This window comes from Chanos chanos, chromosome 3, assembly GCF_902362185.1.
Source record: "Chanos chanos chromosome 3, fChaCha1.1, whole genome shotgun sequence".
Classification (NCBI taxonomy): Eukaryota; Metazoa; Chordata; class Actinopteri; order Gonorynchiformes; family Chanidae; genus Chanos; species Chanos chanos.
Genome location: NC_044497.1, coordinates 38,580,551 through 38,702,446, shown reverse-complemented (window position 1 = coordinate 38,702,446; position 121,896 = coordinate 38,580,551). Strand labels below are relative to the sequence as shown.

General features: G+C 39.8%; 9 protein-coding genes across 17 annotated transcripts; 5 read left to right on the top strand and 4 right to left on the bottom strand.

Annotated features, from left to right (window-relative positions):
• Positions 1–1,374: 1,374 nt before the first annotated feature.
• tmem232 (transmembrane protein 232) lies at positions 1,375–11,181 on the top strand. Its single transcript, XM_030767837.1, has 14 exons — positions 1,375–1,511; positions 3,517–3,526; positions 3,969–4,074; positions 4,225–4,379; positions 4,541–4,619; positions 4,904–5,025; positions 5,511–5,659; positions 6,305–6,428; positions 6,966–7,143; positions 7,251–7,450; positions 10,184–10,226; positions 10,335–10,494; positions 10,633–10,711; positions 10,984–11,181. Exons 1-14 carry the CDS (start codon positions 1,375–1,377, stop codon positions 11,179–11,181), a joined length of 1,740 nt encoding a protein of 579 aa, XP_030623697.1.
• Positions 11,182–11,442: 261 nt separating this feature from the next.
• Positions 11,443–46,345, bottom strand: man2a1 (mannosidase, alpha, class 2A, member 1). 2 transcript variants are annotated; one of them, XM_030769050.1, is made up of 22 exons: positions 45,918–46,345; positions 43,077–43,337; positions 39,792–39,936; positions 36,510–36,681; positions 34,040–34,167; positions 33,443–33,616; positions 30,991–31,177; positions 30,248–30,425; positions 29,495–29,706; positions 26,166–26,354; positions 25,882–25,996; positions 25,598–25,665; positions 25,043–25,208; positions 24,455–24,685; positions 23,901–24,023; positions 23,199–23,313; positions 22,175–22,308; positions 20,511–20,652; positions 17,064–17,197; positions 16,464–16,655; positions 14,367–14,490; positions 11,443–13,592 (listed from the first exon to the last, which is right to left on the bottom strand). In XM_030769050.1, the coding sequence occupies exons 1-22, from the start codon at positions 46,050–46,052 to the stop codon at positions 13,450–13,452; spliced, it is 3,468 nt and encodes a 1,155-aa protein (XP_030624910.1). In that variant the 5' UTR covers positions 46,053–46,345; the 3' UTR covers positions 11,443–13,449. The 2 variants fall into 2 exon arrangements, with proteins under 2 accessions (XP_030624910.1, XP_030624909.1); XM_030769049.1 differs by having other exon boundaries at positions 11,443–13,602; positions 14,377–14,490.
• A 1,154-nt stretch (positions 46,346–47,499) lies between these two features.
• pja2 (praja ring finger ubiquitin ligase 2) lies at positions 47,500–56,287 on the top strand. 4 transcript variants are annotated; one of them, XM_030769046.1, is made up of 9 exons: positions 47,500–47,539; positions 48,780–48,971; positions 49,586–50,603; positions 51,074–51,244; positions 51,474–51,659; positions 51,932–52,016; positions 53,933–54,047; positions 54,891–55,006; positions 55,793–56,287. In XM_030769046.1, exons 2-9 carry the CDS (start codon positions 48,782–48,784, stop codon positions 55,907–55,909), a joined length of 1,998 nt encoding a protein of 665 aa, XP_030624906.1. In that variant the 5' UTR covers positions 47,500–47,539; positions 48,780–48,781; the 3' UTR covers positions 55,910–56,287. The 4 variants fall into 4 exon arrangements, with proteins under 4 accessions (XP_030624906.1, XP_030624907.1, XP_030624905.1 ...); XM_030769047.1 differs by having other exon boundaries at positions 47,534–48,376; positions 51,077–51,244; XM_030769045.1 differs by having other exon boundaries at positions 47,534–48,376.
• Positions 56,288–61,489: 5,202 nt separating this feature from the next.
• On the bottom strand, positions 61,490–76,250 carry fer (fer (fps/fes related) tyrosine kinase). Of its 2 annotated transcripts, none has more exons than XM_030769044.1 (18): positions 76,008–76,250; positions 75,368–75,541; positions 75,018–75,117; positions 74,287–74,470; positions 73,463–73,600; positions 73,256–73,375; positions 72,766–72,888; positions 71,734–71,923; positions 69,827–69,928; positions 69,263–69,466; positions 68,711–68,833; positions 65,788–65,844; positions 65,487–65,602; positions 65,184–65,278; positions 64,830–64,953; positions 62,960–63,114; positions 62,548–62,670; positions 61,490–61,848 (listed from the first exon to the last, which is right to left on the bottom strand). In XM_030769044.1, exons 1-18 carry the CDS (start codon positions 76,215–76,217, stop codon positions 61,712–61,714), a joined length of 2,475 nt encoding a protein of 824 aa, XP_030624904.1. In that variant the 5' UTR covers positions 76,218–76,250; the 3' UTR covers positions 61,490–61,711. The 2 variants fall into 2 exon arrangements, with proteins under 2 accessions (XP_030624904.1, XP_030624903.1); XM_030769043.1 differs by having other exon boundaries at positions 69,833–69,928.
• A 6,983-nt stretch (positions 76,251–83,233) lies between these two features.
• atp6v1g1 (ATPase H+ transporting V1 subunit G1) lies at positions 83,234–86,047 on the top strand. 2 transcript variants are annotated; one of them, XM_030768701.1, is made up of 3 exons: positions 83,234–83,410; positions 84,473–84,495; positions 85,099–86,047. In XM_030768701.1, exons 1-3 carry the CDS (start codon positions 83,329–83,331, stop codon positions 85,228–85,230), a joined length of 237 nt encoding a protein of 78 aa, XP_030624561.1. In that variant the 5' UTR covers positions 83,234–83,328; the 3' UTR covers positions 85,231–86,047. The 2 variants fall into 2 exon arrangements, with proteins under 2 accessions (XP_030624561.1, XP_030624560.1); XM_030768700.1 differs by having other exon boundaries at positions 84,473–84,573; positions 85,057–86,047.
• A 754-nt stretch (positions 86,048–86,801) lies between these two features.
• Positions 86,802–98,383, top strand: slc31a1 (solute carrier family 31 member 1). Of its 2 annotated transcripts, none has more exons than XM_030768483.1 (5): positions 86,802–86,908; positions 94,531–94,657; positions 94,949–95,021; positions 95,848–96,016; positions 96,381–98,383. In XM_030768483.1, exons 2-5 carry the CDS (start codon positions 94,544–94,546, stop codon positions 96,580–96,582), a joined length of 558 nt encoding a protein of 185 aa, XP_030624343.1. In that variant the 5' UTR covers positions 86,802–86,908; positions 94,531–94,543; the 3' UTR covers positions 96,583–98,383. The 2 variants fall into 2 exon arrangements, with proteins under 2 accessions (XP_030624343.1, XP_030624344.1); XM_030768484.1 differs by lacking the exon at positions 86,802–86,908 and adding an exon at positions 92,238–92,426.
• Positions 98,384–98,542: 159 nt separating this feature from the next.
• On the bottom strand, positions 98,543–100,150 carry cdc26 (cell division cycle 26 homolog). Its single transcript, XM_030768482.1, has 3 exons — positions 99,956–100,150; positions 99,244–99,364; positions 98,543–99,023 (listed from the first exon to the last, which is right to left on the bottom strand). Exons 2-3 carry the CDS (start codon positions 99,322–99,324, stop codon positions 98,838–98,840), a joined length of 267 nt encoding a protein of 88 aa, XP_030624342.1. The 5' UTR covers positions 99,325–99,364; positions 99,956–100,150; the 3' UTR covers positions 98,543–98,837.
• A 141-nt stretch (positions 100,151–100,291) lies between these two features.
• Positions 100,292–108,380, top strand: prpf4 (pre-mRNA splicing tri-snRNP complex factor PRPF4). The gene is made up of 14 exons (XM_030768481.1): positions 100,292–100,367; positions 101,197–101,418; positions 101,728–101,914; positions 102,176–102,263; positions 103,279–103,358; positions 103,655–103,748; positions 103,871–103,965; positions 104,090–104,148; positions 104,300–104,423; positions 104,557–104,646; positions 104,772–104,894; positions 107,001–107,108; positions 107,212–107,330; positions 107,567–108,380. Exons 2-14 carry the CDS (start codon positions 101,259–101,261, stop codon positions 107,758–107,760), a joined length of 1,521 nt encoding a protein of 506 aa, XP_030624341.1. The 5' UTR covers positions 100,292–100,367; positions 101,197–101,258; the 3' UTR covers positions 107,761–108,380.
• A 237-nt stretch (positions 108,381–108,617) lies between these two features.
• On the bottom strand, positions 108,618–112,023 carry rnf224 (ring finger protein 224). 2 transcript variants are annotated; one of them, XM_030768479.1, is made up of 3 exons: positions 111,569–112,023; positions 110,270–110,492; positions 108,618–109,441 (listed from the first exon to the last, which is right to left on the bottom strand). In XM_030768479.1, exons 2-3 carry the CDS (start codon positions 110,486–110,488, stop codon positions 109,148–109,150), a joined length of 513 nt encoding a protein of 170 aa, XP_030624339.1. In that variant the 5' UTR covers positions 110,489–110,492; positions 111,569–112,023; the 3' UTR covers positions 108,618–109,147. The 2 variants fall into 2 exon arrangements, with proteins under 2 accessions (XP_030624339.1, XP_030624340.1); XM_030768480.1 differs by having other exon boundaries at positions 110,270–110,489.
• Between the last annotated feature and the right edge of the window lie 9,873 nt (positions 112,024–121,896).

The window sequence follows — 121,896 nt, the reverse complement described above, 5'->3', positions numbered from 1 at the left end:
TTATTATCTGTAATAGTAATTTTTGTCTTTTTTGACAAAACCTGAACCCTTTTGTATTTTTCATTTAAGTCCATCCATTCATCCGTTCATTTAGTCATTTACAGTGTTGGGGTAGTTAATCAAAAAAAGTAATTAGTTACAAGTTACCAATTAAATTGTAAGGGTATTACTTTACTCGTTACTCCTTTTAAAAAGTAATTACACTACTCATTACTTTATTTTTGAATTACTCTCTAGAGCTACAAATTCTACCAAGAACACCCGTTATCTGTTCTAAAATAACCGTAAAGCGCGGCCTCATTCATGCGTTCACATTTTTGACCAGTGATAAAAAATAGAAACACACGACCGTAGCTATCTAACGATAACCAACGTTGCATTGCTAGCTACATTAATCACGATGTTGTCATTCAGATTGAATGGTTAACCACCATTTTCTGAGGTAGCTAGAAATACGTTTTGGTATCATCAGCCGACAGCTGCGTTATCCGTATTTTGTGATTAAAAGTAACATTAAACCTCTCGATATTATTGTCCTGGTTGGCTACACCGTATTTTCGGGTTTTCTCGAATGTAGCAGATCTTGCTAGCTAGCTAACAAACCTCAGTCTTGTCCCATTTACCCATTTAATGGGGGCTACTGTCAAGGACCCAATCTCTCCTTAGTGGCAGTGGTTACTGTATTATAGATGCACAATTATGGGGCACAGGTGCGTGTCGCGTCATAGCTGCTTCTACAATCATGTATTTTAACATCGCTTTAACATTGTATTGACCAATTAGCAAACAGGACCGGAATTATCCGTTTTGGACGTTAAATTTAAATATTCAGCACGAAGAACATTCTTTTGAAAAAGCGTGTAGCACAGGACAGGACATTTTAATAATCCAGTAACTGTGATGTGACTACTGAAATGTGAACTGTAACTTTCACAGTAACTAACTGGAACTTCGTAACGGAGGAAAGTAATATAATTACAGTAACACGTTACTTTGTAACTCGTTATCCCCCAACACCGGTCACTTAATACATAGTCGCCTAATAGCAATTGTAGCTGGCAGATGTTTATGCATCTTTGTGGGCTGTTTGATTAGAGTAGACGCTTAAAAACTGAAAACTGGCTGCCTTTTTAATATGTAGTTCTATTTTTTTAAACTGTAATGAAAACTTTTCCCGTCTCAGTGAATTTTTGTCATGGCTGGCATCTCTTAGGAGGCTCAAATAAGTTCGGGTTTTGGAGTATCTATATATCGGCTCAAGCTTCGTCTCAGTACTTTGAAGTGTGCTATTATGATTGTTGCCACTTCTGTATCCATAGCAACACCTTACACTACGCTGGTGTATGGGTGGCTACTAATAGCTTTAAAATAAAAATGCCTATATTTAACGTTCCAGTTACCCACTGCCTGGGAATAATTTCTCAAACATGCCAGAGAGATCTACAAAAAAGACTCTTTGAGAGAAAGGAAGGCCGAAATGAAATGGCTCAAAAGAAAACTGTTATCGCAAGGTAGGCTAAGGAAATACACATATTACAGGAAATACGATTTGCTATCGTGCTTCTTTGGAGATGGCATGGAACGATGCGAGAAACAATTCCATCTTTAGCGGATTGTAAAGGTTTAGATTAGAATGTAGTCAGCGTCGTCCTTTGGTGCACTGGTAGCCGTTTCTGAGTCCAAAACATGGTTATTTCATCTTGTATTTCCTCAAGAGGGGAACTGATAATCTTATTAATACTTAGCCAATCCAAAGGGATAATTGATAGACAGTATGATGCACAGTAGTAAGACACTGATAAGGGACCAGTGCACCAAAAAAATGATATAGCAAAAATACTTATGGATCTTTACGGAAATAATTTGATGCTAGATTAATTTAAACTCAACAAATCCCTTTTAAGTGAAGCACATTGCAGGTACTTTCTTTGCTGTCTCTGATTTTATAAGCTTACTAGTCAGGCATGAACAGAGAAGAAGTTTTATATTTTTGAATATTAACAAGGGTGGGCAGAAAGTGCTTAGTCATCAAATAGAAGTACTGGCCAGAGTCCTTCCCAAAATTTAATTCATAGTTGGATATACTGAAATAAATAGATTTTGTCTCCATACATCTCTCAGTGCAAAATGCTACATTTTTCATCAGACAAGTTTTTTCACCTCTCCTTATAAGACAACTTTTGAAGGTTTTAAAGGTAGCCGCCAGATTACTCACAAATGTACCCAATCAGGATCTTTCACGTGATCAAACAGGCACCATTTTCAGCATTCTACAAGTCTACAATGAACAACAGCTGCTTAAGCAAAACTCATATAAACAGATTTTGATTTTATTGGTTCAGAACCCCCAAATAATAATTTGAACGAATGAAATTAACATTTGATAGTGTACCCATACACGTCGCACATTAAAATGATAACAGATGAAAGCTACTACATCACTGACATCATTTGAGAATGCTGTAAAGTTGCATTCTCAAGCATGTGTAACTGTTTACATGATCACCTTGATTATCATGTGAACTTTTATAATGTCATATGCAGTTATATTGCATATCCCAAGTTACAGGGGACTGGGAGATCTGTAAAAATTCCAAAAAATGTTAAAACGCAGAAATCACTCAGCAAAAATACAGTATGAAAAACAGACACTATAAACTGAAACATTTGAACAGAATGCTTTAGTTCTTTAATGAACTCAAAAACTAAAGAACTAGTATATGAATCTGGCATCAGAAGCCAATTTCCTGGATAATCTATACATCTTCAGTATGTCCTCTCTTTTCTCATTAGCTCTTTTCACTCAGTGAACAAGATTTAGAATGCCACTAGGTCGATGAGCAATACCTTATTGGGACTGGCAGCTGCAACACTGGTTTCTATGGCATGGGTCCAGCTAGTTTAGATGGACGCAGCTTTGGTTAATGGTGCAGTTGGAAAGGGTCATACTTATGCCGGGATCAGACTACACAATATTTTTGTCTTTCACAATGGTCACCATGTCAAATCAGGCAATCATATTGCCATAAACTATTGCCGCGTCTTGGCCTGGACACTGGCAACACTACAAGTACGCCCCCGACCAATCATCGTATTCTGCCTCTCACAACCTTGCGCAAGTTCATAGATCGTCAGGCTAGGATGACTGTGGTTCATCCTCTTGGTCAACGTCAAGGAGCATGTCGTAGGAGATGTCAGACTCTTCTTAGATTAGCCTGTGTCACACTACAGGGGGTAAAGACAACCGTTCGTCGTTCCAGACGTTCATATTCGGGCCCGACGCTGGAAGTTTGTATACAACGACAAAATCGTGTCAAAATCGGGCTGAAATTGTGTAGTCTGAACCTGGCATTATTCGGCTACAACAAAATACCCTGATCATTTGTAGTTCCTGGAATTGCGTGTGCCTGAGGGGATCATTACAAAGCAACATTTTCTCTGTAAGCTAAATAGCATTAAGCCAAATTCAAGACTGCCCAGACCACAGAGAAACCATATTTTGTATTTTACCCTCAGGTGCCAGGAAGTATGTGACAAAAAACAGGGTTTTTTTTGTGTTGCAGAAACCCTTTTGAAACAACAGAGCAGTATCTTTGGGAGTTATATCATGCACAAGGCTCTGGAGAACAAAAGCACTATATCAGTCTGGCAAAGCAGCTTGTTAGTCAAAGCAAGGTAGTAAATTCTGTTTTGCTCTATTTTCTCTTACTTATTTTGGTCTGTTTTGTGGGTAATTATGTTCATATAACCCAGTGGGTCAAGACCTCTTCAGACAAATGACTTGGTTTAGATATTTGTAGATGTAAATGTTTGGCACTGTCTGCGTTAACTTAAACTAATTTGAGCACTTGACTAACAGTGAAGTGAAGAATGTGAAGAGTACTGCTTGCTGCCCATATCAACCACTAGGTGGAGACAGATATCAGTTCAGTGTGTCACATAACTTTTTTAACCATTTGAAACAACAGCGCCGAGCTGGACTTCGGTCTATGGGTGTGGGCCCCAACGTTGAGCTTCCTCGTGCCTGGATAGATCTTCTTTCGCTGGGCTTGTCTTGTGATAAAATTCAAAATGGTGGGTCAATTAAAGGCACAGCATAGGTGACTCTTCCCCGTAGCAAAATGAAGCATCAGTTGATATTTTTACCATATTATACCATGCTTTTAGTTACTGCTGTAATGTAAATGAATTGAGTCCCATTACAATGAACATGGCTGTGTCTAGAATCCTTGGATGCGCTGCTGATGTCGCTGGACCAGGCTCCAGTACTTGAGGATCAGATTCCAGCGTTATTCTTTTTGGCAGAGTCGGTCCTCCTGCAGATGTGCAATGACACCTCGCGAAAGTCCAGGCTGTACCATGACATTAAAATACTGAAGGTACAGTGCATGTGGGTTTCTACTCTGAGTTACTGTGAAAAATGTTTAAAGTAAAGAAACAATGTTAGGTCTGCATTTCATTTTGCCCCAGTGATACATTTGACTGCACTAAGGAATAATGTTTTTGTTTTTTTAACCTCTCCCCTTTTGTTCTTTTATAGATTGGCTACATGGTCTTTTTGAGACTGTTTCTCTTTCACATGTTGGGAAACCTGAAGGGCTTGCTGCAGAGCAGCAGATGTTTTATTTGTAACCTCCTAAAAGGTTTTTTTTTTAAACTCTCATAGACCTTATGATATAGATCCTCAGATTGTATTGGATATTATGTAACATAACTGCATAAAGTCGATTGTAAAGTCAGATTAAATGTTGGAATTGCAAAAAAAGAAGGGTGGAGTTTGTAACAACTTTCTGTGCTGCAAACAATGCAAAACTGGTCAGAGGAAAAAAATAGAACATAAGTCCAGTGCACCTTAAGTTACCAGTGTAACTCTAACAGATGTAAAACTTTCCCTGCCTTTTAGTGCTTTCAGAGTGTGAGGCATGCTATCAGCCTTTTCCCGACTTGTCGTTTGCTGTTCACTTCATGCTACAAGTAGGAGAAATAGTGTTTGGTCTCAAAACTAGTAACGAGGGTTCTTTTGAGGTAAGTGTTTCATCACTTAGGATCAATTCACACACACACACACACTCATACACACAGAGAGAGAGAGAGAGAGAGAGAGAGAGAGACAAACAAAAACCTGGAGAAAACCCAATAGTTGCAAAAATGGAAGAATGAAGAAGGTACATAGCTGTATTGCTGAAAATATAAAAGATTATATCTTATGTAATCCTAATGTTTATTGGCAATACGGTGGAAATGAGGGTTGCATGATGTGATTGTGTTTTAGATTTCCACATACAGCCAGTGCCACTGTTGTATAATGTTGAAACAAACATGCTGAAATCTTTTGTAAGAAATCATGACTGATATTTATTTCTCAGGCTATTATGAAAATGATTAAAAAGAATAAGTCAGAATCTTCATGTTGTAAAAGATGCAAAATCATCTAGGCATCGCTTGAGTTTGGGCTGTTCCATGTGCAGACAAGCTTGTGAGTTGTTTCATTGACTGTCGGGGATTGACAGATTCAGATGGATGTCCAGGGGTATGAAGTGAGCCCGTTGCTTTGGCACTGTCTCCTGAGCTGGTATTGTGTGGACAACAGCATTAGTCAGCCCTCGCAGGTGGTAAATCATCTCATCTCTCTGAAAGATTCACTCCAGCAGGACAACTGGTGTGTTCATCCCCCTGGGATCTCCTCTTAAGATTTTTCACTACACTAGTGTTTCCACACACATTCCCCCTCCGAGCCTTTAATAATGGCTTTCACAGGCTAAGATTCAAACGACACATGGGCTGAATGGCTTTTTAAATGAAGAATTTCAGTTTGGAATGTTGTTCAGGACTGGACCTAGCCTTTGTCTAAGAAAACTAACCATAACAGTTTTAGACCAGCACAAATACAGCTGATTCAACTCATCAAGGGCTTGTGGATCATCTGATAAGTGAAATTAAGTCAAATTAGGTGTGTCACTGTTTGGTTCTGTTACTGCAGAAATGTTTAGTGCATAGTGAACATATTGATGGCCTTCCTGCTAAACATACATGAAATCAAATATGAATTACTTTTCCAGTGTGCAAATTTCACACAAAGGTTTTCATAACAATGTTAATTTGGAAACTTCACATAAAGGTTTTCAGATCAAGTTGACATGGATGTATACCAAGTTATATGTACCATTGTATACCAGGTTCACCTCTGTTCTCACCTTTTAAAACATGGAAGTAATTTGCATATTGATTACACTGGCTGAAGAAATCATTTACAGTGCCGGGTTTGTTCAAAATTTCCAAAGCTTTTCCACACTTATGTTTCCAGGGTTGAGACTGGACTGGGCCTCATGATTCTTGGTGAGGCTGCAAAATCAAGCATGGTGTGCCTTGACATTTTAATGAACTTTCACATGGCCCAGGGACAGGAGACTGAGGGACTGGATGAAAAGGTGGAGAAACCCTCCTTCCGGCCATTTAAATGTACCTACGTTCATTTTGAACAGGGTCCACAAGTTAAGTTGGTGCAACATTTCTTAGCTCAAAACAAAGAGCACAACAATTTGCTCATTTTTTTACTTTGTTTCACATTTCATCTATGTTGTGAGGGTGCTTTTATGCAACTTGTTTTTTTAATATGTGTAATGCGGTCCTCCAACACTAAGAGGTCGCAACAGCTTTCTTCAAATGACATATTGTACAACTGTTCAATTGCACCTCTCCAGTCATTCTTGTTGAGTATATGACTTCCACTAATTATGTATAAATTTTACTGCGTTGGAAATTGCTTCAAGAGTGCATTTGTTTTTGTGATGTTGTGGTTCTATTTATTTCAAACTTGTAAAAAATACATTTAATATGCATGTGAGCATAGTGCCCAATCTTTTGGGGAAGTTAAGAAGATTCTAAAATTCTCAGCCTGACTATATAGTTTAGTGATCTGTACTTGTTATGTGATGGTTAAAAACTGTATGCCTGTTGTTTTTTAGAGATTGGTATCACATGGGACCTCCTGGCCTTGGCAGTTAGAACACTTATACTGTATGGTGTTAGCCAACATCTGCCAGAGTAGCAGCAATGCTGAAATAAAGAAAAAAGCCCTGGTGGGGAAACCAAACTCCAGTGGGCTAGGTTCCTCTGGTGGTCTACTGTCTGTACTGAGGCAAAGTGAGTGTTTGAAGAGCATTTCAGTGAATGCATTTGAAGTCTACTCAGTCAGTCATTTTAACTGAGAGTATTAAGAGTCTTTTCTTTACCGGACTTTATTTGTGCAGCTCCACCGGGATCTAACGGAACTCGTCTCATGCTCGCGGCGCTTAAGGGCAGAGGGGACTGGCGGGTGCGGTGCAGTGCGATGCAGGCCCTTGTGCATGTCTGTCGTGGTCCCATCCATCAGGACGGCCTGAGGAACGCAGCCTGGTTGGCCCTGCAGGACAGTCTTCACCAAGAGACCGACCGGCGTGTGGTAGACGCGGTGAGACTCACTGAGGTACTGGAGCACTTTTAAGTTTTTCTCCGTATCCACTATGAGGTTACTGGTTGCTAGTCAGGTTACTGGTTGCTAGAGACTCTACCCTATTCTACTCTGTTTTTCTTAAACTCAGAAATGTGTATATTAATATTGCTTAAAGGTCATGAACATCAAGTAGCTACAGTATTGGCTTGAGTGATCATCCTGCGAATGGCTGTACATTGCAGATCAAGTGCTTGCATGGGAAGACACAAGGGAATATACACTCATTAAAGCCATCTCTCCTGAGGGTTAGTCTTAATGTTTTACTGTCAACAGTCAAGATAAAAGTGAAAGGAATGACTAAGTGAATGAAGATAAGCTGCTCAGGTTCACTAAGAGAATGTGAGTTGTGATGCTATAAAATGTCAAATATTACTGTGTACATCCTGCACATTCAAGACTCAAGCCCGGCCCTGGTTCTCTGAGGAAGCTTCATCTCTTTGCCTCATTAATTCATTTACATTAAACTGTACTCTGGGTGGGTGATTATGAATCTACAGCGTGGCTGACTCTATCCTATGCGTATATTGAAAGTGTTTTGAAGTTTTTATATTAGTGTGTTTGTATTCAACAGTTGTTGAGGATGATGACACTGAATTTATTGTAGATCTATATGAGTGGAGCAAAATGTCTAACGTAATAAACAAAACAATCCTAAAAAGGGAAAAATTGAACTAAATGCCCTGAAATTAATCCCAAACAAAAACACAAAACTGAAAATCTCTCTGCTCTATCAGAAAAAGATGGGGGGAAAAGGCATGGTGGTTTTCTTCTATGGCAAGATCCACTCTTAGGTCAAACACGGACACTGAGCTAATAGGGAACAGATGTATCTTTTGCTCTGGAAATCCAAACCTTGAATCCAACAAGAGAGAGAGACAGGAAGGGAGAGAATGCAGATGTTCAAAAGCACATACACGTTCTCCCAAATTACAGCTTTGTGTGAGTTTGTAACAGAATTTTGTTCATTGATTTTTCTATGGGCCATAATGTATTGTTAAAAGACTCGCTCATATTACGTGACTGAGAGTTTATGTAACTTACAGATCCCACTGATTGATGGCTTTTACTCAGATAAGCTTGTTGTAATGCTGGGGTGCCACTAGGATCAATTCTTTTCCATTGCTCTTCACTGACTAAAGTCCACAGACTGTGATCATGTTATTACTGCAACTCAGAATCAAGCTCATTAAAATATAAAGGGCTTTAAAATTGTAGTGAAACAGGGTCTTATTTAGCTGAAACTGATCTTCAATGCACTGAAAAGTAAAGAGGTGTTGGCGTCCTACAAATACGTGCATTTTTTTTTCCCCCTGATGAAAGACTTTGAACAGATTATCAGACAACTGTAACTCAGATTTTGTTTTAGAACCAGGTGTTTCATATCAAGCAAGAAAAGGACAGGTTATGCATATGTGTGCCCTAGGTCTTAACATCTCAGATCACACTCCATATCTCATGTGACTCCAATATATGCCACCAGTACAGTGTTAACAGCCCATCACTGTACACTGAATCAGATGCCTGTGTAGTACTCTCTTTACATTTAAAAGACAGTAACACTAGTATACTTCTGTGATATTGCTGAACCTTGTAATTGTTTCTCTTCTCCCTGACTGGTAATAGGGGATTCAATCTGATTATGGAATGATCAGATTTTATTCAATGGACCTTCATTTTCAGCTGGAGTAAGGCTACTTTTTTAATCACGATGTTACATTAATGTGGAATATTTTAAAATAACTTGTAAATATGGGACAATTCAATAAAATCAGGCCACTGAGCTCTTAGATAATCAATGCATGTGCTGTAAATGGCTGTTAGAATTATAGGGATGTGTATGGACTGCTTAATTATTTACAACTTTATTTGCATATGGTCTTCAGTGTGTTTTGTTGTATGCCACTGGCTTCTTTGTCTGTTTGAAGTTACCTTCTCAGTTGGACTTTGCTGCTGCTTTATTGGTCAGGGCTCACTTGAAGAGAATATTGAAATCCCAGTGTGTCTACCCTAGTAAAGAAAATAAATAAATAAATACACCGCAGTAGGTAACAGGCATCACAGACCAATCACTTACCATGTATAAAATATGTGTGGTTTTCAGTGCACTGAACACATATCCTCATTAGTCTCAAGGCATTTGACATGCCAATAACTCTTCATAAAGCTCACTTTCAACAGAATGTACTTTATCTTATGAAAGACTACATTTATTGCTGATTGCAGTTTTCTTAGCTAATAGGGTTTTTTTTCCGTCAAAAACAAAAAACAACAACAACAACAACAAAAAACAATAGCAGTTAAAAAAGTATAAATGGTCTAGTGAGAAATTAAAATTTTCAGCATATCCCTCTGATGTGAATCCATGTGAACCATCTTTAGTGAGTCACAATGATTTTTTATCCTTTCATTTTAGTTTAACTAAAGCAAAGAGGACAAAAAGAGAATATGTAATTATAAATGGTTTGTGTGATAGACTAATACAATGTTTCAGAGAAATATGCCCTCACTTAAGATATACATGTAACCTTTAAATACCAGTACAGATCTATTTTGTTCATTTTGCCATTACATTACTCTTTCAAGATGGACTTGTTGACTTAAATTCAGGTAATTTCTTAAAACGATCTCAATGAAAAATCTCTGACATGCACTTAAGGCGTGATCACTTATGTTGTGTATTTTGTATTCCAGATTGAATTCAGCGTTCCAGGAGGAATGGTCCATGATGAGGGGCGTAATGATTCACACAGACAAACTGTGTGTGTGTCCAACCACTCCATCACACGACATCTTGCTCATGCACTCTCTCAGCTCTATCTGAGATCTGTCAGCTCTCTTACAGTGTCATGCCCCTGGTCCAGAGGGAAGGCTGCAGGTCAAACCAAACCAAGCCAGCAGGTCCCCTCCCCTGTGAAGCTAAAGAGTAAGAGCCCTTTAAGCACCTTTAGGGCACAAACCTCCACAGGAGTCAACGGGCACTGCAGATTTGTCACCACACAAAGGTTAATTACTTTCCCTCTCTCTGAATTTGGCAGTACAGAGACAAAAACATTATTACATTTATTTGAATAAAAATGTAATTTTGGGGGGTATATCCATAACATGTTTCTCATTTTTCTGTTACTATGACTGTCTTACAGTGAGGCTACAAAACAGAATGCTTACACTGACTTTAAGACCCGAGCAGACACTGAGCTGATGAAAATTGTGCAGGACCAGGTGAGAGATATTCAAACAGTTGGCTCACTGAGGGTTTCAATGAGAGGCACTGTGAAGCAGACAGAAAACAGAACACCACTCCATACTTAAATTCATAGACCTTGAGCAGCTACAGGCTAAGCAGACACTCAGGTATAAGGCTAATTTGGTTAGAATTAGACTACAGCACACGTAAAAGGTAAGCCTGCTCTTTTCCAAATATTTACTGTTATGGATTTTGTATGATCTTAAGGGAGAAAAAGGCACTGAACCATTTTAATTCTTTGTTTTAGTGGCAAAAAGAATTACAAATAAAAATGGCTGAAGAAGAAGCAATTGAAAAAGAGGAATTGGCAAAAGCAATGAAAGAAGAAGAAGACAAATTTCAGGAGATCATGAGAAAACGAATGGAGAAGCTCAAAAAGGACACCAAACCTTATGAGTTGTCCAGATATGAAAAACCAGCTCTAAATTACAAAACTAGTGTGTGACATTTTAGTTTAATACTGAGAGCAATAATACAAGATCAGGCAACCAAAAATGAAATATTGTCACCTGAAAATCTTTAAATATAGATGCATGAAGAACTATTGGATCTTTGTGAATTTTTTCTTTTTTCAATCAAAGAAGTCAACTCATAATTGTACCGAGGTTTCGGAGAAACAGTATGCAGTTCTTGAAAAAAGAGGTATTTTTGCTCTTTTAAATTTCATAACACTGTTCAAATTAAACCCACAGACAAGAGCTGTATGAACTCATTTTTCTTTATTCTTGCATTATATTACATTTAAGGAAAAACAGATTTTTTTGACAGAACTGAAATCAGCAACCTGGTAAAAAGACTAACAAATCAGCATTTCCACCTTTTGCCAGCTTTCCAAACAGTACAAAGGGCCGGAGTTCACATAAGCATAAAAAAGTGAGAGAAACTGATAATCACTGATACAGACCATCCTCTGATTGAACTGAAAAAAGCATGAATTCAACAATTATCAAAAGATAACAAAAGACAGTAGAGTTTTGCATGTGCAGGTAGTAAACCATTTTTGACACTCCCATTTACATTCTAGAAGACCACACAGCATGAAAACAAAAACAGTTCTCGAATCACAATTACCACATTCTAACAAGTCACTGCCAGAATAACCTAGACAACCTTCATTTTCCTCAAGGCAAATGTGGTTAGTATACTCCCTACCTTGACAACTACTTCTAAAAAAGACAACAAATGATTACAGTATATTTCCACAATTGATCATGTTTGGGTGATGCTAGGAAGGACTAGCTGACTATTACATTGAAATCATGATAAGGAAATTAGCTAATACAGTTCAGTGATGCTGCTTGATCCATTTCAGCTTATGTATATCATAGGTATAAGTAAGACTAGATACAACACTGCCACAGGTGTTGCATAGTTGGATTGCCAGTGCATCTACAAATGCATCATGAACATCATGCACTGATGTTTACAGAACTATTGACTCTTGGCACATTGCTTTCATATTGTGTTGGAAGGTAACAGTAAACCGAGATGATCTATTGTTTTGTTTTTGTTTTGTTTTTTAAACTCAAAACCTCTGGAAAAAATCTAACTTGTGAATTAGCACCTGAAGAGTTTTGTTTCATTACTGTTTGTATTGTATGGCTGGTTTACTCTGCTATCTTTATCATATTATTACAACAAATGACAAGGCAATTATTGTTTTCAGTTAAATAATATTTTTCCTGTAACTTGACATTTGATGTGATGGTGAATTTCTTACATGCGCCATGTCATTCTCAAAATTAAAAGAGATTAGGACAAGGGCCTTATGTCATGACTAAGCAAACAAAAACATGTCACCGGCTGTGTAAAGCTAAAACCACTCTGATACATAAGGTCACAATAATAGACCCATATCAAGTCATGTGATTATCACATCTGCTGCAGTCATTTGCATCAAATTCTGCAAGACATTTAAATTAAACAACCAACAGGACAAAAAAAAATAACTTCTAATTATCATCTACATTTAATGTGCCCAGCTCTTTGAAGCCTTGTTAAAATTTATAACAAGACAAATGTGGTAAAACGTATGAAGGCGTGACAGATCAGTTTTGTTCCAAATCTACATGGTATTTTGTAGAGAGCTTTAAAAATGAATGTAACATCTTTAGCAAATGCTGTTATACTGGCTGTCAGTTAACTGACATCATACGTTTCTGCTGCTGAACTCAAAACAAAGACATGATGAACTTCTTATGATGCTGAAAAATAAGGCACATTTTCACAAAATCACTTTGGATTAGAATAAAAAAATCTCTTTAAATCAAATGGGTTTCACAATAATTAATTTAAAAAAAAAAATCCCTGTCCAAGTACCACCAAGTTTCAGTCATATGGTGTATCTACCTTACAATGAAACTCGGTCTTAATTTGTTCCTCAAATAGGGAGAGACTTAGAAGTATCCACTTGAGCTCCAGCTATTTCTGAATCTAACACAACAGAAAAATTATATTACGAGAAGAGCATCACCCCTCATCACAGTGAATATACAACATTGTTTTCCAAATAAGAAAGAAGACAGAACCTGAGTGGGCTGGATAGGGACTCTTTATCAATTTCATATTGCACTTTCCTATTAGGCTTAAGAGTTCAGTTTTAGCAGTTCACCCTGCAATTCCTTAACTGAAGGCGACAGGGGGGTGGTCTTTGATTTGCTCCAGACTGGAGTCAAGACTCTGGTTTGTCAAATGGCTCAGGCATTGGCTTGGCTCAGCTTAGCTGTAGACGATATGTACTAATTTCCATTGGTTTAAGACTGATCTCCTGTTGAATTTGTCCACTCTGAGGTGTATGCATCAAAGTCAGGGACACAGGTGTCATCCCCCGAACTGTTAGTTCAGCAAACAGCTTTCCTAAATGGATCTGTGAGACAAAAATAAAGCACATGTCAAATGTTAGCTTAGCTTATTCAAAGCAAAAAGACCAGTTCTCAGACTATTGCAGAAATGTCCTTCATAAGACTTAGGTTAATACATTCTCGTTGCCTAATGTTTACACACGGGTATAGTTCTCTACCAAGTTTTATTACTCTACCAAAGTATCTCTCACGCTATGGCTGTGCACTGTTTGGACATTTTTTAGTGCTCTTGTACTTCAGAATCATCAACGCTGCTCAGGCTATACTAAATGAATGTATCTGAGCATTCCAGTCAATATTGACCAACCTTACTCCAAATTAAACAATATGCAGAAATAGATTTAGTGGAAATTAAATTCAGATGGCATCCGAGACAGCTTTGATTTTCGTATCAATATCACATTATTTTTCAATGAATCTTTCAAGCACAGAAAACCCTACAGATTTCTTTAGCTCCTTCACCAAAAGCAAAGTACGGAACACTAAAACATTTAGTGTAGATATTATTGCACTATTATATCGCATTTTTATAAGTATTGTACACCTTAGACAGTTTTTTAAAAATACATGCCTTACATGTATTTCAAAGAAGATTTTTTTCTGCAGCAGTCTTAAAAATTTAATTTTATTCACATTCGTGCTCTTATTGCTCTGCCATAAAGTCGGCAGTGGTATTTTTTAGTATTCAACTGTGGTGTAACTGTTATTTTTTCTATACGAAACTGGAGCTCCTTAAGACCTTTGAGGGTGTGGATATGTGCGTGAGCACTGAGGTTCACCTTGCCACGTGTGGTGGTACATAGAAGGCCAGTGTTCATATTGGAGAAGCCACAGTCAAAGCCTTTTCTGTGTAGAATCAAAGCAGCTTGGTCCGACGGTCCTCCCCCTTCCTCCTGTGAAAGCAGTGAGACACAGTTTCAGGGTCCTATAAACACACCACTGTTCCTAACCCAGCAACACCACAACACTGGGCCAATTATGGACCACCTCCCTATCTCACTCATCAGCTGCTGATCCTTTCCTTATCCAGATCTTAGGGGTTATTGCAGTTCAAACAAGTTGATGAGAAACATGCATGCAAAAATGGCAACATTCTGACCTTCAACAGACCAAAAATACAAAGACCAAAAAGATACTAGGAAAAAAAAAGAAGAACTCTATGATTCTGTTAACAGTGTTACCCAGTACGTTTGCAGTAACGGACACAGAATTTGGACTGTTCTATCAGCATGCCCCTTCATTAGTCATTATTAATGCCTAATATATATGGATCGTGCTAGTTTGCTGACCTGATGATTTCTGATGAGTTTCAAAATGGATTTTCTAGGCCATCCGTCTCAATGAGTGAGTGAGAATAAATTGAGAATGGAAGAAAAGTGAGTTTGACTTAACATTTTACAAATGAATTATGGAATTTTGGAAGGAGTTTCACAGATGCTGAAACATCATATGATGAAAGTCCAAACGTTCTTTTGTAATATTTAATTACCCAGCACTGACTGGTTCCCTGACAATGTCCCATATTCAAAAGTCTGAGGAAATCAGATCACTCACTTCTCTTCGGTTTATTTACCCTGTGGTAGGTACACAAAAGAAGGTAATGCCTACATCCATGAAAAGATTAAAAGATCTTTATAGCAACTCTTGTAATTACTACAAGTTTGTAATACTCTCATATATCATCACAGAGGAAGGCACAAATTGGGGAAATCAAATGCAAAGTGACTATATTTGTTCTTGGGAGGAAAATATAAAGCATAGCAGGATTTTGTAAAAACTTTTATTTCACACATAGACTGAGTATCCTTTCCTATATATACCAGAAAAGAATAAAATGAATCTTCTAGCTGTTGTTTCATGACTTTATTCATTTCATTCTCTGCCTGCATTGCCAACTTCTCTGCAGTCAAACTGAATGTCCTGGCAGATCTTTTCAATTAATAATTGCACAAATTGGTGTGCAGAGTCCCTTTCCCCTTGGAGCAATTAGAGGGTTTTCTGGAAAGCTTCAGTGGTACATCTATCGCAGTTAATGAGCCAAGTGACATTGTTACATATGATGTCATCATTTAGGGCAAAGACAACCCGAGGCATCTAAGCAATGCCTTTTTTGCCTTAAAAGCAAAGAAAAACTCTAAGTTCAAATGGTTGCGTGTCGGTTGATCAATTCAATCCAATCAAAGAATCCTGGACAGATCCGAAGGTTGCAAAAGAGACTACGTACACCGTATTTATTACTGCACTATCTCCCCACCACCTGAACATGGTTTTCAAGTCGTCTGTTAATTCACTGATAAGTCATTGCTATATCTTCCATTTTAAGTGTGAGGTGCATCCAACTTCAACATGTGAACTTCTTTAATTAAATTCAAAAGATTTGTGCATAAATATTATGCAGTATAAAATGTGCATCCAGCAAATGGTCATCTATAATTTACAGGTAGGTGCAAAATATGCCTCTTGGAAGATCAAGGGTGGCTTCCAGTTTACTCCCCCTACCACACACGTGAGCACTTTAGTAGACTTCATGCATTATCCTAAAAGTTTGATAGCTGTCTTCAACAAGAAAGGTCTGTATGTCAACCTCAGATCTTCTAAAGGCATATTGTGTTACTTAAGATTTATTTGTATGAAATGTTTTCAAAATGACTTGAAGTATCAATATATATCTGAATTATTAAGAACATTTACTTGCACACATGTACACAGTTTTATCAAAAGGAGGACAAGACAGTGATACAAAGTGTCACAAGGTCTCATTAGGGAATTTGAGAAGTTTGAGAAGAATTTGAGAATCATCAAAACATGTTCCAGTTATTAAAAAACAGTCTCTTATGAGAGCCTCTGTAAGAACTCTGGGACCTACCTTGGACTGGATGGTGCGCAGGTTAACTATATGAATGTCACAGGGTACCGAGGATGTCAGTGGACTGAAAGGGACCAGGGGCATAGTTGCTGAGCCCAAACTCATCGCCATAGGGATGAGGGGGTGGTTCAGGTACATTTCAGAAGTATGACTCAGCAGTGATGGGTAGCTGACAGGAGAAATCTTCTCATTCTGAATTTGGAAAACATTACAGTTAGCAGGGAACTAAAAGCTAGGGTCCTTCAAAAGTGAGGTTAGATATAACAACAGTTATGAAGCATTTTCATTAACATGAATATACTACCTAAAGGCAGTATTCACTTTAACACACAACATCATCATAACTCGGCAACACATAAAATCAAATTTCACACAGACTCACCCACACAGAGTTCTAGAGCAAAGGTTTTGTAAGGAGACATTCAATTGTAAGGAGACCTCTGACACCAGTGCCATTTAGCACTGCAATCCTAATGGTTTTTTGATTGCTCATACTGGAGGAATTACTGTTATCGCAGGATGTGCTCCTTAGAGGTGTCCATTTGATTTTATAAATAAATATAACTCTCATTAAAATACTTCAAATAACATAGTGCACACCTCCACAGCTGGCAGCCTCTTCTCCAGGAGAAGACGGAAAGAGTTAGCGGTGAGCTTGTTGTCCAGGACTCCTTGGCCCAGCCCACGGTTATCATCCTGGTTGAGTCGTCGATCCAAAATAACCTCCATCTGACCTGTGGAGAAAATCACAGGTAGCTGCATCATTCATCTCAAAAAAGATTTTGTGACACTCTAACAAGTTGATCTGATCATTGTAGTAAACTATAATGTTAAAAACTAAATTGTAGTGAGAGATCAGCCCACACAATACACAACTTCACCTAACAAGTAAACTGCACCAAATATCTTTTTTAATCTAAAGTCAAACATACACCTCTAAGGACCATTTACTGTACTAACGATAATGGCTTTAAATTAGCTACCATTAAGACATAAATAAATTCCCTCTATCTGAACAGTCCAAACAAGCCTTTGTCTTCTCCTTCTTTGCTAAATAAAGTATCTATTAGGACTGTAAGGATAAATGTCACCGGCTGTCAGATGTCTCTTTAGAATTGTAAATATGTGCTTTGCTGGGCCAATTTTCCATTGCATGAAACAAGAAATTGAGCTTGTGGAATATGAAGTCCTTTTTTAACCAGAGACATTTTTCAAATAACACACTAATTGTTTCCTGAAGATGTGTTGGTGTAAACAGTCAGGGAGTAAATCTCCCTGTCAATTATACTGTTTCACTATTTGTCTCAGCTAGAGGATTGTTAGGGGCAAAATGGGTTCCTCCAAGGCATATTCTCAAGTCTCAAAAGATTGTGCAAAAATACTGGGTTTGTCACATCATCTTTTTATTTCACAATCATGAAAAGGGCAACATGCACCTGTTTATAAGGTTCAGACACAAATAATAAACCTTTTCTGTACAGATAGAAAAAAATGTTGCTTGAGGATACGAAGATAAAACTTGTCCTGAATTATAATTACGGAGACAATTCAAGTTGCCTATGGTTACTTTCTTCTCTCACTCCTTCACTCAGAACAAACAACACAGCTTTGCTGATTTCATGTGATCTCCTCAAGAGGCTCAGATTTTTTTTTTTTTACATTGTGCTCCAGCATTTAATTCGCTTCCTGTTTTAGAGGAACCGTAAAAATGGCATTGGTTTGCTACATTTCAGGTTGTTGATAACATCAAGTTACTTTTGCTGAAATTGGGTTTGATTCCTACCAGTTTGATAAAGTAATAAATAGAGTTTTTTGTGCTTTTGTTACTCAGGACTTGCAGCTAATGTCTCTGCAAACCAGTTTCAAGGTCACTGGTGTAAACACTGGTTTAAAGCCAAGCTACATGACATGAAGTGTATGACCTTCCAAAGCCCTTGCATTCCTCAGAGCAATCCAGATATACAGATGGTCCTCAACTTGCGATGATTCAACTTACAATTTTTCAACTTTACGGTGATGCGAAAGTGATGCTCTTTCAGTAGAAACCATACTTTGTATTTTGATCTTTTCCTGGGCAAGTAAAATGCAGTACGATACTCTCTTGTTATGCTGGGCAGCGGCAGCGAGCCGCAGCTCCCAATCAGCTACACGATCATGGGGGTAAACAACTGACACTCTACAGTGTACTGTGTTGCCAGTGTTTTTTAGGGCTCAAGCACCGGAGGTGCTACGCCTCCAGTGTCCACTGGAGGGCAAGGTTCTGTTGTTTCCATAAGGATTCTTCATTCTTTTTCTTCAAGACTTGGCCATTTTTGAGGTGGTTCCCATGGACGAAAACTCATGAAATTTGGTACATACAATTAAGTGCACAAGTGCTTGTGACAGTTAATAAGGGACAGAGGCTTGGCCCCAGGTGTGGTCTGGGGACTCCATAGCGCCCCCATATGACATTGAGTCCTGTGCCTGGCATGTAGTTTCACCTACACGCACCAGATTTGGTAGGCATGTGGATCTCCCCCGTGATCCATATTAGGATTAGTGGCTTGAAAATGAATGAATGAATGTTGGTCTCCCCAAGATGAACAAATTTGCAGTACATTGTATTAGCCATTCCCAACATGAAGTGGGTTATTTTGGATTTTGTGCATTTTGACATGTGTTACATTTTGAAATACTCCTCATAGATGGTTCATTGGATTTATGTCATGCTATATATGACGTCAAGATGTTGCTGATTTTAAACTGCGAAGGGATTTTTGATATCTTGCAAGGTGTTGAAATGGCGAAATGATGAATTTATATGTCTCACCACGCAAACAGGAATGTGTCATAAATTCACCATGCATTGCCTGATATGGCCCCCAAATTCACAGCTTATGCAACTTCACATTAACACATCTATACAAATTTCACCTGCTTGATGTAAGCACAATCCAGAATCTAAACTTTCCAGATGTGCACTGGTGTAATTAATTTGTGTGCTGCAGCACACAAGATAGGTGTGGTAGTTATGCTGCTGCTGCATCAAATGATGACATTCAACCTTCAAAGGATTATTTCTGCATTGAGCATAATACCATCTGCATGTTAAAAGTGTGCCTATGTTACAACGCCACCATCTGGAAACAGGCAGATAGTGCTTCCAATGTCTAAACACTCATGAAATTTGGCACATCAGATGTGAGTGCACTGTTTGATGACGAAATGTCACGGGTCACGATTTACCGGAGGGGCGAGGGCCCGCCATCGCTGGTTGTGGCTTTAATTGCATATTATGTTTTGTGTTTTCGCATCCCATCATGTCTACAAAACAGCTGTTTGTTTACATTAATGGTGAGTACCTTTACAACCGTTTTTCACATTCAGCACATTATTCACTGAATTACATGAGATATTCAACGCTTTATTATAAAATTGGCTTTGTATTAGATGATTTTGCACGAATGTAGGCTAATGTAAGTGTTCTGAGCATGTTTATGGTAGGCTATGCTAAGCTATGACGTTCGGTAGGTTAGATGTAAATGCATTTTCGACTTACGGTATTTTCAACTTATGACGGGTTTATCAAGACGTAACCCCATTATAAGTCAAGGAGCATCTGTATATGTATGTGATTTGTCACATGAATAGTTCCAACCTGTGTTGTTATACAAAAAAAAACTGGTCAGGAACCACGTTCTTTGCAGATCCTGTAAGGATCCCTGAAGATTTAGATTTTCAATACTGAGATTGTAACATGGCCTATTAAGGTTGTGCACACTCTCTTTAGTATCTTTTGAGACCCTTAGAAAGACCCATAAAAAGCTTAGGCGAGAAGTTGACAGGTCATAATTCAGATTTGTTACTGTCCTAACCAAGATCTGTAAGAATCTAAAGAATGACACATTCAGCACAAGAATTCACACCACAGTGCATGAATTCACAGCAATCAAATATGATGTGGTTGAGTCAAGTCTGACAAAGGACTCCAGATGTTTCCATACCAAGTCACTGTGGTAAGTAAGTCAAATAAATAACAGATTGTGCATATCAAGGTTAACTACTCACCACTCTTAAGGCTGGCAGCACCCAGAGACTGGGCAGTAAGCAGGGTCAGTCTTCTGCTGGAGTCCTGCAGGTACATCATTGTGCTTATGGGGTAGAAGTTGGCCTGTAAGGGAAGTCTGGCCAGAGTTCTCCTGGGCTGCACCTGTAACAACATTCACACCCAAGGTACAATAAAAGCCGTTGGAAACGAAGTTCCAAAAGTTTGGCAAGACAACACAGAAGAAGATTTCTTACTTCAAGGCAAAAGGTCAGTGAGACAGTTGAGATATGTATATGAGTATGACTGTGTCCAAATGAAGTGTTTCTTCAGTCCGATTTCCAAATGTTCCTCAACTAGTAAACACTCAGTGAACTGACTCACTGTAAATACAAACCAAGGTCTTCAGAAGTATGAATTTGTCTAATTTGAAATGTGATTCACCTATCCACCAAGAACAGTTCCCCAAAAGAAATACAGGAATCACTGTTTTGTTGTTAATTTTAAAAAAATCAAATCAATAGATCAATTTAAGCGTAGTCCTAAATTGCTTCTTCATATAAAAAAAAACTGAATTGCTGGATCTGCTGTGCCATGCTTCGCGATTCTCATTAGTTTGCGTGACGCCATCGTCTACTGGCTGCAAAAAGGAATAAATTGAACCGCAGCAAGATCGTGTTTCAGAGGAATCAGTACAATAAAATAAGCTGACAATTGCAATCCAGTATTAGACCTGTTAAAAGACTTAGACTGGACAGTTCACACACCACTGGCAAAACAGGGCTAAACACTGTGAATTGTCTCCACTGCATGAATTGTGCCTATTCTGCTAGGTGTGATGGACAATATGCCTGACCAATGAGATACTTAGTACACAAGACCAGTAGTGATATGGTCCGTTAGACTGCATTAAGGCACTAGGCAAGAGCAAGAGGTAAACTGTAGTTAGTATTTATCTGTTGAGACCTTGGTTACTGTGTTGGGCTTATGTAGGCAAGTGTTTGAGTTGTTGGTATGGCGTGGTAAGTTAAATAGAGTTGAGATTTAGATATTTAACTGTTGTGGTGACTGTGGTCGTGTTCTGGCAGAGTAAATTGCGTAAATACATTTTGTAAATAATTATTGATTTTTTTTTTAATCCTAACGCCCCATGTTCCTCAGTGAGTGATGTAATGAGGAGTATAATTCAGGCAGTTTGTCAAAGAGCCAGACATGTATGAATTAACCTGGCAATTAAGTTTTTCAAATATCCCTGCCATATCCATAACACAAGTCTTGTGATGTGAGAGATGAACGTTTACTGCTTAAATGTCGCTTATAACATGGTGTTACCTCTGACAAAACTATATCCACATCAAAAACAGTGCTGTGCTGTTGCTTGGTAACCACACGCCCCCCCCCCCCCGCCCCCAGAATGTTAGAATACAAAATCCTTGAAAAAATTCTTTAAATATTTTTTTTTTTTAACTGTTTTGAAGGATGCCTTCATATCTTTGATTGTATTTCTCTCAAATTCCCATGTCTTGGTAACACTATAAATAGACTCAAAAAATGGTTCAAATCATGCACTGTCATTAAAAAAAAACATGCCATTAATTCCATGAAAAAATGTAAAATAAAAGTTCAAGGGGTGAGAGTGTGTGTGTGTGTGTATGTGTGTGATGGAGACAGATTTACTGAAGGCTACCTGGAAACCATTTAGGTCGGTAAAGAATCGATCCTGGCTGTTCAGATCTGATGTTATCCTCATAGCAATTTCATGGTTGATCTCCCCTCTTATATCTACAGTGTTAAAGATCTCAACAGCCTGGCCATCTGTGCCTGAGAGAGAGAGGGAGAGAGAGAGAGAGAGAGAGAGGAGAGAGAGGGAGAGAGGGGGGGGGGGGTTGCAATAAACTCTTGAACTAATGTGACACTAAGAAAGATCATGGTTTATTAATAGGTTTAAGCATCACACATAAATGCTGTGTTTTTACTGGATGGCAAAACGTGAGAGCATTACTGCTGGGCACCCAGGAAAACAATTTGCATTCAAACTTATTAAAAGAGGTGACTCCACCCTGAAGGTATATAACAGTACCCAAGTATTTCTCCAACTGTGGAATATTTTAATATTAAATGCACAACTGCTGTAAACAAAAAGAAATGCAGCAGTATCAGCGGACAGACGTATTGAGCCATTTTATTAGTCCCCACAGAACTCATCTTGTTTTGAGGGGTGTTGTCAGATGCTCTGTTCCTGCCAGAATTCAATATTAGGCTGAAGCAATTAGCTGTAGTATTGTGGGGATAGAAAATAAACTCAAGATAGTTCTGAAATCCGGATATCTCACTTTGTCTGACACACATTCCTGACTATCTTAATTAATGCTATGGGAATAAATCAGATTGAGGACAAATATGCCCTACTTCTTTTCAAATTAGAAAAACACCCCGTAGGATTAAACAGTACATCTTTAGAGCCACGCATCCTCTCGTGCCAACTTAAAAACAATCTACATGACGTGTTTGCACTCATGTGTTTAAAAAAAAAAAAAAAAAAGGCCTGCTACATTTCGGTCGGTGAGGCTTTTCACTTACTCGGTTACTTAGATGACGCACTGATAACTGCTTCATTTTGGATTTATTTTCTTTAAAAGTTTTTAATATGGATGAATGTGGATTGATGGAAATACTTTCAAAAACTATTAGAGAGAAGCACTGCTTTTTACCCTTTATATTGTAGAGCCGCACAGTGTGTGTGACGTGTGTGAAGGTGGTGGTGACTTCAGAGTACACTGGTCCCTTGGTTACACGAATCACAGGAGGCTGAGAGGAAGAATACCTCTGGGAAAGGCGAAAAGAAAATCACATGAAATCAAAACATACTTTTAAAATGACCTTAGAGTCTATGCTTTCAATGACAAGGAATGCACAGGCTGCTTCACACTGCGTTAAAAAAACACACCGCTATCAGACTGACCGACAGACCTACTTCATTTATACAGCATAACTTGAGAACAAGGAAAAAAACAGTATTTATGTTGGCTATAACCAGGCCATTGCTGTCTAATAGCCCTTATTTGGTGGTTTATTTACAACCAGTTACTGACAGAATTCGATCTTATTTACTGTCTGTAGGTTGCCAGGAGGCACATACTACAACAGCACTCTAAAATTACAATTCACTAAATTTATATAATTTTCAGTGTTCAGACATCCCAACATTTAGTCCAACTCTTTGCATCAATGCCCTTCAGTTAAGGTCATTTCCTACATCAAGACTACCATTACCTTGGGCTTTGACTAAGCACTTTCACTGTGACTACATGAAGAAGTGTGTTGGACTCAAGTTCTAGTGCACTTCTCACAGTGAGGGGGTCATCAGTGTAGCTTTGTTACTTAGGTGTGTTAAATAAATGAAGTCAAATTACTGTAGCTTCTCCATCGGGAAGGAACAAATAGGCTCCGCTCTTGTCTTTGCTGCTGGTGGTGCCGTACCACATAAACTCCACTTTCACCTGGTGTTCAGAGCCATCCTCCTTTAGTTTCAGTCTCTGCAAATGTGAAATATGCAAACATAAACTTCACTTCATCACAGCACAGTTTGACCCCACTCATCACAAAAGGCCATTAGATCAGGAATAGTGATTTTGAGGTTCAAGTAGAGAGAAAAAATGCATGACTGGAAAAATGTCTGCGCTCATATGAGTGACTCAGAACAAAGAGAGTAGAGGAGAGAGAGAGACCTGAAGAAACAGTGGCATAGCACTAGATGGATTCAGGATGATATATTCTTTTCATTTTTTCCCCCTATGTTTTTATATCAGCCCCTAGTACAAATAACCAGGGTTGAGGAATTAAATCACCTCTTCCTTTCACATTCCAGGGCTTCAAGGTGGGTTTCCATGTTTGGAGTATTTGAAGTATCTGTGCAATCTAATGTGTGTGTAAGTGACTTGATTGGAGACAGAGAGTGATATCTGACCTCCAATAGACCTGTGGAGGGGGAGATCCACAGCTGCAGATGAGGGTTTTCAATGGAAACAGACACTGGCTCCTGTGGGATGGACACACTAAAATGCTCCGCCCCGCTGACAGACAAGCCGCCACCTTGCTTTAAAAAGACGTACTTTGCTTCGGATGTCCTCAGCTCCGCCCCCTCAACAAGCTGGTACACAGCGAGACCAAGAGAGGGCACTTGGGCGAAGAACGTAAGCTGTAAACACACACAAAGCACATATGTGGTCAAATAATGGGCAGGGCAACAATTCAGGAAAGACAGGCCAAACAAGATACTATATCACTGAATTCAAATTTGATTCTAGTTCTAAATCTAAAATGCAGACAGTCATTGTGGCTCAACACCCCATTCAGTAACAGTAGTCGATATCAAACAGATCTAGGCAACAGATCAGAGTGCCTTAACGCTCTTTATTACATTGATTAAACATACAAGTGATCTTTCACAGGTGATCAAAAAGAGCTAAAACAGACAAAGGCTCATCCATTTGAGAAGACTGATGAACCTTTAACGTCTTCATCCTCGTAACACAACTGAAACTGGACTCCTTACCTGATAGGCCTCAGTGGAAGCCTGAGTCGTGCCTTCCCACACAGCGCTGATCTGAGCACTCACTGATTGCCCCTGAGCTGTGAGAACGCGCACACGAGGGGTGTTCACGTACACCGTTACTGCCGATACCCTGATCTGATCAGTGGGGTTGTGTACGACGACAGGCCTGAAGCAGACAGCAGGCGAAATTCATTCAGTCAAAGCCATTCTGGAGAGGTGCCAAAACGGCTGGCTGTCATACAAGTGCCATCTGGTTGAGTGTATAGCTATGTGTGTCTTTTTAAGCAATGTGGGAAAAAATATTTATATAGTCAAATATGGGTCCATTAAAATGGAAAGATGGGAATTCCCAACCTTAACCAATCAAATGGAGTTACCTTGTGAACATTACCAAACACAAACTCTAAGTGCACTGTAAATTGTATAGAAAGAATGTAGTTGCACTGATCTGTCTGAGCAAAAATGGAATAGACTTTCCTGGGCAAAAATGCAGTAGCTATAAGGCTGGAACAGTAAAAAAATAAGAAAAAAAAAAGAAAAACTTGTTTTATTTACCTGGGCTGTGCACCAACTTTCAGAACAGTCTTGCGGGGCAGGGAATCTTGTGCAGGTTGGACATCATCCTACAAATTATAATTTAATTTATAATTTAATTTCATAAAATGTTTGTGCTAAACTGAAAGATCCCTACTTCACTGCTACACGTGTATAATATCAGTATTGCTTTGACATATCGATTAAAGAACAGTACATATTTTCCACATGTTATGTACTAGCATGTATGTTGCATTTGTAATGGTACCCATGAAGTATATAAGCAATGAACGAGAAGCACTCACCATCTGAAGGAAAGGGTTTGAAGGATCATGGTTATATGCTTTTTTGTTGCCGAGCACCAACCAATGGGCCGAATCCACAATCACTCTCTTCACATTCAGAATGGAGTGGAACAACCTTCAAAGCACAGTATTATGTCATTGACATCTGCTCCAGCAATGTATGTTCCAGCATTAACCTACTCTGTGTTATGTGTAAAACACAGCACACTGTTTTAACAGGATAAATCGAATAAAGAGCAGCAGCATTGGAGACTTTGGGTCAGTATGAGTTGGGTATGCCTTACCTGGTCCCATAGTCGACCACCACCCAGTCTTTGCCAGTGCCAGTAATGGCATCGTGGTGTTGGAAGAGGCCCAGGTTGCGCCTGGCTGCTGTCAGTAACTTATAATTCTCCACAGCAGGAAAATCGCTCGGTTTATCGCCAGCCTTCTGGATGTGAGCCAAGGCAAGAGAGTAAAGGATCTCAGCGGCCCTAGAGAAAGAGAGTAAAGGAGAGAAAGAGAGAGAGATCAATAATTTTCATGTTGTTCTCATTCCAGGAAGAGAGAAGTTATGCCTCTTAACCTTAAGGATTTACTGGAACTCAGGATTCAATGTCTGAAAGCCACATTTTATGGAGAAAAAAACCCCAATGCTCATCAGCTAACAATGCTTAATCATACACTAACGGCAGAAAGACGGCTTCAGAATTCATTCAAGTACAGCAATTTTTCACACAACCACAGTACATGCAAGCTCTTAGCTTTACGGCCACACTACCGCATCTGCTTCAGCTGCAAGCTCAAGAGGTCTCTGAAGAACACTATCAGTTGTGTTAGATTAGAACTGAAGCTGTTCTTGGACTGGAGATGGAGCTTTTTTTCAACTCACTTCAATTCGAACAGGGAAAACTCCCAAACCAAACCATACCAAAAAAAAAAAGAAACTCAAAGGAGCTGTATGAGAATGAGGAGTGAAGATTATTTTTAATGATAACTGATGAGTGCACTGTACTGAACCGCAGGCGCACGGAACCCATCTAGTTTATTATGCGCAGCTGTTCAAAACACAAGAAACTTTGTAGGACTCAAGGTCGCAGTCTATTCTTCATACTGTGTCTAGTAAAAGAGTGTCTGTCTTTCATATTTTACTGTAAACAGGCAAATGAAAGATGATAATATGCTGGCTAGCTGAGGAATCGATTGGGTAAACACGAGGGCTAGATACTACCCACATGACGAGCCATAAGAATTGTTGTGGAAATTGTATTTTACTTTTTAACTCCTTCAAATCCACTCAACATTGCTCAAAAGTTCAAGACAATCTCTCTCTTTCATGATCTCATCACTTCAGTTTGGCCTCAGAAATCCCTTAAAGCACAAAATACACAAAAACACAAGTAACTGCACAAAAGCAAATATCACATATGTATGTCATATCCATTGGAACAAAAAAATGCTGTTGTTCAACCCCATGACAGGAGGAAACAAACAAAGTGAGAACAGATCAGATACTGACTTCAAACAAAATGAACTGACCCTGTAGATAGTGCCTTAGCGACTCTGATTAGTCCTGAAAGCAGTAAATCATAGTGTGTGAGCTTGGGTATCCTTTGATGGCTGCATGCGGGTGTAGCCGTCCTTTCATATGTGTAATCAGGTATGGGTATGAGGACAAAAAGGGAGGGCAGTTATACAATGCAACTTTAAAATGAGGGCGATTCAGATCAATATCATATTTCCATATTGAACAATGGTGTACGTGAATCCGTCTTGTGTATCAGTGACACTCGTGCAAGAGATAAAGAAAGAGAGAGGGTGTATGAGTGAGCATGAACTGAGAAAGACGTGTGTTTGTCACGTATATGTGTGTGTGTGTGTGTGTGTGTGTGTGTGTGAGAGAGAGAGAGAGAGAGAGAGAGAGAGAGAGAAATAAAGAAAGAAAGAAAGAAAAAGGGCAAATGGAGAAACAAGAGCAATGTGTGTGCTCCTTAGAGAGACACGATGAGAGAGTCTCAGCTGCCATTGGGAGAAAGGTAAAAAAAAAAGAAAAGAGAGAGGGTGTGTGAGTGAGCGTGAGCTGAGAAATACATGTGATGTGTGTGTGTCATGTATATGTGTATGAGAGAGAGAGAAAGAAAGAAGGAAAGAGGGAGGAAGGAGAAGCAAGAGCAATGTGTGTGCTCCTTAGAGAGACGTGAGGAGAGATTCTCAGCTGCCATAGAGAGAAAAGGTTGGGGTGGGGGGTAGTGAGAGATTCATTATTTTTATGCTGTTCTGTTCTGTTCATTCATCCTCCCTCACACAGAGACACAATGAGGTGCTGGTCTTACAAATATGAGTGTGAAATACCAGGGGGTTCTGTGTGACTGGAGAACCACTTCAAAGAATACAGCATAGAAAATCAACACAGTCCAAAAAAGACTCATTATCTGGCACAAGGCTACTGCAGTGGAGTTGTCTCTTCCCTTCAGTTATGGACAAATGAAATGGTCACAATTTCATACCAGCTCCAAAAACTAAATAAATTGCTTTTCAGAAATATGGACTCAGAATTGGTATTTTGTGAAATAACATCTGATTTCTCATCAAACATCTAGTTTTTTATTTTAATCACAAATGGCTTAAATTATTCCATACATAAAAGGATTCCTTGCATGAACAGTGACTAATTGAAACAAAAACACTGTGGGCGAAAACAGATCCAGTGCATCTCTTCCCAAAGACCTCTCATTAGGCCAACGGACAGAGTGCATGTACAGCAATTAGACATCAGCGAGTCAACAAACAGGAATTCAAACCAACAGGTTCCAGTGTAGGAGTGGGGCTTTATGCCCGCTGGACAGACTCATCCAATACCTTTGATTTGGCTCAGCCCCAGATACATGGCCTCAATCTGACAAAGGCAACAACAATGAGCCCCCTCACCCCTCAGGCCGAGAGGAGAGGGAAGGAGAGACTCTGATGACAGTAATTACACCCTCCATTTCTCTTACTGACTTTCTAAAAACAGAGAGATGAGAGAGAGACAGAAAGAGAGAGGAGGAGAGAATGAGAGAAAGCGAGAGAGAGAGAGAGAGAGAGAGAGAAAGAAAGAGAGAACGAGTGACAGAGAGAGCGAGAGAGAGAGAGAAAGAGAGTTGGACAGAGAGAGCAAGCAGCTGGGGAGGGCAGCAGGAATTAGTTGGCCCTCTGCCACAGAGAGCTCAAAACAGAGACTCGGTCTATTCAGCTCTGAAACCAGATAAATGTTTCAGAGGCTGTCCCTTCTGGAGCTCTGAGAGAAGCTTGTTGAGAGAAGAGTATCTGCTCGAATGATTCTACTTCTTAATTAAAGCTGAAGAGTTAGAGGATGCTGGATGTCTAATGCAGGAGTTCTACGAAAAACAGCTCTAAATTCAATTCAGATTACCATTTTCAGCCTAAGTTCCTCTATATTTAACACCACCGGATTCTGATGGGCCATTAACTTCAGTTGTTTCACTTCCACGTTCCATACTGACCCATGAATACGCACAGAAATGGCTTGTTTAAGTGCTTTCCCGCCAAACAGGCCTTAATGCAGACTCATCAGTGCAGCACATATACGTCTATCCATTCATCCATCCATCCATCCATCCACTTATTCCTGTACCTGAGATAAGACTCTAACATTCTGTCCAGTCGTTTGTAGAAGGGCCGGGAGGTGAAGAAGCCACTCCAGTAGTGGTCATCTCTGTCTGCATAAGTGAAAAAGTCTCCACTCAGAATGGGCAGAGAGGGTGCTACAGCGCTGGCGCCACTGGGGTCAACGCCTGCCGCTTTACGCATTGCTTCAAAATAGTCTGAGATGGTGCCAAACTGGGCCTGGAATCAAGAAAGATGAGAGCTTGGATGCCTGAGACTGCATGCAAATTGTTAGTCTAATGTCATGATACTTTATAATTATGTGTTAAGCTTCCACACTTACAAATAAACTGCCTTCAAAAGAAAGCATTTTAAAATGCTCGCAGCTTTAAATCATTGTCGGGAGATGGAAAACATGTCTTTATTCAATATATTTAAATATTGTGCATAGTACTAGGCTGTAAAATGATACATGTACTTGTAGCACTACAGATGTTCCGTCGGTCTGTGCTGCTAAAGTATTCAGCTTCAAAATTTTTCAGCTGATGTCTAAGTATCTCAAGCCCCAACATGAACATATACTGAAAAGAAAGCTATCCAGCTCTCAACTGTGGCAACATTTCTCTAAGGAACTTCAGTTGTGGACAATTTTGCTCTCAAAGTTCAGACTTCCTCTTAAATTCAAGAGCTGACAAAAGTGGTCTGACTCCTAAGTTCATGGCCTCATGCCCTTGAGCCCCAAAATCAAACAAGTTAAGATGGAAGAGAGAGTGTCACAGACCTTGACATGTAGCTCTGGATGAGAGTTCATGTAGTCAAAGAGTCTTTGGTAGTTATGAAACTGCTGGTCCCACTCCAAAGCCTCTGTATAGCGGAAATCATCCCCCAATGGGGCCAGCACCACTTTGGTCCTAAAGAGCTTGGATTTCTTCCGGTACTGGTCCAGCAGCATCACAGCTCTGTGCAAGGACACATCCATTTAAACCACAATGAATCACTTCCTTATGTCTCTGTCGATAAAACCAATGATCTATGGCTAGGGAGGTGAAATCACATGTGCGAAATCGCATATGCATTATTAAAGCATTACCCAGATTTGCTGTGACCCAGCCAGACCCACCCAGAACATGGTGCTGTGTTACATACACTTGTAGATCAGTTCTATTGATAGTAAAACTGAGCATTTAACACTCAGCTCAAGGCAATGAAAGTAAGGCTTATCAACATGCTGCATAATGGCCGTCCTTATATGGTTCACATGTACTCCCTCCAGACATCCCCTCACACCAGTGTAGTTCCTAAGGAGCTTGGAGACAAATCTCTTTAACAGCAATGTGCCCCCTCTGAGAAATATACAGATGTACCTCTGAAAGCACTAGCAGCAAATGAAAGATATGGAGCATTCAAAAGCAAAATTCAAAAAGTGTGTGTGTGTGTGTGTGTGTGTGTGTGTGTGTGTGTGTGTGTGGTGTGTGTGTGTGCGTGTGTGTGTGCGTGTGCGTGTGTGCGCGTGCGTAAATATACCTCTGCTGTATGTTGCTGTCAGTGATTGGTTGAGGGGGGACTCTCCATGGGCAGCTGATGCGGCCCCCTGGGAGTCTCTTGAAGTCAAACTGGCAGCAGATCTTTGGGTCTGGACCACAGGTGTGAGGCACATCATAACTGTAGAAGGGCATCATATGACATAAGATGTCTGTGCTCTGGTCCTGATCTGGAGGCAGAAGATGGGAAGGAAAATGTGAAAAGCACATGATTGATTGACTGTATGTGTGTCTATACAGTTGTCACACACTCAGTTCCAGGGAATCCTGTTGCATTTAAAAAGAGAGTCCGACTCATGTTACTATTCCGAGGAAGCATGCAGGAACCGTACCAAGAGCAGGAAATTTCTGCCTGAGTGATTTAGATCAACAAACAGGAAAGCCCACAGGCCAAACAGCTCTAATGTGGTGGCAGAAATGGTGTGCTTGCTGTTTTCAGTTTTTAAAAAAAACCAAACACCACTCCAGGACAACAGAGGCTATTGTCCTGGACAAGACAAATATTAGCTCACATGCCGACTGTCATGCCCAGTCCTTCTCAGCATTACCTGAGTGAGACTGCACAATAACAGAGACAAACACAATGTAACCTAAACTAATTATCTTGTGCAAGACAAAGGTACGTTTACCCTTCACTGCACTTTACCACACTACAACAACTACACCACACTGTAGTGACTTTCAGAAAAACCATGGGAAGGTGGATGAGATTATGAGAAAATAATTGAACTACACTGTAAAACAGGAGGCCAGATGTGAGAACCAGTGCAGCCTGGCTGCCTGTTTGGTGGCGATATATACAGGTTTATATGGAGCGGGGGCCTAATTTTGGTCTGACTCTGGCTGTACTCCAGAGCAGCTGAATGAACCATAATTACATTTATCAGGCAATGAGAGACGGTCAGAAAGCCGTGTTAAAGTCCATTTTATCCAGTCATTTCAGCATTAAGGCAGCGTGACACTGTGCATTGTGAGCAGATGTCCTCCGTTAGAGAATAGAGAGCCGTAAGACAAAAGCTGGGATATATATTGACATTTCACTCTGCCTTGCCTGTCTTAGATAAGCTGGCATTATTACAGTTGTTTGCTTCCACAGGCATTTACTTAAGTCTCGGCTTCATATTGAGCCACCCGCACAAAGAAACGCGAGTGAATAACACAGTATTTCAAAGAACACGTGTGCTGTATTCTGTTTTTTTTTTTTTTGGTTTGTTAGTGGTCATTGGATGTTTTCTAGCTGTCTTTGGATAACCTTCAAAATGCCATGTGTGTCATGATCAAACTTGGCCAATGTTCTTGCCCACACAAAGACGGCACACTGATGGCAGTACAAATCAAACAAGACTTCTGAGGTGAGCACACTATTGGATTATTTAAAAAAATTGCTGTACCTTGTTTTTAGCATACGGGGATAATGTGCTATAATTAAATCTGTTTTCATTGCTGTCTGTATAATTAGTCAGTGCTAGACCCTTTGGCCATTATGGTGTTGTGCTTGTTGGAATACTGCATCCCTCAAAATCCTTCACTATAAAATGGACAGATCATCAGTGACAAGGCAATGAGGCACTAAAATAAACCATATCTGAACATTAATTAGTGTTGAAACAAGACGTGCACAGTGCAAGCAGACTGATGTAACAGCACAAAAACTAACATACACATTTGTTCATTACATAAAGTTCATGATTATAGTGATGAGTTGAATGACCTCCAGTTCTTGCCCTGAACATCTGGCTGGACACACACAGAGGGGTGCAGGGCTTGAGTGCATGCACCAACAAACAGACCCAGTCACCAAACAACTCCAAGGCCACCCTGCTGCACATGGCTTACAGCAAAAGGGGATTTATCCCGTTCTGACCTCTATTTCTGTATCACAGAGCTGAACAAGCACCCCTCAACCCCACTCAAACCCCCCCCCCCCCCTTTTCAGATATAATCAGTTCATTGGCCAAATACAACATCACAGAGAGATGATTTCAATTAGAGAGAGCCGAGAATGGCAGCTAGCAGAGGCTTGTGGTCATCACTAACAGAAGGGCTATCTTTGGCAGCTCCACTCATGTGATAAGAGTGAGGTCCTTCACGGACATGTCCGGGCTCCACAGCGTAACAAATGAACAACAGAAAAGGCTTTGTTTGGTCTGAAACACAATCAATAGTCTGATTTTGTCAGGATGTCACATCACATTAACCATAAGAACTTAAAAAAAAAAAAAAAAAGCACGATGATGTTTTTACAGAGAGCTCCAGTATCTCCTAGATCTGAACGAACTCAGTAAAACGATCTGAGTGGCAGACTTTAATGCATAATAATGTGTACAAATTCAAAGTCACTCATGTTTTAAACACATTGTTGATCTGAGCTTGAATTGCATTGTGTGAATTGCTAAAAATGAATGCTTAGTACTCTTTTGCTAGAGTAGACATACCCCAGTTTTGTCTCCAAAAGAACTCCAGAGTCTTTTGAATTGAAAAATGCTTCTTCACTGAGTAGTGCACTCTCTGTATGAGCATGTTGGAGAAACCGGCCTGTTTTAATAGGTAAGCCTGAGTGGAGGAGTGGCCAAATGGGTCAACAGCCCAGCCTGTCTTGGGCTTTACTCCTGTCCAGGGTCAGGGGAGGCAAGAGACAGAAAGAGGAGACAAACAAGAAAGAACCAAGTTTAAAAAAAACAGACTGATGAAAACTCACATACAGTATGGAAATCACCTGTCCTTTCTCCAAAGCTGACATCTGTGCCGTACCCAAAGCTTCATGGCTATGAGCACCCTCACAGAGATTTGATATTAGCACATTCAGAGTTTCTTGACCAAACTTCCTTTTTTTGCCATTTGTGATCACATGAAAGCGTTCCTACATATATAAACAATTAAATTAGGAATTCTGCCGATACAGAGGCTGGGCACACCTTGTCATGCAATGGTCACCAGGCAAACAGAATATCAACAACAGGAACATGACTGCAGCTGGCTTAGCCTAAAAGTGACCAGTCAATATGGTTCGAAGGTAAACTATATTTACATACCCAAATTCCTTTCCAGCCACTGGTGTCCCTCCAGTAGCTGATCTATCAATGCAAAGTAATGCGTGCTTGCTTCATCGGGCATCACCCAGCCTCCCGTCGCAATCTCCAGTTGGCCGCGTGATACAAGACTGGAGAGAGAGAGAGGTCATCAAGAATGTAATTAGGATGAACCGAAATGATGGCAACCAATAACTTATAAATCTCACGGTGTTACAAGAACTAAAGCTGCACAAAGAAATGAATAACACGGTCAGAGAGAGGAATTTAAGGGAAGGAGCACGGTACTTGATCCACGTTATAACATGCCGTTGAGCCTTGGTCAAATACTCATTTGAGGTTAAACAATACTGAGCGGAGCTATCAACTATCTACCAACCCAATTTCTTTTCCTACCCCATTATTGAGACATATATCAAACTTTCTCCAACCACAAACAGCAGAGCACAAAGGAAGTAGCTTATCGAACCTATGAGTAAATCCATTTCTGCAGTGATGCTGAAAACTAATTAACGTCCTCCAAAGAATAGAGGTAGACATCATGGGTAATACCACATCTCCTTATTAGTGTAGGAGAGTTCCTGCACTGATTGCCAGTCAGCAGCTTTTCTCTGTTATTGTGCATATTTCCATTGCCAACTAGTATAACCCAGCCCTCTAGAGGCCAGCATTAAGAGCAGTTGTAGCAAAACAAAGTGGACCAGCTCAGCACTTTCCAGGTAGAACTTCAAAATTGCTCTTCATTGCACATCTGAAAAATGTGTTTGTTTATCCAAAATCAATCACTGTTTGTCTGCTGTTCCACTTACATCTGGCCAGAGAAAAAAACAAACAAACAAAAAAAAAAACGTTGCTGTATCATTTGGCGTTAGATCTGTCCCAAAGTAAGTTTGACAAAATTGCTCTCATTGATGAAGAGAAAACCCAACTGCACACTGCCAGTGTGTTTCCAAGTGAAATTGATGTGTTTAAGCAGCCTTTGCCAGTTCCTGTATCAACTGTCAACACAGCTTTGGTCATGTAATGGGAGCTGACTGGTCTCTGTTGGTTATTACTAAGTTGGCGTTATCATGGCAGTGAGACTGAATCTGATATCCAGGCAGACAGATCTAATACCACATTGCAGAAAACATACCATCCGGGAATTATGATTTTACTCAACCTTCTTTCAATGATGTATCCACTTGTGACATACACTGAAGTGACCTGGATTAACAGTAATGGTCAAACTACCCTTAGGCAAGGCTGAGAAACTGTCAATTTCAGGTTAATTTGCTTTTCAGGAAATGTAAATTACTGACAAGCAAGATCTAAAAACAAGAAGTTTATGAACAACCATAATATTTAGGATAACTCAGAGGGTGGTGAAGATTATGGGATCATCAATATTTCACTGTTTTCTGTAGTGCACTCAGAAGATTTCCCAGAGTAAACAATATGATTTATGCTCAAATTATGCTTCTATAGGTGGCAGAGAGAGAAACTGAATCATTATGTGAGACCTTGAATTTGCTGATGTGAAATAAAATAAAGCCCACGCCTGCCAAAAGTGTTGATTTAGAATGAGCCATGGCCACCTTGGTATTAAACTGAGAGAATATGCTCAAAAAGAATGCAGTTTGTTTTGCTTTGAACTCTTTCTGTGCATCAAATCAATAGCGAATAAATATTGGGGCTGAAATTTTCATTTCACTCCAGCCTTCACCTGAGGCTGTTTTTTTTGAGAGCAACTTAATTGGAATTTTCACCTCAAGCTGAAATGTTATTGCATTTTCCAGTAGTGTTTGTGTAGCTTTTTCAAGGCTCTTGCTGTTGCAGTTGCGCATGAGCAAAGACAATCTTGTGTGTTTGTGTCACAGACACCTCACCTCAGCATTCTAAACCAGCACAGTTTCTCCTTTGAAACACTTAACCTGGCAAAAGTTCATCCTTACAGAAAAACATAACCAATTACAGCACAGATATCAACAGCTGTGAACCAGCGGCATTCATTTTGAGGCTCTGGACAGTTTGGGCTCTGTTACATTTGTTAAGGGAACTCAATCAATGAACTCTTTCAGAGCTGCACACTGCTATAGTATTATAAATTATTCATTCTCAGAGTGACATGAGGTGAATGTTCTCTACAACCTCAAGCTGCTATGACATTATGTATTATTCTGACTGGGAATGCCAACCAGGAGAAAGCACAATGGTTTAAATTATCTCCCAGTGGCACAACTTTAATTTCATAGTGTCTTTTTTAATATAATGCCCCACAAATAGCTCCCCTGAGACGAGCCTATGAAAAATAACTCTTGATTTTAATTAAAAGGGGGATGACAGAACAACAGACGCTTGAGTGCACCTGACATCTCAGCTTCTGTCACAATCCCACATGTCAACAACACAGTTAATGCAGCAATAAATGATCATGATTTAGGAAGTGCAAACTGGATATTAATTTTGAACTTCTCAGCAGAGGAGATCCTACCTTCTGACAGCATCTCTCTTTTGTTCGTCAATGTTGTCCCACCACTTGGAGAAGTATGAGATCTCTGACCAAATGAACTTCCGTCGGCTGTCTTCATGCAGTTTTACCACCATGTTGTTCAGGATATGTTGTGTCTGGTCACGATAGTAGTCATCAAACGTCTTTATCCAACCTGACCAAAGCAGTATAAAGACATGACAATGGAATTCCAATGGGTCACAGGTCCTGATGAGCAACAATATTCAAGAATGTCACCCATAATAACTTATCGTTAAGTATGTTTAAAAACTAAAGTTGGGGAAAGTTCAACTGCTGTGAAACCAAAATAGACCAACTACTTCACATCTCCAGTACCATAAATCACCATTCTCCTGTGGAATAGCAGCGGCTTCTATAAATATTTTACAAAATGTGTGGCTGTCTTACAACAATCTGAAGTCTAGTGAAAAGGTGTCTCAGAGAAGCAAGTCCATCTCTCGAACAGTATCACTATCTATGGATCTTGGATGATTAATATTTGAAAGTGTTGTCCTCATGAAAGCATCTTTAAATTTGATAAACAATCAACATTTAAAATCAGGCCACTCTGAGGAATCTGGACACAAGTTCATATACCATGCATACACTTACGATGCAAAAGTGAAACTGCTGGATAACGTTAATGTAATGACCATTGAAATCGCAAAGCTTCAACGAGATCACTGAACAATTAAGAAATTTGCAGGTTCTATTGAGATGAGCAGGAAGAAGGGTAAAGAAACCAAATTTAGGAATATTTCCAACAGGGAGCTTTCCAGAATCAAGCAAAAGGCAGCCAGGAGTCCAATAGTAAACAGCAAGACACCAAGCCAGCAGTCTGGCAGACACACCTTGGTCTACCAGATATAAAGTGCTTCACAGCATTGGTATGGACAAAAATGTGTGAGATGGGCAGAAAAGTACATGAAGAATGACTTTTCAAGTGATCCTCACAGGCAAATGTAGAGCAACTTTAGATGGGCTGGGCTGGGTGCCAAGTGGCCAGTCAGTACCCATAAGTTTTCACCATCAACAACGTGGTGAAAATGTTACGTTTCGGGCTGCGGTTGTTGACGGCCAACGTATTGGTCCATTCCAAGTGAAAGATGGTATAAAAATGAAGTCTTGTGGATACTGCAGCTTCTTAGAAGAAAATGTAATTTCATGGTAGAGGAGACATGTACCAAAGACATGAAAAAGTCTTATGTTTATGCATGATGGCGCCCCTGCCCATTTATCCCGCTACAGGCCAGAGTGGTTGAAACAACATGGCATAAAAGCAGCCGATCCAGTGGGTACCACATGTGCCAGACTTAAATCCAATAAAGAACTTACAGTCCATCATGAAGCAGGCATTTTGGTGACTGATCGAATTAAAACAAACAAACAAACAAACAAATTAAGTCAATCTAAAACAAATTCATTTATTGTGGGGATACTGTCAAGTAAAATACATTGTGGTATTTTCAGAAGATTTTTCTTTGTACTTTATTTTAATAGGTAAAAAGATCACTTACTTAATAAGGGTGTATGTGGAGTAAAACCATCTAAACAATCTGAAGTATTTACATTAATCTCCAAGTACATTAATATTACCACACTGCACTGAAAAGCCATAGGTTATTTCTGTCCTCTGGCAAGCCTGATCCAGGGCTGGATTATTACCCTGTTAACTGAATCGCCTTTGTCACCAGCAGCAAAAGCCAAGGGATTAGAGCGATTTATGGAGTCGTTTGTCATGTGGCTCGTATGAGTGTTGTCTGAGTGAGAAGAGAGTGGCAAAACATCTTCAGCCATTTATGTATTAGCTGACACTGTCTACTCCAAATCCCTGTTAATAGCTTCTCTTAGAGGGGTTTTGGCAGGGCCGCTCTGAGTACTGTAAATACAAGCAGTGGCATCCAGGGAACACTGAGTGGTGATCATGACTGCCATTTGAGGACTGTTTGTAAGGGATGTGTGAAAACAATGTATGCTTACACAGTTGGGCAGCAATCTAGTAGCATTAACAGGAACAAAACCTCTCTTGATGGTTTATGGCCTGCAGAACTCTAATGCTACAAGGGGCCTCATCATGAACTGCTGATATGTTAATGAAGAAGACTGTTGAAGAAACTACTTCTTCCTGGAATCTATTCAAAATCTGGTAAAAATTCACAAGACCAGATTTCTGAAAGTGCTCTAATTAATATTTCAGACAGAGTATCACATGAACATTTGTAAAGAAATGACCACATGCACACACAATTATACTGCAGTGCTTAAATGGGAGAAAAAAGGAGGCATTTAGACAAACAGTCCAACTGCAGTGTATGCTGAGTAGCTTCCTTTGGCTTCCTTCCTGTGTGCACACACCACCCTTTCTCAGGGGTGAATGCAGGGCATTTGGCAGGTCAGAGAGGTTTCCTGCACCTTCCTGCTTTTCTATGACAATAACATGGTCTCGGAATTCAGCTGGAGACGTTTGGAATTTTTAGGAGATGCAAAATACACTCTGCAATTTTCCAACGTGAAGTTTTAACAAGTTTCCAACAAATTTCTTCTGTCTTTGTCACGTTGATATTGGTCAAATACAAATAAATTTACTCATGGTATCCTTTAGCATCTCAAATGCAGATTTTCCTTCTCTGTGGAGACTAAGTCTGTTTCTTTAAAGCTAATTCTGTTAAAGCTAACACACTGCTGATCCATATTTGCTCAGATGTGAAAAGACAGGTTTTGTTAAAGGGAAAGTTGACTCTTTTTGAAACGTGGGCTCTTAATAACGCTTTCCTCAGCACTTGCTGGTTTTCTGGTTCATCGGATGATTTTTCTTATTTTATGTAGTCATTCCGTGTATTTTTTCAACAAAAATATAACAACTTGAAACGTGGAAAAAACTACATACAATTACCATGCCTTTAACCACAGATGATGTGCCAAAACCAAAATCCCAAATGGTTTTAAATGTCAAAGGGATTAGGAACAAATAAAGATCTATTACTAACCACAGTGTGATAATGGACCCTAAATGTGAGCGGGGTGGATCAATGGCCTACAATTATCTTGACCAATGTGGTAACACAAGCCTGAACAATCACATAGCTTTTGTAATACTATTGCTCTTTCATTCGAAGAGACTTTGAACTGCATGGGTTGTTACTGTGTTTTTTTACTTGACTATTGCTCTCCATGCCTGAGAAAGTCCTGTGAAAGATCTATACATGCATGATCATTTTTGATAAGCTTTATATACCCACACAGAGGTTGTATTGTGTAACTTACCAGGGTCATTGTGTGAATGTGGTACCACAAACACCTGCAATGGTTCATTGTCCCATTCACTCTCATCATAGGTGATGTCATAGCCTTGCTTCCACACTCCTCCATCAGGATTATCAAAGGAAAGCAGGTCATAAATGTCCAACATCTGAAAGTACAAACGGCAATGGAAGGGATGACCATCACTTCAGCTGGCTGTGAATCTCGTGTAAGCTGGTGTGACCCAATGAAATGCCCCCCCCCCCCCCCCCCCCCCATGTGATTGTGCTTAAAAGAAACAAACAGGCTTTTGGACATACTCCCTTTCACAATGAGTTTTTAATTAACATAAATAATGCACCAAATGCAATCTTTATCATGTCACTGACAGTTTTGCAATAGAGATGCTTCTTTTTCCAACAGTATAAATACATTAAACAGACCTGAGGTCCTTTGTGTCACAATACTAAACTCGACCTCTAACAGAGATTTTCTCCTAAAAAATCAACTACAGTACAGCATGTGAGGAGACAGATTTCCATCATGAAAGGGTCAAGCACAGGGGCACAAAAGGGTGAGGACTCAAACCAAAAAACCTCAGTTTTCTGGTCTTTTCAGTCTATATCACTATAGTTAAAACTGCTGCAAAGTCGTCCTACTTGCATCCTACTGTTAGATGCTCATACTGGAGCTATCAAACCTGCTGAACCCCACAGAGAATTGCATTTCTCTCTCCTCATAAGCCATTCCACTTGACACAAGCGCTCATGGATTGTTTCTGAAATGACAAAGCTGATCCCTTTGAGCTTGAAAAGAATCAATGAGAAACATGCTATTATTTCTGTTTACCCCATGCTGTCTCCAACTGCCCTGACAACTATTCATCAGAATTGAGATGTTCTATTCAAGGCTGACTGTGGTGCTCTGGCATTAACTGTACACAGCAGAAAATATGGTGTATGGTTGCTGTTTAAGTCCATTCATTTGACTCAAGCTTAATTATGAAAGTCACCTTTCTTGACCTCTGACCTGAAAACAAAGAACGTGTCAAGTCATTCTCCTCTAAACTGTGCTGCTATAACGGAGGTGCCAGCTATGATAATCTTCCAGAAGTTCCTCTAAATTTTGATTCTAAATGCACAAGTGGTTCAGTAGTTAAGGTAAGTGATGTAATATGCAGGGTCTAGAACATCATGTATATAAGAAGTTCATCTGAAAGCACTCACACAGTCATGGCACATTCAAATATGGACCTCGCATTACCTCTTTACGTTGGAGTTACCTTTGTATCGTAACAGTTACTTCATCATAAGGGGAAGTTAAAAAGCTTCACAAGGATTTGTGAAGCAATACTTAAGATCATGATTATTCTCATGATACCACTCCACATGCTACACATAAACCAAACAAACTAGGGGCACAAATTGGGCCCCGTTTCAGAAAGCGGGTTTAGTGAAAACTGAGAGTTAGTTAACTCAGAGTAAAGAGTAAACCTAATAGAAGAGCCCTATGGCTTTATTTTCCTGGCAAAACTAAGCAATAGGGTTCTTCTCTCAGGAGATTTACTACTTACTCTGAGTTAACTAACTCTAAACCCGATTTCCGAAACATGGCCCAGGTCACAAACTAACTGCCAAGAAAAATAAACAATTACAGCAAAAATAGTGTAAACATGATTCCTTGGAGTGAATCTTTGTTGATTTCTCTACAAAGCAGTGCAAAGTCTTATGGTCAGATGGGTTCATCCTTCAGCTTGTTCTAAACCAGCATATGAGTAAATGTGTGGCACACACCACAAGCACATTCCCTGTTCTCCTCAGTGAAAGTTTGGGTAGCTGTTATGGTGTGGGTTGTATTTCCCTAGTCTGGTTTAGGTCAACTAAATCCAATGCCTTAACAGCCAAGGTAGACACAAATAAATACAAATCCACTCTGACTGATCACCTCCATCCTCTTTACCTACCTACTTACTTAATCCTCTTTGTTAGTAGGTTATAAGACAATAAGCTGATAGGAGTGGTCTCTTCCAGGATAACAATGCCCATGTCCACAGGGCACAGCGATGGCTAGATAGTACCATGAGAACATTAACATCATAAGCCATATGCTGCAACTGTCAGTCTCAGATCTCAAAGCCATTCAACACTTGTGAGATATTCTGGAGCAGGAATGGCAGTGTTTTTCACCAACATAAAAAGCCACAGCAAATGACAAAGATTCTCGTGGAACACCAACATTGCATCCCTCATGAGTTCCAGACAGCTTGAAAATCTATACCAGAACACACTTTCATTGTTGCTTCTTTCGTTTTGGCAGTTAACAGTATATTCAGATAGATTATACCTATATTCAAGCAAAAGGAAACAGATGCATCCGCAGTAATGCACCCACGGGGGAACTCAAAGCTGATCACTTTCCTTAATAACGGCATTGCACTTCACTAACTAACTGTATGTTTAACCCACCTAAAGCATCAGCTCTCCATAATGACATGGTAGTCTTAATTGAACACTTAATTTATTGTTCTTTTTTCTTTTTTTAGCTCACATGCCTTCACTTCTTTTTCTGTTCGGTTCATGAGGCCATGAGTGCTTTCAGAAACATGTGTAAGAAAGCTGCATTTAGAGATGCACAGTCACCCGTGTAATCATGCCCACTGAGATCAACTGGGGTTGTTTCACACATAGAACCAACCACTCCCACATACAGTCACTCCAAGAACTATTGGTCTTACAGGCGTATGTAGTTTTTTTTGCCTCCTAATACCTTCCTTCCCTTTTATACAACCTCCAGGCAAAACATGTGAACTTTCTTATTTGCATGAAATCACCAAATGGCAAATAAGTACTCACATTTGATATTCTATTATCTACTCAATCTTAGGTAAAGGCCTGCTGCATGGCTCAACAGACTGAAGAAGGCTACCATTCCAGCAACGTGGATATAAGCTTTCAGTTGTAATCCAATAAAATAATACAAATGTATAAGCACAACTGGAGCCTGACATCTGGTGTTACAGAAAAATAGAAGTTATTTGTAACTAACTCAGGAATCTTTTTAGGTAGCCTTCACTATTGTTTTAAAAAAAATCCCTAAATAAAGTTGTTGGTGGACAATTAATGGACTGAATGACAGATTTCCAGTATTCATCATGGACAGGTTTGAGTGTTGCTCTAATACACATCATATGACTGGACCATCAATATATACTGGGTTTGACCGGCATAAGCAAAGTAAAAACTGTTGAACTCTTTATAAAGATCCCCCTCCAAATTTTTTTTTTTGAAAAAAAAAAAAAAAAAGGCCTACCTGCACACCATCTGCTACCTTGGAATACAGTCGTGCAGAGAACTGGCAGTCTCCCTTGTCGATTGGAAGAACCAGCGGCACAGAAGGCAGTAGCTCCGAGCCGCCCTGGCTGAAGTTGCCGGAATCAGGCATTCCTCTGCCATCCTTCACAGACTCCCTGAGGTTGATCACGGAGTCCCTGATATTGGCAATGATCTCATTGTTCTCCGCAAGCAGTCTTTCTAAACGATCAATTTTGTCCTGCAGAAGCAACAGCTGTCCCTGGTGAAGCACAGAAAAGTGTGAGATGGTTGGGGGAAAAAAAAAGGAGCCAGTGCATTTATGTGAGTTGGAATAAACTCAAACACCTAGTGATGGAGTGATGCCAGTACCAGTACTGGGACCAAACACAGTTGTAAAGCACTCTGCTGAGTATATTTAGTAGGAATTAATGACAGCACAGCACAAAGTCAGAGCAAAGAGGAGCGCATGTGCATTGTGAGGCAGACATCGATATGCAGGCAGAATGTAATTTGTTGCAAAATCTACAAGTCAAGTGTTTCAGGGGGTGGACTATGCTAAGTAGAATTTTCAGTGAAGACAATTTAATGAAACATTAATTACTGAGGCATAATCACAAGGAGCACAGCAAATTCACAGCAGGCTATCATATCACAAAGTCAGTCATTATGGTATGAGAAATGTTCTCTAGACTTCAAAACTCCAATTTGCATTTTGGATGACCAACTTCCATCAGTCAATGATGATCTGGATTTTCATCATTTGACTAACAATTCAGAGTGTAGATGACTAGAGGAACAAGCATATAGCTGGAAAAATGACTTATTTAAGAGTGATTAGGTTTGTGTTCACATGAGTGTAACCTTATTGGTTTTTATAAGTATGGAAATACTATAGAAAACTGTGGTGAACTTGTTGTTTTTTTCTTGTTTGAATAAATTACTTTACACTTCTCTCACCGTATACTATTTCTATTAATTACAGGTATGTTATTATTTTGTGAGATTAAGTAACATTCATATTTCTAAAATCAGTAACAATTCAAAATCAAGGTGTTCAGTGTTTTAATTAATTTCAGAATTTAATGAAGGATCATACATTTAATGAAGCTCAAAGTCAGACACTAAAGCCAACTCCTCCAAAGTTTATTTGTGACTAAACACTACAAACCCTACACTAAACACTAAAAAGAAAGTTGTATTGTATGATCAACATTGATTTTAAATGAACAATTTTACTTTATACATTTTTTTCTGAAATATGACGCTTCATCTATGGCTTAACATAGCTCAGTGTGAGCAAGGTAATCAAAATGACAAAAAGTGTAGCATGTCCACAAGCAGACTTATATAACTTATGTATAACTTTAAAAAGTTACAGTAAAAACTTGGTACAGATTCTCAGTGTATGCAGAAGCTTGAAGTTCAATTATCGCTTTCAGCATTGGTTTGTGTGCTCTTTCATTTTCACTGTGTTTTGAGAGGGTATATTTACAATGTAGCATCATTTCAGGAAGTAGCTTCTCAACTGTTTTTTTCTTCTAAAACGTGCCCATTGTGAGTTGAGGTTTGCTGACAAATACATCATAATGTTAATATCAACAGAAGACGTTAATCTGAGCCTTATGATAAGCGTGATATGAGTAGAATAGACCCTATCATCCCTACACATTCGGTATACTCAATTCCAGAGGGCACTTGTCGAACTGGTTTTGAGATTACAATACATTAACATATTGTACAACCACGTCACACGTACTTCAGTTCAGTAAACAACTAATAAATTCTTTGACAAAGATAAGTCTTAACTGTCACTGCGGGTAACAGATATGTAATAACTTGATCAAAACTTGCTTAAATTTAACTGCTTAAACTAAACATTTCTAGCCTCACAAGAAGAATTTGGGTAGGAGTGAGCAGTCTCTCAACAAGTTTGGTCCAAGTCTGCATACAAAGATAAACTTCAAACGAAATAAAATGTATACAAAACCGAACAAACAAAGGATGTAAAATAAGTGAATCCTTCAGTTTGGCTCTCAGGTAATAACCCACCTAGAATGTCTGAATAGAAGAGCACAAACTTTCAAAACATGTGGCATTAGCGGAAAGAGGAAGTGCGAAGGTGCACACAAACGCGACAGTACAGCGAGTGTGAGTGTGGCGAGCTGTCCATCGCATTTTTACACCGGCCTAGAGTAACACCTGGGAGACATACAAAAGTCGTACCTGTGACAGTGAACTTCAAAGGCACAAAATGCAAAGATATACTGGGATAGGAAAGGAAACGACGGCTACAGCATGAAGAAGTCTTCTCAGACTTTCGCCAAGTAATACAGGCCTCCATAAATAGAAAATAAATTGTTTCCTCTGGGTCAAAGCTTTACATATATTATGTCAATCAATGTCAAATAACTAGCTGTTCAGAGACTGGGATATAATGATTTCACCGCAAAATCAGAATGAATTTCTTCATCTTCATTTCCATGTTGACAGTTAAGTAATTATGTTCCCTGCCATAACGGGCTACTTTTATCGTCGTTTGATTGAAGAAAACTGAAACGGAACGGTGTATTAAAAGCACACGGTAGCCGAGCAAGACTGAGTGCGTGAAATTAAAAGGCTGTCCCTTTAGTAGGCTACCGTACCTTCTGACAAAACTAATGTACAAGACACGCTGTCAAATGTAAGATAAGGTCAATGTCTTTGCTAAGCAACATATTTTCGGATTATTTGCGCTACATTCTCAGCGTCAGCGCTGTGAATTTGTCGATAATGTCTATTACATGTAAAATGACTAGAGCTCCTGAAGTTGCCGAGACAATATGAAACAATAAATACTTACGTTTTGCAGTCTTTCTCCGTTGCCTGGGTTTTTTGTGTGGTCTAACTGCAGGTGATCCAACATTAAGTATAATGAGAACACCACCACGCAAAATATGGCACTACCAAAAACTGTAAATTGCCTGCTGAGCTTCATTCTTGCCCGTCCTCGACTAACCGGTGGAACAGTTTAAATTAGTTACTGAGCCTTCGCTGCACAATGGGAAAACACAATGCTTAGCCTGTCAGTAGGCTACTTATCAGTATGTTTGGCACACGGTTTCAAGAAAAATGATGTTGATTCCGTTAAGAGGAATAGAGAAGCAAAAGACTCCACAACGTATGAGGAAACGTTACTTTCCCCCATTGAGAGCTTCACTCAAGGACAAGAGTTCCCCATGTTTTTGGCAAAGTTCTAAATTATCCAGTAGATCAGCACACATCCAAAGACTGTAACCTTCAGTCTACAAACTTTTGTCGATGCGGAAGAGTTTGTGTGATTCAGCAAATCGCGATGTGTAGTAGCAAGGCGACGCAATGGACAGCTCTGCCCCCTCCCAGCATAGGTTTTGAGTTACAACCGAGGAAGTCGATCTCAATAGACGAAGAAGTGCGCCGCCTATCGATTAATGACTTCGAGTAAACAACAGTGCGTCCATGCGTTTCCTTCAAAACTGTCATTGACACTGCACCCCCTACTAAGTGTGGCCAAAATGGTCTGGAATAGGGTAAATTTTCATCCACAGGGGAATGATGCCTCCCCATGGAGGTGGTCTATGATATGGTTTAATGTGGGATCAGTTCGTCTATAAGTCTGCAACCGTAAAAAAATCTGCTGTTTTTAATAACCAAACTGATCTTCCAAACCAAGCTAACATACAGTAGGGTTTATCTTCGGTATTATTTACGCTTATAGTTTTAATACATTGAAGTCTTCATTATAAAACAACAGTAAAGAGAGTAAGAGGCGTGGTAAGTTTTATCGATAAATGTGGTGATCACCACATTTTTTTTAATAAACACTCAACAAACGCTACTTTTGATAGCTCTAAACACTCAACAAACACTAATTTTGAAAGCTCATGCTTTTTATGTATCTAAGACTAAAGAGTCTGTAGTTGCACATATAATACATATGGTTTCTTCATACGTTAGTCCTAAAATGTTCTTCTTGGACTGTTCCTCTTGGAATGATGGACTGTTTCCATCGCCTGACACACAAAAGTCATTTTACTATTGTAACTTAACACATGACCTACAACAGAGGGCCTCCTCCTGGAAACTCGCAAACCTATAGACTTTAATTGCAACCTTAATCTAACACATTGTTGTTCAAGGGTATTATTTCTGTTTTGCATCACGAGTTATACTCGGTAAACTTTGCCAGAATTAATGTTGGCTTACTCTGTATGTATGTGAGGCAACCTTGCGCACCTATTAAGAGTAACGCTACGTTGAAGTCGAACTTGGAAAAACAGTGTTACAATTGTGTTCACTAAGTGACCCTAGGATCTCAGTACCAAATTATGATGTGTCCTTTAACACCGAGAGCTTATTGGAAGAAATGCATCATATGACCCTGATGGTTGATTGTGACGTTTGCGGAGTGTGTTCTTGAACTGTAGCAGGGACCTTTGGGCGCAGGTAAAATGCCTGTGCAGACCTCAACAATTAAATCTATAGAGAATGAATTGGATTGGCACCTTGACGTGTTGCAGATTTTTCCTTTTATAAGAGACCTGGTGTTACTTCTATGAATTTATTCGATCAATGTAAAGTGTTTGTGCGGAGCCTTCCTGGTTATGGACTGAGTTCTAAATCGCTAGCAAGCTAACTTTTTAGAATAGTGGAAAGGCCCTGTCTGTGATAGTCAAAATATGTTGCTGCATAGCTGTTCTACGGCTTATTGTGTGCCAGTCTGTAAACGTCGCTAGCTAAACACAGCTAATGTTTATGTATTTTTTTGTTGCTTGTTTCTGCATATTCGCTGTGCCTTCACCATATGTGACGTTGGGGCAAATTAATTCCGGTGATGCTAAACAATAACGTTTGTCTGCGACATAGCCTACAACATTTGTGTACGACAAAGCTACGAATTTAATTCGCCTTTTAAAGACGTTGAACAGTTTGGTCAACTAGAAGTATGTTAACACAATCGCTGTGGTCACGTGAATCGATGTGTTGTTGGTTCCTAGGCAATTAACCTAGCCCCATCTAGAGACACGGTCGTACCTTTAAGCTAATCAGCACCTAATGCGATCTGACAGTGGTGAGCAAGCTCGCTGACGAGTTACAATTTCAGTCGACGTCAACCACTTCAAGACAGAAAGGTGTATTCTCGACTCGATAGGCATTTCATGTTGTGTAGTCGACTGCACGTGAGTTTACACACGAGTCACTGTTCTTAACAGCAACAACTTCATCCCTGTATCAACGTCCATTAATGATAAGCTTGCTTCCAAGAAAAGAATGGCATTGCAGGTTTGTTGAGTTGCGTCCTCCGCACGTCTCTTGGTAGATTTTTCTGATGTTTGTAATGCTTAGCTTGTGTGTCTGTAGTTAACGGTAGATAACATGTATGACATTCCCTTTAAGGTTCATTTAATAGTTATAGATTCAGAAATCAGTGGTATTTTTCTTTTTCTGGTGCCATATTTTTTGATAGGGGTCTCGTACAGCATATTATCTAGCAAATGTTCCAAAAAGCTCAAATTCTTCTCAGATTCTTTGTTTGAGAGATGATAAATCAGTAAAGGACATAAATCCTGTAGATCAGGACCTGTCTTTTGTATACTGTTACACTTAGTCACTTCACATTGATCACCTCTGAAGTGCAACCACTTCCTTTTTCTGTGTTATGGGTCTTTCTTTGTCTCTTTTACAGTGATGGGTCAGGAGGCAGGAAAGTCAGCCTGGCCCAGACCAGCCAGTGGCTATCAGACCATCACAGGAAGGCGATATGGCAGGAGACACGCATATGTCAGCTTCAGGCCCACTCCAAGCAAGCGCAGAGGTATATCCAACATAGAATGGCAGGAGATGGAAATGAACAATGTCTGTGGGGAACAAACTATAGGTATGCACTTAAGATTATTTCACTTTGTTTCACTGAGGGGCTAATTCTGCCAAAATGTCTCACTCTTTGGGAAGAGGGAGCTGACTAAAAAGGCTGCTCAGATTTTGTGTTATTGTGCATACACTGCCATGAATCTGTGTTTTTAGTGTCTGTGCATGGATGAGATTTGTCCAACCTCTCAAAAGACATAAATCCAAAATATGCCGTGGAGATTTGGTGTAACTGTTGTGAATGAGTTTCTATTTGTAACAGGCGTTCAGATGGGTTGGTTGGTGTTGAAGAGCGTTTGAGGGTGTTGTAGAGATTATCCTACTCTTATTTTTTAATAACAGAAATGACAGAATATAGGTGCCCAGTCTTAAATAGTACATGAGAATTCAGACTGATGTGCTCCCATGTGTTAGAGACTACAAAAACTGGACAGTTTAAAATGACACTAGGCACTAAAGCATAAATCCAGACACAAAGCTGCAGTGAAAACAAATGACTTATATAGATATCTGTTTAGCTCAGATGACATTCACTGGCTATGCAGAAATAAATAAGTTACCGCGGAATATGTTATCAGTCAATCTAATGTTACACCAAATAACTATGAAACGTCTCTTTCTCAGCTTCAAAGGGGAACATCTCCTTAAGGCCTCAAGTGATCCTCCCTCTCTCGTCCCCAAATTTGATACACCCAGAGTTGACGTCGGCATCTGACAAGGACACCCACCACAGAAAGCGGTCCCCTAGGAGACAGAGCATAGATGACTCCTCCAGCCATCACAAGACTCTGAAAAGTTGTCAAGTTGCAGCATGTGACATGGAACATTATTTTGATCTAGAGGAATTTGCTGAAGCAAGTGGTGGGGCCACAGCTGCAGAAGAAAGCAAAAATCCCTCCAAAACAGGGGTGCTGAGTCTTGTGAATATGGACGCTTATGAGCCAGACAGCAGTGGGAGTGAGGAAGAGGGTTTGGGCCCAGGCCAACGTCAGAATATTAACAAAAGGCTAGACAGTATGATATGTGGATTAGAGAGAGACTTTGAATACCTTAACGGCTTGCATTCCTATCTACATGCAAAATCATGTAACGAGATGGACTACTCACACCATGAGGTGCCTTCAGAAAGCTTGACAGAAACAATTCAACAGGAACTGGTTTCTCCAAGGACTGTTAGAGTAAATGATGAACTCAGCCAAGTAGAGAAATGCAGTGTTCCAGCTAGTGTTCCAGCTGATTCTCTCAAAGGTGTCGGGCTTTTGGGCGAAGAAGAAACAGCTCAGTCTGAGATTGTGGTCAGGCCCAAAATCCGAAAGCGCCCGAACGATGCCTGCCTCAATAAGAGTAAATGCCCACAGGTTGAGGAAACCCATGGTAAAACTGGCAGGAAGCTTTTAAAGCGCACGTGTGGTTCAACACCACCGTTACTCCTCAGGTCACACAGGCCTAACACACAGTCACTTTTGGACACCCCCCCTGCTCACTGCAGTGAGCTTAGCTCTTGGGGACGGAGAAGGGAAGAGGCAGAAGCAGAGTGTTATGAGAAGGGAAAGACAAAAGACTACGGGGATGAGAATGACTACTGGGAAGATCTGGAAGACTTGAATGAGAAGTGCCCCCCACCTGCAGAGGATGAAGAAAGGTACGTATGACCATATGATGAATGTACATTTAAGTCACAAAAGGCTAGTGGCCACATTTACAACAATTCAAATCCGTTCATTCAGTCAGTGCCATTTTTGTTTGTTTGTTTGTTTGAGAGGGGGAAAAACAGGTCAGTATCAGTGTTACAAACTCAAACAAATGAAAAGCACAGTCGACATTTTTTTAAGTAGATAATCTCATACTTGTTAATGCTTTGTTGTGCTGTGATTGGCCAAGTCAGCAGTTCTGTTGTGAAATGCTTTTTAGAGATTTCAGTGTGTTTACCACAACCACTTGGTGAATGCTTGACAAAGTAACAGCATATCACATGATCAGGTGGCAAAAGTGGCTCTGTGTGGGAGCTGTTTTACCTGCTTAGGCTCTTCTGCAAAGAAGATTAGCAGAGTGCTTACAGGGTGGGTCCACGTGTCCCAACGTGTGTGTGTGTGTGTGTGCGTGTGTCTGAAGCAGCTCGGAGTGCAGCGAAGGCGAGTGGTCAGCCTCCTGGACGTCAGAGTCGGGCTTGGAGAAAGAGAGGGCGTCCAGTGAGGAAAGCTGGGAGACTCTGCCAGGGTTGGATGAGCTGCAGAGCTCTAGCAGCAGTCTGGAGGACACGCCCCAGCTCAACTTAACTCCAGGGTCAGCATCAGTCTTCTCCTCATGCTCATAATCTTCAACTCAGCAAGTGAAACAGCAATATTAAGAGTAATGAAGAGAAGATTTAAAAGGGCATTTTTCAGTTTAAAGTAACACTGTACATTATTCAGCATGGTTATTCTGGGGCATATGTTCTTTTGGTACATTTCATCTCTGTGCTATGATGAAAAGTCTATGTATATGTGTGTGTGTGTGTGTGTGTGTGTATCAGAGAGCTGACTACTCTAGAGGAGGGTGAGATACCGTGGTTCATATGTAATGAGGAGACCGGCAGCAGTAGTGATGAAGATCCAGAGGGTGTGAGTCAGTTTGTACATCCTGGCCTCTTCCTCCTCGACAGTAACAACAACCTAGAGGATGATTCCAGCGTGAGTGAAGACCTGGACACAGAGTGGAGGTGTGTAACCATTGGTCAGAATCCAACAGTGTATGGGTTTAAAATCTGACACTTGTTTTATTACTTTTCAAGCCTTGGTCTAACCTTTAAAGAAATATTTTTGTAACAGTTTTGTATTGAACCCAAAAACTGCAGTTCTGTGCTCCTCTTGTTGTGTTCTCAGAGGTGGACTATGAATTTTTTTTGTTTGTTTATTTGTTTGTTAAGTGTAGAGTTTTTTGTTGTTGCTGTTTCAAATGGATTGTTGTTTCAAGTGAATTTGTGTGGGTTAGGTTACTTGATGACCTGGAGGGTGACCTTGCCATCGCTCAGGCGCTGTCTTACGCCGACCCTCAGCAGCTGGCAGAGGCCATGGAGGTAGGAAACTGATCTTACCACACCATCCCTGTCCACATGCTGTTTCACTGTCTGTTTTGCTTCATCACAAGACGCAGCTTCATGGCTTTGAGTACATAGTAAATAACTTATTTGTTAGGGTTCTTTACTGGTTAAAGATCTTTCAGATATTTCTCCCATGCGAATTTCAGATATGTATCTGTCTTGCTCATGTACCAGAGGTGCAGTCTGGGGCAGTGTGGCACTCCAAGTAAATTAAGTTTGAATTTCACTATGAAACCCTTGTTGCTCAATTGGATTGCACATCTAGTGACAGAACCAACTTGAGCAGAACAGGACATGGTTGACAGTTGATAGAATTGTTAAATTAAAATGGGACCTCACATGAACTTTTGTGCTTTCCACACCGGTATATGATGACTGACAATAGGCAAATTAATTATTAATTTACTTGCTTATTTATTTATTATTGATAGTGGTGGTGGTTATTAGTAGTATTATTATACACATACGGGTAATTGTGAAAATAAAGGAAATGGCAGTTTTAAAGTATTTTAATAAGGGTACTTGGCTACAAGCTTTGAGTACAGGAGTTGGAAACGTAATCTTGTTGTACTCGTGCAGTGAAAATTATACTTGGGCAATGACGATAAAGACATTCTATTCTATTCTATTCAATGACTTGCCAGCATAGCTACAGTTTACCTTGGTATAGATTCTAGAAGTGGACTGGAAGTCTTGCACCGTTGTTCCACGAGAAATTCCACTATTTGGTGTTTTATTCATGCTGGTTGAAAATGTGATCTCAGGTGATGATCCAGAATCTCTCATAAATGTTTGAATGGGAGAACTAGTGACCGAGACCACCGTACATCATTTCCTCGCTCATCCCACTGTTTACCATTTACCATTCATTCGCTAGTTACCATTCTTACCCTGTAGACGAGGCCATTGTATATGCTCCAGTCAGGACAGCAATAATTCTGTATAAGGTGAAGGTGATCCCAGTACAGGTGGCTTTGAATGTACTGGTGTTTATCATCTGGCCTATGACTTCTTCTTGTTTTGTTTGCACCACTTCAGTTGCAGAAGTGCATAATCAGATGTTGCAAGGGATTCATGTTCTGCAAATGAACCATGGTGTCTGTGAAATATTTGTGGTTTGGTGAAACTATCTGCAACCAAACGCCATAGACTTCTCTGAAAACTGAAAACTCCGGAGGACTGACAGGAAAACTTAGGAAACACTGGCATAGTTGTTCACAGGTCTATAATGCATTGTTCATTGCACTTCAGTGATCTGTTTGGCATAACTCTCAGAGAGGAGCTGCCTGTATGACCATCTGGTGAAAGTTATCATCTAAAGTTGGGAAAATAACTTCAATCACAACCACAAAGAATACATATGGAGACAAATAAGAGCGAAGCATTTGATGAATAGTACACCTTGGCAAAGGTTAAGTCTGGGACGAATTCATTCTGTTCGGGTTGTGTGATGGGTAATAGAGAAGGAAATAGTGTACAGGTCTAAGGAGGAATAGTTTCAATTCCATATCAGCAAATCCTAGAAGCGAATGTCCAGAGTTACTCAAGAAGTTGAAGCTGAAAAGGCTGATATTTTAGCAGGGCAACAATCCACAAGACAAATAAATAAACATGAAAACATATGTAAAACAACCATGAGGTACTTCAAAAAAGAAAAAAAAGTATTTTGGACTACCTATTTCAGTGCCCAAACTTGAACATTACTGGATATATTTGGAGAGATCTGAAACATGTAGTGCCTACAAAAGGGCCTAAGAATATTTCTGTGCTGGAAGAACGGGGAAAATGATAAAAGAAAAGAAAAAGAATGAAAAGACATTTGGATGGCTCTATCAGATGGTTTAAGCAGGTGTTTTGATGGGTTTTTGAACTGGGTGTGTGTTGTATTGCAGGCAGCCCTGGCTCATCTGGAATCTCTGGCCATAGATGTGGAGCAGGCTCACCCCCCAGCCACAGAGAATGTCATCGAGTGTTTGCCTCAGATAACCGTGCTGGATGAGCACAGTGGTAGGCCTGCTACACGCCCCCCACCTCTAACAACACTCTTTTGTGCAAAGAAGCTCTCTGTTTATGTTTTGTAAAAGCATTCTACTGATATGAGTTTGCTTCATTGTTTTGTGATTGCTAATTTGACTTGTATGCCAGGTTAAATGTGGTATATGATATATTACACTTTAACATAATTGCGTTAAGACATAACCTATGTACACTATTAATAAGTGAAAAGAAATGACAGCAGACTGTCTTTCAGTGAGTTCTATATTTGACTGAGTTTATTCTCAGGACTAACACAAGAAAGCCTTTTTTCTGTACATGGCCTGCCTTAGTGGTGAGAAGTCTGAGAGTAGAATACTGCAGAAATGAATAAAATTGGACTGTATTAAAAAGACGCTTTCTGCACAGGGCAAATAATCCAAATGACTTGTGCTTTAAGGTAGTATTATTCAGAAAAACACATTCATTTGCTTCTAAAAAGGTTAAACTGGTAGGATGAGAAATTGATCTTTTTGAAATTAGACATTCAGCAAAAAAAAAGAAAAGAAAAAAAAAGTCCAAAATGAATGTTGGGGAGCAGCATAATTTTACAAACTGATACCCTGGTTTATGGTGTCTCCTCTTCAGTGGTAAATTAGAAAAAAGACTGAAATTGCACCGGCCTGCATTTCACTTCAGAAGGAAACATACATATCTGGGCACTTTGCTGCTGTCACAGAAATAGCGTTTTGCGGGGTCGTAGGTTTCAGGGTTTTGTTGGAGAGGATGGAGCAGATTTTTCAATCTCACAGACACTCATTTCCATCTCAGAGACACGCGCTCACTGCCGCTCCCTCTGTCTCTGTGTATTTTTAGGACAGGAGCAGTGTTGTGCCATCTGCTGCTGTGAGTACGTCAGTGATGAGATCGTAACCCAGCTGCCATGTCAACACATGTTCCACAAACTCTGTGTCACACTCTGGCTCAGGAAGGTACGTGTGTGCGTGTGTGTGTGTGCGCGTGTGTGCCTACCACTCTCTCCGAAAGTGGTAGGCCTGCCCCTTTTCTGAATTATGAACATGTCTGATTAAAACTGTATAGTGGGATTGGAGACACATTTTATTGTCTAAATTTAATTTCTGTTTAGCAGCAGAAAACACTTGTGCATTTCCATCTGCAGTCAATAAAATATGTCCAGTTACTGCTAGTAAGAGCAGCCTCCTCTCATTTTAGATAATATTCCATGACATAGTTCAGGAGGTGAAGGAGCTATTCCATATGAAAACTGACGAAACACTTTCATATCTTTGTGGATATTAAATAGTTTTCATGTAAAAGCATAATTTCCATGTTCCCTATCATACACCTTGAAGGAGATGCTATGGGGTTTACAACAACAAGGCAGTGTGTTAGTAATACATGGACAAAAAACAGTGACAATGTGTTCAGTGAGTAATGGTTAGGGAAAAAAATACAGAAAATGGTCCCCTTTGCAAAGTTTTTTTTTTCCTCTCAAAGTCTTTCAGATATGAATGCCATTTTTTTTCTATCAATGCTCTCTCCTCCCAAAGAAATGACTTTATTATGACTTTCAAGTGTTCATTTGGATTCTCACTGTCATGTGACCTTTATCATTACAACACTTGTCAGTGCTCTGATGAAGTCTTGGCTCTCAGGATCAGATTCACATTGTTATGTATGTGTCATCATTGATTACTTTTCTGATGTGCTGTATGTTTTTCTGTGTAATGACTGTGTGTTATGTCTGTAATTGGCAGTCTGGAACATGTCCTGTGTGTCGTCATGTTCTCACACCTGCGCTGACAGAACCCAGGTCCTTCATGTCTGATCAGGACAGCTCAGCAACCAATCATAGCACAGCAGGGACACGGTGAACTCCTTCATGTCAATCAAATGCCCCGTTTAGATTTATACAAGCAAATATTCCTCTGAGAATTTTTTTCTCTCTTCATTAAAGATCCGCAATTATTGGTTTCATTAATTTAGTTCTTCATATTGCATTTTAAGGCCAAAAGTGGCATTAAAAAAGTTATTTTCTAAGAAAGTATGATTTCAATCTTCAAGGCACTGTTTCAGTTTTATATTAGAAGATGGTTTTTCCATTTCAGTTATGTTGATTACTGTAGCCCTTCACTTACTAATACAAATAAAAAATGTCCTTAGACAAAAGAATAGCTGTTTATGTAACAATAACCAGAAGTCAAACACAGTCATCTTTTGAATCTACTGTTAAATAAAGGCTCTTGTGGAAATGAAAGTATTCCTTGTTTTCACTTAGTAGGAATTCATCTATCTTTCTTAAGTATGTTAATATTGGCAAGTTTCAGAAGTATGCATCACAGGGCCTCAGGAGTGGTGCTTTGGATCAAGGTAGTGTTAGTGCAGCAATGGGTTCTGGGATTACATCTATGATTAAGTGTTCAAGTCCCAGTTGTGTCACGGTTACAAACTGTGGAACATGGGATGGCCGTGTTCTAAGTTTCCAGACCGTGAAACTACCAGTTGTCTTTTTGGCAGCATGATTTCACTGACTTAGCATCCTAAGCTTAAGTGAAATCATCTTACTCTCATAAGACAGTGTATCCACTCTGACCACATTTTGAGTAACGGTAGGTCTCGGGAGAAGTACTAAAATCTCTTGGGTTTTAAAGCTTCCTGGGAGGAAAGTAAACTCTCTTGTTTAAAAATGCAAGCAATATGTAACCACACAAACAGAACCACAAGGACAGGTTGTCTGCACAAAAAAAGAAACCCAGCAAGAAGTACCTTGGTCAGGGAGGACACGAATGGCCCGGTGAAACGCTCTGACAGAATTGCACAATTCTGTGTCTGAAATGGGAGAACCTGTCTTTAGGACAGCAGTCCCTACAGAGGGGAGACTGATCAGATGGATTCCAGCTCTGATGGAAGTGACAGCACCTGTAAAAAAGTGACTGCATACTTGGATTTTGCTACAATGGATATGGTGGACTCAGAGACAGATATGACACGCCCGATTAGCGAGTGACTGACTAACGATCATGTAATAATTGTAACACTCGTATTTCAATAATTGACACTCGTTTTCAATTATGTGATGGCAAGTGACAGTTTGGCTAGTGTAATGATGAACTGAAATGGACGGGGTGCCTTAGTGAATGTGTGTGCACAACAGTAACAGTAATGCTAACTTAAGAGTATTCACTGGAGCAAGTATCTAAAGTACACGTGGCATTTTGTTATTACATCACAGGGGCACTAGGTGACAGTAGCCTTTAAAACCAGAAGTAACTAAGGATATTGCTGTTCTGAGCCCTTCTGCCTGTGACTTCTTGATGAAGTAGTCCAGAGGTGAAAGAGATAGCAACAGTGTTTCTCTACTTTAGCTCCCCATTCCTGTGATGTCTTTTCTTTCTTTTTTTTTCTCACCGTGACAGTCACTGGCCTACAATATAGACTTTGCTCATTGTATTTGATAAAAGCCAAATGCAAAGTGAGCGTTTTCCCTACTTCGACACAGTCCATTCTGTAATTACTGCCACGTCTTCTTGCTCATATGCCCTGATAATCCGATCTTGCAGAGTAAGAAAATATTGATGCATATTTAACAGCTTCTAAAATTGTTTTGTGTGTATGCATTGCTTCGTATGCATGTTTGTTCCTCAATAAATGATTCCTAAATGAAGGCCTGCTTTCAAACAGCTTTTACTCACATTCAGTCTACCTCACTGGACAATTTTAAACTAGGGCTGTTTGATACCTGAAATAAACAGAACGACATATGTTCCACGGCCAAAGTCAGCCAAGATCTGAGCTGTTTTCCATCAGTGTTCTAATCAGTCATACTCATGGTCGTTTGAAGAATACAAGTTTGATGAGTGTTCTGTTAACATTTCTAGGTGGGGGCAGGTGGGGAGACTCTTTTTAGGAAATCCCTGGTGTGTGATGGGTTTGAACATCAACTGAAATCTTTATAAGGTATATGGGTTTAAAGCACTTACTCAGCTTCAGCATTCCAGTAATGGCTAGTGCCTTTTTTCAGATTTCTTCCAGTATCCATTATATTAATGACCAAGGAGCCTTATTTCAAATGTTCAAAAAAAGGTTTTATTGGAAGTGTACAGTATACACATGAACTCTGTGGACACAGCTATAGTGAGATGTCCACCACATGAGTTGTTAATCATTATAGAGCAAACAGAAAAAAAGAGATAACAGGAAAGTACAAAAAGAAGGAATGGTGAGAAAATGAAAAAAAGAAAAGAAAAATTGAACATTACAGCCAATCTTTCATTACTATTCTTTCTCTTGAGTGGGGGTTAGTGTATTTCATATAATGAACATTTAATTTAGCCATCTTAGTCCAGTGTACTCTCTGCATCCAACATATTTTGGTATATATCGAGTTTGGGCTAATCACAAATTGAAACAACAGTGCTTTCATTTTTTTTTTAAACTGTGGGTATTTTAAAACATGGCCAAAAGTGCAATCAAATATATATAAGGACTCTACTGTGGAAATAAATATTCCATCTCTTTAAATTAAATTGTACTTAATCCACTATCAAATAAAATGATATACTGCAATGTCAGTAAGGTAAAGAGCTAAGAATATGGCTATAGGGATACATGCTGGAGTGACAATCTAGAGCACCACATTCACAAGCAATCATATTTCAATAGAGTTTACACAGACATCAGTTATAAAAACAGGGCAGCTGTGTAAAAATGTTAAAAAAAAAAAAAAAAACCTTTGTCAACACATTCTCTTGTGAACTAGTGATAACGTTTTGAACAGTAGTGTCACCTGTTTATTTACCTAGGCTGGAATTAACACTATCGCTATGAACAAGTCAGAAAAAAGACACTGTTTAGTCACTTGGGGGGGCAGAAATAATAAATTCAATATACTGTAAAACACAATACTGACAAATGCTTTCATATACTGACAGCAGGAGTTATGGCAAAATGATACAAATAGCAATGATACAAAAGCTAAGAATACTATTACAGTATTTCAAATAAATAAAAGAAACACACAACACACTGCAGGGATATTTGATTCAAAGGTAAGATACATCATCTATGAGCTCACCAACCAGTAGTTTTTATAACGCAAGCTCAGCTTCACTACATATCACAAACCATTTTTATAGCTTAATGAATGAATTCCAACTGTTGATGTATGCCTGGATTTCATCTAGATGCGACTACATGGCCAATACGTTTAGTACGTCTGTGGAAGGTGGACCATGAAAGCCAAAAAAAATCCCCCCAAAAAACATACACAAGCATAGTAAAAAGAAGAAATCTGACAGAAAATAAACTCAGTCATAATCCATTGTACTTATTCCAAATGTGCAAGAACAGTCAAGGTTTTAGAGCTATCTTTGTCAAATACAGAACTGGAAACACAGAAAACATTCTAGTTTGATTAGTATGTGAGAAACAGAACACCTAAACATTATTACATATAGTATCTATAGAGGTATTTACAAAATACAAATGGAATGATTTTGGAGTAAACCTTCCACATAAAGTCATTCCATGGAATTTGAAGGAAGTCGTTGTTAAGGTCACTGTTTGGGCAGTCAGCACAGCTGGTCAAGAGGAGATTGGCTACATAAAAGGACAACATGGCACCTGAACAAATAACAGACCAAAAAAAGGTCATCTCAATAAGACACGCTTGCAGGAGAATGTATCATTTCCTTGACAGTGACAATGTAATACTTGTATAGGTAAATACATGACTAGATTCACAAAGGAGCCTTGTAAAAAAATGGTTTGACTGCAAAGAGGAAACAGCATACAAATAATACACCCAAATAGAGATAACACACAAAGTTACCCTAGACTTGTGCTTTGGTCACAAGCATTTGGTTTAGACCTTTCAGAAAAATGTGAGAGAGACAGGCCATGCTATCTTGATCTTTTGCTTATGGAAAACTACAATAGATAGACTGTACTGAATACAAAACAATGAGGCCTTTCATTTATCAGATGATTTGCGTTCAGGCTTTAATTTAGACTCAAAGTCAGAGGAAACAAACCAACAGGGAGAAAACAGACCAAATTTGGTGAGCTATGATAAATGGCCTGGGCTCTAAAATAGTGAGTCTGGAACAAAAGTAGACTCAACACTGAATGTCGATTTTATCCATTTTTAAACAAAATGACAAATGGGTTGTTTTGACTGTTTGAATGATTGTACTAAGGACCAGTTAAGGAGTATTAGCAGTTCCTTTTCACACGCAGTAACAGAGAAGTGTTGCCAGAAAAAAAAAACTGTACTTGAACTTGCGTCTTTTTTTTTATCTGATTAAGATACTCATACACGGTCACTCAAAATGAAACCTGTAAGATTTTTAGATGTAGGTTTTATTCCTTAATTACTATGTTAACACAAAGTGCTGTATGAATGTATATGTGCTGTGTCATTAGCACACTTTTGCCATTGTCACACCCCTGTAGGAGGAAGTGGGAACAGACAGGGCTGATGCCTCCAGTGGCTGGAGTGCTAACACTTAAAAAATAACTGACAAAAAGGTGGCATTGCTTGGTGCTATTACGAGCATACTATCAAACTAGACACTGTGTTTTATTTCAGATCTGAACAGCTGTGTCGACAAAGTGTTAGGAATTCACATGTTGAAGTAAATGTTGAGCAAGCATAACCCTTTTAACATACATCCCATCAACCCAAATGTAATCATTTTATTGATAAATGGGTTTAATTTAACAGTCTGCGTAAAAAAATTATTTTTATAAAAATCATTTAAAGTCAACCCTTTCATTACAAAACAAAATAGCCCTGTAGAGCGAAATCTATTACGTCAGGTATTTTCTCTGATCACAGACAGACACAGTTGAATGAATGAAGAACCCCTGTCAATACACAGCTGTGTGAAAAGGTTCTGTGTTTGTGTGGCTGTTGTCTGATTGCTTTAGGTAGGCTGACTATGTCCAGACAAACTGGAGTTTTATTATGTTTACCAAAAGCATAAAGGTATTCTCACGTATTAAAAAAAACAAAGCTTCACCACTTAAAAAAGGATCTCAAACAGTCAGATAAGCCTAGGACATTTCAGTTGCACAGGTCCATTTGTAATGACAGAAGAAATGCTGGCATTGGTGAACAAAGCTGATTTGTAGATATCTATCAATAGTGTTCCCCACCCCAGTTTCTCTGACCCATACAGAAACTGGGATTTTTCTGCTGAAAACTCTGTTAGCTAGCAGCCAAAAGGACACTTCAAGTGTGGTCACACACTAAAAGTGGAAACAAACCAAGTGCTAGCACGACTGCCTACAAGAGACTGCTATGATTTAAGTTTTAATGCATCCTCATCTCTCATGGTTATTCTATCAGCTGAGAATCAACTCAAGAACAGTAAAAAGTCAAAAGCAGGAAAAGAAAGAAAGAAAAAAAAAGAGGGGAAAAAGGCTTGTCCAAGAATTTCTGACCCTTTAGACACAGACAGAGTGAAACTGAGACCTCATTCCTCCATAATGGCTCAAAACAGCTGTTGCATAGGCAATTCACACAGTGCTTATGGGACACAGAGCACTCCATCACGCCAACAGTACAATGCTGATGTGTAGTGTAGAGGCTGAGACTTTTCTGCTGGAGGGAAGGGAGGTCACTGGGTGTTATGGGTAGACTGGATCCTTACCCTCTTTGTTACCTGCTGAGGCTATTTTTTCTTGAATGCAGCCAGTTCTTTTTGAATCTCTGCAAACTTTGGCCGATTCTCAGGCTTGTACTCCCAGCACCTCTGCATGATTTTGTAGACCTCCTCTGGGCATTTCTGAGGGCACGACATTCTATAGCCTGCGTTGGCCGAGAGATGGATATTGAATGTAGCTTAGATCAATAACTTTCAAATAATGAAGGTTAAAAAGGCTGACCCAAAACAATGAGTAAACTTTAAAACAGCTCAAAAAACACAGCAAAATTAGTGCGCTGCTCTCCTCTTAGAAAGCAATTTTCTATGACCACTGACCCATATACAATAAACCAGTCAACACAATGGCTGAGTACACGTAATGTTTGTCGAGTAAGACCTCCTGTTTTTCAGTTGCTATAAAATTTAATAGGAAAAGTCTGTATATTTTCCCTTGGGCTGGAGTTACAACAGTTTTCTTGAGTCCAAAATTACCACAGTTCATACAAAGGCCACAGAAACAGAGACTCTCCCTCTCAAATTGTGTACAAACAGTTGTGTACTCTTACATTTTTAACAAATATAATGTCAGTAACAATGCTAATATGAGCAATTCCCAAAACAGTCCCATATAGCTCCTCTGAATACACTTCACTACAGATTTATATGAGATCACTGCACGTTTACATGCCATCACATCCAACTAGTTACTGCAACCAAAAGGTGCTTGAATATTGCTTTGTGTAACATACCCTTTGTCTGTAACTGAAAAGAACGTTACCAGAAAACTGCCTAAAACTCGCAGATAATTAGTATATGCCAAACCAAAAAAAACCCAATCAAAACACAGAAGGACACCCCTTTACCTTTCTCCACTTGTTCTCGAGCCTGCTGGTTGGTCATGCCTGGGTAGGGACACACTCCCAGACTGAAGGTCTCCCAAAGGAGAATCCCATAGCTCCACACATCACTCTCTGAGCTGTATCTCCCTGAGACAAAAACAAAATAAAACAAAATTAAAAAATACGGGCTTGGAATGAGTTATGGGACAGTTACAGGATCCAGAGTGTAAGCTCGTTACTATACATTTTCATATTCAGCACATTCTGCTCCAGACTAATGCAATCAAATACTTTATTTTATCCTTCTGTGCCCCATGAGAAGATAACAGCCTCTTAACATTATTACCATCACTTCCACATGGCAACCAATCCATCCAGCCAATGACTGTTAAGATGACTGACAGACTAACTGCTGTAAGCTTCCAAACGTCTTTACCATAATTCAGAGCCTCCGGTGCGGTCCACTTTATAGGGATCTGTTTCAGGCCAGAGGATGAGTAGATCCCATCATCCTCTTGTCTTGACATCCCAAAGTCACTGATCTTCAGCAGGTTGCTCTCTCCCACTAGGCAGTTACGGGCGGCCAGGTCCCTATGCAAGATTCATGAACACTGTCACTACTGCAGCCCACACACACTCCCTCATTACAGCAGGAGGACAAGCTATGAGAAGAGTTTATTCATGTTTTTACCCCCTAAACACACAGACAGAAATTCAGAAAACATCTTGAGGTCAATTAGTGAACCAATTCAATCAATCACTTAATTGGTTACTCAGAGAAAACATGCAAAAATGGGCACACCTGGTGAGGTAATTCTCTTTTTAGGTATAAGGGAAACTAATGCAGTGTTATCAACTACTGAAAGAGCCATTTTCAACTGCTGAGCACATCATTCTTCTCTGTCACTAGTATCTGTAACTATATATCTATATATGTAGTATCCGTAACTATATATCTATATATGTAGTATCCGTAACTATATATCTATATATGTAGTATCCGTAACTATATATCTATATATGTAGTATCTGTAACTATATATCTATATATGTTGCAGAAGTGAAATGGCGACTTCTCTTTTCAGGTTTCTCAAAACTCTGTGACAATAAATTTCTTAGTTTGCAAAGAAGTTTCACATTTCTATAGCTATTTCAAATGAATGTCTATAAAGGCTCTGATTAATAAATATAATTAAATATAATTCTGGCCTTATCTCTCTGGAATCTGAGACTACACCTTTGCAAGGCAACCTGATGAGCCCCACACTGGCATGAGATCCACTACATTGGTGCAAGTACTCAACTGGGTCTGCTCTGACTTAAGTCATGGTTCTGTCTGACCCTATTTATCTTTTTTATTTATTATTATTATTATTTTTTTTTAGTTTTTCTCATCAGCAAACCATCTAACACGACGCCAGCAACAGTGATGTTGTTACATTTGTCTGCCTGACAGAAGAATCCTATCCAAAGAAGTGTGCATCAAGAAGTTGCTTTTAGAAAGGTGAGAAACAATTCTCTGTGCTCCACTCCCATTCCAATTTCCTTTTCTAATCTCAGAGGCTGGCAGCAGAGATAGGGCTTCGGCTATTTCCCATCATTTCTCACAGGTGCACTACCCTATTAGGCTGTCACTAAAATCGCCCGGGTGATATGAGGGGGGAAAAAAAAGTGCTTCACTACCACAGCCACACTCTTCCATCTCAGCAACATCATCTCTGTGGGAAAAAGGTTTTCAGCATAATGGAGACATGGCTCTGAGAGATGACAGTTCATTTCAGGACCGGCAGAACAGTGAACTCTAGAGCTCATGACTGAGACGTTACATTTATGCTGTCACTGGGCCCTCAGCGTGACTGACGGGAGGCTACGCCACAGTATGAAACTAAAGCTTTGTTCGTACTCTAGGCAATGTTGACTTACTGAATGGATTTTAATCCTTTAAAAAGACCCACGGCCAATATCAGAGTGAAGTGACCTACCCATGTGACAGAAGATATGTTGTATTGTCTATTTAGACAGACCCTCAACATCCGTCTGATTTGTGTAACACATGAGGGGAAAAACAGCTGCAGTGTGACTGTACGTTACAGTTAGGAAGAGAGAAAAGGATTTTTATGCTGCTCACCCTAATTATACTCTGACGTTTTTGAACCTGAAATGCTGAAAATAGGCTGCAGCTTCAAGTAGGAAGAAACTGCCCATGATGAGAAAGTAAACAGCACCAAATCTTTGAGAGCATTTTTCCCTTTTTACTAGAACTTTCTATGCCTCCTGGATCAACCGTCTACAGTGGCTCATCTCACCTATGGATACAGTTCTTGAGCTCCAGATAAGCCATGCCCGCGGCAGCATCTAAAGCAAACTTCACCAGCTGTTTGGTCTTCAGGTCTTCCTTTTTCTTCCGCAAGAACGATAAAAAGTCCCCACCTGTGAAGACACACAAAGGCAGCGGACAAACAGGTTGTCACACCTGTTGTTAAAACTGTAACAAAGAAAACGCTTTAAAAGTATTTCAAGCAGCCAGTTGTTTTAGGCTGACAAGACGGATGGACGGTTTTAAATATGAAAACTACAACTGTCAGCTCAGGTTTAAAAGGGGGACATTACAGAGAGGTTATACCGGTTTAAACAGAATTTGAAGATGTGGGCATACCAACCTGACACCAGCTCCATCACTATATAAATAGGTTGTCTTTGTGTGCAGACCCCTATTAACTTTACAATGTTGGGATGGTCATACTGCTTAAGGATCCTGCAAAGAGGAAAACATGGTCAGGAAAACGTCAAATATAACTCGTGCTTCATGTTCTGCTTACTTAACATCCTGTAAGTGAACTTTCAAATCATGTTACTTGTCATATATCCCATCCGAAAATCTTTTTTTTTTTTACTATCTCACCTGCTTTTCGTGTACTTCCAAAGAACGACTATACACTGCAGGCAGTTTTCAATGAACTCACCGTGCCTCTGACAGGAACTTTATCTTCAGGTCTTGGGGCAGATCTTCTTTGCAGGTTTTTACTGCCACTGGAGTCTTGTCTCTCAATGTTCCTTTGTAGACTTCACCAAAGTTTCCCTGAGAGAATAAATGATTCACATAAAAACTGTAACTTCTATTCTATATGGAAAAAAGCAAAACATCTGTCACAAAGCAGTACACCAGTAATTCCTCTGCATACAGTTTTGGCCTGAAGCTATGTTCACTTGGCGATGACAAGAAAACAGAGTGGATTAGAGCAGAACAAACCATACGGTACTCACTTTGCCCAGAAGGTCTCCAAGAATAACATCTTCATGATTAAGAATCCATTTTTTATCCTGTGTGGACAGGAAAATGACACAAAAACCTCGTCGTTAAATTACCAACGCTTACAGCATGAGCAAAGCAAACTTAAGTTCTGGTTAAACAGTTTGTTCATCAAAGGCCTTGATCCAGTGGAATAGAATCAAACCGCACAGCCTCAAACGTGTCCTTCATGAATCAGTCCCATCATTTAAAAACCAATTTACTCTTTCCACAGTCAGGAACTCCTTTGAGACGCACGGTCAAAATATGTCTTGTGATGTAGACTGAGCTGTACATGCAGTGCTCAGAGAAATATATTCTCTGAAACCTTGCCTACTTTAACACAGGGACATTTTACAGATTAAGGTGAGGTCATTTAATACCCTTGATAAGTCTAATTAGGACAGTAAAGTTGACAAAAGCAAATCTGTTGAAATTTTGAACCGATCCTGCCAAAATAATTGCTTCAACTGTCTTTGCTGCATGTACAGTAACTGAGTTACTCTACATAATTTCAGTTGTATTTAGATATGGGCTTTAACTCAGTTACTGATAAAACTCTCTATTTTGTTATTTCTGAGTAATTCTGTTGTAGATTTCCAAGTGTCTTGGATTATTGTCCTACTTCATTAATTTCTGGTTTAGCCAACGCTTTGTGGCAGATGGCCTGACATTCTGCTAAAGCGTTCACTGGCACATTACAGAATTCATGGTTGACTCAGTGACTCCAAACTGCCCAGTAATGATGGAACAAAGCAGTCTCTAACTAATATACCCTCATCACCATGCTTTACAGTCGGTAAGAGATTCTTCAGTTTTTCGTTTGCAAATAACTATCCATCACCATCCACCTTTGATTCCTCTGTCCAAAGCGGCCTCAAGCAGTACTATGTTCTTAAATCTTTCTAACAAAGCCAGGTTACCCATGACCAAACAGAGGCTAAGAAAATACTGATCAAAGCCATGAGTATTTATGGGTTTTGTCTCATACGGCAGAGATTTTGGGGGTTTTTTGGACCTCTCAGATACACCACATTTGTTGAAAGTCTTCTCACAGCTGAGGCATTGATCCCTGATTGTGACATTGTTGATGTTGACTATGACAGGCCTTGGTAGATGGCCAGTGACTTTTTAATCTATAATTACAATCTGTAGTGGAAAGAACTGATTTGAAACCACTCCCAGAAAGATGGGGCATCTAACTGTGATGATATTTCAGGCGATGATAAAGCTTGTGTTGAAGTAAATGTTCCTGCCTAAGAAATTTTATGTCCTATAATTGCAACAAAATTAAGATCAAATACCAACAGGTCCAAAGCTAGGGCTGAAGTAAATTTTACTGCATCACAAAATTCTCTTCCTATAACTGCAACATGAATATTAGATATCAGGTCAAAATATGTTTTCTCAGGGGCTGTACTTTCTAACAGTACTGTATATTACACGTCTGTGTATCCCACTGACTTTCAAGTAACCAGTGTTCACAGGTAATGATAAACTCATGGTATATCTTCGAGGGAACAGTGAGAGAACTTGTCTCAACTAAAAGAAAAAAAAAAAAAAAACAAACAAACTGGTGAGAAATACACACAAGCTGTGTCACAGTGACCAAGTCACAGCTTGACCTATGAAAGGCATGACACAGGTGAAGAGGTGAAATTGACATGTTCTGCTTTGGATTGATGAAAGAGAAAAGCCTCAAAGCATCCGTTACTCTCCACAACTAAATGAACTGTTGGAAACTGAATGTCTCAATTAAACAGCATGCTTCAAAATAAACACATAATATCACAATGTGAAGGAAACAGAAGAAGAAGGTCCATCTTTTATAGCTGCTTTTTATGCCCTGTCCCTCTGAGGGCCATTTTTTATGCTCAGTGCTTTTTTTAATTTTTCCAAATATAGGCAGTTCCATCCCAGTGCCTTTGTATGTGTGAACTCTCTAAATGAACTCAGACTCAGTAAATCAAAGAGTCAGTGAATGAAAGAGCTGGTCTGAGCTCAGTTCAGTTTTCAGTGTGGCTCTCCTTATGTGCACACTGTGAGCACAAAGCTCACCCCATTCACTTGTTGCCAAGGAGTTTCTGACACGACCTTTTGGTTCAGAATTGAAGGGAGCCAGTACTCTTTCATCATCTTTTAAATGAAAGGACAACATGATAAAAAAAAAATAAACCCTGCCTTGTTTTGTTATCAGTTTTTCACTTCCTGGTTCCCTTAAAAATAGGGATTTCCCCCCAAGACAATTAGTAATGTATATGAAAACACACTGAATGCCACAGTTTGCCTGGAACCTCCCCCACATGTTTCAGAGGCCAGCTTTCTTCACAGGAGTACAGTCTGATTAAAAAAAATCTGAATAGCATTCGGTGTTCTGGAGGGTGATGAAGCTGATGGCACATGGCTGGTCATGCTGTGTCCAAATCACAGCCAGAGGATAGAGAACAATTAAAAAAAAACACAGCAGGCGTAACGAGAACACCCATTAACAACACATTAATGATCATGTCAACAAAAAGACCGTTACAATCAACAGCTAAAAGGCCATATAATCGATGACTCAGTCATGCTATCTTTATGACTAACCTGGGTGTTATCTACCTTAACAACAGTACTTCATCAGCAGTTCTTACAAATAAATTCTCTAAACAGACGTGGTCCTTCGGTTATCTCTGCAGGTTGGAAAAGCTCCACATTCGTGTGACTTGACAAAGTTTGCATTCTTCAGGCATATTGTGTTAAACAGTTTGATAACTGACATATTGGTCATAAAGCACTACAAGACTAATTTTGATAGATCACTGTTATGCGTTTTAAACATCCAATGAAAAAAAATTAGGATAAAGTTCTCTCACAAACCCTACTTCCAAGTAAATGCAGAAAAGAAAAGTGAATCACCTTGATGACTGGGTTTAAAAGCACAACTCCAGACTTTTTGGTAATGACTTGCTTTGTTGTGTAATGATGTTCTATCAGCTGTGGAATGGTTGGAAATCCAGTGCCCTCAAACCGATATAGATTCTGTGAGAGGGGAACAGAATGGCAAAGGTTTCATTACTCGGCGCATGCAGAATTAAAACCCACTCAGACATGTAAAGTGACCAATAAGAGAATCAAATGGGAACATTTTCAAAGTTTGTGAATTCCAATAAGCAATACTGGTCTGTCATTACGGTGCAAAAGCTGAAGGTCTCTACAATCAGTCTCTGAGTCACCATTATACAGTATGACAACAACTCTCAGCCACAACAGAAAGCACTCACTGCATTCTTTTCTTTTCTTAATTGCTTCTTTATCCATCACAGCCCTGTAAAAAAGTGTTTGTTGTACTTTTGGAGACCTAATGTGTACAATGGACGCTTAAATTTAATCTGGCGAGTGGTCTTTTAACAGTGACATCTGCTGCTGTGCGCTATGGGAGGTTTACTTCAGTGATTAATTTAAACTCACGTCGGCGAACTGGATGATGAAGTGCCTTCTTTGTGCGTCCGAGAAAACAGACAGCACATACTCTCCAGGTTTTCCATGGCTCTCTCGCACCAAAAAGTCTCCTTGCTGTTTGAGCAGTTCTTGGGCCTCAGTTCTGGGAATGGCTCCGTGATACCATTCCTGTTCAGCCAGAGGTTTCTCACTGGTAGGTATCACATCGAAAAACTGGGGGGAAAAAAGCATTTTGGCAGTTAGACGATTTCATTCAGTTGGTCAACAAAGCTGTAGGTCTCAAAAATGTAAATTTGATAAGGTCTTTGTCTTCGAAACACAGACTGAGTAACTCAGGTTTATTTTTTTGTAAACAAAATGACAAAAAACCTAACTCAGTGAAACGTATTACTGACTCATACTCACACTAAATTTACTGAAATACATTCATTTTAACAGCTCAGTTGATGTGAGACATGAATGCAAACTGCAGATCTCTCACTGTCCTTACAGTGTGACGTGGCACCCATCCAGGTCTCCTTCACAAACATCATTACATGTGCACACACACACAATATACATAAAAGATGTAGCACTTACTGAAGACGATCCTAGGACAGACTTTGGTGAGCGAATTATGCCAGCGATGGAATTTCGAAGGGTGTCGAACTTTGATATCCTGTCTTTGCTTTTATCCTAAAACATGAAGAGATATGTGTTTAACAAACACTACGTATGAGTGCACTTCACATCAAATATTAAGGCTATCGCACACTTCTACTAAAAACTCCAGAGGAGTCCTCAAAACCAAACTGATCACTCTTATTTGTTTGTCCCTATTAAGTTTGGTCATAGGGGTTTGTCCGACTTCAATAACAATAGCAAACCGTTTTCACATTTGCACCGGCCTTTGAAAAAACTGTGCTTTGGAACAAAGTTTTGGGGAATTGAAAAAAAGTGTGGATGCAGATACTTCACACGGTCATAAATCTCTAGAGTTCTTTTTCTGAAGAAGAGCTTTTTAGTATTGAAAAGTTAGTATATTTATGATCGAATACCACATAAAATGGCATGTAAGAACTCTACTGGACACTTCCCTCTGCAAGCTTTTCATTGTATCTCTTCTTTGTGTTTCACATATAGCTGAGCTAACCCTGCAGTATATGTCGGTGTTTTAACGTTCACACAAATGCAGTGACAGAATAGGGATGTGGTAGAACTGTGGCTTCTACACCTTTCACGTGAGGAAAAAATCCACAACACATTTCTTTTTTTCCCATTTTGCAAGGTGAGAAATGTTTCAAAGTCTGATAGGCGTGAATACTTTTGAAAAGGTTTTAAAAAGCAGAGAATTCACCAGAGGTATATGACTGAAAGCACCACATAACCAAAAAAGATTATGAACAATTTTAATCAAACACTTCAGTGCTAGCGTCTACAACAGTGTAATTCCAACACTGCGTAGTGCATTTGCATGTGAAAACTACACTTTTCATTTATGAGCTGCCCTGTACCCACAGATTAATTATTAAGTAAAATTTTAAATCAAGTCGGCCAGGGATAGAAAGGGAAAAATGAGGGCACAGTGCCCCCATCAGTCCATCAGAATACCAGCAGCTAGTCTCTGACATACCCTGGATTACACCAGTAAAATATAGCACAGCATATCCTTGCACACTGGGGCGACTACAATGTGAATCAATGACAAACATTTGTCAGTAATAATCAATTATTATTTCCTGGAAGTACCTATAAAACTTCTAGAAACCCCTAACTGAGAACAAATTTCATTCTGCATTACTTGATGGCTCTCATCAGAGCCACATCAGAAAACTCAAGAATGTTACGACTGACAATGGGAGAGTTCACTGTGGTGTGTGGGTGTCTGTGGGCCTCCACTGTCAGACAAAATATATGCTTCTACTGATTTAAGGATAAGCAGAGGTTATCTGCAGGCAGCTGTGGCCAGTCTGATTAAATTCAGCTTTAGTGAGCACGTTGCACAGGCTAAAGCAGACACACTGATGGGCAAAAGAAGATTAATGTCAAAGGCTATGTCCTGCGTGTCAACACATTTACCACACTCCTCACACTATCTCTACAGACACACAACACACAAGTGTGAGACATTTGAAAGTCCTAAAATCTCCGTTCAGCGCGGATACGCTGCATGTATCGCTGACATAACCTGAGAGGAAGAGTGAGAGTGAATACGAGTGAAAAGACCATGTTAGAATTCAGTCAAATCAATCTGACATGTCAGGTCAGGTCCTGAGCCTTCAAACAAATGAAATAATGATGTGTCGCTGTTTGTTTATTTCCTAACACATTCAAGCAGTACGAGCACACTGGAGTGACAGCACTGACCACTGAGTTACAGTGCATCTGCCACAAGACTTCCTACAGTGGTACCAAGCAAGTCTGGCCTCGTTCGTCATCGTGCATCCCACCCTTACAAGTCAGTAATCTGACAGTGTGAGTTAAAAACAAAAGTGACTGACCATTGAATTGACTGAACGGGCATCCTCTTCGTAGTTAAGCACAGGTGGAGGCTCTTTGCCATCATTCTCTTGCATCTTCTGCTCCAGCAGGTCTTTCTGCACACTCAGCTTGGCCTCAGAGCATCGCAACAACTGCACAGTCTGCTTCAGCTCCTCCAGGGACTGCTTTTGACTGAGCAACAACACAACACTGGCACACAGAGAGAAAGACAGCGAGAGAGGGAGAAAGGGAGGGGGAGAGGGAGAGGGAGAGGGAGAGGGAGGGAGAGGGACAGGGGAGGGAGATAATACTTTTTTAATCTCTTTATGAATGTTTTGGGGATCTTCTTTTCTTTAAGATTATTTAATAAGAAGAGGGGACAGGCTGGTGTGGATTTCACATCAAAACGCAATCATGACTAAGACATAAAATTCCTCAGAACATCTCGACGACTCAGTAATGAGCTACAACCACAGAGGACAGGAGCAGCCTACAGTGCAATATTCTGACGAGAATCCTGACAATAGCAGTTCGGATGACGGCCTCTCGCTGGACATTCTTGGAACATGAAAACATACAGGTCACAGCATACGGCGAAGGGCCCTGGGCCGTGGTCAGTGTTAATAAAGGGTGATCGTGCCTCAGGGAGGAGGGACTGTATCATTATCTTTTCTGAGAGATTATCCAGCAGACCTTAAAGAATGTGCTGAGCGCTGGAGTCCAAACTATGATGACAGCGCAGCTCAATGAGTTCTCGCGTCGGCCGCTTTCATGTTCACCGTCCATCAAGCACAGCTAAGACCAACAGCCTGCTTATAACTCCAACCCCCAAACCGGCCTGTCTCCCTTACAACAATGGCAGCAGCAAGCAGGCTGTGTCAACGTCTGCCTGCTTTTACACCTCTGAGGATATCTCTAGGTTAGATCTCAACATGGGTTACGGTTTGACCACGTGCGAAGTGTGGGGACTGTGAACTGAGAAGGAAATTTGAGTGTGGTTTCTGTAACAGAGGTCTGAACAAAACGCAGTGTGACGTCTATGTTGCACATACTCTGACTTCTTTTCACAGGTTCTGGTGGACTCTTCAATCTTATTCTCCAGATCGAGGAGGAGTTCCTCTTTACTGCGCAGACTCTGCTGGGTGACGAGAAGCTCCTCTGACATGGATTTCAGCCTGGAGAGGGAAATCCAAACAATAGATCAACATGGTCTTTAAATCGCCAACTTGCCACCAGCACATTAACAAACAGCTCAGTGAGCCCTCCATTATACATCACTCAGTCATCCGTCAAGCGCTGTAACAGAGACCATGCAGAACTAAGTCAACCTAAAGTAACTTTCCATAACAAATATAGGAACCACGCACCAGCACACTGTTTGGTAAAACTGAACATACCATCAAATAAACAAATCATCCATTCAAGTTTAACGTGCAATGCTACATAACTAGTAGGTGGCAGAGCAGGTGAGTTCTGACAGGGAAAGGTACAACCTTGTTCAACCAGCATGTCATTTTTGTCGACAAAGACAGATGAACTCACATTGCTTGTAAGTTGTCTGCTGTCAAATTGTTCCAGAGAATCTCATTGGCTTGAAGGTTTTCTGTTTCCTCTAATAGTGAGACATCAAATTCTACACTTGGCTCTTTGGTTTCTGGCAATCTAGGAAAAAGAGTCTGTGTTGGTTAAAATGAAAATGGAAAAAAAAAAACATTTTAAAACTGATAGGAGTAATTTAATAATGCTTACCTATATACTTCGATGAAGTTCTCATATTCTGTCACAGGATCAATTTGTTCGATCGAAGTGTGGATTTCTTTGTGGACCTTGACTATTTCATCTGTTAAAAGACTAGTGATCTCACTGTATTCTTCCAAAATCCCCTTTCTGTAGGACAAAATACAAAGATAGAAAAATAATGCCTAAACACCAGAAACACATACGCAGAATAAACTCTTTACAAGGACACCATTTGGCTTCACCTGACAGGACATCAGTAATTTCCTAGGCATGTATACAACACAGGGTGAAATGTAGTATGGACCACAAGTCATTCTGACTCTGTCATGGTATGTGCATCAGTGTACTCTAGTTCAACTCAAGAGCGGCAAGAACAATCATTCTCTTCTTATGGATTAAAGCTCCGTCAGATTATGAAACACTGTGATTAAAACCAGCTTAACAGGTAATCCTGCCGCAACTGCGACTCGCTGGATTTGGTGCGTGACAGAGTTCTTCCACTCCTCACGGCAGTGGTTACAACAAACAGTTAAAACTGCAACAGATTGAGGCGGCCTGTGTGTACAGTGACATTCACGGCTCAATGTGCGGCGGAGCTGTGCTTTAACCACTTGCAGGCGCCGCTGTCCTGTACAGCTGTGAAGGCTTGGAGGAGATTTTCTGCTTTTGTGGTACGACTTCAGTACGCCCACTTCTATATTTTGTGAATTAAGTGCTGTTGTCTACCTACCCTGTATCTTATTTTGCTTTGAGTCAACAGCCCTGCGGTTGAACACTGACACTTTAGGTCTAAAAAGAGCTTCTTACAGCAGTTTGTGTCAGACCACACTTACAGAGCACTGATCATGTCCTCCTGCATCCTCTGCAGAGAGTCCAGCAGCAGGGGCAGCGTGCTGTCATGATAGGTCTCCTGATGGAGCTGGGCACTCCTCACCGCCAGCACATACTGGTTATGCAGGTTATGGAGCTTCATGGTTGCTTTGTCATAGCGCTCACGTGCCTTCTCCGGCTCTTTACCTGAGGAGACACCGGAAGACAGACCACTTACTAACCGTCCCAGAGAAGATGACGAGAAGCTGAGGCCAGACCGCGCAGAGAACTGCGCGAACTGGAAACAACTGCACTGTGGAAACATACACTTCAACAGCAAGAAAATAACACACATACATAGCATGACTGTTTACCCACCCAAGTCATGGTTAAAGCATTTCAAATAGTAATGTCTTTCCACCTCACTCTAAATATGACCAAAGGTTAAAACTAACCTGCATGTTCCACCACTTAAAAATTCAAGTGAAACAGGAAAGTGAAAGCATCGAAAATGAAACCAAACAGTATTTACATTTGACAAAGTTTGTCTTCTGCTGAGATTTATTAAAGGATAACACACTCTTTGCTGCAAACTCTACTTCTACTGACAACATACACATGTGTCATCCTGTAAACATCTTACAGGATGACACATGCTTCTTGCCACTTTGAAGTATCATTCAAATTTGAAGCAATTTTCACTTTTCGGGTTTATTAAGTTCATCTGAAGAGTTGAGGAGAATGTAAATGTTACCTTTAGCAACTGCTTCTCTGTACTTCTCTTTGGCACAGTGGGCATCCTTACTTAACTGTCTGTAGACACCTTTCAACTTCTCAAGGTCATTTTTTGTAACCTGTAAAAGAACAACGCAAAATGTATGAATACAGCTCAATAATGTCACATTTCCTGCCAGATTTTGATGAAACCCAGAGATACTGATTCGGAAACACTGCAATTCAACGATCAACACAGAATTGAGTAGAAGAAAATTACAGGTTAGGTGAGGTGAACTGTTCATAATGTAACTTCACATTAAGCACCCCAATAAAACATCAGCTTAAATGTCGGTGTTAAAAACATCAGGTTTGAGAGGGAGGGTTCACCTTGGTCATCTCAGACTCTAATTGCTGGTGAAAGTTCTGGTAGCTCCTCTTCACCTGCTGTTTGTCTTTGATCATCATGGTGAGGCGATGAAGAGGCCCTGAGTTCAGTTCCTCGGCATGGGACTTCATTATCTTACTCAGCTGCTCTGTCTGCTGGACCAGGTGAGCCCACGACTAACAGGGGAAGAGGAGAAACGCAGAACACAAGCTGAGATGATCAAATTTATCGATTGTGAAAGTTTGCAGACGACAAAGTAATTTGACCCGCCCCCAACCCTGCATGACACAAAAAGGAAACACTTACCTATGATAGGTGTGTAAAAAATACATTTGAAGCATGCATGCCAAAACATTTGTGTTTTGATTGCATATTTGTGTCTTATGAACATAATCTCCAAACACACTTTAACCCTAGCCATTGTCCTGAAAGCGGAAAAAACAACTCTACTTTTCTGCAGGTGATTGAGAAGAACCACAGGTGAACAGGAGGAGTTACATTTCAGTGCTAAGTCCAAGAGACACATACTAAAGTCAAATCGGAGTTAACCTGCATCTGAGCATACAAAGTTTGGGCACAACATGACTGGGCTCAGCTCTGTCGACCTTAAATGTGTATGCCGTGGCAGGGCTGAGGGGTTACCTTAGAGACGTTGCTGATGTAATTAAGCTGGGAGGAGTTGTCATGCTTGTCCACCTGTTGGCTGATGTTGAGGAGAAGTGAGGCGTACTCTTTGTCGCTCTTTACTCGCAGGGTCATAAAACGTTTGACTGTTTCCAGCAGCTTCAGCTCCCAGTCCTGCAGCTTGATAAGGCTCTCATGGGAGTTGCGCAGGTCCTGCCCAAACCCCATCTTCCTCTGAAGGCTCACAGTTTGTCTGGCATTCAGGGGGGGGCTACCCTCAGGTCTGCATGACTCCTACTCCTGGGCCAGAGACACAGACATGGCCAAATGAACTCAAGTTCAGATACAGATTCAGAAAATTCCTCATTTATTGTTTTGTCTGCATGAAAAAGCGACCATTCTGATATTTATTAAGTAAATAATTCTGACTAAAAGAACGCTAATACAATTATGGCTGAGTCACTGGATTTCTTTTTACAATTCCTAATTGTTCAAATATGTGTGTGTTGAATCTCAATTCACTGAAAATGTCTTTAAAGACTTTTAACTTTTAACTTTTCTTTTTAAACTGCTAAATGATCAACACTGACAGCCTCACGTGCACCTATGTCGTTACAAAACGTGTAAATAAAGGGCAGACGGAAGCTACCACAACAACAACCTCCCACAGCTATTGGAAAACACACTTCTTTTATGCTGCTGTAACAAATGACAGCTGCCACTGCTTGGGCTGTTGAACTCTGAGGTTTCTTTCACCATGACTTACCACACACACATCATGGAAAACTCAAAAATGGTGCATTCTTCTCTTTGACCTCCTCAGTCAACTTTCTGCAATGAATCAGAAGCTGCTACAGACCAGCAAAAATAGTACAAAACATGGCCTGACCTGTGTGTGTTCGCATGCCAGAAATGTATAGCAGCTTATGGGGACTAACATCTTCCACAGGGGTAAAGTTATCTTTATTCTCCTTTAAATGTGTTCCCAATAGACATAGCTTCCTTTTCAAACAAAAAAGTGCCAGATACATAAACTAGACGTACATATTCATGTGTAAGTGCTGGTATATGAAACAGAATGTGTTATGCTATAGTGTTGTGGTCCATGAAGACTGAACCCCAGAAAATCTCTGGCACCCGGTAACTGAAATATAGAATATGGAATGATGTCTGACAGCTTCCCTGGCTGATGCAGAAACGTGTCTTAAAATGTGTTAATTGTGTTTGTGTGGCCATTTATCAACAGACATCTCAAGTGCAACTTGATTTGACTGATACAAAGGCCGATATGCATGCATTGCTCAGGAAGTGGCCACCCAGTCTACAGCTAAAACAAGTGTTGCATCTACAACATGACCATCCCCGTACCTTCTTTTTTACATTACATCTTCCTGTTAGTCTGGCTTTTGCATTAACAGAATAAATCCTCACATATCTAATAAAAGGAAACAGCTGTTTTTAATAAACAACTACCATGTTTGTTTATGAAAATACTGTACACGTTGAGAGCTGGGAACAAATGTTATAACCTTAAGACCCTCAGATAAAGCTTACAGAGAGCAGACTGTTTAATTACTCTGAATTACCAGTGGGCTATTATTCCCCAATAAGCTCATTATCTTCATCATCAGATGCCTTCTGCTCTGCTGTCTCATACAAAAACATGATTATGGGTCTCAGACAGTCCAAAGACCACAAATTCTGAAGTAGTTTGTGTCAGTCATATATCAGCCAATCCTGTTCTAACTTGCTTTTTGTCACTTGGGCTGGATTTAAATATCAGGTGCAGAACAACTCTAACATCTTACTGAACAGCTCAGAAGTCACAAAGCAAATGAGAAATGTGCATGTGCTTAGATACTTTTAGACTCTTGGAGGACCTCTGGTCGAAGACTTACTCTGAGAGAGCTTCCACCTCAAGCAGACCACATCTCAGTGAGAGATGCTGCACAGTCAGAAATCTTTCAAGTCTTGTCTACTGCAAAATTCTGATAAAACATATAACCTATCCTCAGATACGTCCTTTCAAGTCAAGTTTCGAATAATAACCATGCCTCAGCTAATGAGGTGTACCCCCCCCCCCCGACTTATGAGGGCTGTTTTTGATATCCACACCTTGCAAACAAAAAACAACCAACTAAACTACGACTCTTCCTCAGCCCCTCTTCTCACTTTCCCCTACGATGTCAACTTCTTCTGTGAGTATAATCTTCTGCTGCCTTGAATTCTTTGTCTTTACAGTTTACAAGTTGTTTGTTTGTTTGTTTGTTTTTGCATTGAATGTTGACAGAGTATCACATAGTTGTGTTTGTTAGCCTAGTCTTATGTGTAAGGTGCGTAATAGCAACGACAAAGTTGAACTAGAGCAGGTAAACGGCCATAAAATAGAGCAATTACTGAAGAGAAAATGCCCATTTGGTGGGATTTAGTGTTGCTTTAGTATTAATGGGTGACAATTACTCAGGCTTAGGAACTCCTCAAAATTTACTCCATTCAGATGAACAGTAATTACGTTTTCAAGCCACAAGAATTTTTCCTTATGAGGAGTTTGTCAAGAAGTTGCTACCCTTGTAAAGCAGAGGTGAAGAGTGCATTTATTAATTATACAGTACAAGATACGATTAGATGAAATACCCCACGTTTAAAAACTAATTTTCAATAATACTTTCAAAGGTGCAATCTTTCCGAGTTTAAGATGTGTAAGGGACCTATTGTTAATTCAAGAAACAAAGTCTCAAAATAACACACCTTTATGATTGGCCAACTCCTCAATTCTGTAATAATAATGAAGATTATGAAGAACTCAAACAACCTGCCTCACGTACCAGAAACAGGAAGAATCAGTGGGCAAAACAAACAACTCGACTGAGCTTACCGGAGGTATCCTATGAGCACCGAGTATAGAAGGAAACTCCACTCTATCGTCTTAAAAACCAACCTGGCCTTGACAGCAAAAACTCAGCTCCAAAACACAGGCACTTATCTTAAAATAAAACTCTAGTTTTGTCACCGCTCGTTCAAAGAGGTATAGACATCTAAAAAGGCCATTTAATGTAAAATACATAGATATACATGCCTTAATTCCCCTACTTGTCTTAAACAAGTGTAAAGTTACCAGAAAATCAGACCGAAAGACCTACCTTGTTTCAGAGAAAACTCTGCAGTTTCTCCACCAAGACCATATGAATTATCAAGATGTCCTAAGGCACCATTGTGTGATCGACCCCCTCTAGTTTCACACCATCAAAGGTGGAGGGCTGAGGCAGCAAAACCATAAAGTGAAAACCACAACAACTGTGTCTTCGGTGACTCAACTCAAGGACTAACATCTTCTTAAAGCCATTACACTGAACACCGTACTTTTATGTTTCTTTTAGAACAGGAACTTACTGCAATCAAACATAATTGTTTATATCTAGGCTATATCTGAGCACCATTTACATTGTCATTGTCACCTTAATAAGGGCTAAATTCATTTCAAAACAAATACTTAAACTGTTTTAAACTGGACAACCATTATTATTTTCAACAAGCTTCGCTTAAGAATATTGGTAAAGCAGCATTAAGAGTAATAGCTATCCATCAATCTAAAAGAGGGTACTAAGCTAACATACAATCAAGTCTTCCCCATCCAAAAGTACAAAATAAATGACCACAAAAGGTTGTTACAGCTGAAAAATAATCTTCAACGATTTGGGGTATAAGTATACTTTCATACCATATTAAACAAACCAAAGTACTGACCACACTTTCATACTTGTTTTCTTCACATGATAGTAATTTGCTATGTTACTCTGGATGATGACAACTCCCTGTAATGTCATAATGTGAAGTTGCATTTGTTAACACTAACAGAGGCCATCCAGAGTGGAATTCTAGGCTATTGTGAATATATCAGAAGCAAACACTGACACTATGTAAGGCTCTGAAGTGCCGTTTTATAATTCTCTCTAAGCAGTCACACTACTATGGGTGGTAGAGAAGCATATCCGTGGGAGTTCAGCTCAACAAGGATTTACTGTGTACTACAGAAGGGCTTCGTGGGGGTATGGCTTCTGCTTGAACGGCACATCCTAGCAGAGTGGCTGAGGAATGTATTAACTTCGGTGGCATGGGGGGTCAATGAGCACTAATTCAGACAGACGTAAACATTGCAGTCACCATCCTCAATCTCTTATTGAAAGATTTGACTTTCTCGACACAGCTCAGCGCAATAAAATGGGCTTCAAAATGTCTATAATCACAGTGCAGTCGCCAACACATTTGCTTAGCGTACGTAGTGTTATTCCTCCAAGTAAACAAGATGAGAACTTGATTGCACTTTACAGCGCATGTATGTGCCTTGGTTGTTTAAGAGCTCCCACGTTAAAAATAGAGCGCGATCACAATGTATTTGAACGCATTCCTACTGGGTCAGCGACGATTCGGTAGCTCCACGTTATAAAACTTTTGGTTATAGCTTTATTTCCTAAAGTAAAAAAAATGTGACACATAAATGAGAGAAACAAAGCACATGATACAGCTGCAGGTTACATCGCACGCCCAGGATCGAAATTATACCGTTTATTAATATTTCCAGCTAGAGGTCTCCCTAACTAGCTATTCTAATTATGTTAGCCAGCGACGGCTGACAGACAAAATTTCCACTTCAGCAGAGCCCATAGATAATCTAACTCTAAACTATGATGTGCTTAAAATATTATTGTGTTCATTCAGATTGCATTCAGAGGTATTTGCTGTCGTCAATATGATTTGAAATTCATTCTCACGTGAAACGTAAACAATATTAACGAACTACTAAATAAAGATGCGATGATCCTATGTTAGCTCAAAGCTGCCCAATGACTCCAAAACTCGCCCTAGTAATAGTTTCTTTCAACTGACTGTCACATAAAATGTTTCAATAATTAAAAACTCGGAAGGCAACGAATAAACGAATAATACAACTGACAGAAAAAGATGCATGTGAAATTGCTAACTCTTAGACTTAACGTAAACCTGAAGAGACAACTAGCTAGCTGACTTCAATTATACTGCTAAAATACCCAAAAAGTTCGGGAATGACATACAAGGCTTTTTCATTAGTGAAACTTTTAAAACGTTAACTAAAACACAAAGAGCTTGTGTCGAAAATTCATCTATAGACAACAGTGGATATAGCGGCGATATTTTCGATTATATTCATCGCCTGCTGTAGTCGCAAACACTGGGAGCTGGTTAGCTAACCCTAGGTAATACCTGGGCAATTGCTTGCCTTTGCTATCACAAACTCACGGGTTGCATTAGCAAGCTACTCCAGCTAAATACTGGTGTGCTAGTTTAACGTTAGCTATCCTGCTAATGTCGGGTAGCTTTTTTTCTTCCTAGGAAAAACAGCAAAACTGTTGTTCAGAAGAAGTGATGACTATAAATGTTCCCTTTTTAACGTGCATATTGTTCCCATATTAAAAAAGGATACTTGCAAACAAAATAAGCACTTACTTCAATTGTTTGTTCTTGTATTTCTCCGTGTTTCCTGATTTCCTTGGTATTCCTCTTTTCTTTTGCTATGTTGCCGGAGTTGGGAATCGGGAGGGGTTTCCGCTCAGGACTGCCGAGCTCCCAAGCCAAGGGATCATGACGTTTACGCTGCTGGAGTGTATCAGTGACGGACAATGTGGACAACAGAGTTTAAACAACATCCTTACTTTGATACTATTTAAACCACTCGAATAACTTTATGTTTGTCAAATATGAATAACTAAAACGAAATAATGCCAAATGCAGGTTTCAATTTTTTTTCAACCAGGTTCCCTATTTATGTAAATCTCAGTAGACAGTACGAACAAACTTTATATCATTTTAAAGATTATTTTTAAATTAAATCACACCAAAAAAATGTAATACGAGAGAAATAACTAGACTATATGAATGAATATATGAAAACAACAACAACAACAATAATAATAATAATAATAATAATAATAATAATAATAATAATATTTCTCTAGTAGCATCTGCAAGCACTACCAGATCCCAGTACTTGCATAAGCCTGCAGTTGTAACAGAGGATGGCAGGGTAAAAATCCTGTGGGACATGGAAATCGGGACCAACAAGAAGATCCTCGTTAGGCGGCCAGACACCATTGTGATGGGTAAGGAAACCAGACGAGCAATGATGATCGACGTTACAATTACATCTCAACCAATGAGCAGGAGAAAGTCCGCAAATAGGCTACCAAGGCCTCCGACTAGAGGTGCGAAACGTGTAGAATGTGAAGGACCAGATGACCTCAGCAGTCATCAGGGCCCCGGGCAACCCTCGCCTGGAGCTGAACAAACAACCCTCGCCAAATAACGCTGCTTGGAAGCGGATACATCCTTTTCAAGATACTGGATATCATAGAGTGCTGGTAGAAACTCCAGAAGAGATCCAGAAGAACAGCAGGCCCAAAGAAGATGTGTGATAAAAGAACATATTATTATTATTTTTTTTATAGAAATAATAATTATAATGATAATGTCTTTGAACATATTTCAGAACCCCCTAAGACACCAGAAATATCTTTCTTAAGCACATGAGTATTATTGAATTATTTTACATTTTCAGCAGCAGAAGACATAACTGCCTCTATGCTGCCGATTTTAGCAAAAATGTCATATTATAAAATAAATTGATTACTATGAAAACACGGGGTTACATTTTAAATAGTAATAGTTGTTTTTGGAATGGTAGAAAACGTTCATGATGTGTGGAGCTCATGCCAGGTGTTGGACATTTGACTGACCAGGCACCACGTTATTTTTCCACTGTATTTAAATTGAATACACATGTTGTGTGAACAACGGTTTGGATTTTTTTTCAGTAAGATTTTATTTCAGCAAGCAAATGTCATGCGTTGGATTTGAACTGATATCCAGGCATAGAGCCTCGAACTGGAGCAATATACTAAAATATTTACTAAAATACTTTTCCACTAGGTGGAGCTATTTCTTTTCTCTAACCATCGTAACCCGAATGTAAGTATCACTGGTATTAACCGGACTGGGAGGCGAACTAAACCTTATAATGAATGTGACAAATGTGTGTGGCATATAAAGGCGCGTGGAAAGACCATAACATATTCAAAAATAACCTTTGACAAATCAAATGACTAATACTAAATTGTTCAAAACGGCTTCACAAAAAAATCCTCATGACGTGTGCCTATCACATGATTTTAGACCTCCCTCTAGGACATCACGCACGGTCAGCTGATCGGCAGCAGTTGTCTTAGACATCTTCGACCTTCTCTGCTGCAGTAAATAAGGACGATTGGCAAATTTCTCTCCCGTTCTTCAATTCACTTCACGTCTAACAATGGCAAGCCAGTCACAGGGCATTCAACAACTTTTGCAAGCCGAAAAACGTGCAGCAGAAAAGGTTGCTGAGGCCCGCAAGCGTAAGTTCAGACGGTTTGAGATGTCACTGCTAGCGAATCAGGGAAGGCAGAGCTATCCTAGCTAGCAAACAACCGGTTAACCTGCTGGGTAAATCGTAGAATTATCTGATGTGTTGATTTAGCAATGGCAGAAAGAATGTATAGTTACGCTTACACTCAGTTTAACTATAGCTATTATACTTTGGGATTAGCATCGTTCTTCGTGGATACTTTCTCCGATTGCTATAGCTGGTTAGCCAACAGGCATTAGTTGGTGATTCCTTAGGTTTCTCAGTTCTCCTGCTTACGATAATTTTTCTTTATTCTTATTGATTTTATCTGTTTTAAAACTCTAAATGTTTATGACCACGCAGGGTCTTTCAAGATTTTGCTCGAAATGTATGTTTATGTTAATCGTTGATATATTTTGAAGTGGTTAAAAATCCGGCTGACTAGCCATTGCCTTCGTAAACCTGCTGCTCCATCACAAGGCTAATGCTGTTTATTGCAGTGCGCCGATGTGTGGAATTTTACAGTGTTGTGATCATTGACTCGAAATCTTGACAGAGTAAACTATATAGATATATATGATTTTGTCCCCTCGCCTTTCGAAATGGTGCTGTGTTCTATATATATGTTCAGTTTTCCAAGTTTTTCCTTCCTTCGCCGTTCATTGCTCGTTCCTTGGTCATTTCATGTATTTATTAGATGTCCACTACGTTTTCGTAGTGTAATAAATGATAGGGATGTAAGGAATCTAATGTTGCCGTGGTCGATTAGTCCATTACTTCCCTAATTTAGGGGAGGATGGGCTCTACCATTTCCCTGTACGCAAGTAAGGGTTTTCCCAAAGACTTTTAGCTTACAGTAGTGTTTTTTTTTAGTTTCAGATTACATGCATAACTCTTTGTCTTTCTGAAATTGGGAAAGAGCACTGTTATTTTCACAATGAAACTTAGCAGGCTTATATCTCTTATACCTCTCGTTTGAGAGCCACAAGATTTGCAAAGCATTTATAGTAGCGAGAACATACAGTGTCCTTGACATGTCCTCAGAGAGTTATCTTTGTGCTTGCATTAATAGGGAAGAATCGGCGTCTGAAGCAGGCAAAAGAGGAAGCCCAGGCTGAGATTGAGCAGTACCGCCTTCAAAGGGAGAAGGAGTTCAAGACCAAGGAGGCAGCGGTAAGGCACACTATAGTGAGATTACAAATTCTGACATAATGGTTCAATTTAAGAATTTCTAATAATCATGTGGTATGTATCTGTAATGACTGAAATCCACAGAAATGTTTTTGTGTTAAGAACAGTTTGAGTCAGTTAACCATATATTTGTGGTCCTTAATTAACAAAGCTTCATATAATAATCCATCTGATAAATTGTTAAACCAAAGCTTTAGTTTGAACAGCATCTTGGTCATATAGCATTATGTGATACCAGTTTTTTTTTTTTTAAATGACAGTTGTTGCACTTTCAACACTGTGACTTTGTGCACTTTGAAACACACTGGGGGGAAAAGAAAAACAATATTCGCTTTAAACATATTTGAGTACATTTATAAGAGTCTAAACAGAAGAAATTGTGAAAATCATAAGCACTGGATCAGTTTTGTAATAGTTTTCCTACGGTTGGGAACTAAACCTCCTCCTTACTTTATCTTCCTTTAGGCACTGGGTTCCCATGGTAATTCTGCTGTAGAGGTGGACAAGGAGACCCTGGACAAAATGAGTCGTATTCAGAATAGCTATCAGCAGAATCGGGAGGCTGTGCTTGCCAACCTACTGAAGATGGTGTGTGATATTAAGCCTGAGATTCACGCCAATTACCGCGTGGCTGGATAAAGGACGTCACCCTCTTCTCACTCTGTTTCTGTCACAACCCCTTTAAACAAGAAGCACTGAGATAAAGACTGTCATTGGTTGGCCATGGAGGATGATTCCCATCACCTCATCCCTTATGTATATGTGTTAAGCTCTTTCCAACCCATTCATTTTTTTTGTATCACTACTTCTTTGGTTGTCACTCTTCCATATACTCAACAGAGCTCTGATGATCCTTAACCCTGCAAAGGCTCACTACTGTAGTGAAAAGGAACAATATTGTGACTCTTAGCTTGTTTAGATTAATTTTATATATTGCATATGACAACACCTCTCTCTCTATCTCTCTTTGGTTGCTTTAAGCTTAGTTTGCTTTTTCTTTTGATTATTATCCATGTCTGCTATTGGTAGTCATTGTTGTGGCCTCTCTCAATTTAAGTCTTTGTCTCTCTGTTGTGTTGCTCTCCTTAATTCTTGTAGGATTGTCAGGAACATTAGAGTGAGCCCCTCTCCCTCTTCTGTGAAATGTGTGTGTGTGTGTGAGAGTATTGCTGTTCAGTGTGTCATTAATTTATAAGTAAAACCAAACTGTAAATGCTGTTTTATCTGAACAACCTGTGGATAGGATCAGTATTATCCTTTCCTCACGATGATTAATAGGTCTTAAACAAAAATCAATATTGGGGTTGCTCTCATCTCTATTTCATTGTGTTGTTACAATACTACTTACCTTTCTCCCCTTTTGCTCTTTGATCTGTATAGCTGACATTCCTCTGTTTACACCAGCTAAAGGTGCAGTGAATTGAAATAAATGGTTCTGTGTACATGTAGAATATATGCATTTGGAGTGGCATTTTTGTGTCATAATGAATGTTTTACAACAGAGAAGCCCCATTTCTCTTTCTCTTTTGTTTCTCATTTTTGACATAGCTGACACATGAGGAATGAAACGAAATTGTATAAGATTGGACTGTTTCACATATTTAACTTCAAACCACATCAAAATTCGTTATATCCAAACCAAGACGCTAAATATTTTTAATGGTTCACGTCTACATGTTTAAATGAAATGAAACATACACCCTGTAGAGGGCGCCATTTCATATATTTAACGAATTTAAGGATTTAAATTTGAGTCGTATAGGTCCTGTTTTAATGGCTTGAGTTCGCAGAGGTTGACATCACGTACACACTTGTACTGTCAGGTTATTTTAATTATTTAGGCTTTATGCAAGTTTATCTGTTCGCCCGTTTATTTCGGTATAAGTTTATGCAGTGCTCGTCATAGCAGAACGTGACATACGATTTGTTCGAGAAACACCATCAGACAGATGAAAATTTCCTGCAGTGTTGGCGTTGCTTCTTCCTCTTTTTTTTCCCTTTTTTTTTTGCATCAACGCGGGTTGCCATGTGGCAAGAGAGAGACGGACGCGTAGAGAACACACAGGGAAAGCGTTTCACGACAGTGGACATGATCTCCAAATCACAAACCCATGTATTTGAAGTAGCCGATAGTATGAAGATCCGAGGCTCTGTGCAGGACCGCATCTCACTCTACGTCACCAGTTCGTTACTGTTCAAGGCAACTTGACTGTGTCAGACAGCGGGTACCTGGAAGTCCATCGTTTATAATCAATGAAATAGCGTGAGGTTGAAACACATTAATAGTTTGTGAAAGACACCATTTATATAAAGTGGGGTAAGTGAAAAATAGATTGCCTGACCGAAGCAATACCAATCGCCGAACTTGATAAATGAGTCAATCGTTCCGTTGTTTGACCTCTGAATGCTGGGTTGCTATTTGCTAGCCTGTCTGTTAGCAGAAATGGCTAATTGCTAGAAGCTAGGTTATATCAGCTTACTTTGACGTGTGGGTTATGTTGACCTGAGTTACCAATGCAGTTGATCCAGCTTATTCACACTGACAACGATAGGTTTATCGTAGTTGTTTTTGACAGCGATATAGTGTTGTGGTTCACTAATCAGTCAGAAGAGCATAATTAGACCCATGGGTAAACCTAACCTATAGGACTAGCTCTATGCAGTGTACCAGGTTTGTGAATGAACCAGGGCATTAAGATGGGTGAGAGACTAGTACCAACATGCCGTGTAGTGAGTATTGTTTAATGGTATTAAATTATAAACCAAACAAATTTAGTTTAGCCTTGAGTTAATGTTGTTAAAATAATTGACATATTAAAAGTAAAACTCATATTAAGTTCAGTATGTAGGGTTAATTTGTTATTCACGCTGTAATCAGCATTGACTTCAGATTTATTTATTATGCATTTCATCTGTCATGTTGCGCTCCTTGGGTTTGATTTCTTGTAGACTAATTAGGCTTTTCAGTTCAGTTTGTCGTGCACTTAGGTCTCATTTCCTTGCCAGCCAAGTTTTGGTCAGTATTTGAGTATTTGTGGAAAGGGTGGTGGGTCTGAAATCTTTGGTCAGTATTTGAGTATTTGCGGAAAGGGTTGTGGGTCTGAAATCTTTGGTCAGTATTTGAGTATTTGTGGAAAGGATGGTGGGTCTGAAATCTTTGGTCAGTATTTGAGTATTTGTGGAAAGGGTGGTGGGTCTGAAATCTTTGTCCTTGAGGCTCACATTTATGCGACACGAAAGTATCAAAATGAATACAGCAATATTCTAACACTTACAGTGTGAATTAATTACAGGTCATATTGCTTTAATTAGAGTTACATTAAGATATATTTGGATATTTAAAAAAAAACTAAGATATTTTGCAGTGCAGAACTTAACATGGCTCAATTTGATAATCAAGGATCAATTAAATACCTTTAAAAAATTAGATTTCATACATATATATATATATATTTAAATTTAATAGCAGGTAACCTCATGCGCTGCAGTCACAGCCCTGCTTTCTGTAAGTTTGATTCTTACATTTTGTCTCTGTTAACCAACTAAGTTGCTATGTTGTATATGTAGTAGGTGATTTGTTATTTTTTAACAGGGGGATGGCCCAATGGTCACTGACATTATGCTGTAAAGTATATATGGGGATGGCAGGTTAACAAGGGGGGTGCATTTTGGTCATTTTGCTCGTAAGGGGGATGGCATCCCCCCCTCATCCCGCTACAAATCACCCACTGTGTATGTGTATATTTCGGTTTTGTTAAGCAGTCTATCCAGGTAGTTCAGTCAAGTCATAAACTAAATATAGAAAGATAGATTTTGATAAGTTTTGGGCATCTCAAATGTCTTTTAGGTATATACATTTGAAAATTCTGTAGTGATCTCACTTAACTATGTTTTCTGAAGCCAGGCTCTGAAATTAAATTTCCTGAATCATGCAATTTTAATGAGTTTGAGACAGAATTCATCATATTATTTGCTAAGTAATCAGTTCAGCTCTAATTCAGTTACGGTCATTTATTTATTTTGACTTTCACCCCTCATACATATTGTCACTGTTGAACTGACCGATACATGTCTTAAGAAAGGATGGTTCATAAGTGCTATCAGCCGTCATGGACTTTTTAATGTGTGTCCAGATTTGTTTCATCATAGTTTCACCTTTCTGTTATCTCAGGATTTTTGCCATCACCCGATAAGTTTTGAAATTCTTTCCCCGTCCCCTTTCTGGGCCTTCACTGATTATGTTGCCAAAATCTGCATTATTAACGGAAAAATGAACATAAGACACTGAAAACTGAGAAGACATTGTGGGCCCATATATGCAAGAGTAAGAAATCTGAAGACATCTTAACCTCATAACCCAACGTTAGAACTGAAAAGTGTGTGTGGGATCATTTCATTTAAGGGCTGTTAATAATGACGGAAGTTTTGAGTTATTGCATATGTTTTCTCATAAAACAGCTCTTTCTTTTACACTTCATTATCTTTGTCTTTCATTTGATTAGACCAAATAAAAAACGAACACTTGACAGTTCATTTACTCCATGTCAGCATAGTAAACTGTCAGAAAAACAAAGAAACTGCTCTGGTTGGAAATTGTGCATCCCAAAGTTGTTCATTTAACCACTTTTTTTGCTCAGTGACTATAAAGTGAATGAGTCTGTAATAAATAATTGAACAGGTACCCGTCTGTTTACCATTTGGGTTGTATGGCTGTATGAGCCTCCTGCGAGTGTTAATCATATCGTCTTATGATTTATGATGTTTATGACATGCTCATGTTGGCCTTAGTCATAGTCTTTATCAGAGTCTGTCAAAGTGCAGCTTTAAAGGTTGAGATTGAAAAGACTGTATCAAAAATGAATATGGCATAATCAGTGAACAGCACCCTTGTCATATTCACACTCAGTGCATCTTAAAACTCTCCTAAAACATCGATGAAGATTTATATACTGCATACGGAATATACAGTAACCAGTTTAAACTGGTTGAGTCTTAATGATATCACTGAAATCTGACTTGTATGTATCCCTGCTCTGCCTTTAACTGGCGTCAGGAGCCATGCTGGGTGATTGAACAACAAACCTGTTTAATGTTGATGTGGACTTGTTGTGATTAGGAAGATGAAAGGAGAGGACTGAATGAACCTGTTTATTTTTAGACCAATTGTCTTGCAGTTGAAAGGCATTCACCAAAATCCTCATGTTGGCCTATACTGTTTTCTTACAGTCTCTAAGCAGCTTTGCCCTGTGTGAAGAAGTTAGCCAAGTCTGTGATGTTAGGGAAGTTTGTTGCGTGAGCTTGAGGAAAAGTGAAAAGAAGATTTCAGTAGATGGTAGGGCAATATTTATATGTATCTTTCTTTTATGTGTTTGTGTGGTTTTTTTATGTGTTTGTTGAGTGTACATTCCATATCTGTTACTTGGTTTGTAACTGGGGTTTTAAAAGTATGTATTGTTCTTTTAATATCCCTTAAGAATGCGCACAGGCTGGTCACTATAACAATGACCACTTTCCTCTTTTGCTCTTGGTCCAAGAACACACCAAGACAAGGCTGTGTTCAAAAGTCTTGCATTTGTTTCACACAGTTCCTCTAGCAGTTCACCTGATTACTGTTTCAGGGGAAAGCAGAACTTGTACGACACACTAAGGGGCCTAGTTTCCCAGAACAGTTCAAACAAACATAGGTAATGTCCCAAATGAAATAAAAACATTGTTTGCACATGTACCTTTTTGCAACTTTTCCTGTAAACATTTCTGGCAAACAAGTGACCTGTCTGACACATTGCTGTGGCAAGAATGCTAGACTAGCTGTAATTAATGTGTTTTGTGTTACTGGTATACCTGTTTTGGTTTTTTTTTGAGAAAGGATGCAACAGTAGATGACAGGTGGATGATAGATAGAGAGACAGGTGGTGATTGAGAAATGCATATTCTGAAGATGAAACTGAAAAAAGCTGCCAAGACCATCAAATGATGGAATTTTTTTATTACCAGTCCCCCAATTAGAACTCCACTTGTATGTGTACCCCTCTCTTGGAGAATTTGAGAACTTGTTGCAAAATCAACAAACGGTTCAAAACGGTTGTGGGACGTTTTGGTTTTACCCACGCCGCTGATACTCTGGTCAGAGGTGCACCAAGTAGGAAAGAGAAGTGAAACTACCTGCTGGTCACCAATCACATTTTGTCTCCCAGTTACATATGGGCATATTACTTTAAGCATATGCTGTATAGGATGAATAGAAATAGGGAAAAAAAGTGACAGAAATTACATGGTGATCTGTGCCACAGTGCCTTGTCGCTTTGGCTCTTTACCCATCCCTGAGTAATGCTCAGTGCTCTGTCTTGCAAAAGAAACTAAAAGATACAACTGACAATAATGCCTTGTGCAGTTTATAATAGTATATTGGGTATTGTATGTGACTGGTATACAAGGCGGAAGGCTGTTCGTCTGAGATGCAGTTAGCTCACACTCAACCGTCAGAGCCAAATGGCAGGTCCAAAAACTAAGCAAACATGGACAACTTTGACTTCAGCATTGTGAAATACTGGAATTGCCAGTTGATGATGGAATTGTTTATTTGACTCTACCAGCTTTAACTAGTCTTTGTACTGATTTTCTTTGACTGTAGATAATCTACTGTAAATCACTGAGTGTAATTTCCATTGTGCATTGTAAAAAATGTTTATTACAAATGGCAACTTGATGTGTAGGTGGTGTAGACAGAGGCTTATGGTGTTTAGTGTGGTGCAACAAGTTCAACTTTTAAAATTGTTGGACCTTCCCCATAAGCTGTAATCTATAACTTCCATGGTGGAAAGGACTTTGACTTTTTTTTATAATGCTGAATGACCTGGACCTTAAAGAGAAAGATGTCTGTCATGCACCTTGAGTATCGACATCTGAGACCCAGAATATTGAAAGCATTAATGATTAACAGTTGCCTGAAATAACACAAACACCCTCGTTGACCATTTTCATTTTTTTTTTTAATTCCTGGTTGCTGCTGGTACAGAAAGGGTCCAAGGGTCTTTCTCTGAACATGGGCTGTTACAGTGTTTGAAATCATAAATAATGACTTGAAGAGATTGTTGAATCAGAGTAATAACTGTAGGTTGTGTCAATGCAAATGGAAGGATTTTAAGGAACAGACTGTAACTTAAAGCAAATGATCATGACACTTATGATACAATCAGTAACTCAAAGCCAGCATAGATGTGGCCATACACAGTAACATCTCCTGTCCAGTAGCTCTAATCTTTAGTGGAAGGACTTGATAAGAATTAGACATTTTTTAGCCTTTGGACTAGAGTGAAGAATAACAGACAGGAGCATACAGTATAGAGACAGTCAGGTGGAATGGCACTTTTCTCTCTTATTATTTCCATTTTTATCAAAAATGGTATGGAAAAAAAACCAACAATTTTTCCACACATCAGACAATGGTATTTTGCTTTGAGAAAGAAGAACAAGGGCACGAGACTAGTTCTAAAAGAGGAAGAATGTGACGGGTCTGACAGGGAGTGTGCAAAGCTTTGTGACTGGCTTATGAAAGTCAGAGGCAGGACAAAAAGTCACATGAGGGGAGCAGTCATGGGAGGCTAACTTAACACTTTCACTCACATACACACACACACACACACACACACACACATCAGGAGCCAAGGTGCACCGCTCTATCTAGATCAACCCTTTGTGCTTTCGACGAACTTGCGTCCTGTTCTCCTGTGGAGATACTAAGAAGCATTGGGTCTGTACGCACACGGTTTCCTTAACTCTGTTGGCCAAGACCATTTTCTGCCAGAGAACAGCTGTGAATGATAATAGCTTTTTGGGTGAGTCATGACTTTAGATACAATTAGGAAATTTCATTTTTAATAAATTCTGAAATTTGCATGTCACAACCATTTTTCATTACCAGTAGATCAGTAAAAGGTTCTAATTATCAGCATGTGAAATTCAGTATATGTATATTGTGGAATGAGTTTGTAAGTTAGCTAATGTAAGTAGATGTGTTAAGTCAGTACTGTTATTGTCCATTGTTTGCACATTGGCCCCTGTTGTGTGTGACCAGAGCTAAATTCACTGAGGGGCTTCTTAACTTACAGATCAAAGTCTTTAAAACCATGACACAGGCAAGGACTCGTCTTTTCTCCATACGTTGTCCTAGCTTGTGATGGTCCTAAGTCACTTTTTTTTAACTGGAAAAAAAACCCAACAAATGGCTGAATTTTGTACCATGTTTTCATGATAACCTCGTGTGCATAGAAGAGCCCTAGAAAAGGTACATTTGTAGCGTCTGTGCGTTCAGGAGTTTCTGTCAGTGAAGTTATTGCGTCAGTGCTTCAGGTAATTATCCCTGTTTGAATCCCACATGCTGGGCAGCTGGATGAAGATGTGACTGAGATAACACATACACATGCTTAACGTATTAGCCCCTGCTGTTGCCTGATTATGGCTTATTATCAGTTTCCTCTGTCTACTGTGTCACTGTCGCTCTGTCAGGACCATTCCTGCAGGCTGTCCAGGACCTTTAAAACAGCATGTTTGTCCCTCAGTTCTCAGACATAATCTGTTTATCTAGTCATATATTAAATTATAAAGGCAGTGGTTCCTGACTGTTTTGCCTGGGGTTATCAGTGCATTTGATTAGTATGGGTGTTTGTATAGAAATCGAGTTGTTGCCGTTTTTCCCCCCCTTATTCTAATGACTGGCCTTTAAGGAGGATAACATCTCTTCAACAGTATTAGCTGCTGCAGACATTGGCTCTTTTTTGTCATGAAGCATTAAAGATCATCATAAATTGTAGAATACTCTTCAGAAGACACTTCATGTTTAGTGAATGCATACAAATCATAGCAACAGATCCTTACAGGGCATAAAAATAGTGTGGATTGTCACATTGTGTTTGTGAGAGGGTACTGCTTCTCAGGTGTTTGTATGAATCGCGTTTAGTAAAGTAGAGAGGTGGTATTTATCCCCACAGTGAACCTAAATGTGTGGTTAAAAACAGCCGAAGCAGGTCAGGGCCTGAGGGTTATCCTTAGAGTGCCCTCTCACTGAGCTGCCAAAACCTGGTCAAAGGCATTACCTCCTATATCCACACCAAATCAGATCCAGAGCGTAGTGTTTAATCTGTGATTACAGTAAGGATCACTCTTGATCACTCATACCACCAAATCTATAATCCCACCTGAGGTAACACCCTGATTCTGTGACAGTTCATCTTAGGAACGTGTACAGCCTGCACACACACACACACACACACACACACACACACACTGACAACATTAATAACAGATCATATGAAAAGGGAGTCTCTGCTTTATTCAGATGAGCTCTGAAAGTGTGTACTTTATCTTGGTCGTGCCCTGGCATCCGAAGGAAAATGGCTGCAGAGGAAGATGAACTCGTGTCAGTATCACCTTTATGTCAGTGTTCCTGAGCCTTTAGACTTTATATAGGTTAAATGATTGTGCTGTAGGTGCAATCAGCAGTATTTTAGCAGGTCCTGTGAAGTTTTGTAAATGTTTAACATTCTTCCGTGGATTGGCCATAGACACAGCGTGGTGCTACGTGTGGCTTAAGCTTAATGGTCTTATGAGTCACGTGTCAGGAAGTCACCTCACTGTATGATATGTAACACACCATATAACTTAATGGTTATAACGTGGGTGTCAAAACCCAGTCCTGGAGGGCCACGGTCCTGCTGTTTTTCTTGTTGACCAGCTAAATGCAATCTCTGATTGACTGAAGAGCGTGCACACCTGTTTTCAAGGTGAAAATCAACAGGTAAATAAGGGGTAAAAAACAAAAATCGACAGGACCCTGGCTCTCCGGGACCAGATTTTGACACCTGTGGGTTATAAAAAAGATCAGGTAGAAGATCATAACCTGTTTCTCATTCTGCTTTTCTCTGCATCTCTGTCTACCTGTAGACTCTCCAATAAGATGAATATGTCACACGACCACCATGTCCACCACGTCCACACCACCATGTCTCCAGATGTAACAGGTTCCCATGGCAATCATAGCGGTGACCACGGGGGCCATCATATGATGATGGTCAGCAGTCCTATTGGCTACTTATTAATATTAAACTAGCTTGTATTAAGAAACATGCCTTGCCTCTGAAGTTTTATAGGTTATTATACGAGTCCCATTTTCAATATTCTAAAACATTTAATGTAACACTTGAACTGGTATCTTAAAAGCTGAACTAGACTTTATTTTGAAGTATTATTGTCCTGGATATCTATAACTATATCAATATCAATTTCTCTACCAGTGTGACCTCACAGTAACTATTACAACAAACAATTCTGGCAATCCATTGATTTTCATATATTTGTGCAGCAAATGACCTTCTACATGGGGTACAAAAATGTGGAGCTACTCTTTGCTGGGCTTGTCATCAACACACCAGGAGGTAAGATTCATGTCAGTACAAGTTGTGTTGAAATGCTTTACAGGATAAACCCAAACTATTATATCACACAAACCCAACCAACCAACCAACCACTATCCTCTCTACTCTTTCTGAGTCCATTCTCCTCAGAGTCTTAAAAGGTGTCCATGCAGAATACTTCAGAAACTCGAAGGCAGACAATCAATACATGCACAGTGTAAACTAAAGGAAACACAGGCAGTTTGAGCAGCTCTCTTTACTCAAGCATCCAAAGTAATGCCTGAGATTCAAAGAGATGTCATCATGACTACAGAAACATAACTTTGAGGTTTGACCATCACAAATCAGGCATAGGAATATTGGATCAGTTTTGACTGTCACTGCAGATGTGAGGAGATAAATGGAAGGTTAGGGCAGTGGTTCTCAGTATGGTAGTCCAGGCCCCCATGCCCTGCACGTTTTTATTTTTGTTTGTTTGTTTTTTAGTTTTTTGTTCCCGCTCTGCACTAGCACACTTGATTCTATTGAATGACTAATCATTGAGCCTTTGAATAGCTGAATCGGTTGTGATAATGAAGTGCTTAAATAGTGATAAGAAAGGCAGGGGGCCATAAGGAACAGGTTGGGAGGCGGAGAAAACGCACGTGTGGAAGACAGCTGCAGGTTACTTCCCTTCTAAGAAATGAAGCTGAGACACAGGCCGTTCATGTGGATGAAATAATGCTGACTTGCAGCCTAAAGGGCAGTTGAGACAGTCACGTACTGTATGTATGAAATCCATCCGGAGACAGTGGTCCATTGTGTTTACTCATACCTCTCACCTCTCCCATGGTTTATGGACGACCAGAGATGGCAGGAGCTTGCATCGGCGTGTTCCTGTTGGCCGTGTTCTATGAGGGCTTAAAAATTGGCCGAGAGTTCTTGCTCAGACGGAATCAGGTGAATGTTCGTTATAACTCTATGCCTGTCCCTGGAGCTGATGGCACAGTCCTCATGGAGACCCATAAGACTGTGGGGTGAGTACAGCCTGTTACCTCTGTCTGATATAAGCCACTGCTGCAGTACCGTTTCAGTCAGTCTGAGTGTAAGTTAGCTGGGTTTTCTGTTGTTACTTTCAGTAGAGAGATGTTACTCGTTTTCTGTACACAAGACATGATGAGTTGCATAGTCTTTATTATCTTTTACTTTAATAGTCATTGATTTAAAAAAAAAAGGACTGGATAGAGTACAGCTAAAGGCAAAGTTCCAGTGTTCTCTTAGAAGTCCTTTCACTATCTTTATTTGAACTTCTCATTATTGCCCTCTTACTTATTTAAAAATGAAGTTGAACTTTTGTTCTTGTCTTGTCCCTTTCTCTTTCTCTCTCTCTCTCTCTCTCAGTCAGAGAATGCTGAGTCTTGCCCACCTGCTCCAGACAGTGCTACATATCATCCAGGTGGTGGTCAGCTACTTTCTCATGCTGGTGTTCATGACCTACAACGGCTATCTGTGCATTGCCGTGGCAGCTGGGGCAGGGATGGGCTATTTCCTATTCAGCTGGAAAAAGGCCGTGGTCGTAGACATTACAGAACACTGTCATTAGCCAGTCAGTGGCCACAGCCCCAACTAAACACACACTATCTGCCCAATCCCAGCCTACATTATAGAAACTCTTACCAAAACAATCATTGAATTTAGTCTGCCATATTATGATAATCCTCCTTGTCAAACTAAGGGTTTGTGAATGGTTGAATCCCAACTTCAGTTGGTGTCAGTGTCATTTAAAGATGTATATTTTTCCAGACCTGCTGTTGTCTGAATTAATATGTTTATAATTATTATTATTATGAAAAACAGCTAGTACGTCAAGCCCATCTTGCTGACGTCATGTCCTCCATCATATTATTGTTTTCCGCCACTGCGTTCCCTTTTCCATCTCAGTCATCATGTATCGTTCCACTACAAGTCTGCTCCATCATCCCAATCAACTCTCTCCTGCTGTAATCACAAACTGTGTAAGCTGCCTTACTGACTACCTCTGGGTTCATGGTGCATATTCACAGTTACTTACTGGGTGAAATGTCTTGACAACAATGAACTCTGTTTATTGTTTCATGAGGTAATCCTAATCTTATCTGCTATCCACAATCAGCAGGCCCTTGTTCATAAAGGGATTAAAAGTATCATATGGGAGTGAGTCAGGTCCTTTGGGACTGTGTGACTGAGCCTTACCAAACCTTCTGCCTTAAAATGAGGGAACAACAGCCTTTGGCTTACAGACGTGTGCCATCACTACTTCAAAAAATACTGGGCTGTACAGGCTTGTTTTGGCTTCACAGTGGTACAAGATAATAATTGTTGGAAGCCTGATATATGGCAAGAAGCAAGTGCCCCTTCAAATTTCATCAAGCAAGAGAAAGTATAGGAAAGCAGTTGGTGATCTTGCTTGATCCAAAAGCAGTCATGGAATTTTAAATCAGGCTTTCGAGTCCCCAGAGTGAGCACCTTTTGGTTTGCACAGACACAAACCTGCTCGGCATTTGGCCACTGTGAAACTGACTTTGTTTAGATTTTCTCCTTCTTTAAATGTTCAAGTATATGGAGAATTATAAAAATAGAAATGGTCCGAGTTACGTGGATCACGCACGAGACTTCTTTTTATAATTTAGTATTTACTTGCACCCTAGTATTTTTAACTACGTAAATTACTGGCTGACATATTTCTGGAAATCTGATGATGATGATGATGATGATTGCTCATTTTTATTATTTAAACATCTTAAATGTAAAATAAACAAAAAAAAAAGTGTAGGAAAGATCGGCTGTTCTTATGGTCTTCCTGGAAGTGCCTAAAAGATCTCAGCCATGAACAAGATTCTGAATGACTTGATTTGAGTAGAGCTCTTGAGTCTGAGAAATTTGTGCCAGTCTGTTTAACTGGAGTTAATCTGATGGATGTCTGTCACACAACAGATGTTTCTTTTCTTTCTTTTTTTAAATTTATGTTTAGCCTCTTCTTAGTCCATGTGTAAATGCTTATTTTGTAATCTCTGAAGTAAATGTGCACAAGTGTCTGTGTTTATCAGTGACAATGTGTGGTACTGGTTTAGAGGTCAGATTCCCAGTGTTGATCTGTCAGTTTTCCACATAAACCAAGAAAACGTAACCACAATGTTTTTTCTAAGTTTATACTTGGGATCAAAGATGTCACATTTTCTCTAATGCAGTAGCAGAAAGTACTAAAGCGGATGGGCCAAAATGCAGTGGGAATCTGACAGATTCTCCAGGGATGTACATTTCCTGGACTGTTTACAGTTCACTGTCCTGTTTGTTATAGTATGACATGTATACAGTGCTATATTAATTGTCTAAAGTAATTAATAAATGGTATTTGATTGAGTTCAGCTTTAGTGTAAAAACCAGCTGTGCATTCAATCTCATCTACATATATTCCCATTCTAAGATAGACACTTAGTGATTTAATTTGCATTTAAATGGAAAACATTACAAAGTAAAACATCCAACATTATTTCACAATATGTTTATATGAAAGTGTGGGACAACTCTGAATGCCAGACAACTCATAATGGGAGACAATGTGTTAAGACTCCTTTCAAGTTAAACTGGTTAAGAAAGTTTTATTTTTAAAATATAAAAATATCATACTCAGTTTCCATGTCTTCTCCTGAGAACATTTTTTTTCAGTTGTCCACTAATATTTAGCTTCAGATTTGGTTGTCTCTGAATGCATTACCTAGTTCTTCGTATAACTAAACACAGGCACTGCTGACTGTGTCTTGAGACCTCACAGTCATACCTGAGGATCATAAAGTCCATTTTATTGAGTTGTCATCAAGTTCAAAACTGTAGGTTTCCAAAAAGCGAGGGTAGCGTATTGGGTTTTGGGTGAGGCTTGTAACCAATTCGCTCATGGATCATCTGTTCCCGTGTCTTCGTATCACTACTGCCACCTGATGCCCCACTCATCTCACTCGGGGTCGCCATACCAACAACATCCACTTCATCTCGTTGTTTCTTTCGACTCTGAAAGTGGAGGGTTAAGTGAACGTTATAAAATGAGACACATCAGTCTGTGTCAGACATGTTCACTAGAGCCTTCACTTTAGATACATTTAACTACTGTACACAAAACAGATCCTCTCACAACAACAACAAAAAACCCTCACAGAAAAACAGTGTTTGCAGCTGGATAGAAAACGCTAAGCCAGTGTTTTTGTTTTCTACCATTCTATACGTAGGTTACCTCAAGATCTTTCTTCACACTCTCAAACTCCTCTGTATCATCCAACTTCAGTTCCAGACGTGTTGGTTTTCGACGCAGCATCTTTAGGTTCGCTTTTGGTGCAGGTGGCGAGGTAACAAAACTGACAGATTAAGTAAGAGAAGTTGTTAGCACGACAAGCTTTTGTCTTTTTGCTTTACATCTTAAACCAGAAAAGCTAATCCAAATGTAATGCATAGAGGCAAATACTTAATGTTGTCACTTCACAAGTGTTCGCACATTTGCAAACAATTCCAGTTGCAGCCCAAGTGCAGCTCAGGCAAATGTGCTTTTTAGCCTAGCAAAAATCACAATTCAACTCAGTTGTCTTACATATCTCAACATACTTTCAAAATTGTCGCCCACCTAACACCAGTAAAGTATTTGTCGGAACCACTTACTTTACCTACAATCCACTGGACCGCCAATTCAAAATTTACTGCGCGATAAGAAACTGGTTAGCAATTTAACGTGCTTGGTAACAAGCTGGTTTTCGTGGCTAGCTAGCTAACTCCGAGTCATGTTTCTAATGACTTTCTGGTTAAGGTTCTAATCGGTATTTTACTGTATTCAGTTGCTTGAACTAACAAATGGTAAGGAACGTTATTAATAAAGTGCATGTTAACAACACAGTTCAAGGAAAAAACACTCGAACGGACTAAATTTAAATTCATCGTGTGAATGCAACACTTACTCTGTGCTGTCAGTAGCAGAACGCCGTGAGAATGATGCTCTTAGAATTATGGGAAATGTCTCTTTTAAAACAGATTTAACTTCTGCCTCCAGCCTTAAAAACTACTTTCCCCCTAAAAGCTGACGACATTTTACAGTTAGGGCGGTTGGAAATGGCATATGTCGCCTTAGAAGCGAGACAATTTTCTGAAGCAACTGTGTGCCAAGTCACTCATCCTTTCCGATAGGTGTCACTGTAAATATTTTGGAGACCTTACAGGTAATGAAATGACGATTTCCTGTGCGCCACTGCACACACATTGCAGTTGTGTCGTTGAGTTTACGGCGAAGAGTAGTGCAAAGTTCTTCGAAATATTATTATTCTGCCGTCAGAGGACAAATGCCAAATCCGTCATTATAAGTTAGGATTTAAGGTAAGTGAAGACCTCGTTGCACCTTATATTATAAGAGGCGCACACGTTATTGTCTGTTAGTTTGCTGAAAATGCCAGCACTGTTCATGAATGGATTGTGTTAAGACTCATTAGAGCCAAACTTTATATCCTCCATGGAATATAGCCTTTTGATGATAGAATAACCCTTTCAACGGATAATATATACCCAGAGTGATAGAATAGTTCATTCAACCCATTGATATATTGGTGGCTTCCTTTTAACAGATTGAACGAACGATGGCAAATTTGTGAATCATAAGTTGTTTTACAAACCCTTGACTTGGGTGAACGCTTGTAACATTCTTACTCCCAGCTGTGCCAAAACTAGAGATCTTAAACGTATCTACTATACATACTATAGACTATATACGTCAAATACACTTCACCATCCTACACACACACACACACACGCGAAATAAAGCCGCAACCCCCTATCATTTCTTTTCCTATTTCTTCAGCCAGGTAAAACATCGTCTGTATTATTTCTGGTTTCTCTAATGCATGTCCATGATCAAGCTGCCAAGACTGTTGTAACTGGTAGATGCTTAGCTTTTTTCAAGTCGTCTTAAAGTTTATTCATAAATTTTACCATTTACCTTAATTTTGTGTCTGCACAATCATGGAGGTCGTTCTGGTAAATTGAATTGATATTCTATGTAGGTTTCTTGTATGTAATTCATAAGACAATACTTCTGAGGAAAATAATGATGAAATCATTTCATTTTCCAGATTTTAGTGTATGTCTGTCCACATATGATGTAACACTGCTGCCCTCATAAGTTCTCTTTTCTGATCTTTTCATTTCACAGAAAATTACACTTTATTATTTTAAGGAAAGAGGAGATCTCTTTTTGGTAGATCCCCCTACAAGATGTCCGATGAAGATGAAGTCCCAGTGGTGAAGAAGGCCAGGATCTTCTATGGAAGCCTGGAGGAGAAAGAGAGGGAGCGCTTGGGCCGTGAGGGTACCTCAGCAGGGAAAGATGCAGTCAAGGCTGGAATAGAGGCTGGCAACATCAACATCTCCAGTGGTCAGTATAAGAGTGTGTAAAGTGTCCCGCTAACATCATGTGTTGGTTTTTCATCACTGCTGCATGTAGAAAAATAGAAAGTGGTCACTGAAGCTGTGACAGTCCATTAAAGCAGTTTACACCTTGTTTAAATTTGTATTTCCCTGTAAATCATTAAAGAATCGTTGAAGAGACAGTCTGTGTTAGAAGTTCTCAAACACAGTAAAACTTGTGATAGAGATTTTTATCGCAGTTAGCCACAAAAAGTTTGTGAATTTTACACACAACTGTGAAAGACAGCAAATTTCTGCATGCGCTTGTGATTTTCAGGTGAATCTCTGGAAATTGAGGATCGTGTGAGTGACCGACAGGCTGAGGTACTAGCGGAGTTTGAGAGGCGAAAAAGAGCCAGACAGATCACTGTTTCAACTGATGACACGGAGGTCAAAGCCTGCCTGCGTGCTCTTGGCGAGCCAATCACACTGTTTGGGGAGGGGCCTGCCGAGAGGAGAGAGAGGTGAGTGACAAGGCCACTGTCAAATCACTGTGCAATGGAACTCGCCTGTCATATCTAGGAAGAGTTGGCTGCATTTTATAGAATGTTCGAAAACAATTAATGCATCGATTTAATGAAATTATGATTTTGTATCAGAAGATTTCTTCTTACTTTATTAAAAGAGCTGTAGACCTGAGATGTACCCTTGTGCAATAACCAATTCTAATATCACCAGGGTAAGATATTTATGATCTTAAAATCATAACTCTCACATTCATCCAGGTTGAGGAATATTCTGTCTGTAGTTGGCCCTGATGCGCTGAAGAAATCTAAGAAGGAGGAAGAGAAAGCGAAACACTCCCAGGAAGAGGTAAAGAGTTCAGTTTCACTTTGCTGTACTTGTGCAGAGTACACAGCTCATACCTCTAGTCAGAAATGAGAATTAGGCCCTGTTTACACCTTGCATTAAGATCCGATTTTGGTGATCGCAAGTGGACAGCCGTAAATACGTCTCAACTGACCACTTGAGATCGGATCTCACCTTCCCGCTCTATATGCAAATAAACACGTAAATCATTTCCAACATGTTACCCCTTTCATTGAATTTCAGCTTTGCTTTTTTGATTGGAGATAGTGCTTATGACTTGTGAGATGTCAGACAAATTTGGTGATCACTGATCGCTGTTTTTGGACGTTAAGCTGTTTCCTTAACGTCCCAAAATGGGCATCCATTGAGATCAAAACTCTTAACGTGAGATAACGACCATACTCCTAGGATTTCGATTTTGATTTTTTGACTGGAGGAGGCACTTCTGACAAGAGATGTCCGAGAGCAATTTGGTGATCATTGATCACAGTTTTGGAACAGTAAGCCACGTTAAGCTTTTTCACGTTAAACATTGTTGTTTTTATTTGGTGGGAGGCATCAATGCACTTCCCGTGCCTAGTCTTTCGGAAATTAAAAGAAGAAGAAATCAAAACAATATCCATTTGCCTGTTGTTATTGTTGTTGCCTGTTGTCACACTTTAATATGACACTGTTGGCAAGTGAATGAGTTCATACTTCCGCATACACAGAGGACATCATTTCAGTAGGCGGTCATTCGATGTGGTCGAGTTCACATTCGCGTTTACACTGCTATAAGAATGTGGCCAGATGTGATCCAGACCACCTCTGAATTTGGTCTGAGTGATCGGATCTCAATGTGACCTCAATGCGCATTGGATGCGTTTACACCTGTACTGTTTAGCTGTCCACTTGTGATTGGATCACCAAAATCGGATCTTAATTCAAGATGTAAACAAGGCCTCAGTTGTTTGTAATTTTGTTGTTAGTTATCAGGCCTTAATAGAGAATACTAAACCTGCCCCTGTGTTTCCTTCAGTATCAACAGACGTGGTACCATGAAGGACCAACAACTCTGAAGGAAGCCCGTCTTTGGCTGGCCAGATATTCACTGCCCAGGTAAACTTAACCACTCTCACTTGATACCTGAAACACACCATACATTTGTGTGCCTGGTCCAAATGTGCACAAACCAAGTCAGCTTGGACAAACAAAACATTTCACTTGATGGGAACAGGTGTAGCTGGATCTTAAGTCTTATTAAAATCCACACTCATTTTTGCTTTTCGCCATCTGTCCAAGTTCTTTTCATTGTTGTTATACATTATATGTTGTTATACATTTTGCTACAGTTCATATATCATCATATATGCTTTACATTATGCCACAGTTTAGCTTATGTTTTGTGTCCACAGAGCAGTGAAAAGATTAGATGCTGCACGGGCCCAAAAAGAAATTCCGGAATCCACGCGCACAGTCCGACAGCAAGAACTTCACAAGGCATTAAGGGTGTGGCCTGTGCTTGTCAAAGCAAGCAGCAAACTCTCACATGATGATTACAGTATGCTGATATCTTCGGTTTGATTGTCAAAGAACATTGGATTGACCATCTCTTTTTTCTCTCTCTTCAGAACCTGAACAATTTCTGCAGTCAGATCGGAGACGACCGGCCGATCTCATACTGCCAGTTCAGCCCCAACTCCAAACTACTGGTTACTGCTTCTTGGTCTGTGTTTTTACTTTTGTCTTGGATTACGTGGCTACGTAAAAAGAAGAGGATACGTATGCTGTGTGTGCATTATTTTTTACTGCTGTACAATAAAAAAGTCTTTCTGTGTCTCTTTTTGTAGGAGTGGTTTGTGCAAACTTTGGAAAGTTCCAGACTGTAGTCTTATCCGCACACTAAGGGGTAAATAGGCCTTCAGCTCCAGAGCTTTTTGGACTTTACACAATTTAAGTTTCATGCACCATATCTTGTCTTTTACTCAGTGTGTTGCATTTAATATCAGAGGGAAATGTATGTTGGCAAGTACAATTCCATATATTTCATTCTTCTTCAGGTCACAACACCAACGTGGGAGCCATTAGCTTCCATCCTCAGGCAACACTCACACTTGAGGAGTCTGATGTGAACATGGTCTCCTGTGCGGCTGATGGATCTGTCAAGCTTTGGAGTCTTGACAGGTGTGTGTGCATTGATGTGTCTGACTGAGTACTCGTGTAATTGAGATTAGTTTGAAATTGAACTTTGTGCCGTGAAAGGGTGATTATATAGTAAGTGTCTTAGTGACTCAAAGACATGTTTTTTTTTGTTCAGTGATGAGCCTGTGGCGGATATTGAGGGCCACACAATGAGAGTAGCGCGCGTCGCTTGGCACCCATCTGGAAGATTTCTGGGCACAACCTGGTGAGTGAATCCAACAGGTTGATTGAACTGTTGAACACAACACAAGAATTGCTTTATGAATGTTATATCTAAATGATATAACATTTTTAAACATAAATGATCGAGGTCTCCTCTCCCCTCCACAGTTACGATCACTCATGGCGTCTGTGGGACCTAGAGGCCCAGGAAGAAGTCCTGCATCAGGAAGGTCACAGTAAGGGGGTCCATGATCTACACTTCCACCCCGACGGCTCTCTGGCAGGAACTGGGTAAGACACAAATGGTTATCCAGGATCCACTCTGTTCAAAATTAGCTCCACAAGACAGTGTCAGTACAATACTGATACTGTTTAGAAGTCTGGTGAATGAATCTCATGCTTTTGAAGTTTTGCTCTTCAGCCTTAGTGTTCATCAGTTTGTTGTGTAGTAGCCAATAGTACTGACCAATAAATCATATTTTCATCGTCATCACGATATGAACATGGGCAATGAACACATCGTAAAAGACTGCCTGAAACGTGATGAATAAGAAAGCTCATTTTGTTTACACGTGCCATGCATTCACACTCAGCATGCAAACATTTCACCTATCAGATGGAGCCCTAAAATACATGGGCATTCACACCATTTGGCCAATCAGATGAAGCCTCCACTAGCCGTCAACTACCTACCCTTAGATTAACTGGTGTCAATTTGGTGGCAACTGTGAGGTTAGCGATTACGATGGCTGAGGAAGGAGAGAGAAGCGAGGATAACGTGGTTGATGAGGACTTTGTGGTGAAAAAGAGGAGCACTTCTATTATTTTGAATTATTTTGGTTTCAGGAGAGATGACGTGTTACAAACACAGGCACTGTGTAAAACATGCCGAACAGTTTGTTCAATAAAAGCACGTTTGAAATTACGACGAGTATAAGGGTCACATCGAGGGAAAAAAAATTCGGAGATTTGGAGAACAAAGTCGTAATATGATGAGAATAAAATCGTAATTGAGAAAGAAAAGTCATAATATTATGAGAATAAAGTCATAATTTAATGAGAACAAAATCACAATATTTCAAGAAAAAGTGTAATAATATGATCATAAAGTCGTAATTTATGAGAAAAAAATCATATTACAAGAATAAAATCGTAAAATTTCAAGAAAAAACCCCCACAATTTTTAGGAAAATATATTACCAGCAACCAATAAAACGGGCGAGAGGACAGTCAATGTCAGCTTGAGCCTGCCTCTGACAACTGCTGTTTGTCTTTTGCACTGTTGCACAATCACAGTTCCCAGCATAATCTTGATACTTATGATAATGTGGTGCTGATGTGCCAAAAGATTAAGTATTTTGTTATTTGTGAAACCTATACTAACGTATAACTTCACAAGATGTGCCATGTTCCTCATTTTAACTTGAACGACAGGCTGCTCTTCTGATATTCCCCTCTAAAATAACACGAAGCCTAAAATTATGACTTTTTTCAGAATTTTTTTTTCCTCAATGTGGCCCTAATATTCTGTTGTACGAAATAATCTATTTAATTTCTTTATTGAGTGGGCATAGGCTAGTCAATGTTTGGGGCCTGTGTTAGCAGAGTACCTATTGAAGCAGAAAGACATAGGAACTGTATAGCTAATATACACACTTCAATATTTGTTTATTTGTTTATCCTCATGTCATGCAGGCGTACTAGCCAATATTTTTTTCTGGTTTGTTTGTTTTATAAGTAAATTAAAACGTATATAATGTATTTTTGCCTCGGCTAGCAACAGTCTGTCCCCGCTAGTAGGAAGATGTCTTAAACTTATGAAACACTTAAGTAAACTACTATTTATTTATTTTATCAAGCTGTTTAGCAGCTCTGCTTGCTGAAGACCAAGGAGACCAGAGGAATTTAACAGTTATTTTCATCATTTGAGGCCACATGATCATTGTCCCAGCTCCCCTAATTACAGAGTATAGGGAACAAAGAACCCTTTAATAAGGCATCAGGAGGCTGCCCACACAGACATGTGCCCACCTTCATCTCTGTGGTGTTTCAGATGTAATGAAAAAGGGAAGTTCTGTTTGAAAAGTGCATTTTGACACCCACCATTTCAGATCATTCTCAAATGATTTGTATATTATAGAAATAAATTTGATTAGCAAAACATTTCACTTACAGTGCTGGGACAGAAAGAATCCGGGTAAATGGTCAAAAAATTCAGTAAAAATATTGTTAATCATCTGAAGTCAGACTGTGTGATGTTACAGCTAAGTGAGTGAAAAGTAATCTTTTAGCAGTGCCTTGCATTAAAACCAAGACCTCTGAAGTGCTTGAGTTAAAAACTGTATTTATGGATGGGGCCAGTGTAAGCAGCGTTCTTCACGTCTCTTCCCCCCCCAGTGGTCTTGATGCATTTGGCCGAGTTTGGGACCTGAGAACCGGCCGCTGTGTAATGTTCTTGGAGGGCCACCTCAAAGAAATCTACAGCGTCGACTTCTCTCCCAATGGGTAATGCAGAAATTGTTCATCAATATGTATTCCAAGAAATATTAAATATTTTTGTGACTCTTGGAGCGGTTACTAGCAGTGAGGCGTTAAATTTCTCACACAGGTTCCACATGGCCACAGGAAGTGGTGATAACACATGTAAAGTGTGGGACCTGCGTCAGAGGAAGTGCATCTACACCATCCCATCTCACCAGAACCTGCTGTCTACAGTCAAGTTCCAGCGTAAGTATCTCACAGGGACCTCAGTTCACAGGCTGGTTTTCACCTTAGTTGAAAGGTGAAAGTGTGTCAGTTAGGCTTTCCCACTGAAGTGTGATCAGTGCTCCATCTCTCATCCTAACTGCTATATTAAAAGTCACTTGATAGGCCTAAGGAAATGGCATAAAGTTTCATTAGTAGATTTGTTATACATTAAAGTGAGACTATGTTCCCTGCATTAATTATCTTGATAACTGTAGCCACAGATGGTCATTTCTTGCTGACTGGGTCTTATGACCACATGGCCAAAGTGTGGAGTCATCCTGGGTGGTCACCCCTGAAGACCCTGGCTGGGCACGAGGGTAAAGTGATGGGACTGGACGTGTCTCCCGACGGACAGCTCATCGCGACCTGCTCCTACGACCGCACCTTCAAACTCTGGATGTCAGAGTGAGGAAGGCTGTCTTGAGTGTGTGTGTGTGTGTGAGAGATTTGCATGTAGGGGAGAGTCTGATTTGTGCTTACTTGTCTGTTGAGAGTGTGTGTAAGTCATGTCTCACCTCATGGCCGGCCTGTGAAAAGGACACTGTCAGGGTGTCTCTGTAATTCTCTCAGTGACTATAATCAAAATCCATGGTTTTTCTGACCTTACGCTACCCACAGCGCTCGGAGTGTAGTATCTGTCAGTTTTTGTCTCATTCCATCATCTACATATTCTTAACAGTTCAGTTGATTTTGAACTCAGAATAGAATTGCCCTAGCTGGGAGAGTGAACATGCAGAATGTGCAAACAGTCATTTGTTTGTCAGAGAACTGGTGCTCTAGGCAGTCCACTGAAGTGATTACAAACATAATAACATCATTAGGGTGCATACACTTCCATTCATTACTTGTGGTCACAGTGTTACCACTTTTCAGTGTCCCTTTCCCTGATTTCAGCCACAACAAATTCCACAGTGAGAGTTTTTACATTAGTGTATGGTTTTGCTGTTTTGTTTTTAAATTGTGATTAGTTATAGCCAAAACCAGTGTTTTTCCAATGTCGTCTTTGATGTTTTGGTTTTGTATTAAAAATATGATCACAATCAGATTCATGTCACTGTATTTTTCTACACTTTTGGAAAAAAATAAACTTTTGTCTCTCCTGCGTTGTCAAATTGATATATGTGCACAGAATGAAAGTTATTGAGTCATATTTGTGGTATTTCAATGTGGATAGTGTGTACAGCATTTCATTAAATAAATGTTGAACAGTATTCCTAAGACCTCTACACAACCATATGATAACTTGACATGTAACAGTTCATTCACAATATTTATCAGTTTGCTTGTATCTCTGCCCTCTGACTGGAGTTCAAACCTGGTTTTTAAGACAAGCTAGCGTTTGCACATTTGATTAGCAGACGGACAGGTTCCCTCTGGGTCTTCCTGAGCTGTTCTGTAGATCTGCTTTTTTGCGAAGCTCGAACACATTGATGCTAACGCAGACATCTCAGTCATCTTTTGAGTGGAGCTTTACAGATTCCAAAGTCAATGCATTCAGTTCATCCATGTCTTACACTCAGGTCGTTGACCAAAAAAATCCTCTATTTGTTACCCTGTCCAGACCAGTTCATGTTCGCTGAAAGGAGTGGTTGGTAAAGCAGGACCTATCTGAAACAACCACACTGCCAGCCTCACCATTTAGGGGTGTTCACAACGTTCCAGTCTGTAGACCTTTCTTTTCCGAGCATAGTACATCTCTGTAACGGCTGACTTTTGTCACGTTTGATGGTGTCATACCTTTCAGACTAAATAGTGAGAGGTTGTATGGTGTAGCAAGGCCTCTGATTGGAGGAAGACTAGCAGCACCAGCAGCACAGCAGACAGCAGCGCCTACAGCAGGGGCTGCGGCTGAACCGTGGCTCTGTCACGGCCACGTTCGCCCAGGCTGAGGGAGGCTGGTCTGTGATTGGCTGCTTAATGAACGAAGGCTTCTCTTGTAACTGGGCCCCCCCTTTTTGGTGGCTATTGGCTTTCTGGTTCTCCACCTCAGCTTTGACACCCAGGAACGCTGCTAGGTCCAAGTCCAACCCGGTGGCGCCCCCACGAGGCAGAGGTGTATTCTGCCTACACTGGGGACATGGGATCCACATCTGTCATGAGGGAAGTCAGAGAGAGGCTGTTGAGTTAATATATTTAAGTAAAATGAAAATTAAATGTTCATTACAGGAGAAGCAGGCTTTAAAATTCTAATCTCTCTTTTGTTGTTTTGCTTATTTCCCTCTCTATTGTTTTCTCCTTTATAATCACTTTTCAAGAAAACTGGCTGTTGGCTATAGTTTTTGTGACTCCTGAGAGAGACACTTAACCTGAATAACTTAAATACACGTCATACAATATATAAAAATTTGCTCAACACCTCTCAGCTGACCTACAAATGGATTAAGCATGGCTTCTCACAACATATTCACACCTGGACAAAGCAGAGTGAGATCCTATCTTTTTACTTCTCTTTTCTAGACTCAGAGGTGCTCGTAAGTGGGTCAGCAAGTGTTGTTGAAGAGTGTTTTACCCTCTTCCAAAGATTCCACTAATTTGACAGTTCTACCATTAGGCCAATCTGAAGCCAATACATAGTTAATCCCATAGCCTTGATATCCAATTAATCATCTCACATTTACAGTGCAGATCAAAGAGGCTTAGTAATACCTTTATCAATGTAAAACTAGGTCAGGTCTTAGTCGGTCCAGAACTTGCATGGTTTTGCTTATGATTGTTAGGATATTACTGCCACAGTAAAGACTGATCTGGAAACAGCAACATAAAATGCCTTAGACCTCTGTACCTGCATTGCTGGAGACTCATGAGTCTGCATTCTTTGGTTAATGCATATATCAGCACCCCTGTTTCAAGAAGCCAAAGGCTCAGTAATTAGTATGTAAGGGCAAAAATATGCTGTCGGGTGGGTCATCTGGACCCACCTGGTCATTGATGAGTGTGTCGAGGCGGCACAGACAGGCCTGGCAGAAGGTGTGGCCGCAGTAGAGTTTACGTGGCAGTCTGTCAGACAGGTTGTAGGCGCTGTAGCAGATGATGCAGTCCAGCTTCCTGCTGTCCCTGGATGGCACTGCCTCCACATCACACCTCTCCACTGGGGCCACAGACACCGGCCCATCCACTGGAGCCTCCTCTTCAGACATCCTGCTGAACACACTCACATCTTAAACCCTTAACCAGACCTGGAAACCCTAAACCTAAACATGAGACAGGTTTTGCTCTCTTGACTTCAAAATTACAATAACCTGAATAATTGAGACTTTGTTCCAATAGATTTTACACTGTATTGCTTCTAATCATTTAGCCCTCTTAAAATTTCAACCACACTGTCCAGGAGTCAAAGGAGCCATAGAAGTGCACTGAGATGCAGACAGCATCCCAATTATTTAGATATGTAATCTGATCTGAAACCAAACTCAGAAGGTATGAAAAGCATTTTATACTTTATAGGCTGACTATAGCGCCATCGTGTGGTCATGCTAGCATAATGTACTCTGAGGCTGTAAGCAGAGACATCAGTATCTGTTTTCCATTAAAAGTCTTCTGCACTGAAAAGAGAAGTTCAATATTAAAGAACAGTTTTTTGTTTCAGTACTCATTACTGTTTTCCATCACGTAAGCCTTTTTTAATATACAAATTATGAAACGTGAAACATGAAGGAAGAATCGGTGATGCTCATAGTTTGGTAACTGATTATCAGTGAAGTCTATAAAACCTTGTGAGTAATTCATCTCAAACTATAAGGAATCTAGAAATGAGAAACACAGCGGAACTCAAAGGAGAGCAAATGACAAGATGCTTTTGGAGTCTGCTGCCTTGTATGAAAGTTAGTGTAAGAATAGTTATTAAAATCTAATAAGTCACAGAAAAAAAGGACAGTTCTTTTTTCATGTTCAGACATTTATACATCATTTACAAATGAGTGTGGTATCTTTTCTTTGTTTGTTTAAATACAGCCTAAAATTATTTTCTCTTAAACGTGAGTGGCTATGAATGAGTGATATTAATATTACTAATATGTCAGTGTTAGTCACTCTGTTTCCAGAAACTCTGTTTAAACACATTTAAATCAGTATGTACACCTGAGACAAAACCCACCAACTGAGGCTGTGAAAAACCTTTTGTCAAGCCTTTTTTCTTAATTTCTCATGAACAGAGCCACAAAGGAATGTAATACATGCAGAATTGCGACACAAACTGTATTCTGTGTCCGTGTCTTTACCTTGTCTTTAGGCTCCGAATCTAAAGGTTACCAACGGTTGGTTGCAATTCTCGCTGCGATCGTCCATTCACAGTTCTGCCCATGTCAGACATCAGGTGTGGCCGAGTTTTCAGGGCACTGGATCAAACTTCAGTGAGTTGTGTCTGTTTCTCCATGGCGTTCTGTGTGGCATGAGCCAGGTGGGATGGCAGCTGTACACACTTACACAAACACACACACACACACACACATAGACACACACAAACACACACAAGGGGCTGTCCCTGTTTTGCCCTGAAGCATAGGCTCCTCTTTTGTTTCTTGCTCTACCACAAATGTTTCTCTCGAATGGAGGACAAACAATGTGTGCTTCCCTGGACTGTTTAATATTTAAGTACTGGTTGTCACTATGAACCAAAGCCTTTTCCACAAACTGAGACTCATTCAGCTTTTACTGGAGACCACTGGTTGGGAAAGGTAGCATAATTAAAACAATATTCACTTGATAGACCATGCACAGAACAGGTGATACTTGCCAGAGACAATGTGCGATATTTAGTTTGTTCCTAAAAATTGTCTGCGTAGTTTCTCTGTAGTTTCTCTGCACATCAGAGTTGATCAATAACCAATGACCGGCCCTCATAACTGCTGTTTGAAATAAAAATAGTTCATAGGAGATATCAGAACTGAGTAACAAGCATACAGAAGCCTGGTACATCATCACATGTGTGTCTCCACACTTTCATGTATCGGTTGTCTGAGCAGGTGAAAGGCGACAGCAGCTCACGTTCCCAAAACACAGGAACAGGGCTGGATACATGCTTTGTTCTTACCTTCTGAGATCATTTCTGACGTGTGGCCTCTGGTAGTGAAAATAAATGCTGATGCACAGGGAGCTGATCTGGGATCAGTTGTTAGATACTGAATGGGACTAGAGTGGGAGGTAAGGTAGTTGTATCACATTACAATAGCAACAGTGTAAGCCCTGAAACCTGAACCTGCTCACCTACAGACACCCTATCATCAGCAGGTTTAAAGATTTTAATCACCCCCACACTGGGGGTTTGGTATGTCCCATAGTACCAAGTGGTTTTGGTGGATCAGTGTGAAGAGTCACAATGGGAAGAGTACGTGTATAGTAAGAAACTTGGTTATACCTTTCATTTAATGAAAATGAAACAGACCAAGACTACCTGCTCAGTTGATCTGTCTTCACTGTAGGATCAGTATCATTTGAGTGGTTTTTGTATTCTCTGGATAAGACTTATCTCTGTGGATCCTCACTGAATGATGTGCAAGGAAGAAAACACTGGCTGTGTTTTGCACTGGTCTGCTCATTACATTGATGAATATCAAATCGTATTAGGCCACACTACCAATAAACTCAAGAAACAATAACCTGCTGTAGAGTACTTTATTACAATGGTAATTGAGTGCATTGCCGCAGTTAGCAAGAGAAACCAAGATTAACCATAACTGAAATGTTTTGTAGATGACACTCTAATGTACTCTCCATTTTACAACTCCAGAGAGCAGCAGAGAGCAATCATGTCGCATGTACACTTGGGACATTGAGTTCACAGTTGTAGAGATGTGTTTAGGCTGTAATTTGTTTGTCTGTGGAAGTTAATGTCATGTTTCTCAGAAACGTGTGTTTGTGTATCTCTGTTTGTGCGTGTGCGTGTGTGTGTTTGTGTATCTGTTTGGGTGTGTGTGTGTCGAGTGTGTGTCCATGTCCTTGTCTATCTGTATCCCCTTTTTACCATAATGCTAAAACATGACTTTTTTCTGCCATTTCCATTTTACATTTGAGCTAATAAATTGCCCAGATATTACTGCCCAAACAATACAGCAACATTCAGTGGCATGAGGAAAGCCTCTATGTGACAAGAAATGAGGGCAGTCCAGGATTATTGGAAAATCTTTTGTCTCTCGAGCACTAGAAAGCTCGGTTAGAAATCTCGTGGGAGAAGACATATTCCCATTTTTCATACAGGCTTTTGCGTGTCAGATATCTTGTCGTCTTGTTTATTCTAACAGGTCCAGTCCAAAGCAGTTATCAAGCACTGGTTACACAGGCTTTCTCGGATCTTTGTTGAACATGAGGTTGTAAATGAAGCTCTGTCAGGTGTTTCTGTGAAAGGTCTGTAGATTCCCTATCAGTGTTAAGGTTTGTTATGACTGTAAAATCTTGCTTGGCTCACTGTAATATAATACATTTCCTACTGTCCTATCTAAGCTTGCTGTATTCTCTTTAGGGAGGATGTTGTGCCTTAGCGGGGAAAAAAATTCCCTCAAAAAAAACAAACAAAACAAAACAAAACAAAACAAAATGATGTCAAATCATCATGGGAGGGGATGGTAAAGACTGTGGACAGAGGTCAGAGTCACTTGTGTTAAAGTACCTGTGAGGGTGGGTCACCCTTTTCAAAGACTTTTTTCTTCTCTTTTGCTCTGTAGTCAGTGTGACCGCAGTAATGTTGGTATGAGTGTGACCTTATCAGCGTGTCATGATCACTCCCAGTTTATCAACAACGGGCTTTGTGGCACCCCCACATAGAGCTTCTGAAGTCACTTGTTAATATTTGACTGTTTCAGACAAATGAGTGAAAACATCCTGGCGAAGGCACAGTCAGCAACTGCAAGCAGAGTGAGTGTTTGTATATTTGCATGGCTCTGTTTGTTCTTTGGGAAATTCAGAGGCCCCACATTGTTTAACTGAAGCACATAATATTAACCATTCAGTGACTGCACAGGGCTTTGACGTCACGCAAAGCGATTTTCCATTATAAACTCGGTTGCTGTGCTTGCAGCTCCAGTTCCCGGTGGAGATGGTATTTTTCAGGCATGGATCTCTGGATCTGTAACTGTATGTCTAAACATAGTATTTATACATTGTATCAGTCACTGAGGATCTGGTTATCTCTGTTTGGAGAGGAGCATTGTTTAACTTAAGCTTTGCTGACTCTTTTTGTTATTATTGGACTGTGAAAATCTCCACTGTTGTGTCTTTGTGTGACAAGTACAGATTCAGGTTGGACTTAACAGATGCTTAGAGACACTCATAGCTTGTGTGGCCACATTTTGAAAAGATCATTGGCATGAGAAGTGTAGCTATGTTCTTACATCAATAGCTATTTGTAATAGACATCGTCACGCCTCACTTAGAGATGAGAGCTATGTATGCAGGGTCAGCCACAAAGAGTCATGAATACAGGCTATGTCTGTGCTGTTACTGAGTGAGAGAGAGAGAGAGAGAGAGAGAGAGAGAGAGAGAAAGAGAGAGAGAGAGAGAGAGGGAGAGAGAAAGAGAGAGAAGGAATGTAATTCCTTCCTTTTAGATGACAACTATATTGCTAGAGGTGTCATCTAAGGCGTTTCCTATGGTAGCTGCATGCCAGTCTCTCGCTGGCAGTGTGCAAATTTCAATCCCGTAGCTTAGTTGAAGTGCAACCACAGAATTTGAAAACTGTATTTCCCTTCCTCACTCACAATGTCTCACAGATCAACATCATGAATCATAACCCTGACGGATACTATCTGTTTATATAAAATTAATCATCTAATGAGAGAACAGTCTGTAATACCACTACAGCCTTCAAACACTAACACAGGAGTTAAAGACAGTGGTATTGTCCACAACCTTTACTGGACAGCTGGGTATTTTCATCTTCCATGCACTTTCTTTATCTCAGCAATAACCCCATGTTTACACTGTCAACTGCTCCCAGAGAGTTACAAATATAGTTAGACTCACTCTGACGCTCTCTCTCTCTCTCTCTCTCTCTCTGTCTTCCCCTCCCTCCCTCAGTCACACAGATATGCACACATTACACAAACACAAGCATTTGAATGTTCTAGGCACTTTACCTCTCCTAGTCCTTTGTCAGATATGTTTACATATGTTGTTGCCTTGCCTACATCTATTTTAAAGAACATTTTAAATTTTTCAGAGTCTGTGTGTCTCCTATATACAGTAGGCGATTTGTAGGGGGATGATGGGGGATGCCATCCCCCTTGTTAGCAAAATGACCAAAATGCATCCCCCTTGTTAACCTGCCATTCCCCCTACATATTCTCTATAGAGTAGTGTCAGTGGCCACTGGGCCATCCCCCCTTTTAAAAAATAACAAATCAACAACTGCTTACATGTATATATAAGTGTTCTGTGTATGGGACACTAATTTTCCACTTGAGTCTCCCTGTTGAACTGAGAGAGTGAGAGACAGACAGTGTACATGAGAGTAGATAATGTTAGTGTGAGCGCATAAGTAAAAGGGGGGGGGGGGGGGGGTGACGTATAAGTCCAGTTTTACCTGTCTTTGTGCTGCTAGCCAGCATCACAGAACTGGGCCCCTATCCAGTTCTACTAGCACAAAGCAAGTTCCTTCCTTACTCTTCAGCAAACGCAACTGATGACATCAGCATGTAGAAACTGTGCAAGAATGTGTTTAAACCAGTATGTGTGCATTAATCCTATTCTCTGTCAGTAACTTCTGACAAAGCCAGTGGCATTCCTATAATACTTCATCGGTTTGTCAGGAAATGCATTCTAGTATGTCCATTCCTTTCACTATTTTGTTGTTTGTCTTTGTTGTTGTTTGTTTGGCTTATGATGCTCCGTGATTCCAGATTCTGTGATGGGTCACCTTCTATGTGCGCATTTCGTGATAACAGATTGGTGTTGAGCTCATATTCTTCCTACAATGGTTGTTGGAAGTATGTAATACATTTATTTGTTACTAAAAACAAATCATGATGGTTATTCGCTTAATTTATCAGAGAGAAAAAAAACAACAACATGAACTATAGGTGGGGCTGTTTCAGAAATAGAGAAAAACACAAACAATAGCATTTTGTTTGAGATGGTATTGTTTGTCTCTCTTTGTCTGTCTCCCTCTCTCTCTCTCTTTCTCTGCCCATTTAGAGAGGAATGTTTGTCAACCACCCACATTATACAAATAAGGGGATACAAAGAGAGAGAGGTGAGGCATGTACAAGAATTTGTCTGAATGTGCAAATGGTTAATATTAACCAGAGGAACTATACCCCTATATCTTCAAGATGTCTACATGCGCTATCCTATAAATCAAGATTTAAACCTAAAAAAACATCTCTACATTGTGAGGTCAGAAATGGTACAAATATCCCTAACCACTTTCACGAAGTGCATCCCGTTCAACCAGATCTTTCCTGGATGACAAACTAAAACAAGCTTCAGATTCCTCTGCATGTCCATGGACTGGACACCGGGGCTTGTTGCCATGGAGTTTCCACCTGAATTGTGAGAATTGTTTTGAGAGACATTCCGGAGCTTACTCACCCGCACCTGCCCCTCCCTCTCCAGGGTTTCGGTGATGCTTGTCTGTAGAGGGGTGTGGTTATACACTACCTGCTAGCGCAGAACAGCTCTCTCTCTCTCAGTCACACTCTCTGTCTCTCGGTCTCACCAGACACAGCTCCACAGTCTCCTCCTTCTCACTCCGAGTGCTCAGGTGTGAGTACACTCCTCCCAGGCACACGGAAAAGAACTGAGGAAACACTGAAACACGCACCTGCCCAAACACGAGACGCAGCAGGAAATGATAGCACGTATACCGCAAACTACCAACCACTGAGAAATTCATAACCTTAAACAGGTAAGTACTCAGTCTCTGAGTTCTGTACAATGATTTATTGATTCTGACAAGTGTGTTTTTTTTATTTTTTGGGGGGTATTTGTACATCTTGTTTATGTAGTTGCGTATATTAGTGAATATGTTGAAGAGATTGTTTGAAGGATGTAGACTGAAACCTTTTATCAAGACTAAAACTTCAGATTAGAAAATGCATCTTCAGCAGAGGAATTTTTCATGAGATTTTTAAAACAGAGTTAACGACAGATTAGGCAGAATATAAACTATGCCAAAAATAAAGATTATAGAAATAAAAAAGGATTACTAAATCCTTTGGTTGTCAAAGAGCTTTAGCTTACCTTACTCTAAACCCCTTTCTACTAACATTCCTTTATTTCTCAAAATTCATCTGTGAGCTATCAAACCAACCATCAGCATAAACCTGTTTCTTGGGTGTGTGACATATCAGTGTGGTTGTCTGTGCGTATGTAATGTCTTGATCTAAAGGTTCTGTACATTTTGACAGATGTACATTCAAACACATTCAACTTCTTTCCATAGGAACAGAAAACTAAAGTCATTCAGAATAACAGCACAAGAATGTTGCAACTGCCTATCTAAGTAACCTAGACGGGAGACAGCTCTGGACTGCACCTCAGTGGGAAAAGTGAAAGTTGCATTATCCGACGGACCAGCGCTTGTCAAGCTGAACCATCTGATCTACCACCATGAACATCTCACTGGATAACCCCTATGGTGATGTCACCATTCCCCGTGCCAAGCTGCGCACACAAGGTGACTCCAGCACCGTTATTATCAACCCTATGACCCTGGACAGCGGCTACAATAACTCTTCCCTCAACCCTTATGGGAATTTTAAACCCCAGGGTGAAGACAACCCTTCAGGTGTTCCTGTGTACAGCACCCAGACCAAAGATGGCACTCAGAACCCTCCACCCTACACAGTAAAGGAGGATGAGGAACAGGTAAGCCGCTGTTACGCTTGCTGCTGCCGCTGCCGAAGAAAGAAGTAAGGGATGCTTCCATCTGTCAGGCTGCAGGGGATTCTGGGTACAATGACAGCAGTTTATGCGTCTTTGAAGATCTCCTGGAGTGGCCTCAACAAAAGAACTATTGAATGAACAATCGGCCTGGACGCATCAAGTTGTTTCATTCAGGAGCCTGGTTTCACACTTTAGGGAACTCCAGAGAGACAACATTAGTGATTATGTGTCAACCAAGTCTGTGGATAGTCAGCAAGATTTCTGGAGACAGAAAGACTTTCACCGCCATGGTCGAGCTGACTTCATTGAGTAAAATATTTACGGATGGATCAACATTAAAAAATTTTTTTAGAAGCTTCCAGACCATATATTTGACTATTGCCATTGTTCTCTTTGTGACCTATGTATCGGTCTGAATAATGACAAACCGTGCAATTGTTGTACCTCCCTTTTTGTCATATGGAAGGGCACACAAAATCTAGAACCTTGATGATGTCATCGGACGCACCTTTATTGGACTGCTATCTGTCAAGGCATGTCAAAACATCATCAGACAAAAAGCCTTGAGTTTGTTTGTACGTGAGGGACCAGCAAATCCAGAACTAACATTTTGTTTTCATACAAGTGGTCAGGGCTATGTGAGCAGGGAACGGTATGCTAACATACTTGCAGGTCACGTGGGCATAAATCACACCACTAATAGAGTTAGGAGCTGTGTGGGCAGATCCCTACACTAACAGAGTTGCAGGCCAGTCACACGTGCTCTCACTAAACTGAAGAGCAATACTCTAAAGTAAGATCCACAGAAAGAGAATTTTGTTGTGGCTCCTAATTTTCAAATCTGAATGTGTGTGTGGATGGGGGTGCTGCTTCAGTTTCAATGGAGCACTGTTCTCAGACTCACATACCACACCCTGTCATTCTGCATGCCTGACACACAACAGTGAAACCGGTCCAAAATTTCCACCCTCTTTCCCTGTGCTTCAGTGATGGACCAAGCAACAAAGTACTCAGGAACAATGCTATGTAAATTCGTACTTTCAGTACACACAATGAAAACTTAAGCTCAGTCTACCATGGATTCACTATAAGTGCATACCTCACAGATCTGGACAAACACAACAAAGGAAAAATATCAGGCCTGCTTTTGATCAGCTCATAACACTAAATTTGAAACTCATCTCTGGACAAGAGAAGACAGGAATTTCAATATGCTGTACACTTGTTAAACCAAATCAGGACAAAATAGTTGTAATGCCACTAATAATAAACATTATTTTGTAATATTGTTACAGAGATGCTAATAAAACTGTTCTTATTCGAACATTTTGCACTTGTTCTGTTGTGATCAGTGCTAGCTCTGTACAAAATGTTAAGAATAAAGCTGCACATAACTAATATGTTAATTTAAGCTTAGTTGTGAAGTAAACTTCACTGTTAATGGGTATTCTGCATTGAAAATGATTCTTTTCTAGACTTTCTATCACCCATGTTAATGTATGTTGTACGCTTTTCCAATCTACGTGGGTCTTCTAGCATCCCAGGAATGTGGAAAATCGAGGGAAAACTGTACAGTGTTTGAGGTATCATTAATGAACACCTTACCCTTGACAGAGCTGAGACCGAATCAATGGCGTAATTTTGAAGTGCCTGGGGAGCGAGTCAGCTGCTGAACCGGTTTTCGATGCGGAGTTCCTTAGAGAGGGGAGTGGCATTCGTTGAAAGTGCGGAGGAATAGGCCTAGTCCGTAAAAGTCCCTCGCAGTACTGCTTTTCAGAAGTCTCACGAAAAGCACAACATCGCAGCTGCTTTGACTGTTGCCACAGATCATTTTCTTCTGTGGGCTAATTTGATCAATGATCAAAATCCCGTGGGTTGTTCAAAGTGTTTCAGAGCTTTAAATCAAGTCAAGGCAGCAATACGTCTGTATAGTGCTGGGAATGGGCCGGAACGCACCCCTACAGCATTTGGGGAAGTAAAAATCTCGGGTGAACGGAGTTCAGCCTCGGACTAATCAGAAAATTTTAACAATATTTCACCTCGAAAGCTATCACAAAGAAACTAGGTAACTGAAACGGTTCGTAACGTTTCGTCTGCTGACTCCCCAAATTCTGAAAAATCAGTCAGGGAGTGTCATGCGTTAAACTCGTTTTCAAAGCCATTAAAAAAGCTTGCTTGCCAGTGCTGAGTCAAGAGAGCTTACGAAACATTAGCTGAGTTGATATGCGAGCATTTGTACCCTGATGTGGGTGCTCTCCGGTGTGGTTTCTGTGCAGAACTTTGCCCCGTCTTATTGTTTGTTCTGTTGCTTGGGGTAAGGGGACCTCGGTTTTCTTAATCAGTACAGTCAACGACAGACGGTGATTTAATCGGTATAACTTTGTCTTAAATGGTGAATCTGGTTTCTCTTTCAACAACCCCAATTCATTAATAATTTGGTTAATTTCCGGATAGGTTTAAATTAGTGTGAAATTCACTTGACAGTCTGACTAAGGGGAGAGAAAAGCAAACAAATGTAATGTTACAGAAGGATAGCCTGGTGAAGAACCAGTTGGTGGGGACATGAATTAGTCTATTCAAATGCTTGATCTCACTGAAAACCAAATTCACAATGGCCAACCACTGGCACACTTGAGGCCTTATTTGAGGTTGAGCCTGTTAAGGGGAAAACCTTTAGGAAAAGAAAGTGGGAGAAAGGGAAGGAAAAAGACACGTGGTTTTTGCCTGTTTTGTTCTATTTCTACTGCATTCTATGTCTTTTAAGTTTAATATAAGTGAAGGCATAGCCTTTGTCAGGATGGTGACAGAAATGGAGTACAAATGTAAATATTGATTTTTAAAAAATTTAAATAACATTAAATGTGTTACTCCCTTTGAAATTCCTATTTCCTATTTGTGTGTGTATGGTGATTAAAATTCTTTATCTTTCCATATACGTTATCATATTGACTTTCACTGGATGCTGTTACCTGGCCAGATTTCTGTGTAGGGTCTCCCCATTTCCAGCAATGTGTGTATGTGAAAAATATATGTATATGTATTTTCTCATTGTTCTGTCTGCTGTCAGAAACAACTTGACACGTTTTCATGCTTTATTCTAAAGCTAATAAGTGATTAAGTTAATATTACTTTCTAAATTTTTTGGGTCCATCAGAGGTCTGACAGGATTGTAGAGTGCCGTTGTCAGGAGAAGGATGCTGATCCTTGAGGATGCTGATCTAGTCTATGGGAGGACATAATTAACCAAACGATTTGCTGAGTGAAACACTGTTCATATTTGGGTATTTGTTTTCTGCTGGCTTAATATTGAAGAAAGTAACGAAGGTGTCTGGAGAGATGTAGCAGAGTAAAAGTCGCTATTTGCTTTTGAAAATGAAGTGAAATAAAAAGTTGAAAGATTTATATTCGATTAAGGTAGAAATATCCCCCAAACATACTTAAATACAGTAAGTATTTCTGCTTTGTTACTACATGCCACCTTTCATACAGACCTGTTCCCATGTCCTGTTGGTGCAGGATATTTCAGCCAGTAGGGGGAGACAAAAGACACCAGATTTTATGTCTTTTTCTTGTTGCTTGGAAAGGCACACACACAGTAATGACCTAAATTCCTGTTCGTTCAATTGGATTTCATTGTTAGCACTTTGGAGTTGACCCCATATAATGATGAAATTGTATAAACTGTTATTCCTGTGGTTTTGAAGATCCGTGTTTTTTCTTATTAAATGTA

Bases quoted from the DNA above. Each gene is read 5' to 3' on its own strand.
- tmem232 (XM_030767837.1), top strand. From the start codon at position 1,375: ATGCCTATATTTAACGTTCCAGTTACCCACTGCCTGGGAATAATTTCT. The intron at 4,075-4,224 runs GTGGGTCAATTA...GGCTGTGTCTAG, and splicing joins TTGTGATAAAATTCAAAATG to AATCCTTGGATGCGCTGCTG. The intron at 10,495-10,632 runs GTTAATTACTTT...ACTGTCTTACAG, and splicing joins AGATTTGTCACCACACAAAG to TGAGGCTACAAAACAGAATG.
- man2a1 (XM_030769050.1), bottom strand. From the start codon at position 46,052: ATGAAGCTCAGCAGGCAATTTACAGTTTTTGGTAGTGCCATATTTTGC. The intron at 36,682-39,791 runs GTAAGTTACACA...TGCTTTGGTCAG, and splicing joins ACATTCACACAATGACCCTG to GTTGGATAAAGACGTTTGAT. The intron at 26,355-29,494 runs GTACAGGAATAA...CTCTTTCTCTAG, and splicing joins ATGTTAGAGTCTTATCTCAG to GGCCGCTGAGATCCTTTACT.
- pja2 (XM_030769046.1), top strand. From the start codon at position 48,782: ATGGGTCAGGAGGCAGGAAAGTCAGCCTGGCCCAGACCAGCCAGTGGC. The intron at 50,604-51,073 runs GTACGTATGACC...GTGTGTCTGAAG, and splicing joins CCTGCAGAGGATGAAGAAAG to CAGCTCGGAGTGCAGCGAAG. The intron at 51,660-51,931 runs GTGTGTAACCAT...TGTGTGGGTTAG, and splicing joins GACCTGGACACAGAGTGGAG to GTTACTTGATGACCTGGAGG.
- fer (XM_030769044.1), bottom strand. From the start codon at position 76,217: ATGGGGTTTGGGCAGGACCTGCGCAACTCCCATGAGAGCCTTATCAAG. The intron at 75,542-76,007 runs GTAACCCCTCAG...TTCCCCTGTTAG, and splicing joins ACATCAGCAACGTCTCTAAG to TCGTGGGCTCACCTGGTCCA. The intron at 63,115-64,829 runs GTGAGATGAGCC...AATCTTGCATAG, and splicing joins CTCAAGAACTGTATCCATAG to GGACCTGGCCGCCCGTAACT.
- atp6v1g1 (XM_030768700.1), top strand. From the start codon at position 83,329: ATGGCAAGCCAGTCACAGGGCATTCAACAACTTTTGCAAGCCGAAAAA. The intron at 83,411-84,472 runs GTAAGTTCAGAC...TTGCATTAATAG, and splicing joins GGTTGCTGAGGCCCGCAAGC to GGAAGAATCGGCGTCTGAAG. The intron at 84,574-85,056 runs GTAAGGCACACT...ATCTTCCTTTAG, and splicing joins TCAAGACCAAGGAGGCAGCG to GCACTGGGTTCCCATGGTAA.
- slc31a1 (XM_030768483.1), top strand. From the start codon at position 94,544: ATGAATATGTCACACGACCACCATGTCCACCACGTCCACACCACCATG. The intron at 94,658-94,948 runs GTCAGCAGTCCT...ATATTTGTGCAG, and splicing joins GGGGCCATCATATGATGATG to CAAATGACCTTCTACATGGG. The intron at 95,022-95,847 runs GTAAGATTCATG...ATGGACGACCAG, and splicing joins TGTCATCAACACACCAGGAG to AGATGGCAGGAGCTTGCATC.
- cdc26 (XM_030768482.1), bottom strand. From the start codon at position 99,324: ATGCTGCGTCGAAAACCAACACGTCTGGAACTGAAGTTGGATGATACA. The intron at 99,024-99,243 runs GTAACCTACGTA...CTCCACTTTCAG, and splicing joins GTGTGAAGAAAGATCTTGAG to AGTCGAAAGAAACAACGAGA.
- prpf4 (XM_030768481.1), top strand. From the start codon at position 101,259: ATGTCCGATGAAGATGAAGTCCCAGTGGTGAAGAAGGCCAGGATCTTC. The intron at 101,915-102,175 runs GTGAGTGACAAG...ACATTCATCCAG, and splicing joins CCTGCCGAGAGGAGAGAGAG to GTTGAGGAATATTCTGTCTG. The intron at 103,749-103,870 runs GTGTGGCCTGTG...CTCTCTCTTCAG, and splicing joins AACTTCACAAGGCATTAAGG to AACCTGAACAATTTCTGCAG.
- rnf224 (XM_030768479.1), bottom strand. From the start codon at position 110,488: ATGTCTGAAGAGGAGGCTCCAGTGGATGGGCCGGTGTCTGTGGCCCCA. The intron at 109,442-110,269 runs GTGGGTCCAGAT...CCCTCATGACAG, and splicing joins ACACACTCATCAATGACCAG to ATGTGGATCCCATGTCCCCA.